This window comes from Oncorhynchus gorbuscha, linkage group LG04 (assembly GCF_021184085.1).
Source record: "Oncorhynchus gorbuscha isolate QuinsamMale2020 ecotype Even-year linkage group LG04, OgorEven_v1.0, whole genome shotgun sequence".
Classification (NCBI taxonomy): domain Eukaryota; kingdom Metazoa; phylum Chordata; class Actinopteri; order Salmoniformes; family Salmonidae; genus Oncorhynchus; species Oncorhynchus gorbuscha.
The window spans coordinates 73,948,268-74,075,545 of record NC_060176.1 but is presented as its reverse complement, the minus strand read 5'-3'; the positions used below and the strand labels follow the sequence as shown (position 1 = coordinate 74,075,545).

Genomic DNA, 127,278 nt, shown 5'->3' with positions numbered 1-127,278 from the left:
GTAAACAAAAGCGATAATCCTGGATATTATCTAGGTAAATGCAAAAACAGGAAAACTGAAATCCACTCGTCAGTAGAGAGGAATGACTGGAGACGCGACCACCGACTGCAGGTCGCTTCGGGAAGGCACCGGCCGTAGCTGACATTGACACCTGCTCACACGCAGCATCTGAAGAAGGTAAAACACGACATGGCGGAACAAGGACACAGAACAGCGAACATCAAACAAGGATCTGACAAGGACAGAAGCGGAAAACAGAGGGAGAAATAGGGACTCTAATCAGAGGGCAAAATAGGGGACAGGTGTGAAAAGAGTAAATGAGGTAGTTAGGAGAATGAGGAACAGCTGGGAGCAGGAACGGAACGATAGAGAGAGAGAGCGAGAGAGGGAGAGAGTGAGGGGGAGAGAGAGGGATAGAAAGAGGGAAAGAACCTAATAAGACCAGCAGAGGGAAACGAATAGAAGGGAAGCACAGAGACAAGACATGATAATCAATGACAAAACATGACAGTACCCCCCACTCACCGAGCGCCTCCTGGCGCACTCGAGGAGGAACCCTGGCGGCAACGGAGGAAATCATCAATCAACGAACGGTCCAGCACGTCCCGAGAAGGAACCCAACTCCTCTCCTCAGGACCGTAACCCTCCCAATCCACTAAGTACTGGTGACCACGTCCCCGAGAACGCATGTCCATGATCTTCCGTACCTTGTAAATAGGTGCGCCCTCGACAAGGACGGGGGGGAAGACGAACGGGGGCGCGAAGAAAAGGCTTGACACAGGAGACATGGAAGACAGGGTGGACGCGACGAAGATGTCGCGGAAGAAGCAGTCGCACAGCGACAGGATTGACGACCTGAGAGACACGGAACGGACCAATGAACCGCGGAGTCAACTTGCGAGAAGCTGTCATAAGGGGAAGGTTACGAGTGGAAAGCCACACTCTCAGACCGCGACAATACCTAGGACTCTTAATCCTACGTTTATTGGCGGCTCTCACAGTCTGCGCCCTGTAACGGCAAAGTGCAGACCTGACCCTCCTCCAGGTGCGCTCACAACGTTGGACAAAAGCCTGAGCGGAGGGAACGCTGGACTCGGCGAGCTGGGACGAGAACAGAGGAGGCTGGTACCCAAGACTACTCTGAAACGGAGATAGCCCGGTAGCAGACGAAGGAAGCGAGTTGTGAGCATATTCTGCCCAGGGGAGCTGTTCTGCCCAAGACGCAGGGTTTCGAAAAGAAAGGCTGCGTATTATGCGACCAATCGTCTGATTGGCCCTTTCTGCTTGACCGTTAGACTGGGGATGAAAACCGGAAGAGAGACTGACGGAAGCACCAATCAAACGACAGAACTCCCTCCAAAACTGTGACGTGAATTGCGGGCCTCTGTCTGAAACGGCGTCTAACGGGAGGCCATGAATTCTGAACACATTCTCAATGATGATTTGTGCCGTCTCCTTAGCGGAAGGAAGCTTAGCGAGGGGAATGAAATGTGCCGCCTTAGAGAACCTATCGACAACCGTAAGAATCACAGTCTTCCCCGCAGACGAAGGCAGACCGGTAATAAAGTCTAAGGCGATGTGAGACCATGGTCGAGAAGAAATGGGAAGCGGTCTGAGACGACCGGCAGGAGGAGAGTTACCTGACTCTGCGCGCAGTCCGAACAAGCAGCCACGAAACGGCGCGTGTCACGCTCCTGAGTAGGCCACCAAAACCGCTGGCGAATAGAAGCAAGCGTACCCCGAACGCCGGGGTGGCCAGCTAACTTGGCAGAGTGAGCCCACTGAAGAAAAGCCAGACGAGTAGAGACAGGAACGAAAAGAAGGTTACTAGGACAAGCGCGCGGCGACGCAGTGTGAGTGAGTGCTTGCTTTACCTGTCTCTCAATTCCCCAGACAGTCAACCCGACAACACGCCCTTCAGGGAGAATCCCCTCGGGGTCGGTAGAAGCCACAGAAGAACTAAAGAGACGGGATAAGGCATCAGGCTTGGTGTTCTTATTACCCGGGCGATAAGAAATCACGAACTCGAAACGAGCGAAAAACAACGCCCAACGAGCTTGACGTGCATTAAGTCGTTTGGCAGAACGGATGTACTCAAGGTTCTTATGGTCAGTCCAAACGACAAAAGGAACGGTCGCCCCTCCAACCACTGTCGCCATTCGCCTAGGGCTAAGCGGATGGCGAGCAGTTCGCGGTTACCCACATCATAGTTGCGTTCCGATGGCGACAGGCGATGAGAAAAATAAGCGCAAGGATGGACCTTGTCGTCAGAATGGAAGCGCTGGGATAGAATGGCTCCCACGCCCACCTCTGAAGCGTCAACCTCGACAATGAATTGTTTAGTGACGTCAGGAGTAACAAGGATAGGAGCGGATGTAAAACGCTTCTTGAGGAGATCAAAAGCTCCCTGGGCGGAACCGGACCACTTAAAGCACGTCTTGACAGAAGTAAGAGCTGTGAGAGGGGCAGCATCTTGACCGAAATTACGAATGAAACGCCGATAGAAATTAGCGAAACCTAGAAAGCGCTGCAACTCGACACGTGACTTTGGAACGGGCCAATCACTGACAGCCTGGACCTTAGCGGGATTCATCTGAATGCCTTCAGCGGAAATAACAGAACCGAGAAATGTGACAGAGGAGACATGAAAGGCGCACTTCTCAGCCTTCACGTAGAGACTATTCTCTAAAAGGCGCTGGAGTACACGTTGAACGTGCTGAACATGAATCTCGAGTGACGGTGAAAAAAATCAGGATATCGTCAAGGTAGACGAAAACAAAGATGTTCAGCATGTCTCTCAGTACATCATTAACTAATGCCTGAAAGACAGCTGGAGCATTAGCGAGACCGAACGGCAGAACCCGGTATTCAAAATGCCCTAACGGAGTGTTAAACGCCGTTTTCCACTCGTCCCCCTCTCTGATGCGCACGAGATGGTAAGCGTTACGAAGGTCCAACTTAGTAAAGAACCTGGCTCCCTGCAGAATTTAGAAGGCTGACGACATAAGGGAAGCGGATAACGATTCTTAACCGTTATGTCATTCAGCCCTCGATAATCCACGCAGGGGCGCAGAGTACCGTCCTTCTTCTTAACAAAAAAACCCCGCTCCGGCGGGAGAGGAAGAAGGCACCACGGTACCGGCGTCGAGAGAAACAGACAAATAATCCTCGAGAGCCTTACGTTCAGGAGCCGACAGAGAGTATAGTCTACCCCGAGGGGGAGTGGTCCCCGGAAGGAGATCAATACAACAATCATACGACCGGTGAGGAGGAAGGGAGTTGGCTCTGGACCGACTGAAGACCGTGCGCAGATCATGATATTCCTCCGGCACTCCTGTCAAATCACCAGGTTCCTCCTGAGAAGAGGGGACAGAAGAAACAGGAGGGATAGCAGACATTAAACACTTCACATGACAAGAAACGTTCCAGGATAGGATAGAATTACTAGACCAATTAATAGAAGGATTATGACATACTAGCCAGGGATGACCCAAAACAACAGGTGTAAAAGGTGAACGAAAAATCAAAAAGGAAATGGTCTCACTGTGGTTACCAGATACTGTGAGGGTTAAAGGTAGTGTCTCACATCTGATACTGGGGAGAAGACTACCATCTAAGGCGAACATGGGTGTGGGCTTCCTAACTGTCTGAGAGGAATGTCATGTTTCCGAGCCCATGCTTCGTCCATAAAACAACCCTCAGCCCCAGAGTCTATCAAGGCACTGCAGGAAGCAGCCGAACCGGTCCAGCGTAGATGGACCGACAAGGTAGTACAGGATCTTGATGGAGAGACCTGAGTAGTAGCGCTCACCAGTAGCCCTCCGCTTACTGATGAGCTCTGGCTTTTACTGGACATGAAATTACAAAATGTCCAGCAGAACCGCAATAGAGGCAAAGGCGGTTGGTGATCCTCCGTTCCCTCTCCTTAGTCGAGATGCGAATACCTCCCAGCTGCATGGGCTCAGTCTCTGAGCCGGAGGGAGGAGATGGTTGAGATGCGGAGAGGGGGAACACCGTTAACGCGAGCTCTCTTCCACGAGCTCGGTGACGAAGATCTACCCGTCGTTCTATGCAAATGGCGAGTGCAATCAAAGAGTCCACGCTGGAAGGAACCTCCCGGGAGAGAATCTCATCTTTAACCTCAGCGTGGAGTCCCTCCAGAAAACGAGCGAGCAACGCCGGCTCGTTCCAGTCACTGGAGGCAGCAAGAGTGCGAAACTCTATAGAGTAATCCGTTATGGATCGATCACCTTGACATAGGGAAGCCAGGGCCCTGGAAGCCTCCTTACCAAAAACTGAACGATCAAAAACCCGTATCATCTCCTCTTTAAAGTTCAGATAATTGTTAGAACACTCAGCCCTTGCCCAGCTATCCCAGATAGCTGTGCCCCACTCCCGAGCCCGACCAGTAAGGAGTGAAATGACGTAAGCGATCCATGCTCTCTCTCTTGAGTATGTGTTGGGTTGGAGAGAGAACACAATATCACACTGGGTGAGAAAGGAGCGGCACTCAGTGGGCTGCCCAGAGTAACATGGTGGGTTATTAACCCTAGGTTCCGGAGACTCGGAAGACCAGGAAGTAGCTGGTGGCACGAGACGAAGACTCTGAAACTGTCCTGAGAGGTCGGAAACCTGAGCGGCCAGGGTCTCAACGGCGTGACGAGCAGCAGACAATTCCTGCTCGTGTCTGCCGAGCATTGCTCCCTGGATCTCGACGGCAGTGTTGCGAGAATCCGTAGTCGCTGGGTCCATTCTTGGTCGGATCCTTCTGTTATGCAGGTGAATGAGGACCCAAAAGCGACTTAACGGAAACAGAGTCTTTATTCCAGTCGTAAACAAAAGCGATAATCCTGGATATTATCTAGGTAAATGCAAAAACAGGAAAACTGAAATCCACTCGTCAGTAGAGAGGAATGACTGGAGACGCGACCACCGACTGCAGGTCGCTTCGGGAAGGCACCGGCCGTAGCTGACATTGACACCTGCTCACACGCAGCATCTGAAGAAGGTAAAACACGACAGGGCGGAACAAGGACACAGAACAGCGAACATCAAACAAGGATCCGACAAGGACAGAAGCGGAAAACAGAGGGAGAAATAGGGACTCTAATCAGAGGGCAAAATAGGGGACAGGTGTGAAAAGAGTAAATGAGGTAGTTAGGAGAATGAGGAACAGCTGGGAGCAGGAACGGAACGATAGAGAGAGAGAGCGAGAGAGGGAGAGAGAGGGAGGGGGAGAGAGAGGGATAGAAAGAGGGAAAGAACCTAATAAGACCAGCAGAGGGAAACGAATAGAAGGGAAGCACAGAGACAAGACATGATAATCAATGACAAAACATGACAGACCTAAGATTAAGAATTGTTGACCTGCATAAAGCTGGAAAGGGTTACAAAAGTATCTCTAAAAGCCTTGACGATCATCAGTCCACAGTAAGACAAATTGTCTATAAATTGAAAAAGTTCAGCACTGTTGCTACTCTCCCCAGGAGTGGCCATCCTGCAAAGATGACTGCAAGAGCACAGTGCAGAATGCTCAATGAAGTTAAGAAGAATCCTTGAGAGTCACCTAAAGACTTACAGAAATCTCTGGAACACGCTAACATCTCTGTTGACGAGTCTGCTGTCCAAAGAAAACCATTGCCGCAAGCCTGAAGTTTGCTAAAGTGTACCGGGACAAGAAAAAAGGAACACACAACACCAAGTGTGGAGGAAAAAAGGCACAGCACACCAACATCAAAACCTCATCCCAACTGTAAAGTATGGTGGAGGGAGCATCATGGTTTGGGGCTGCTTTGCTGCCTCAGGGCCTGGACAGCTTACTATCATCAACGGAAAAATGTATTCCCAAGTTTATCAAGACATTTTGCAGGAGAATGTAAGGCTATCTGTCTGCAAATTGAAGCTCAGCGGAAGTTGGGTGACGCAACAGGACAACGACCCAAACACAGAAGTAAATCAACAGAATGGCTTCAACAGAAGAAAATACGCCTTCTGGAGTGGCCCAGTCAGAGTCCTGACCTCAACCCGATTGAGATGCTGTGGCATGACCTCAAGAGAGCATTTCACACCAGACATCCCAAGAATATTGCTGAACTGAAACAGTTTTGTAAAGAGGAATGGTCCAAAATTCCTATTGACCGTTGTGCAGGTCTGATCCGCAAATACAGAAAAAGTTTGGTTGAGGTTATTGATGCCAAAGGAGGGTCAATCAGTTATTGAAACCAAAGGTTCACATACTTTTCCCACCCTGCACTGTGAATGTTTACACGGTGTGTTCAATAAAGACATGAAAATGTATAATTGTTTGTGTTATTAGTTTAAGCAGATTGTGGTTGTCTACTGTTGTGACCTAGATGAAGGTCAGAACACTTTATGACCAATTTATGCAGAATTCCAGGTATTTCCAAAGAGTTCACATACTTTTTCTTGCCAATGTACATGGAGGGAAAGTGTCAGTGTAACAGCTTTCTTCCGTCGAAGGAGAGGAAGACCAAAATGCAACGTGGTTAGAGTTCATGTTTTTTAATAAGAAAAACTAAACATGAACACAAATACAAAAATAACAAATGAGGCAAACCCGAAACCGTCCTATCTGGTGCAGAGAACACAAAGACAGGAAACAACCACCCACAAATCCCAACACAAAACAGGCTACCTAAATATGGTTCCCAATCAGAGACAATGACTAACACCTGCTTCTGATTGAGAACCATATCAGGCCAAACATAGAAATAGACAAACTAGACACACAACATAGAATGCCCACCCAGCTCACGTTCTGACCAACACTAAAACAAGGAAAACACACAAGAACTATGGTCAGAACGTGACAGTCAGTAACATGCATATCAGTCTCTGCTGGCTCAAACTTGAAGAGAGATTGACTGCATCGCTATTGGTCTTTGTGCGGGGTGTTGTGTTGAAGGTACCCAAACTTTCTGTTCAAGTAGTTGGCACAAGGTTCAGACACTCATTGGTAAAACACAAGACACGCAGCCAGTCTCTTCACAGTCCCCAGGTCCAGAACAGAGGCTGGGAAACGCAAAGTACTAAATAGAGCAATGCCCATGACAACATGTCACCCTAGGTAACTCAAGCTAGAAAAACAATCAGTTTAAAAAAACAGATAAAACAACACCTTACTGCAGAAAGGGGTCTGTGAAGAGACACAGTCATTTTATATATACTGTATTGTAATTTGCACTGTACTATGTATTAGACATACATATTGTGTGTATGTACTGATATATAGGCTATGTGGGATGTTTTAACAGCAGAGAGAGAACGCCACCATCCACATTGGGCCGCAGTGGAGAGGGTGAAAAGCTTCAAGTCCCTCGGCATGCACATCACTGACAACCTGAAATGGTCTATACACCCAGACAGTGTGGTGAAGAAGGCATAACAGTGCCTCTTCAAGGGCCCCCTCCTGTACTCCCTGTTTATCCATGACTGCCTGGCCACGTCCCTAAGATCTCCAAGACCCTCACCAATTTCTACAGATGCACCATTTAGAGCATCCTGTCGGGCTGTATCACTGCCTGGTACGGTAATTGAACTGTCCGCAAATACAGGGCTCTCCAGAGGGTGGTGCGGTCACAGCCCAATGCATCATCGGGGGCACACTGCCTGCCCTCCAGGACATCTACACCTCAGTGTCACAGGAATGCCAAGATGATCAACGCACATCACTGACAACCTGCCTGGTTCACCCAGCTACAGTGTGGAAAGGAAACAGTGCCTCTTCAACGTGCATGCAAAGCTTGGTCCCTAAGACCCTGAAAACAGATGCAGCATTTAGAGCATCTTCGGGCCATCAGACTGTTAAATATTCAACTGCTCCTGAAAAACAGGGCTCTCTAGAGGGTCTCACAGCCCAATGCATCATCGTGGGCACACTGCCTGCCCTCCAGGACATCTACACCTGATGTCACAGGAATGCCAAGATGAACAACGACCTCAGCCACAGCCTGTTCACCCAGCTAACATATAGAAGGAAGAGACCGTACAGGTGCATCAAAGCTGGTACCGAGAGACTGAAAAACAGCTTCTATCTTCAGGCCATCAGACTGTTAAATATTCATCACTAGCTACTGAAAAACAGCTTCTATCTCCAGGCCATCGGTCTGTTAAATCTTCATGAATAGCTACTGAAAAACGGCTTCTATCTCCAGGCCTTCAGACTGTTAAATAGTCATCACTAGCCGTCCTCCGCCAACTGGCACCCAGTACTCTACCCTGCACCTTAATCACTGTTTCTAGAAGGCTACCACCCAGTACTCTACCCTGCACCTTAATCACTGTTTCTAGAAGGCTACCACCCAGTACTCTACCCTGCACCTTAATCACTGTTTCTAGAAGGCTACCACCCGGTACTCTACCCTGCACCTTAATCACTGTTTCTAGCCGGCTACCACCCGGTACTCTACCCTGCACCTTAATCACTGTTTCTAGCCGGCTACCACCCGGTACTCTACCCTGCACCTTAATCACTGTTTCTAGCCGGCTACCACCCGGTACTCTACCCTGCACCTTAGAGACTGCTGCCCTATGTACATGGTCATTGAACGCTGGTCACTTGTTTACATACTGTTTTACCCACTTCATACGTACAGTTGAAGTCAGAAGTTTACATACACCTTAGCCAAATACATTTAAACTCAGTTTTTCACAATTCCTGATATTTAATCCTAGTAAAAATCCCTGTCTTAGGTCAGTTAGGATCACCACTTTATTTTAAGAATGTGAAATGTCAGAATAATAGTAGAGAGAATTATTTATTTCAGCTTTTATTTCAGTCATCACATTCCCAGTGGGTCAGAAGTTTACATACACTCAATTAGTATTCTGTAGCATTGCCTTTAAATTATTTAACTTGGGTCAAATGTTTCGGGTAGACTTCCACAAGCTTCCCATAATAAGTTGGGTGAATTTTGGCCCATTCCTCCTGACAGAGCTGGTGTAACTGAGTCAGGTTTGTAGGCCTCCTTGCTCGCACACGCTTTTTCAGTTCTGCCCACAAATTTTCTAAAGGCTTGAGGTCAGGGCTTTGTGATGACCACTCCAATACCTTGACTTTGTTGTATGCTTGGGGTCATTGTCCATCTGGAAGACCCATTTGCGACCAAGCTTTAACTTCCTGACTGATGTCTTGAGATGTTGCTTCAAAATATCCATAGAATTTTCCTCCCTCATGCAGCCATCTATTTTGTGAAGTGCACCAGTCCCTCCTGCAGCAGAGCATCCCCACAACATGATGCTTCCACCCCCATGCGTCACGGTTGGGATGGTGTTCTTTGGCTTGCAAGGCTCTCCCTTTTTCCTCCAAACATAAAAATGGTCATTATGGCCAAACAGTTCTATTTTTGTTTCATCAAACCAGAGGACATTTCTCCAAAAAGTATGATCTTTGTCCCCATGCACAGTTGCAAACCGTAGTCTGGCTTTTTTATGGTGGGTTTCTAGCAATGGCTTCTTCCTCGCTGAGCGGTCATTCAGGTTATGCCAATATAGGACTTGTTTTACTGTAAATATAGATACTTTTGTACCTGTTTCCTCCAGCATCTTCACAAGGTCCTTTGCTGTTGTTCTGGGATTGATTTGCACTTTTCGTACCAAAGTACGTTCATCTCTAGGAGACAGAACGCAACTCCTTCCTGAGCAGTATGTCAAGTTCTCCCTAGGAGAGGTAGGTGTGGAGTCAGGCGCAGGAAAGAGCTAATTGCAAGAAAGGGTGTTTATTTACATGTCCAAAGAACAGGAACAGGACCACAACAGTAGCTACAAAACGACAGGAACGCAGTCCAGAAAAACACCTGTTCAACAGAACAAACAAGAACGCAAACCAAACAAAATGACAGCTCCATGAACAATCCCGCACAAAACCAAGAGGGTAGGGCAAGATTAAGCACCCCCACTAATAACCTAAACTAGACACAGGTGAACAACAAGACAGACAAAACCAAACGAAAAAGAAAAGGGATCAGTGGCAGCTAGTAGACCGGCGACGACGAGTGCCGAGCGCCGCCCGAACAGGGAGAGCAGCCACCTTCGGTGGAAGTCGTGACACAGTATGACGGCTGCGTTGTCCCATGGTGTTAAAACTTGCGTACTATTGTTTATACAGATTAAAGTGGTACCTTCAGGCGTTTGAAAATTGCTCCCAAGAATGAAAAAGACTTGTGGAGATCTATAATTTATTTTTCTGAGGTCTTGGTTGATTTCTTTTGATTTTCCTATGATGTCAAGCAAAGAGGCACTGAGTTTGAAGGTAGGCCTTGAAATACATCTACAGGTACACCTCCAATTGACTCAAATGATGTCAATTAGCCTATCAGAAGCTTCTAAAGCCATGACATTATTTTCTGGAATTTCCCAAGCTGTTTAAAGGCACAGTCAACTTAGAGTATGTAAACTTCTGACCCACTGGAATTGTGATACAGTGAATTATAAGTGAAATAATCTGTCTGTAAACAATTGTGGAAGAAATTACTTGTACTTTTGGAAAGTCGGTTAGAACATCTACTTTGTGCTAACAAGATATTTGTGGAGTGGTTGAAAAACAAGTTTTAATGACTCCAACCTAAGTGTATGTAAACTTCTGACTTCAAACGTATATACTGTATTCTAGTCAAGGCTCATCCAATGTAACTACTGCTGTACACAGCTTTTCTATTCATATGCTGCCCAAACAGTCTATTTCACAGCATTACATACATACATAATATATATACATTTCACAGCATTATATACATTATATACATACATTTCGGACCCATTCTGATATTTATTCATTTCTTTATTTACATTTTTTGGATGTATCTGTATTGTTTTGCATTGTTAGGTATTACTGCACTGTCGGAGCTAGAAACATAAGCATTTTGCTGCCGTTGCGATAACATTTGCAAAATTATATTTAATTTGAAAACTATCATTTTTATATAATGTATATTCAGTCCTTGCATGCATAGCTCTGTCTATGAATTTGAGAGTGGTTACATTTCTCCAGGCCCATCCCTCAGCTTTTGACTAACAGAGGTGAGGTAAATGCTTTGTTATTATTTCAATTAACTCTTCTAGCTTTAAAGGTATAATCTGCCATATTTACAATGGTCATTCCAACATACAGTACATGTACAGTACCAGTCAAACGTTTTGGACACACCTTCTCATTCAAGGGTTTTTCTATATTTTTTTTTACAATTTTCTACATTGGTTTTAACCGAATCATAACGCAAAATGGAGTTATGTTTTGTTTGTAAATAGTGTTTTTGTTAACAAACCATTTATATTCCTATTCCGCATTTACAGCAAACCAAGTTGCAAGGCTGATGTTTGTCTTAAATAAGAATGAAGGAGTGAAATATTTCCCATAAAAAAAGATCCTACATGTAACATTTTCCTGCATGATATTTGTTCCTGCAAGAATTCTCTTTTTTTTTTTTTACTTCTGAAGGTTGTCCCACAGACAAATGCACTCAAAATCCTGTAGGACTTGTTGTAAGGGTTGAAAGAGGTAAGAAAACATGATAAACTTACCTGGCATGTGAGATACCTTGATCACCCAGGACAAGGCTCGACCATTGCACTCAGGCCGTGCTGACTTCTGTGAATTCTAAAAATGTGGGAATCTCGACTGCATAATTTAAAAAAACATTTAATGTTCATACAAATTATAGGCCCAGATCAGCATCATTGATTTACCCATCGCTGTCAGCAGTGAGGAGGAGAGTACGAGGAAAAGAGAAAATTAAAGAACTGTACAGAATTCTTGCCTCTGGGGGTGCTCTTGGGCCAAAAGGGGTCTGTCCCCTTAATGGACAGAAATATTGTCCAGAAATTACCTTTTATTATTATTATTATTATTATTATTATAAAGAGTACAACTCCATTGTTGTTTTTTATCATTATTGGGGAATGGGGAATGACTTGGGAATTGGACCCAATACACTGCATGCTATTTTAGTTGACTGTGTTATTTTTTAAATTTAACTAGACAAGTCAGTTAAGAACAAATTATTATTTACAATGAGAGCCTACACCGGCCAAACTCTGAAAACACTGGGCCAATTGTGCACTGCCCTATGGGTCTCCCAATCACGGGTGGTTGTGATACAGCCAGGAATCAAACCAGGGTGTCTAGTGATGCCTTGTATGGACAGTGCCTTAGACTGCTGTGCCACTCGGGAGCCCCAAGTTATGAAGGCATGAGGATATTGAATGGTGTAGCAAGTAAGGAATTATAATTTAGAATACTGGACATGAACCTTCTTCTGATGGTCTAAAGGTCAGCTATTTTGGTCAGGGAGTTGGTCAACCATGGTTTGCCAGTTCTGCGATAAGAAATTGTGTAAAATAATGCATTTTAAGAATGTATTTGCACCATATGTTTGTTAGTATTAACTGACAATATGCTAACATTCCATTCAAACAATGCAGTCAATACACAGCCATACATTGGCTGAAATCAGTTGATGGTAAGACTGATATTGTATCATATAATCGCACTCACAGCTTTCCAAGACAACACAATTTGAGACATTTATGATCAGTTTACATATATTTTAGAGACTACTTATACATACAATTTGTATAAAACTGTATTTATAATTATATGACACGATTTTAGGTTGACAATAATTCTATTACACAATTTCTGATAAATCACAGGCCTTACTTTTATTTTCCTGTGGAAGAAAAATCTGGATTATGTTGTACAACTGACTAGGTATCTCCCTTTCCCTAGACTGGTTAGGATTTCTCCCTGACCAATATGGCTGCCATTTTCAAACCATTCTGAAACTTCGAGAGTTTATCATAAACACCTCTCTCTCTCTCTCCGTATGTAGAGGGCATCCGTAAAGGGCAAACATATTCCGCAAACAGCATCGTCATTGATGAAATCACGCACCATCAATTACTACAATGACCACAATCCATAGCACGGTTTCATGACGGTCACACGGGAGAGGAGCGCCACAAGCTAACTCTATACCACCGCTAGCTAAATGGTTTAACGTGTGTATTTAGCATATTATTTGAAATTGTCCGTTATCTTACAAGAAGAATAGCTAGCAACCAACGTGACTGAATGACAGACTGCTTGCTAGCAGTCATATGATAGCAGGTCGCAATGCATTCATGAGTCAAACCAAACGACGAGAAGTAAGTGCATTTTGACACTAGGCTAGCTAGCTGTAACGTTACATTTCGGATTTCGCCCAATAGTGTTCTATACTGTAACGTAATATTTTGTATCGAAACTGCAGCTAACTCGTTCATTTAGTTGACGATAACTAGCTAGTAAACCTGTAGAGACGCAACAACATGGCTAGCTAGGTAGCTTAGCTATGGGAAACATCTGTAATCTATGTATTAGTTACAGTGACTCCCGATGGGTCCCAAAGCTTAGGTAGCATGCTCGTGTCTTTGCTAGCTAGCTAGTTGGTTGTTGCGTGAATTGATTTGATAGTTGACCATTTGCTTATAGATAGCTATATCTTTTTTTTAAATCACAATGATGGACAATATGTTGCTTTTATTTCCGAGTGATGGTGTCACGTGAGTTGGCACACGGAACTTGTTCACCTTTTTCCAGTTTAGAAACGATTGTTATGCCGGTGTCCGTTCTAGTTTGCGGGCCAAACACCTCTACATTATCCAATGCACTTATGGGCTAATGTCTCAACATTGTCATTAGCTAACTAACTAGCTGTAATCTTTAGCTACAGCTAGCTACCTGCTACTGCTAGTTTGCTGTCATTGGCTAGCTAGGTATGTAGTCATTTTTGTTTACTTGCTAATCTAGCAATGTTTTACTGTACCAAGTTATCAACCCAGCGTTAGTTGTCTCACTAACTGACATGTCTGGTGATGTTTGCCACTGAAGATTGTCTTGCTGAGAATATGACATTGAGTGCGATGGCTACAAGTTACCTAGCTAGTGTCTTAACTGTCAGTAGCACAACTTAACAACGGACATGTTTCTCTTTCTCACAGGGGAACTGACTTTATGATTTGAAGCACAATGACCACGTCATTGCATTGGTTTCTCATGAATTTGTCCTGGATCAAGGCCACATTGTGAGGGCAGGAAGACAGCGTTACAAAGGACCATGAATCTTCACCAAGTCCTTACTGGGGCCGTCAACCCAGGGGACAATTGTTTTTCTGTAGGTAGCATAAACAACCAACCATTCACGGTAAGATATTTCAGGCAGTCAGTCTCCCTACATTTTAAGCATGCTTTGGGAGTGCTCCGTGCTAGTCCAGCAGCACTGTTCAGAGAAGAGAATCTGATACTATACCCACAGTCTTTCACTGAGCCGATCAATATCAGACTATTTTTGTGTCTGTCCTCTAGTGCAAGCAAAAGTTACATTGTGCTGCTTATGCCGTGTTGACAGTCTGCATTATGTCCGTATATTTATTCATGGAATTAGTATGCGTACTACAGATATCATCTGCTCGTCAGTGTCATGCAATGCAAAGTCATACTAGAAGTTCAACTTTCATTAAATCACACTTGACAGTTCTTTGTGATTATTGTCCTAACTGAGTGACATTCCTCCCTCATCCCACCCTCTCATGTGATAGGCATATGCCTCTGGCTGTGACGTTGTGATTTTGGGCAGTGACTTTGAAAGGCTACAGATCATCCCAGGAGCGAAGCATGGGAACATCCAGGTGGGCTGTGTGGACAGCTCACTACAGGGAGGCCAGGTAAGAGACATTGTTTCTTGTATTACTTGTCTGGTGTAGTTACTGCAACTTATAGACAATGCTGTTTGGCGAAGAACCGGTTGAGTTTGCATGCTACTATGACCCCATTTGTATATCCATGTCATATTGTTTACATGGCCGTTGCTTTATATCAATATTGACCATCAATTTGCTATAGGCTATATTGTAGCTAAACCTTGAGCAATATTGAGCATTTATTTGCTATATTGTTTCTAAGCAGCAAAATGTGTGAATTATGATGCAATATTACAAGTGCAATAGATATCACAATATTTCAGAAAAAGGAAATGAAGAAAGAGAAACAAACTTAGCCAGCCAATACACGGTGGGAAAATGTTGTATGTTGTGACTCAGACTCACGAGTCACTACCCATGACATGTAGCTCTCCTGACTGTTGGAATATTGTCATTATTAGACACAACCTGTATTATCTAAGGAAGTTAGCCTATAGTTATTTTTGTGCCTCACTATGGACTACCTCGTTTTAGATCAACCAGTAACTTTCAGAGTTAGAAAGAGGCCAATATACTTGATTCCTATGTGTTAATTATTGGGTCTGGTGTATATTTCAAATTATGCGAAGTAGACATTTAGCTTGTGGTAAAATGCTTAACCCTTTACACTCATGGGAATTGGTCTATATGATAAGTTGAAATGTTTCTTACAGAATAAATATGAAAACGCATATGCATAACCATGGTAGCAATTGACAGGGAACAGTTTGAAGATTGTGGGAAGATTATTCGACCAAAGTTGAGGACACAACTGTTCACCTGACACGAGACTGAATCCGAACATTACACTGTTGATTTTATGTGCATTTGACATTTAATGTACTTTTCGCGTTTGTTGATAAATCATAAGGTACTCTGGTTACTTTCAGTAACATGATAAGAATATTTATGGAGAATGTGGGATAGATGCCACATAAAACCATAAAATTCTCTCTCCCATTCCCTCTTTCCTCTCTCCTTTCTCTTCTTTCTTCTCTCTCGATTTTATTTATTTACTCCAAAGAAAAGTCTTTAACTATAAGGTGTTTGTTGTTGTTTACTCTCCAAGCATGCCGTTGAACTAGAGCAAAGCACACTTGTAGTTGTTTTGTTTGGAACTCCACCCTGCATCCCCGCCATCACACAATTACTGTTTACGTAATCCATGAACGTCCCGTTATAAATGGCAATCTGGGTCAAGCGGGCATGGTTTTGAAAGCTTGTTCTGTTTGTCAACAGGACTAGCATGACGGTGTTAGGCTTTCACATTGCCATTCATAGAAAGTAGTCATGAGTGCATTCAGGTGCTTGAGAGGATCAAGTCTGTATCAGCGCAGTCCCTTTTATAGTGCAAATAGCTTGCTCTACTTACTCATTCATCGCTAGAGCTGTCTGCGCTGCATTAGCTCCCTAGTCCCCACATGCTGCACAGAAGTTAACTTGAATAATGCAACACGTTATGTTGAAACTGTTCGTTACTGTCTGCAAAAACAATGTCCATACAGGCTAGAACACTTACAATGCAAGACGATGCAGGTCGTTTCCAGCTTTAATTGTAAGCTGACTTTCTTGTTAGTTTACAGCTGAATTCACTACCCTAGTACTTTGTTTGTGATAATATGCAAACCATAACGCCAAAAATGGCTGATTTCAAAGTTGACCCTCCAACATTTTATTAATTCACTTTGTCTCCTTGCCACCAAAAACAAATTCAGTTCTTCATCTTCATTTACCAAATCAGATTCCACAACAACATTCTGCCTAACAAATTGTCATTCATTTCTTATACAGGCACACTTAGAAAATAAGAGATTGCTTATCCTATGGAAGGGTTGGTTGTCTAGCAACATTTGACGCGTGCGCAATTATGGGGCAAATCAGACACGGTTGGCTTAGATTGATGACATGTAAACTGTATTTCGTCGCCAATGTTTATTGAACACGTAAATACATTTGTATTTGACAACAAGTGCTCAATGTGCATCTTTACAGTTGTTGTTAGTTAGTGAATTTGACCCATATTAGCGTAGACCTGAGGTCAGTCAAAATAAGACATGATATGAAGAACAAGCTGAAACGATTCCCCACATGGCAGTTTCTTGTCGTTCTCGCCATCCAGAATCACAACAACACCCGGACTTCTGCCCCATAGAAACGTGTGCATTGTTTCTGTGACGTTGACAGCTAACCCATCTATGAAAATGTTGTTAATCAGCACAATAAAGTAGTAAGTTATCTTATCAGTTGCCAATAAAATAGTCCTAAATGGAAGGGATTGTCATTTGTAGCCCAATGGAATCAGCTAAAACAAGCTCAATCAAATCAAAGTTTATTCGTCACGTACGCCAAATACAACAGGTGTAAACCTTACAGTGAAATGCTTACTTACAGGCTCTAACCAATGGTGCCAAAAAAAGGTATGTGTGTGTTTATTTTTTACCTTTTATTTAACTAGGCAAGTCAGTTAAGAACAAATTCAGGTGCAGGATGACAGATTTGTACCTTGTCAGCTCAGGGATTTTATCTTGCAACCTTCCGGTTACTAGTCCAACGCTCTAACCACCAGGCTACCCTGCTGTGTGTAGGTAAGTAAAGAAATAAAACAGTAGAAAAAAAGAGTAGCAAGGCTCTATACAGACACCTGTTGGTCAGGCTTATTGAGGTAGTATGTAGATGTAGGTATCGTTAAAGTGACTGCATATATGATGAGCAGAGAGTAGCAGAAGCGTAAAAAGAGGGGTTGGCAGGTGGTGGGACACAATGCGGTTAGCCAATGTGCAGGAGCACTGGTTGGTCGGGCCAATTTAGGTAGTATGTACATGAATGTATAGTTAAAGTGACTGTGCATATAAGATAAACAGAGAGTAGCAGCAGCGTAAAAGAAGGGTTGGGGTGGCACACAATGCAAATAGTCCGGGTAACCATTTTGTTACCTGTTCAGGAGTCTTATGGCTTATGGGTAAAAACTGTTGAGAATCCTTTTTGTCCTAGACTTGGCACTCCGTTACCGCTTGCCATGCGATAGTAGAGAGAACAGGGGTGGCTGGGTTCTTTGAAATTTTTTAGGGCCTTCCTCTGACACCGCCTGGTGTTGAGGTCTGGGGTGGCAGGCAGCTTTGCCCCAGTGATGTACTGGGCCATACGCACTACCCTTTGAAGTTCATTGCGGTCAGAAGCCGAGCAATTGCCGTACCAGGCAGTGATGCAACCAGTCAGGATGCTCTCTGTTGCAGCTGTAAAAGCTTTTGAAGATCTCAGGACCCATGCCAAATCTTTTTAGTTTCCTGAGGGGGAATAGGCTTTGTCGTGTCCTCTTCACGACTGTCTTGGTGTGTTTGGACCATTCTAGTTTGTTGTTGATGTGGACACCAAGGAATTTGAAGCTCTCAACCTGCTCCACTACAGCCCCGTCGATGAGAATGGGGACGTGCTCGGTACTCCTTTTCCTGTAGTCCACAATCATCTCCTTAGTCTTTGTTACATTGAGGGATAGGTAGTTATTCTGGCACCACCTGGCCAGTTCTCTGACCTCCTCCCTATAGGCTGTCTCATTGTTGTCGATGATCAGGCCTACCACTGTTGTCGTCAGCAAACTTAATGATGGTGTTGAAGTCGTGCCTGGCCATGCAGTCGTGGGTGAACAGGGAGTACAAGAGGGGACTGAGCACGCACCCCTGGGGAGATCCAGTGTTAAGGATCAGCGTGGCAGATGTGTTGCTACCTACCCTCACCACCTGGGGGCGGCCTGTCAGGAAGTCCAGGATCCAGTTGCAGAGGGAGGTGTTTAGTCCCAGGATCCTTAGCTTGATGAGCTTTGAGGGAACTAGTGTTGAACCAAAGGCAGGTTGCCTTTGTGTTCTTGGGCACAGGGACTATGGTGGTCTGCTTGAAGCATGTTGGTATTACAGACTCAATCAGGGACATGTTGAAAATGTCAGTGAAGACACCTGCCAGTTGGTCAGCACATGCCCGGAGCACACGTCCTGGTAATCCGTCTGGCCCCGCAGCCTTGTGTATGTTGACCTGTTTAAAGGTCTTACTCACTTCGGCTACGGAGAGCGTCATCTCATAGTCGTCCGAAACAGCTAATGCTCTCATGCATGCCTCAGTGTTGCTTGCCTCGAAGCGAGCATAGAAGAGATTTAGCTTGTCTGGTAGGCTCGTGTCACTGGGCAGCTCACGGCTGTGCTTCCCTTTGTAGTCTGTAATAGTTTGCAAGCCCTGCCACATCCGACAAGTGTCGGAGCCGGTGTAGTATGATTCAATCTTAGTCCTGTATTGCCGCTTTGCCTGTTTGATGGTTCGTCGCAGGGCATAGCGGGATTTCTTGTAAGCTTCCGGGTTAGAGTCCCGCACCTTGAAAGCGGAAGCTCTACCCTTTAGCTCAGTGCAAATGTTGGCTGTAATCCATGGCTTCTGGTTGGGGTATGTACGTACAGTCACTGTAGGGACGACGTCCTCAATGCACTTATTGATAAAGCCAGTGAATGATGTGGTGTATTCCTCAATGTCGCCGGAAGAATCCCGGAACATGTTCCAGTCTGTGATCGCAAAGCAGTCCAATAACTCAATGCATGCACACACTCTTACTGAATAATATGCATTCACCTGTATTGTGAATAGACCTAGGCTCCATCTTGATATACCCAGTTTATCAATAGATATTTTTGTCATTTAAATAAATGATTACCAATATATTGTTTTGAAGTTACAAAGTCAAATTGATTGTATCATTTACTCAATTTTGCATACATGGTTGTCTCCAAAAATTTGACAATGTTCAAATGTAATGATATTGAACTAAACGATTTAACAGAGCTGTAGCTGAGTTTATCTGGCTGGATCAAGTGCCATTCTGTGACTGGCTAATATGTAGTCCTTTTTTTTCTGGTATCGTTTTGATATTTAGTATCGTGATACTAAACCTGGTATTGATATGGAAGTCAAAATTTTGTTATCATGATAACACTAGCGTGTGCCATGGTGAATTTTCTTAATAATAGACAAGACTAATTCGGCTTAGAACAACCTTTGTAAATGTACATCAAACATCGTGATCACAATCTGAGACTGCATATTACATGAGTTTTATCATGTGGAAATGTGCACTTTTGGACTCATGTATTTGGCTTGCTTGTATGACATCATCGGGGTATTTATTATAATCCTAAATGTCTCATTTTTCAAAATACACCGTTTACATAAGAAAACCAGGTAGCCTAGTGGTTAGAGCATTGGGCCTGTAACCCAAAGGTTGCTAGATCGAAGCTGACAAGGTAAAAATCTTTCGTTCTGCCCCTGAACAAGGCAGTTAACCCACTGTTCCTAGGCCGTCATTGTAAATAAGAATTTGTTCTTAACTGACTTGCCTAGTTAAATAAAATAATAATAAAATGTAAATAAATTCATTAGGCCCTAATCTATGGATTTCACGACTGGGAATATAGATATGGAAAAAGGTAGGTGCGTGGATCAGAAAACCAGTCAGTATCTGGTGTCACCACTATTCGCCTCCTGCATCACAATATCCCCTTTGTATAGAGTTGATCGGGTTGTTGATTGTGGCCTGTGGAATGTTGTCCCACTCCTCTTCAATGGCTGTGCAGATTGTGTTCATTATCTGTAGCTTACAGTGCATTCAAAGTATTCAGCCGCCTTGACTTCTCCCACATTTTGTTAATTTACAGCCTTATTTCTCATCAATCTACACACAATACCCTATAATGACGAAACAAGAACTGAAATATCAAATTTAAGTATTCAGACCCGTATTCAGACCCGTTGCCTTAATCGACATTCACCTCTTCGGCGCCTGGGGAACAGTGGGTTAACTGCCTTGCTCAGGAGCAGAACGACAGATTTTTACCTTGTCAGCTCGGGGATTCGATCCAGAAACCTTCTGGTTACTGGCCCAACACTAACCACTAGGACCTTTTGCAGTGATTACAGTCTAGAGTCTTGTGTATGAAACTACAAGCTTGGCACACCTGTATTTGGGGAGTTTCTCCCATTCTTCTCTGCAGATCCTCTCAATCTCTGTCAGGTTGGATGGGGAGCGTCGCTGCACAGCAATTTGACGTCTCTCCAGAGATGTTAGATCGGGTTCAATTTCCGGCTCTGGCTGGGCCTCTCAAGAACATTCAAAGACTTGTCCTAAAGCCTATCTGGCTTTGTCTTGGCTGTGTGCTTAGATTCATTGTCCTTTTCGAAGGTGAACCTTCACCCCAGCCTGAGGTACTGAGCGCTCTGGAGCAGGTTTTCATCAAGGATCTCTCTGTACTTTGCTCTGTTCATCTTTCCCTTGATCCTGACTAGTCTCCCAGTCCCTGCCTCTGAAAAACATCCCCCATAGCATGATGCTGCCTCAACCATTTTTCACTTTAGGGATGGTGCCAGGTTTCTCCCAGACGTGACTCTTGGCATTCAGGCCAAAGAGTGCAATCTTGGTTTCATCAGACCAGAGAATCTTGTTTCTCATGTTCTGGGAGTCTTTAGGTACCTTTTGGCAAACTCCAAGAGGGCTGTCATGTATTTTACTGAAGAGTGGCTTTCTTCAGGCCACTCCACCATAAAGGCATGATTTGGTGGAGTGCTACAGAGATGGTTTTCCTTCTGGAAGGTTCTCCCATTTCCACAGAGGAACTCTGTGACCATCGGATTCTTGGTCACCTCCCTGACCAAGGTCCTTCTCCCCCAATTGCTCTAGGAAGAGTCTTGGTGGTTCCAAACTTCTTCCATTTAAGAATGATGGAGGCCACTGTCTTCTTGGGGACCTTCAATGCTGCAGACATTTTTGGGTACACTTCCCTAGGTCTGTGTCTTGACATAATCCTGTCTCGGAGCTCTACTGGAAAATTCCTTCGACCTCATGGCTTGGTTTTTACACTGTCAACTGTGGGCCAGTTGTATAGGCAGGTGTGTGTGCCTTTCCAAATCATGTCCAATCAATTGAATTTACCACAGGTGGACTCTAATCAAGTTGTAGAAACATCTCAAGGATGATCAATGGAAACTAGATGCATCTGAGTTTAATTTAGAGTCATAGCAAAGGGTCTGAATACTTAAGGTATTTGGTTTTTATTTTTAATAAGCAAACATTTCTAAACATGTTTTCACTTTGTCATTATGGGGTATTGTGTGTAGAGGGGGAAAAAATAATTGAATCCATTTTAGAGTAAGGCTATAATGTAGCAATGTGGAAAGAGTCAAGGGGTCTGAATACTTTAGATGCCAAGATGTTCAAATGTTCATAAATGACCAGCATGGTCAAATAATAATAATCACAGTAGTTGTCGAGGGTGCAGCAAGTCAGCACCTCAGGAGTAAATGTCAGTTGGCTTTTCATAGCCGATCATTAAGAGTATCTCTACCACTCATGCTGTCTCTAGAGAGTTGAAAACAGCAGGTCTGGGACAGGTAGCACGTCCGTCATCACCGGTGAAGAAGCCGGATGTGGAGGTCCTGGGTTTACGTGGTCTGCGGTTGTGAGGCTGGTTGGACGTACTGCCAAATTCTCTATAACGAAATCTGAGGCAGCTTTGGTTACAGAAATGAACGCTAAATTATTTGGCAACAGGTCTGGTGGACATTCCTGCAGTCAGCATGCCAATTGCAAAATGCAGCTGTGTAATGATCACGCTGTTTAATCAGCTTTTTGATATGCCATGCCTGTCAGGTGACTGGATTATCTTGGCAAAGGAGAACTGCTCACTCACAGGGATGTAAACAAATTTGTGCACAAAGTTTGAACGAAATAAGCTTTTTGGAACATTTCTGCGATCTTTTATTTCAGCTCATGAAATATGGGACCAACACTTTACATATTGCGTTTATATTTTTTGTTCAGTATGCATAGGCCTGTTAATTTACAGCATTTACCTCCCTCAGACAGCAAAACATTTGCAGAAGTTGCCCAATTAGTGGGAGGGATTGGCTTGTCACCCAAGTTCTGGACATCTGTCAGTCAAAACCCATACACCGATGTCTGGCGTCATATAAAGCATGTTACTGTACAGCCATTTCATTCCAATTTAAAAATGTATCAGTGTCTTTAATCTATTATATTCAACCCATATACAGGTATGAGTTTTAAGGGCTACAGTGAAATTACATTATGTTTCTAAGGTTGCCAAGAAATGTTTTATAATTCATGTGGTTATTTACAATTTGTGAGGATGCTATTACCAGAACTATCTTGAAGTCATAATTGCAGTACTCACTTCTTTTAATCTTCTTCACTCTAACCATTAGGCTGCAGCTCACAGTCCTTTCAAAAGTCACAAGTATTGTGCTTGGTACTTGTTACGGTATAATGAGAGTGAGAAGGTCAATCCTTCACATTGAATAAAATGTCCCTTCTCTTCAATTGCTGCGGACAGGTTGCAGCTTCCTATGGAAGTATTGTCTGTGTCTTTGAGCCGGTTCAGCTCCTGAACCAGAAGGACAGGACATCAGCAGTAAGTGCTAATTGTATTGATTCTCTAATTGTATTGATTCTCTAATTGTATTGATTCTCTAATTGTATTGATTCTCTAATTGATTCTCTAATTGTATTGATTCTCTAATATTAATTGATTCTCTAATTGATTCTCTAATTGTATTGATTCTCTAATTGTATTGATTCTCTAATTGTATTGATTCTCTAATATTAATTGATTCTCTAATTGTAATTGATTCTCTAATTGTAATTGATTCTCTAATTGTATTGATTCTCTAATTGTATTGATTCTCTAATAGTAATTGATTCTCTAATAGTAATTGATTCTCTAATTGTATTGATTCTCTAATTGTATTGATTCTCTAATAGTAATTGATTCTCTAATTGTATTGATTCTCTAATTGTATTGATTCTCTAATAGTAATTGATTCTTACTGACTGCACTGCAGTGTAACTTTCTGATACAAATAATATGTGAGGAAATTATTAATTTATCGTTCCTAATGACTTGGTATTAACAATTTGGATGTGATCGTTTGAATGCTTGTGTTCTTACAGGAACTGAGCTACCAGTGGCAGAAGAGTGGACAGTTTGTTTTGCAGTCCACAGTGCGTAACCTGGCCTGGGACCCCACAGGTAAATCCATTATTCTATGTATATTTGGTATCTTTCCAAATTCAAAAGGCACTCGAACATCTGAGCTATCTTTTGTTACAGGTGCATAGTAACAGTTGAATAACGTGAGAAAAAACAAGAAACCCACACACTGCTCTTGATCGTATCACTGCTCTGTAATCAGCTTTATGGATCCACGTTAAGATTACACACAGCTCTTGATACTATCTTTGCAAATTAAAACGTCCTGTGTTCTTTAAAAATAATCTTCTCTCTCCATTTGTCTGATTTTTGTTTTATATTTTGCACACAGGCACTCGTCTCTTAACTGGGTCCGCTAGCCTGCAGCTGTGGTCCAATATCAGCGATGGTTTTGATGAGGCAGGGGAACAGACAGACATGACAATTGGTGACCCTCAGTGTCCCTGGAGGTGTATCTGGCACTGCAAGTAAGAACTGCACTATGAAATAGTCCTAATGTAGCCTGTTTAGAAGAAGACAAAATAAAACATTCTCATGGATCCATCTGATGTATTGTGTCTCCCTCATCTTAATAGAACCGCTTCCCCAATTCAGCTCATGAAGTTCTCTCCAGATGGAGAATTCTTTGCTACTGCCGGACAGGTGGGTGGCCTTTGGTGTCCATTCATGCGCATAAAGATGTTCCTTTTAAAAAATTTATATAAGTAAAGGCCTTACAGAGAAACGCATTCTAACAACAGCCATGTAACCCTTTGTGTGCTAACTCCCAGTGATGCCGTTGTTTTCAGGACGACTGTCTGGTCAAAGTGTGGTACGGCACGAGCAAATGGCAGTCGGGCGTGACCAAGCTGTTCACCCCACCGGAGCACAACGCTCAGGGCGAGCTCGACTTCTCTTTTGTCTACCTGGCACACCCACGTACTGTAACAGGCTTCTCCTGGAGGAAGACCAGCAAGTACATGCCACGGTAAGGCCCATCGTTAAGTCTTTAGAATATGTTTCTCCATACCTGACCTGATGGAGTTGTGTCCTCTTGTGTTTTTCCCTCCAGGGGTTCAGTGTGCAATGTTCTACTGACATGCTGTAAGGACAGCGTGTGTCGCCTGTGGGCCGAGACCCTGCTTCCCAGTGACAGCTTGCTGTCCGGACACACGCTCAGTCACGTTAATAATAACGGACAGAGCAGCGACTCACTGAAGTCGTCAAGCAGCAAGAAGACTCCCTCTCGTATCAAAACACAGGACAGGAATTCCCTGGAGGTAGGAAGAATGTTTCCACCGCGTAGTCTATCAGGCTGGTGAGAAGTTAAGAGAGCGTAACAGGCTTAGAGCTAAAAGGATATCTGGCAGGAAGCTCGTTTTCTAGGCTTCGCAGCCCTTGACAAGATCACTAAAAAAAATCTATTGTTTCTATACAGTACATCCGTTGATTAAAGTACGTCTGTTCATTTTGTGGAAAAATGTATTTAGTTTTTTGTTGAGGTGCTCTAGTAACTAGTTATATGATCAGATGCATTGCCTTCACTTTAGTTGTGTGAAGAACCTTTCCTTATTGGACGACTGTCATTACATGGTTATGCATCTTGCCAGAAAATATTGAGGAGCAAGGGACAAATTACATTGCAGGAAAAATAGATATGCAAATGTATATTCAATGCCCAGAGGAAAGTCTGCTAACATTGCTGAGTTATTCATTAACATCACTGACTGAGATATCAGAGGTACTATTTTAATTCCGGTCTGGTTTTCCAAAGCATATGAAAGCGAGATCCCTACTTAGGAGCTATTTTGTTGCTTCAGTTGAATCTGCAGGAGTCGTGGAGAGCCCCCTTGAGAGGTGTGGCCCAGCCCTCCCTAACCGGCCGCCTCCCGACCCAGCAGAACAGTCACCACAACCACAAGACCAACAGCGTGCCCCATGCCAACTCTCTCTGCCACTTCCACATCGCTGCCAGCATCAACCCTGCCACAGGTACCGCACACAAACAGTGGTTCAGTGGCATTAATTCAAGGATGTTTACATTGCTTAACAGTTGATTTTAGGATAACAGAGCCTGTCGTAAACCCCTTCTGTACTTCATGCATAAGAATGACAATGCAGAGGTTATGCTTAAGAGTCAATATTATAAGCCCATCTAACTGACCGTTAGTGATGGAGGGTGGAGTTGATACAGTTACATATCGGGATATTAGTTTTGGCAATATATTGTATCGTTTTGACAACATCGTGATATTATTAGGCTGTACCTGCACCAAAATACCAGTATTTTTCCTTCATAGCTTGTACTCCCATCTTTTTTTAAATGGGGAGCTAATTTGTTTCCCACACTTTTATTTCCATGACTGATCAAAACTCGTTTTCTCATGGCTCTCGCTTCCCTCTGCAGCCGACATATTGTGAGCAGTGTTTGGACCATGAAATCGCAATAAAATCACAGTATTGGATCGCAATACGTATACAATCGTATCGGCACCTAAGTATTGTGACATCGGTTCCCTGACATTATCGGACGATAATTCAACCGTTCAACGATATTCAATAAATGGAATGGAAAAAGGGAATCTCATGTTCATCTGAACAATTGCGGCCGTATTCATTATGTCATTGTCACAATGTATGAAATCGACATTTTTAAGCATAGTTAATGGACAATTTCTCTTTTGGACGCCAATTCAGGAGAATTCAGTGTGGAAAAATGACTCTTTTTCATTTCCCCACTATGAAACAGTATATCGGCAGATATATTGGTAGGGGTACGATTTGCCCCCCCCCCCAAAAATCGGAATTGATATCGGACCAAAAATACCACATCGGTCGGGCTCTAGAAAATATTCTATCGTGAGGTCCCTGGCAATTCCCAACTCTACTGATCATCACACATATTTAGGGATAATGTGACCTGCCCAAGAACAACCAGGTAGAGGATTTCATACTGCGCCTGCCCCCGCAGGTTTTTTTGCTGACATCCCACCTGCTCCCGCCAAATCTCTTCCAGCTCCTGTACCCAGTCCCACAATGTTAAAATTACACATCTTCAAAACCTCTATGCATTATAATGTGCAATGAATACATGATTTCATAAGACATTTGCTGGTTGGAAAGTCCCAGAAAGTGCCTGATCACCTTGTAAACTTCCAATTCCAATCATCTCAATTCAAACTGTCAGTAAGCAAATGGAAAGGCAACAAATAGGCTATTGATAGGCTGACTAGTGCCCGATCATAATAGCCATTATTTCATTACCTGTAGAAAATGATTAACAACATACTTTCCAGTGAGAACTGCAAGCTGATAATTGCTTTTATAATTCATCACAAGTGGCCACAAACTCAATCACATCACATAAGATAAAAAATATATATATATTTTCCACCACTGTTTGAAGCAGGCGTGAGCCGGTTGTGTAACGAGCCTCAGAGGAGAGGAGCCAGAATGACTGAGGGATTCGTATGATAAGTGGTTTTATAACGGATTGCAGTGCTTTTAAACGGCGACACGGCCATTATTAAATCATTTGCAGAAATAAAATAATATTTTCATCCTGAATTTGTCTTTCTGATCGTCCGCTGCCCGCCCCTCAGCATGAAACATTCCGACCGCGCCGCACATTTTTCTGTCGTGTGATATGGGAGTCCCAGGGTAATGCAGGGCTCTGCAACCAGGACCAACTCTGTGCACAAATGACTGTACACCAGTTAAGTGATCCAGTATGGGTGTGTTGTTTGGAGCAGATATCCCCCTGCTGCCCTCTATCACGTCTCTGTGTGGGGGAGATGACGAGGAGCCTGGCGGGCCCTTCACCGTGCACTGGCTCAACAACAAGGAGCTGCTTCTCACCCTGGCCATGGAGGTGTTCCTGCAGCAGCTCAGAGGCAGTGTGGAGCAGAACCACTCTGAAAACTCCCAGGAGGGTAGGTACTAGGTAGAGAGTAGGGGTGGATTCATTAGGACACAATGTTTTGCAACGGAAAATGCTTTGTAAAGAAAACAAGCTTTTTTTAATTGGACAAGTTCATGTTAGTACCTCAGAGTTTTGTCTGTTTTCTTAGGTTTGGTTCTTAGTGAATACACCAGGGGTAGGCAACCCTTGTCCCGGAGATCCTTACTAATTAGTGACCTTAATTCATCCATCAAATAAGGGTGGAACAAAACCCAGTAATCATCCGGACCTCCATGGAATGGAGGGAATTGACACGTGACCTAAATGATTTCATTCTCACACTTTACCAGATTGCACAACATGTCATAAAATAAAAAGTCATAGAGCAATATAATACACTTTTTTTAAAGAGGCAATCTGCAGTTGCTTCATCCGGAGTTAATGAAACATAGCCACTGTTTCTTGAACAATATAACATATTAACTGCCTCATGAGCTTAGTTCAACTGTCGTACCTCATCAGAACCCCAATATAAAAGCTTGTTTTACTCCACTGTTTGTAAACAAAGTAAATGTAAGGAAACACTATATAGTCACAAAACATGGTTAAAACTGTAATTTTGTCATGGATGGTCAGCCCTTGCATCCGTAGCTCTATGAATTTGAGTGGTTACATTTCTCCAGCCCTATCCCTCAGCTGTTTAACGAAATGGTTGGGGAGATCGCTTTAAATCAAATCAAATCAAATTTTATTTGTCACATACACATGGTTAGCAGATGTTAATGCGAGTGTAGCGAAATGCTTGTGCTTCTAGTTCTGACAATGCAGTGATAACCAACAAGTAATCTAACTAACAATTCCAAAACTACTGTCTTATACACAGTGTAAGGGGATAAGGAATATGTACATAAGGATATATGAATGAGTGATGGTACAGAGCAGCATACAGTAGATGGTATCGAGTACAGTATATACATAGGAGATGAGTGTGTAGCACCTACTGATTGCCGCTTTAACCTAGAAATGAAAGGTCTTTGGATATGAGCTCTCCTGTTGGTCTGTCTCCCAGAGCTTGACTATGAGGAGGTAGAGGAGGCTTCTAGGCGAGCGGCAGAGGGAGGACCCGATGTGGCGTCCACCCAGCTGCCTGCTGCAGCGGTGGAGCACCAGGTAGAGGTGCTACTGGAGGACTGGAACAGAGGGGCAGACATGCTGTTCAGTATCCACCCCATGGATGGCTCTCTGCTGGTGTGGCATGTGGACTGGCTGGATGAATACCAGCCCGGCATGTTCCGGCAGGTCCAGGTATGTTATCTTCATCAGTAAAGCAACCTAACTGACATTTATTTTGCTTTGCATCACAATACAGTGCCTTCGGCAAGTATTCAGACCCCTTGACTTTTTCCACATTATGTTACATTAGTCTTATTCTAAAATTGATTAAATTGTTTTTGTCCCTCTTCAATTCCCCATAATGAAGAAGTAAAAACACTTTTTTCAAGATACCTTATTTACGTAAGTATGCAGACCCTTTGCTATGAGACTTGAAATTGAGCTCAGATGTATCTTGTTTCCATTGATCATCCTTGAGATGTTTATGCAAGTTGGAGTCCACCTGTGGTAACTTGAGTTGATTGGACATGATTTGGAAAGGCACATACACCTGTCTATATAAGGTCCCACAGTTGACAGTGCAAAAACCAAGCCATGAGGTCAAGGAATTGTCCGAAGAGCTCAGAGACAGGATTGTGTCAAGGCACAGATCGGGGGAAAGGTACCAAAAAATGTCTGCAGCATAGAAGGTCCCCAAGAACACAATTATTTATCTCAACGTCAACAGTGAAGAGGTGACTCCGGGATGCCCTGGGAGTTCCTCTTTCCAGTTTCTGTGTTCTTTTGCCCATCTTAATCTTTTATTTTTATTTGCCAGTCTGAGAGATGGCTTTTTCTGTGCAACTCTGCCTAGAAGGCCAGCATCCCGGAGTCGCCTCTTCACTATTGATGTTGAGACTGGTGTTTTGCTGGTACTATTTAATGAAGCTGCCAGTTGAAGACTTTCTCAAACTAGACACTAATGTACTTGTCCTCTTGATCAGTTGTGCACTGGGGCCTCCCACTCCTCTTTCTATTCTGGTTAGCGCCAGTTTGCACTGTTCTGTAAAGAGAGTAGTACACAGCGTTGTATGAGATCTTCAGTTTCTTGGCAATTTCTCGCGTGAAATAGCCTTCATTTCTCAGAACAAGAATAGACTGATGAGTTTCAGAAGAACATTCCTTGTTTCTGGCCATTTTGAGTCTGTAATCGAACCCATAAGTGCTGATGCTACAGATAATTAACTAGTCTAAAGAAGGCCAGTTGTATTGCTTCTTTAATCAGAACAACAGTTTTCAGATGTGCTAACATAATTGCAAAAGGGTTTTCTAATGATCAATTAGCCTTTTAAAATGATAAACTTGGATTAGCTAACACAACGTGCCATTGGAACACAGGAGTGATGGTTGCTGATAATGGGCCTCTGTACGCCTATGTAGATATTCCATTAAAAATCATCCGTTTCCAGCTACAATAGTCGTTTACAACATTAACAATGTCTACACTGTATTTCTGATCAATTTTGTTATTTTGATGGACAAAGATTTTTGCTTTTCTTTCAAAAACAAGGACATTTCTGTGAACCCAAACTTTTGAACAGTGGTGTATGTAAATGTGATATTTCAGTTTTTTATTTGTAATAAATTATCTGTTTTTGATATAACATTATGGGGTATTTTGTTTTTAAGATTGGTGAGGGGAAAATCTATTTAATCCATTTTAGAATAAGGGTGTAACGTAACAAAAAGTCATGTGGAAAAAGTCAAGGAGTCTGAATACTTTCCGTAGGCACTGTATGTGATCGAACTGCATGTGATCTCTGATGGATTGACCTACCCTGTCATAAAAGTATCAGTAAAGTTGCATAACTGACATTACTATGGTTCCTGCTTCACAATAGAACAACCTTTTCTGAGTCAAGATCACTTATGCAGTCAAAAAGCAAGCCGTGAACTACCGCTCAGAATTTCTTTTAAAACATGACTACATTTATTTTAGATTAACCTAATACAAACAGTTTTGGAGGAATTAGGTTTGTGCAGCAGGCCTACTAATACATTCACAGCATATTGTCTATATGCCTGGCCTTTCAATATTTTCCTTCTCAGACCATATTATATTTCAAATCTCGAGCTTTGGTAACAAAATAGATCACTTGGTGTAGCACTTGCGAGGCACAGCTGAGCAAAACTGTAAATAATTAGCTTTTTATTTTACTGGACTGATGGTACCTGCATCTGATGGTCATGGTGCTTTCAAGACAACTGTGAAAAAAGAACATCAAATCATGATGTCAGTGATCTTCAGGTCTGAGCTCTGGAAAGATGCCCGAGTTTCCGACTTTGAATTCCGAGTTGGATGACCGTTCAATAAGATCGGATCTTGTTTTTTTTTTCTCTCCAGAGTTCCTAGTTGTGTTGAACACTATATATTAGTCTCAGCGGAGGGACCATAGAGGTGACGCAGTCTTCCACCTGACGGCTAAACTCGAGTCGCACCGCATCCAAATCATACACAAATTCATGTTGTTCCTATGACCAGAGAAAGTGAAATTCCTTGATATTAAAATAGACACACGAGCTGCTAATCATAAAGAACACCGGGCTATTGATATACTTAGCTACCCGTTCATTGCAGCGCGAGTGGAAGTAGAGATGTTTTGTAATGGTGTTGAATAAAAGAGAAACAAAAACAGCAGCTCTTTGCGGGAATTCTTTGACATTCTCTGGTCTTTTATAAAGTTATGAAATCTAATGTAGATTAATATCAAAGTTTACTGTGGCCGGGGTCATGGAAGCTATAGGCATGGTGATTTGGAGCTATCCGATTGGCCAGCGCAGTAGATGTACTCGATTTAGCCACAGATCTTCTAGTCTGCTGGGTAGGCAGATTCTTAAAAATATTTTCAGGCAAATGAAATTTTCCAGAACGGGAACACTTTGCCTAACCGGTGCACAGGGCTTCTGAATCAAGGGCACCTTCCGCCAACAGCGCAAGCCTTTATCGTTGGCTTTTCTACAGAAATGTGTGGTGAGGCCTCCCGAGTGGCGCAGCTGGGTTTGATCCCGGGCTGTGTTGCAGCCGGCCCCGAACGGGAGACCCATGAGGCGGCGCACAATTGGCCCAGCATAGTCTGGGGAGGGTTTGGCCGGCCCAGATGTCCTTGTCCCATCGCACTCTAGTGACTCCTGTGGCGGGCCGAGCGCATGCATGTTGACACGGTCGCCAGGCTTCCTGGTTAAGCGAGCAGTTATGTCAAGAAGCAATGCGGCTTGGCAGGGTCTTGTTTTCAGGGGACGCACGGCACTCAACCTTTGCCTCCCCCAAGTCCGTACAAGAGTTGCAGCGATGGACAAGACTGTAACTACCATGAAATTGGGGAGAAAATGGTTAAAAAATACGTTTTTAAATGTGTGGTAATCGACTAGGAAATTCCGGTTGGTGACCACTGCAATAAAATAATAAATAGGATATACAGTGTTCCTTTTGTTCCATAAATATTATTTTTATACCCAAAATACCTCTGTTTGTTTGTCGTGTTATGTTCAGAAGTTCACAGGAAAGAGCGGTCACGACAACGCAGACGTATATTCCAAATAATATCCATAATGTCCACAGAAACATGTCAAACGTTTTGTATAATCAAACCTCAGGTTGTTTTTCAAATATATTCGATAATATATCAAAGGCGATGCACTGCAGTACTTAATGCAGCTGGTGTCAGCAGATACTGACTGTAACTTTTGACACCCTCTTTGTTCAGGGACACATTATTCAAATTATTTTAGTCACATTTCTGTGGAAATTGTTCAGTTTGTATGTTCTTGAATCTTGTTTTGTTCATACAAATATTTACACATGTTAAGTTTGCTGAAAATAAAAGCAGTTGACAGTGAGGATGTTTTTTTGTTGTTGCTCAGTTTAGTATTCTCTCATACTATATCTTCACATCACACAGAATCCCTATATAACGTATTCAAACAATTTAGGTATTTATATCCACACCACCCCATCTGCATCCTGTGCACGTATCTTCAACGGTTCTCTAGCCTCCCAGAAACTATGGTACAGTGGTCCCATATCACATGGGACAATTCTCAGAAATGCCTATAGACTTCTACTGCCTATAGATGTAAATCAACACCCCGTGCTATTACTAGTAGTCCCAGGCGATGATGGGCAGTGGTGGATGGAACCCCTCACTAAGGTTATAGGTCAAACTCTCTGTCCCTCAATTATTTGCAGATGCTGTGTCTCCTCCTGGGCAGCTCGCAGTATGGGTCTGGGCTGGTCCTCATCTTTTGGTCAGATGGGAATTTCCCTCACGTTTCATAAAATGCCCCACCGGTTTTCCTCGCAGACCCTCACTAGAAAGCTCCGCAGGCAGAATCAGTCATCCTGTTTCGTTGACTCCAGATTGTTGTGGAAATCCAACACGGACACTTAGTCCCTAAAGTACCAGTCTGAAGTCTGCCAGGAGCTCTGTTGGGTCAGTCCCGTTAGTTCTCTTATTTACGGCTATACAAACAAGCTTCACGGGCATGGTTCATAGGGTTGGTTCCTGTATGTGACTGGCACCGTCTCCTATCTTAACTTATAGAACATACTCTGGGCGTTCTGACAAAACGTCTGAAAAGGGGGTCATGACGGTCTTCCCTTCATATCTCTACCCAGCATCTACAGGAACCAATGATTGTATGAGACAATATGTACAATTCAAGGCTATTTTTTCAGACAACAAATGCACTGCTCTGTAATGCACTGTCAACTGTTGAAAATTGTATATAGAAAGGTGTGTTTCTTTCTAAATCATGTCCAAACAATTGAGTTGGCCACAGCTGGACTCAAATCAAGTTGTAGTGACATCTCAAGGATGATCTAAGGAAATCTGATGCACCTGAGCTCAATTTGGAGTGTCAGCAAAGGGGTGTGAATATTTATGTAAATGAGATATTTCTGTATTTTATTTTCAACAAATGTGCAAACATAAAAAATAAAATAATGTTTTCACTTTGTCATATTGTGTGGAGATGGGTGAGAACAGATTGATTTAACCCATTTTGAATTCAGGTTGTAGGACAACGAAATGTGGAATAAGTCAAGGGGTATGAATACTTTCTGTAGGCACTGTGTTATGTGGTCTGACTGATTTCATTTTTGTTTCTTTTTTGTGTATTTTAATACGTGGAATATTAACATAAATCAATGTGCTACTAGTTGAAAACAACATTAGCTGTCTCCAAGAAACTAATCATTTTGACAGTTGCGTTGTACAGCTTACATTTTAATGGATTCTCACTGACGTTGTGTTAATTATATTCTAATTAAGTCTGACATGATTTGAAATTGGAAATGCGTTTATCTGCAGTATAATGGTTGGGCCTCTTTTGATCCGGCAGTCAATGCTGCTGATGGAATCTCAATGACATTTATTAGGGCTGGCTGCCTTCATTTGATAAAAATGTCAGAAAGTGTAATGCATAATAATATGCTAATTATCTTTGGTGAATAAGTGAAGCAGCACCAACTGACCAATCATGTCTCCGTTGTCCCGTGACAGGTGTCCTTTGTGTCCCGGATTCCTGTGGCCTTCCCCACGGGCGACGCCAACTCCCTGAGCCGCAGCGTGGTCATGTACGCCTGTAACAAGAACGTGGACCTAGCCATCCAACATGGCCGCCAGCGGCCTGCCGGCCTGCCACATTCCTCGTCGGTGCTGATTCCCTACGGCCAGAGCAAGGCGACCTCCAACTCCAGCAGCCTCCGCCTCAGCATCTTCACCCCCAACGTGCTCATGATCTCCACACACTCCGATGGCTCCCTCAACCAGTGGGCGGTCAGCTTCGCAGAGGAGTCGGCCTTCTCCACTGTGCTCAGCGTGTCCCACAAGTCACGCTACTGCGGCCACCGCTTCCACCTCAACGACCTGGCCTGCCACTCCCTGCTGCCCCTGTTGCTCACCACCTCACACCACAATGCTCTGCGCACCCCCGACGTAGACAGTGTCCCCGCCCCCTCGACCACCCTTTCTCAACCCTTTGGGGGCGGGCCCAGCCGGGTGTCCCTGGGCGCTGTGTCGCAGGACCCCAATGCCATCTACAGCGAGCTCATTCTGTGGAGGGTGGATCCAGTGGGACCTCTGTCCTTTTCTGGAGGGGTGTCTGAGCTGGCCAGGATCAACTCTCTCCACTCCTCCGCCTTCTCCAATGTAGCCTGGCTGCCCACACTTATCCCCAGCAACTGCCTTGGTAAGGAAGGAGACCGTCAGTGGGATTTACCTTTGAAAACTCTGGTAGCTACAATATCTGTCAGCAGATGGCTTGTTGCAATAGTTTTCTTCTCTACTGCAGGTGTCTACTGCAACTCTCCCAGTGCCTGCTTCGTGGCCAGTGACGGTCACTCGCTGAGGCTTTATCAGGCTGTTATTGAAGCCAAGAAACTACTCAGTGAGCTCTCCAACCCAGATATTTCAGTAAGTCGACCACCAGCACAATGTCTTTTTTTGATATCTCAGATCAACATCATTTTTATTTACCCTCACTATTCTCGATATCTAAACATTTACAAATATATATATATATTTTTTTATTACTTTGTCTCAGAAATATGTCGGGAAAGTTTTTAACATCATCAGCCAGCAATCGACTGCTAAACCAGGTTGTATCATCGAGCTAGATGCCATTACTGACTTCGTAAGTATACGTTTATGGGAGAAGGAAATATGTTCTATTGAGTGCACACAGATTTTCACTGACCTTTTTCAGCACCATGATTGGGGTTTGCTAGGCATAGTAAGCGCAATCCAATATTGAATACATGACTGAATTCTATTTAACACATTGTTTAATGGCTTCTTGCCATCTTAATGAAAAGGTCAGGTGTTTTACACTGTAGCCTTGCCAGTAGGCCTGAAATCATGCGGAGCTACCACCAAGTCACAGCCTGGCCTTGGTATGAAATAGTTCACTTTTTGTGTGTGTGTGTATTATGATTATGATTATGCATGGTTAGATTCTATGTATTTATGTATGGAAGCATGAGCACACTCTTTAGTTGTTCCCCTCGGTGACAAAGTATATCCTGTCCTATTGTGTGTCCTGTCTAGCTCAGTATGTAGAGTATGGTGCTCTACCAACTGAAAAAGTATAAAAATGTATGCACTCACTACTATAAGTCGCTCTGGATAAGAGCGTCTTGCTAAATGACAAAAAATATAACTGCAAAATGTGTGTTCTGCAGCAGGGGAAGGAGACTCAGCTGCTGCATGTGTTTGAAGAGGATCTGATTCTGGGCAGTGAGCGGAGAGAAGCCACTCAGGAAGCTCCCCCTATAGAGACTGGTAGGATTAGGGGAGACACTCACTAATATAACCTTCACTTTACTCTCCAGGCCATCTCATTCAGTGTGATGTACGTGTCCTTGTTTGTTTTGTTTTTGCTCCTGCAGCCTCCAGCCAGCCAGGCTTCTCCGCCCGCTTCTTCCTGGTGGTGGTAGAGTTTACCCAGACTGGCAGGTCTTTCCTGCATATGTGGCACCTGCAACTGGCAGCTGGCCAAATCACTATGGGTGTGTGACCTCAAGGATCCATTTCTATGTTACAGCATTGTTGGGCATTTTGTGCCAGCCAGCAAGCTTTAACCTGGCTCTAAAAAAACATATTTGTTTTTGTGTCTTTACAGACGAGACCGGCGCTCCGCCTGAAAAGGAGAATATGACCTCGTCACCAATGAACAGCTCCTTTAGCTTTGAGACGTTCAGCTCCCCCTCGGCCCAGAAGAACAAGCCTTGCACGTCCAACCTGCAGAGTGCCAGTCGCCTCACCCTGGCCACTCACAGGTTGTACAGCCAGGAGCTAGCACTTCCAGATGGTGTTGAGGTGATCAGTGTCACGCCCTCAGCAGGTGAGAGGGAACTGAACCACAGTCACACTGCCCTCCTCTCCTGTATAATGGGACAATCCTGTTTGTTCTTCCACAGGAATGTAATCAACTCACAAAGTTGGCTAATTCTATAGAATGGAACCAGTTCAACTGAAATTGGATAAGAGATCATTAACAGCCCTTTGTTTGGAAAGGTTTTGGGGGGTGGATGCATCTTTGTTACTTTGCTGGCATCAAACTGTTATATTTCAGCATAGATATAGCTTAAGTCAATTGTATTGAGTTTGTGTCTTAAAAAAATTTTTTAACTTAAAAATAAATAAATAATCTTATTGACAATTACGGCCTAGGAACAGTGCCTCGTTCAGGGGCAGAAGACAGATTTTTACCTTGACAGCTCGGGGATTCGATCCACCATCCTTTCGGTTACTGGCCCAACGCTCTAACCACTAGGCTACCTGCCGCCGCAAGTGTACAAGGCTACCCAGGAAGTATGGCTAAACTAACTAACCAATGATTGTTCTTGTTCCAGGTCATCTGAGCGCGTCCTCCCTGCAGCCGGCAGGTGGCGCTCCCTATCTCCTGGCCACTTCCTGTTCAGACGGGAAGGTGAGGTTCTGGAGGTGCAGGGTGGCTGCAGTGGAGCCAGACACCAAGGAGCTGACGTACACCTGGGAGGAATGGCCTCTATTGGTGGAGGAGGGGCTGGGCAACAGCAGTGCCGTGACCGTGTCAGGCAGACCAGTCACGGTCAGCTGTTGCCACACCAGCCGCATTGCAGTGGCCTACCGACACAACCCTAGCCCTCACCTGAGCCCAAACCACCTGAGCCCTAACCCTCAGCAGGGTGTCAGGGAACCACTGGTCCATGTAGGGTTATTCCAGTGTGAGTCCACAGGTGGCTCCCACTGGGTGCTAGAGCAGACCCTCGTCCTGGATGCCTCCACTCCCACTGGTAACAATAACATGGAGAGTGGCGTCAAGGACCTGAATGTGGAGAATAATAACCTGGACATCTATCTGCCCAATGACGACTGCCTGGGGACCTCTGGTAAGAGTCTGGTCCACCTGGACTGGGTCTCCAGGGAGGACGGCTCCCACATTCTTACTGTGGGGATTGGTTCCAAACTCTACATGTATGGCCTGCTCTCTGGCAAACCTCCTGAACTGGGCCTGTCTGAGGGCCCCAGGGAGCAGAGCTCTTCCCGCCTGGTCCTCCTGCGCTCCGTGGACCTGGTCTCCTCTGTGGAAGGCTCCCTGCCCATCCCCGTCTCCCTGTCCTGGGTGAGAGACGGCATCCTGGTGGTGGGCATGGACTGTGAGATGCACGTGTACTCCCAGTGGCAGCCCCCGGCCCTGGCCAAGTCCACGGCCTCGAACACCACCACCACAGACATGGGCAGCGTGTCATCTCTCCTGGCTGCAATGAAACAGAGCCATGAGGAGGGCCTGAACCCCGTTCCTCCCAAGAAGAGCTTGACCAGGTCCATGACCAGCCTGGCCCAGAAGCTGAGTGGGAAGAGGACAGTGTACGACCTGCCTGCGGAGATGGAGGACTACGGGCTGTTTGAGGCGGCACACCACCTGTTTCCCACCCTGCCCCAGTACCACCCGGTACAGCTGCTGGAGCTCATGGACCTGGGGAAGGTCCGGCGGGCTAAGGCCATCCTCTCCCACCTCGTCAAATGCATTGCCGGGGAGATTGTGGCCCTCAAAGACAACGGCACCAACCAAGACAAGCGTCTCCGCTCGCGCACCATCAGCGCCGGCGGCAGCACCTCCAGAGACCCCAAGCTCTTCAGCAAGGGCGAGAGCTCGGACTACACAGAGATAGACTCCATCCCTCCCCTGCCCCTGTATGCGCTGCTGGCGGCCGACGAGGACTGCTCCCCCAAGCCCAAGGATAAGGTGGCCAGCTTGAGTGGAGACAGTGGCCACGGGTCCAGTCAGACGGACGCCTACGATGAGCTCTTCCAGAGCAGCGGGGTGGGTGTGGACGACCTGGAGCATATGGACAGCGACCAGGAGGACGGCTGTGCTAAGGTCATAGACCTGTCTCAATATAGCCCCACCTTCTTTGGGCCAGAGCACGCCCAGGTTCTGTCCAGCCACCTGCTCCACTCCAGCCTGCCGGGCCTGACCCGCATGGAGCAGATGTCCCTCATGGCCCTGGCTGACACCATCGCCACCACAAGCACTGACATCCGGGAGAGTCAGAGCAGGGGTAAAGGTACTGTATCTCATTTAACCCAACACAAACTGTCCTTTTATAGTCCTTCTCCTTACAAAATGTTGTTCAATGGACTACTATGAACAAAGGGGGTGTATTTGTTTTATTCTAGTAGAAGGCCTGTGAGGAAGGGTACTGCAGATGGTCATGTTCTTTCCATTGACTAGGTGGAGAGACTTTGGATGAGTGCGGTCTGAAGTTCCTGTTGGCTGTGAGGCTCCATACGTTCCTGCTGACCACCCTGCCTCCTGCCCATCGCGCTCAGCTGCTTCGCCAAGGTAGGCAGGGCTGAACTCAACACAACTGAGCACAGCAGCCCACTGAGGTTCAGATGGCTAGAACATGATTCTTGTTGCAACACTAGACTTGTGGGTTTAATTCCTGCATGGCTGACCTATGCTGATTAGCCTATTTATTTTTGTAAAAAATACATAAATTAAATCAATGTGGGTAAATTAACATATTATTACATAGTCAAACAGCTCTAGTTCCTCCAGCCTGGTGCTGTGTAGACTAGTGTGACGTTTGATTGTCTTGACAACCTGTGTTTGGTCCTCCAGGTCTGTCCACCTGTCACTACGCCTGGGCCTTCCACTCCGAGGCTGAGGACGAGCTGCTCCACATGTTACCTGCCTTGCAGAAAGGAGACCCCACCTGGCCCGAGCTCCGTGCCATGGGCTTGGGCTGGTGGCTCAGGAGCACCAATAAACTCCGGAGGTGTATAGAAAAAGTGAGCCCATGTGTCCCATATACCTATTGCCATCATTTTTCCTCCCTTTAAATAAATATATACATGCATGCATACATACAGTGCATTCAGCAAGTATTCAGACCCCTTGACTTTTTCCACATTTTGTTATGTTACAACCTTAATCTAAAATTGATTAAAAAAAAAAAGAATAATACATCAATATACACACAATACCCCATAAAGCGAAACATTTTTTTTTTAATGTTTGCGTATTTATAAAAAAATGTCAAACTGAAATATGACATTTCCATCAATACTCAGACCCTTTGCTATGAGACCCAAAATCCACCTGTGGTAAATTAAATTGATTTGGACATGATTTGGAAAGGCACACACCTGTTTATATAAGGTCCCACAGTTGATAATGCATGTCGGAGCAAAAACCAAGCCATGAGGTCGAAGGAATTGTCCGTAGAGCTCCGAGACAGGATTGTGTCAAGGCACAGATCTGGGTAAGGGTACCAAAAATTTCTACAGCATTGAAGGTCCCCCGAGAACACAGTGGCCTCCATCATTCTTAAATGGAAGAAGTTTGGAACCGCCAGGACTCTTATTAGAGCTGGCCGTCCGGCCAAACTGAGCAATCGGGGGAGAAAGGCCTTGGTCAGGGAGGTGACCAAGAACCCAATGGTCACACTGACACAGCTCCAGAGTAACTGTGAATATGGGATAACCTTCCAGAAGGACAACCATCTCTGCAGCACTTCACCAATCAGGCCTTTATGGTAGAGTGGCCAGACGGAAGCCACTCCTTAGTAAAAGGCACATGACAGCCTGCTTAGAGTTTGTCAAAAGGCATCTAAAGGACTCTCGGACCATGAGAAGCAAGATTCTCTGGTCTGATGAAACAAAGATTTTGCCTGAATGCCAAGCGTCATTGAGACTGGTGTTTTGTTGGTACTATTTAATGAAGCTGCCAGTTGAAGAATACGGAGGGGTCTGTTTCTCAAACTAGACACACTAATGTAATTGTCCTCTTGCTCAGTTGTGCATCGGGGCCTCCCACTCCTCTTTCTATTCTGGTTAGAGCCAGTTTGCACTGTTCTGTGAAGGGAGTAGTACACAGCGTTGTACGAGATCTTCAGTTTCTTGGCAATTTCTCGCATGGAATAGCCTTCATTTCTCAGAACAAGAATAGACTGACGAGTTTCAGAACGTTCCTTGTTTCTGGCCATTTTGAGCCTGTAATCGAACCCACAAATGCTGATGCTCCAGATATTCAACTAGTCTAAAGAAGGCCAGTTGTAATTGCTTCTTTAATCAGGACAACCGTTTCCAGCTGTGCTAACATAATAGCAAAAGGGTTGATCAATTAGCCTTTTAAAATTATTAACTTGGATTAACTAACACAACGTGCCATTGGAACACAGGAGTGATGGTTTACAACATTAACAATGTCTACACTATATTTCTGATCAATTCAATGTTATTTTAATGGACAAAAAATGTGCTTGTCTTTAAAAAAATAAAGACATTTCTAAGTGACCCTTAACTTTTGAACGTGTGTGGATAGATAGATAGATAGATAGATAGATAGATAGATAGATAGATAGATAGATAGATAGAGAAGAGTTATTGGTTGCCTTTGAAATACAAAAGGAGAACAGAGTCAGATTTTGCTGCAACACAGAATTCAGTAATATAAATCAGAGAATGTGGAATGACCTATATACAAATGTGTTTTTCTACCTCCGTTATTCATCAGGTCGCAAAAGCGTCTTTTCAAAGGCAGAACGATCCTCTGGACGCCGCCATCTTCTATCTCGCTATGAAAAAGAAAGCGGTGGTCTGGGGACTGTACAGGTAACATCTTTGAGAAGTTCTTGAATATAATTTCCCATATCCCCTGAAAAGATTGAAACAATTATTTCACATTACAGATAGTCTAATGCCAACGTGTGTTGTTCCATCCATCAAGGTCTCAGAAGAATGCTAAAATGACTACGTTCTTCAGCAACAACTTCAGTGAGGAAAGGTGGAGGAGGGCTGCCTTGAAGAACGCCTTCTCTCTGCTGGGGAAGCAGCGCTTCCAGCACTCTGCAGCCTTCTTTCTTTTGGCAGGCTCCCTCAAGGACGCTGTGGAGGTAAAAAAAAATGTCCTAATTTCGCTGTCAGCAGCTACAGTAGATATGAGGTCCACCTTTTCCAAAGATTTTCAGGAGAGAGGTAGCTCTCTCTTTAAAAAATATATATAATTAAATAAAAAGTTGTATCTTTGAGCATTTATACAATTTACATCTGGCCATGCAAAGGGTAGAGATGACCTTATTTGATATTCCTGTGCGGTATTTTTCTGTGTTGCTACTGCAAATGCTTTCAACACTGTTGGATGAGGTATGGCCTGCCTTGTACAGGTTTGCCTGGAGAAGATGCAGGACCTGCAGTTGGCCCTGGTGATCTCCCGGCTCTATGAGTCCGAGTTTGAGACGTCCTCCACCTACAAACGCATCCTGCAGAGACACGTGCTGGGCCAAGACCGCCAGCTCCCCGCCCACCAGGACCCCTTCCTGCGTAGCACGGCTTACTGGGTGCTGGAGGACTACAGCCGGGCCCTGGATACTCTGTTGGAGCAGCCTGCTGCCCCAAACCTAGCGTCCTCTACTCAGGCTGGCCACACAACTCAACCAGGTAGTAGTAAGAGAACGATGCTTTTTCCCTTAGATTTGACGTTTGATTATTTTAAGATAATTTGATGATGTGAATGCCTGGGGAAATGACAGAGCTGTGATTTGCAGGTACCTCGTCCACGTCCCTCTGTAGCCCGGAGGTCTTCAACTTCTACACCTACCTCCGCACACATCCCTTACTGCTGCGCCGCCATTTTGGCTCGTCTGAGAAGACCAGGGTGGGTCTGACAGCGGAGGGTCGCATGGCAAACTCAATCAGCCTGGTGGAGAGGAGGCTGTTCTTCACCGCAGCCTACGCTCACCTGCAGGCCGGCTGCCCCATGCTGGCCCTGGAGGTCCTCTCCAAAATGCCTAAAGTCGTCAAAAGATCCAAGCTCCCCCAGGACGATACCACCAACCCCGACCTGAGTGAGACGAAAAAGGAACAGGCGTCAGATTTGGACTGGTCTCAGCCCGCGTTGAACGGCTTCGAGTCTGTGTCAGACAGCTTGTCCAATAGCCAATCGGACTCTGTGCTGAGTTTTGACTGGGGCCAGCCGTCTGTGTCGGTTCAGGATGAAGCCCTGGAGTTGAAATGGGACAGCGACAAGGAGGAGGAAGAGGAGGACGACGAACTACAGGGCTTGGCCATGAAGAGTGCCGACAACACCAGTAGCGTCTTTCAAGATGCCATCTCTCCATTGACGGAGACGCTGCTGGACGAGGGTGACTTCCTCATGCCCTCTGAGGACATCCTGGCCGCTCAACTCAAATTCAGCGCCTGCCTAAAGATCCTGACCACGGAGCTGCGGACTCTGTCCACGGGTTACGAGCTGGACGGGGGGAAGCTCCGCTACCAGCTGTGCCAGTGGCTGGAGAGGGAGGTGGTGGCCCTGCAGAGGTGCTGCAGCTACAAGCCCTGCCTGCCAGAGCTGGCCCTGGGAATGGCAGGGCCGGGTGGAGAGGAGGCGGCCCAGGCCCACCCTGGTGAGGCTCAGCGCACCCGCAGACACTGGCTCCAGAGCAACCAGCCTCTCCTGCGCATGTTCCTCAGCTACTGCAGCTTGCACGGCTCCCACGGAGGAGGCCTGGCCTCGGTGCGCATGGAACTCATCCTGCTGCTTCAGGAGTCCCAACAGGTACAGCACACACCAACGCACACGCTGTATGTTGTCAATCTTATTCAAATGAGTAACTAAAGGATACAATAACCAAATATAATGTGTACAAAACATTAGGAACATTAGCACCCCCTTTTGCCTTCAGAACAGCCTCAATTGGTCGGGGCATGGACTCTACAAGGTGTTCCACGGGGATGCTGGCCCATGTTGACTTCAATGGTTCCCACCGCTGTGTCAAGTTGGCTGGATGTCCTTTGGGTGGTGGACCATTCTTGATAAACACGGGAAACTGTTAAGCATGAAACACCCAGCAGCGTTGCAGTTTTTGACTCAAACCAGTATGCCTGGGAACCTACTACCATACCCTATAGAAATGTACATATTTTTTCTTGCCCACCCTCTGAATGGCACACATACACAATCCATGTCTCAAGGCGTAAAAATCCTTCTTTAGCCCGTCTCCTCCCTTTTCATCTACACTGATTGAAGTGGATCTAACAAGTGACATCAATAAGGATCATAGCTATATTGGCCATATCACAAACCCCCGAGTTGACTTATTGCTATTATAAACTGGTTACCAACGTAATTACATTTTGCCATACCTGTGGTATACTGTCTGATATACCACGGCTTTCAGCCAATCAGCATGCAGGGCTCCAACCACCCAGTTTTATAATTATACTGAACAGAAATATAAACGCAGCATGCAACAATTTCAAATATTTTACTGAGTTACAGTTCATATAAGGAAATCAGTCAATTGAAATCAATTAATCCATGGATTTCACATGACTGGGATTACAGATATGCATCTGTTGGTCACAGATACCTTAAAAATAGAAGGTAGGGGCGTGGATCAGAACCAGTCAGTATCTGGTGTGACCACCATTTGCATCATGCAGGGCGACACATCTCCTACGCATAGTTTCTCAGGTTGTTGATTGTGGCCTGTGGAATGTTGTCCCACTCCTCTTCAATGGCTGTGCAAAGTTGCTGGATATTGGCGGGAACTGATCCTCAATCCAGAGGATCCCAAATATGCCCAATTGCTAACATGTCTGGTTAGTATGCAGGCCATGGAAGAACTGGGACATTTTCTGCTTCCAGGAATTATGTACAGTTCCTTGCAATATGGGGCTGTGCATTATCATGCTGAAACATGAGGTGATGGCGGTGGATGAATGGCACGACTATGAAAATGTCCCAGTTCATCCATGGCCTGCATACTAACCAGACATGTTAGCAATTGGGCATGTTTGGGATGCTCTGGATTGATGTGTACGACAGAGTATTCCAGTTCAGGATCTTGTCACAGTATCTCTTTGCATTAAAATTGCCATCAATAAAATGCATTTGTGTTCATTGTCTGTAGCTTATGCCTGCCCATACCATAACCCCATCGCGACCATGGGGCACTCTGTTCACAATGTTGACATCAGCAAACCACTCACCCACACAACGCCATACACGTGGTATGCGGTTGTGAGGCCGGTTGGACCTCCTGACAAATTATCTAAAACAACTTTGGAGGCGACTTATGGTAGAGAAATTAATATTAAATTCTTTGGCAACAGCTCTGGTGGATATTCTTGCAGTCAGCATGCCAAGTGCACGCTCCCTCGACATCTGTGGCATTGTGTTGTGTGACAAAACTGTACATTTTAGAGTTGCCTTTTATTGTCCCCAGCACAAGGTGCACCTGTGTAATGATCATGCCGTTTAATCAGATTATTGATATACCACACCTGTCAGGTGTATGGATTAACTTGGCAAATGAGAAATGCTCAAATGCTCACTAACAGGGATGTAAACACACAATCTGAGAGAAATTAGCTTGTGCGTATTAAACATTTATGTGATACTTTATTTCATCTAACAAAACATGGGACCAACACTTTACACATTGTGTTTATATATATTTTTGTTCAGTGCAGTATTAAAACTCTTCTAACAAAAAAGTATCTTTGTTGTAAACAAGACTTAAGAAAAAGGCTCTTTCATTTCAGTACTTGACAGCAAGTTCTCTGAGGGATACGAAGGAAGGGCAACACAAAAACTGAAGCAAAGAAAGCGGAGCTTGCCATTTTGTTTCAGCCTCGCGTTTGCCGGGCTGGGGTTTTGCTGATGGTTGGAATCAGTGACTTCTGTAGTAAGTGGCTGGCTGTCTGACAGACAAGACTGATTCCAATTCTCTTCTGACGTCTCGTCCTACTTATAGGGAGACAAGCATCGAGTCTCCAAACCAGGAACACACAAACACTGCTCTCCTGTGGAGTGTTTGGAACATCAGATGCTCCTGTCATACCACATGACAGTAACGCCTCTGTCTGAGATGACTTACTTTAAGTTTGACATCAAAGCATCTGATCTGATGAGTGAACCGCAGAATAGTAGCCAGGATGCAATTCTGTTGCATTTTCTTTTTAGGGATGTAAAAATTTGCCGATACACATCGTTTACTGGTTGAAATGTTTAAGATGCGAATGCATCGGTCCGCGGATCCCAAACTGATCCAAGTGAAGCATTAATCGGTAATAAAACCCAATCGGCTGTTCTTAACGTGTTTTGTTCCTTATTTTTCCTGCCTTATTACGAAAATACCTCATGTTGTGACTGAGTTGATGCGTCCTCTCCTTCAACCTATTGAACTTTTATCCCCGTAACTGCTTTTGACATTGATCTAAAATTCAGATAACTGCGCACGGTGCAGGAGAAGCAGCTTCTCGCTCCAACGAGAAGTAGGCCGTCCCCATCCCTGCTTCAATGTGTGTAGGCTATATCTGCCTCACACCTTCAGCATTCAGATGTTTGGAAAATGGCTTTAGCAATAATAAATCATAGGCTTTAGGGACAAGCAATGTAATTGTCTATGTCATTGTTACCAAATGCGCTGTAGAAAATGGTGTTTTACCAGCATGGCTGTGTAGTCTACCATCGTGGACACAACTCTCATCTTGCTGCTGATTGCACATTTAACTGATGATTGGGGCTTTTCGATTGCCAGGTTCACTATACAAAATATTTTTGGTAGTTCTGCTTCAAAAAATCAGTGCATTTGGTCATTTTTAACTGAACAGGGTAAAGATGAAATGTCATAACAAGGACAGCAATCATTTTTGCAAGATGCACTGGTCAGAACGGAAGAAGAGAGCGGCTCTCTAAAGTTCAAAATGAGGGTGAAATCCCCTGTTTTTGAGAAGGGTGAAATCCCCTGTTTTTGAGAAGGGTGAAATCCCCTGTTTTGGAGAAGGGTGAAATCCCCTGTTTTGGAGAAGGGTGAAATCCCCTGTTTTGGAGAAGGGTGAAATCCCCTGTTTTGGAGAAGGGTGAAATCCCCTGTTTTGGAGAAGGGTGAAATCCCCTGTTTTGGAGAAGGGTGAAATCCCCTGTTTTGGAGAAGGGTGAAATCCCCTGTTTTTGGAGAAGGGTGAAATCCCCTGTTTTTGGAGAAGGGTGAAATCCCCTGTTTTTGGAGAAGGGTGAAATCCCCTGTTTTTGGAGAAGGGTGAAATCCCCTGTTTTTGGAGAAGGGTGAAATCCCCTGTTTTTGGAGAAGGGTGAAATTCAAAGCTGCATTACATAAATTGTCTATGTATGTCAGCTCATTTCTAAAGATAAATATTGACATTACTAGCTCAAAACATTTTAAACTGTTATATGAGAAGTTACTTAGTTTAGTTGGTGATGATAATTTCAGATAAAAAGTGTGTGTGGGGGGGGGGGGGTCAAAAACAATGTTATAGTGGTAGATGCTCAGTCTGCCATATGGCTCAGCACACACACACAGTTAGCTCAGACAGATCCAGCTCAGTTGTTTATGTATTTTGTCTGTTAGTCTTGGAGCCACACTTCACGCCACGCTACTCTATGTCCACAGGATGACGGTGTCCAGTCAGCCGTCGCCCCCTACCTGCACCACGCCTCCATTCCTCTCCTGCTGGCCTGCACTGCCAGTGCCAAGACAGTTGTGGCCAACCCCATTGTCCATCTGACCAACCTCACCCACGACATCCTGCACACCATCAACGCACTGGACTCCCCGCCACACCCAGACGTCGTCAACAACGAGGTCAGACACACGTGCGCCAGCCAAGGCTATCGTCATGCTGTGTGCTCCAAACAAAGAGCATGTTGAGAGATCAGAGTGGTACTTGTGTTGGTTGTGCGGGGTGGATGTGGGGGGGTAATGTGCTGTGAATTTGACAGGGGGGTAATGTGCTGTGAATTTGACAGGGGCGGTAATGTGCTGTGAATTTGACAGGGGCGGTAATGTGCTGTGAATTTGACAGGGGCGGTAATGTGCTGTGAATTTGACAGGGGCGGTAATGTGCTGTGAATTTGACAGGGGCGGTAATGTGCTGTGAATTTGACAGGGGCGGTAATGTGCTGTGAATTTGACAGGGGCGGTAATGTGCTGTGAATTTGACAGGGGCGGTAATGTGCTGTGAATTTGACAGGGGCGGTAATGTGCTGTGAATTTGACAGGGGCGGTAATGTGCTGTGAATTTGACAGGGGCGGTAATGTGCTGTGAATTTGACAGGGGCGGTAATGTGCTGTGAATTTGACAGGGGCGGTAATGTGCTGTGAATTTGACATGGGTCATATCTTATCAGAAGTGTTTTAGTGGAGATATTGTGATAGATGGATATCACTGGTAATATAAGGTGAGTTGATGGTGCTGTTCTGCTGCTCCTAATGTGTCTCATACCTCCTGCTCTCCCAGATCTATGTGATGCACACACTGGCAGCCTCGCTGTCCGCCTGCATATACCAGTGTCTCTGCGATGGCCACAACCACAGGTTAGTCTGAATCCTAACGCCGCCAACTTTGATCTGAGCTCCTGATCTCTGTACTAGAACGGCTCACAACCAACAGCATGCTGGGAAATGCACATTAGGCAACAGTTCAGACATTTCAACTGCACCATGCATCTGATTTTGAGAATCTGCCTGGCAGTGTATGTGTATGATAATGTTGGGATAATGATCATTAAAACCTTGTCCTGTTTTTTGATTCTCTTAACAGCTGTACTATACTACAAGGAGAAAAGTGTATGACGTTAAAAAGTAGAGAAAAGGCTTTTTTCTTTGTCTCATCTAATAGTTGAATGACCTTAAAATAGGAATCACGTGACTGCGCCCGCCCGGCCCTCCGCCTGACCTTGGCATTTCAAAGCTCACAGATCTGTAAATGAGTAAGGACTTTGTTGTGAGCCATGCCCAACAGTTCCCCCTCTCGTGTGGAGAATGAAGCGGTGCAGTCCGACTAAATTAGCTTTTTCTAATTCAACACTCCGCTTTTGTTATGCTAATGAAAACTCACGCCGCAGTCGTGTTAGAGGTTTGTCGAAACGTTGACTCTAAATTCAACTCATGGTAGGTGATTCCATCTGGCGAACGTGAAAGGCTTCGAACGCTGGCTTTTCATGTTGCAGTTTCACGGCCCTTTTCAACCTGCCCTGTCCACTAAAGAAGCACTTTATGTTCTAATATTGCAGATTTAGCCTGTACACTTCCAGTAACTCAATTCTGTGTTATGTGACAGGAATCAGCTCTTTCATGCAAGCTTAATAGAGGACTTAGTAGATATACAATGCACTCTAATATACCCGTCAGTATACTGAAATAGAACCATCATGTTGAGAGAGCTGTATATCCCCCTTGTGAGAGATGGAACTCTGCCTCCCAACTCATTAAATATCTAGAGAAGGCTCTTTGATGTCAGAATACACTTCTGCGCTTCATCTATAGATCTCCTGAATTCTTTATTGTAACCAGAGGGTGAGGAGCCACAGCAGTGTATTAGTGTTTTATGTGTTAAATGGGTCTGCTGTTCTCTGGATTCAGAGAAGTTAAAACATTTACAGTCCGCTCCATATAGGCCTATGTACACGTCGCAGTTTACCCTGGTTGATAATCCCTTGTTTAATGGAACGTCCCCTTCCTTCTTGCTAAATGACTGAGTGGGTGTACTTCCTTGTCTTTCTCTCCTCCCAGCCATGTGAACCAGTTCACTGGGATAGTGTACCAGAGTATCCTCTCCTTCCAGCACCACTCTGTACGCACTGTGAGCATGGAGGAGACTGTACTGCCCAACACCCACCCAGCACAGTGGCCAGGTAATCCCACTTTACTTCCACCAGTTTTCACTTCATTTCACAGAAATTGTACCCTGTTTGGAGAACCATTGCTTGATTGCTACATTAAAGGGGCAATCTGCAGTTCAAATAATAACAAAGTGTAGTCCCCGCTGAGGGATGGGTCTGGACAAATGTAACCACTCTCAAATTCATAGACTGCTATGGGATGCAAGGACTGACCATCCATGACATCAACATGACAGTTTCAACCATGGCTTGAGGCGATAGTGTTTGTTTACAAACATTGGAATAAAAAAAACATCTATTTTGGCTTCTGATCGGTTAAGATTGTTGAACTAATCTTATGAAGCATTTCTAAGTAATATTCTTCAAAAATCAATGGGTACATAGTATTAATGTAGAAGTCAAATGTATGTAGCAATTGCAGATTGCCCCTTTAACACCACAGTCCTAAACAAACAACTTGTAAAGGATCACTTTAAACACAAACACATTTTTGTATTTTGTTAATTAGTATTTTGTTAATTACAATTAGTTAATATTTTGTTAATTAGTATTTTGTTCTTTTATTAAAAAGCAAAGAAGTGTGATGCCTTTTACATCAGTAAAAGTGCTCCATCTAAAAAAAAAACATTTGTTGGGACTATATCAACAGTGGACTAATGAACAACATACTGAAATGTTTTTTTAAATAAAGTGATTCTTTAATTCTAGTCAATTCATTCACTCGCACTCCCTCACGGTCTCTGTGTGTCAGGTATCAGTACCCTGATCCGCCTGTTGAACTCTGCTGGTGAGGAGAGCCAGCCAGGCCTGGCCGTGTTACTGTGTGAGATCCTGACGGCCGTCTTCCTCAGCCTGTTTGTGCACGGCCTGGCCACTCACTCCAGCAACGAGCTGTTCCGCATCGTGGCCCACCCGCTCAACAGCAAGCTGTGGGTGGCTGTGTTCGGAGGGGGGGCGCGTACCCCCATCACAGAGAAGCCCAGTAAGGACAAGTCACCTCCAGGTGTGTGTGTGTGTGTGTGTGTGTGTGTGTGTGTGTGTGTGTGTGTGTGTGTGTGTGTGTGTGTGTGTGTGTGTGTGTCAGATGTAGAGGCTGATGTAACTGTAATGCAAGGGTGGGCAACTCGGAGCTGTGTGGGCAGCCTTCACCCCTGATTCAAAGATCTGTTGAAGATTGTGATTGGTTGAATCAGGCGTATTACAGCTGGGCTGGAACAACAGTCTACACACACTGCAGCTCTTGTTTGTCTCAATATTATCCGTAATATTATAAGTCCAGTATGTCCAATAAATATGGCATGTGTGTGGTTGTCTCAGCAGCCAATGAGGAGTTCGATAGGAAGCCTAGGCGCTTCAAGCTGCTGTCGTCGTCGCCACGCAGTGCCTCCAGAGAGGGGCCAGAGACCTCCAGCCCAACCAGCCCTGTGGTGGAGCAAGAGACCTCCATCTTCAAAGAGCACTTTGTCCCCCCGGAGCTCAGCATCTGGGACTACTTTATCGCAAAGGTACCGTAGTAGTGTACACTTCCATGTTCATAGTTCACTTAAACCATGCCCCTCTAAAATACCCAGTCATTCAGCTCATTCTAACATGTATGTACAGTTGAAGTCAGAAGTTTACATACACTTAGGTTGGAGTCATTTAAAGCTAGTTTTTCAACCACTCCACACATTTCTTGTTAATAACAAACTATAGTTTTGGCAAGTCTGTTGTTTACAGACAGATTATTTCACTTATAATTCACTGTATCACAATTCCAGTGGGTCAGAGGTTTACATGCACTAAGTTGACTGTGCCTTCAAACAGCTTGGAAAATTCCAGAAAATGATGTCATGGCTTTAGAAGCTTCTGATAGACTCATTGACATCATTTGAGTCAATTGGAGGCTTACCTGTGGATGTATTTCAAGGCCTACCTTCAAACCCAGTGCCTCTTTGCACGACATCATGGGCTCAGGAAGGAGATGCGTTCTGTCTCCTAGAGATGAACGTACTTTGGTGCGAAAAGTGAAAATCAATCCCAGAACAACAGCAAAAGGACCTTGTGAAGATGCTGGAGGAAACGGGTACAAAAGTATCTATATCCACAGTAAAACGAGTCCTATATCAACATAACCTGAAAGGCCGTGCAGAAAGGAAGAAGCCACTGCTCCAAAACCGCCATATAAAAAGCCAGACTACGGTTTGTAACTGCACATGGGGACAAAGATCGTACTTTTTGGCGAAATGTCCCCTGGTCTGATGAAACAAAAATGGAACTGTTTGGCTATCATGACCATCGTTATGTTTGGAGGAAAAAGGGAGAGGCTTACAAGCCGACGAACACCATCCCAACCGGGAAGCACGCAGGTGGCAGCATCATGTTGCAGGGGTGCATTGCTGCAGGAGGGACTGGTGCACTTCACAAAATAGATGGCATCATGAGGGAGGCAAATTATGGGGATATATTGAAGCAACATCTCAAAGACATCAGTCAGCTTGGTCGCAAATGGGTCTTCCAAATGGACAATGATCCCAAGCATCCTTCCAAAGTTTTGGCAAAATGGCTTAAGGACAACAAAGTCAAGTTTATTGGAGTGGCCATCACAAAGCCCAAACCTCAATCCTATAGAAAAAATTGTGGGCAGAACTGAAAAAGTGTGTGCGAGCAAAGAGGCCTACAAACCTGACTCGGTTACACCAGTTCAGGAGGAAGGAATGAGTAATGGGCCATAATTCACCCAACTTATTGTGGGAAGCTTGTGGAAGGCTACCCAAAATGTTTGATCCAAGTTAAACTATTTAAAGGCAATGCTACCAAACACTTATTGAGTGTATGTGAACTTCTGACCCGCTGGGAATGTGATGAAATAAATAAAAGCTGAAATAAATCACTCTACTATTATTCTTACATTTCACATTCTTAAAATAAAGTGGTGATCCTAACTGACCTAAGACGGGGAATTTTTACTAGGATTAAATGTCAGGAATTGTGAAAAACTTATTTTAAATGTACTTGGCTAAGGTGTATGTAAACTTCCGACTTCAACTGTATGTCTGTGTTTATAGTGTTTTTCCTCCTCCTCCCACAGCCTTTCCTCCCTCCGTCAGAGAGCAGGGTGGAGTACGACTCGGAGGAGAGCCAGGGCAGTCAGGACGAGGATGATGATGATGATGAAGACGAGTTTGGAGACTTTGACCCCAACTCTCCTAGCCGAGAACATTCCAATCCCAACTCCTACAGGTACAGTCGGTGGGCAGCACTATCAAAGCAAATAGACGTTACTCTTGTCAGTGATGGTTAGACATAACAATTGTGTGTGTGTGTGTGTGTGTGTGTGTGTGTGTGTGTGTGTGTGTGTGTGTGTGTGTGTGTGTGTGTGTGTGTGTGTGTGTGTGTCCAGTTGGTGTCTGATGCGTCTGGCCATGGTCCAGCTGGTCCTAGGCAACCTGAAGTCATTCTACCCCATGGCAGGACACGACCTACTAGGTACCGTACACTAATGACAACTAGCCTTCATTTTAGTTGGAAGCATTAGTGCTTGTGAAGTCCAAACAAAGAGAGGGATTTTGTGATATTGAACCAGACTCCCTTTTAGATAACTGCCTGCCCTTTTTGTGAAGTCTCACGTCTCTGAACGTACTGTTGTTAATGTCACCTAGTGTTTGTGTGTTTCTCTTAGATCTACCTGTGGGCTCTCCTCTGTGTCACGCGGTGCTGAAGACCCTCCAGCGTTGGGAGCAGGTGTTGCTGAAGAGGCTGGAGATCTTCGGGGGGCCGCCCTCCAAGTACATCTCCACACACCCTCTGGACGAGACGGCTGCCTCGGGCCCCGCCATCCTCAGACACAAAGCCCTGTTTGAGCCCTCCAACACACCCTTCAGGTGAGTGCCAAACAGGAATTCTCTGTATATTGATATGTTTGCCATAACATTCTGTAAATCAGTGGTCACCAACCGGTCAATTGCATTCGACTGGTTGATCATCAGGGCGCATTCCTAGTCGATCATCAGGGCGCATTCCTAGTCGATCATCAGGGCGCATTTCTGTAGAAAAGCCAACGATGCTGTTCCCCAAAGCCTTGCGCGCTATTTTTTTTGTTCTATTCGTCTTGCGAGGTTGATGGTAGGTGCACTTGATTCAGAGGCCCTCCGTGCTAGTTAGGCGAAGTGTTCCCATTTTGAACCATTTAATTTGTCTGAAGGGACAAACTCCGCCTACCAGATGGACCAGGAGAGCTAAATCAAGTGTGCCTACTGATCTGGCCAGTCGGATAGCTCAAAATACCATGCCTACAGCTTTCACGACCCAACAGTAGAGTTTGATACTAGCTTACGTGAGATCTCATAACTTTTAAAACCACGACCAGAGAGAGACTGTCAAACAATACAGCAAAGAGCTGCTGTTTTTATAAGTGACTTCATGTTTACGTTTTTATTCAACACTTAACACTGTTTTTATTCAGCACTTTTACAGAACATAAAACGTGTTTCTCGCTACTTCCACTCACGCTACAACCAGCACTGCAGCTGCAGTACATGAGTAGCCAAGTGTATCGATGGGCCAGTATTTGTATTATTAGCAGCTCGTCGTGTATATTTTAATATCAAGGGATATTTCACTTTCTCTGGTCATAGGAACAACATGAATTTGTGCATGAGACAGAAATAATGTGGTGTGTCTCAAGTTGGGCCATCAGGAGGAAGACAGTGTCTCCTCTCTCTGGTCAGTTTCACCAGAGAAAACGAGAGGACAGTGAGGGATGGACCCTCTGCTTCTCTCTCCCACCACTGAGACTGACCATCAGTCCAGTAAAATAAAAAAGCTAATTATTTCAATTTATTCTCAGCTGTGCCTCCCAACTGATACAACAAATTATCTAATTTGTTATAAAAGATTGAGTTTTAAAATATAATATGATCTGAGAAGAACAATATTGGCAGGCCAAGCATAGTCAATATGCTGTGATAATGGATCGGTCCTACTGCACAAAACTTTCCTACAGAACTGTTTTTATTAAGTTAATGTTGCATATGCGCATTACAAGTCCTGTTCTAAATAAATCTGAGTGTCAGATCTAGGCTTGGTTTTTGACATCAAAAGTGATCTTGACTCCGAAAAGGTTAGTGACCACTGCTGTAAATGTAGGTTTTCGGTACACACTGGTATGATCCACACAACGTCATAAATGCCTTTTGTAAGTGAGCTGTATAACCGAAGGGAGTGTTGTGTGGCTACAGGTCCAGTCACCACTCTGCCCTGCCTGTGAAGAGGCTGTGGCAGTACCTGGTCAAACAGGAAGAGGTGCAGGAAACGTTCATCCGCAATATTTTCACCAAGAAACGAAACCAAAACGAGGTAGCTACCGCTCCACTTCACCCACCCACCCACCCACCGCATGCAGACAGCTGAGCAGTCTGAGCACTGACACATTGCACACTGTCACTAAATAACATCTCCCATTGAATAATACCTAAAACATCACTTCTAGTCCCAGAGAGCGTCATTAACTTTTTCTATCCCTGTTGACGCATTTGTGCTTTTGTTTTGCATGGTTCCTGTATTTATATCCTAATTGTCTGTTACTTTGTGGATTTCTGGTGAATAATATTGTTCTTAAACCCTGATAATTAACCGTCTAATTCTAGATTGTGTTTCCTGTTGACTCTGCATGATTCATCACATTGTTTTGTCTGATGTCTTGGGGGGCTTCTCAAATAATTAAGTCGGTTGAGGACCTCAATGAAAATGACAAATGTTCAGGGATGGAGGAGCCTAGCTGTAACCAGGTACTGCTTTGGATAATTTTGGTGGTGGGGGTTTATGGGTTGTAATTATCATGCTCATTGACCAGTAAAATTATTTCAGTTTTTTTTTCTGTTTTTAATTGACACCTGTGTTTTACGCTGGGAAAATGTCACCTATTTCCGCGTCCACTTCCATGTCCGATTTTTCTGTTTTTAACTTGACTTCAAGATTATATCATGAAATTCATAAGGTTTTGACTGGCACTTTATTTATTTATATGTATGTATGTAAACTCAGCAAAAAAAGAAATGTCCTCGCTGTCAAATGTGTTTATTTTCAGCAAACTTAACATGTGAATGAACATAAGATTCAATAACTAAGACATAAACTGAACAAGTTCCACAGACATGTGACTAACAAAAATTGAATAATGTGTTCCTGAAAAGCAGGGGATCAAAAGCAACAGTCAGTATCTGGTGTGGCCACCAGCTGCATTAAGTACTGCAGTGCATCTCCTCCTCATGGACTGCACCAGATTTGCCAGTTCTTGCTGTGAGATGTTACCCCACTTTCCCACAAAGCACCTGCAAGTTCGCTGACATTTCTGGGGGGGAATGGCCCTAGCCCTCACCCTCTGATCCAACAGGTCCCAGACGTGCTCAATGTGGTTCAGATCCAGGCTCTTCTCTGGCTGTGGCAGAACACTGACATTCCTGTCTTGCAGGAAATCATGCACAGAACAGAGCAGTATGGCTGGTGGCTTTGTCATGCTGGAGGGACATGTCAGGATGAGCCTGCAGGAAGAGTACCACATGAGGGAGGAGGATGTCTTCCCTGTAACGCACAGCGTTGAGATTGCCTACAATGACAACAAGCTCAGTCCGATGATGCTGTGACACACTGCCCCAGACCATGACGGACCCTCCACCTCCAAATCGATCCCGCTCCAGAGTACAGGCCTCGGTGTAACGCTCATTTCTTCGACGATAAACGCGAATCCAACCATCACTCCTGGTGAGACAAAACCGCCACTCGTCAGTGAAGAGCACTTTCTGCCAGTCCTGTCTGGTCCAGCGACGGTGGGTTTGTCTGGTGAGGACCTGCCTTACAACAGGCATACAAGCCCTCAGTCCAGCCTCTCTCAGCCTATTGCGGACAGTCTGAGCACTGATGGAGGGATTGTGCGTTCCTGGTGTAACTCGGGCAGTTGTTGTTGCCATCCTGTACCTGTCCCGCAGGTGTGATGTTCGGATGTACCGATCCTGTGCAGATGTTGTTACACGTGGTCTGCCACTGCGAGGACGATCAGCTGTCCATCCTGTCTCCCTGTAGCGCTGTGTTATGCGTCTCAGTACAGACATGGCAATTTATTGCCCTGGCCACATCTGCAGTCCTCATGCCTCCTTGCAGCATCTCTAAGGCACATTCACACAGATGAGCAGGGACGCTGGGCATCTTTCTTTTGTTGTTTTCCAAAGTCAGTAGAAAGGCCTCTTTTAGTTTTCATAACTGTGACCTTAATTGCCTACCGTCTGTAAGCTGTTATGTGTCTTAACGACCATTCCGCGGGTACATGTTCATTAACTGTTTATGGTTCATTCAACAAGCATGGTAAAGTTTTACGAATTATCTTCGAAAGACAGGAAAAAGGGATGTTTCTTTTTTTGCTGAGTTTATGTATGTATCACACACACACACACAGTGCCTTCTGAAAGTATTCAGACCCATGGACTTTTTCCTCATTTTAAGTTACAGCCTTATTCTAAAATTGATTACATGTTTTATTTATTTTTATCAATCTACACACAATACTCCATAAGGGTAAAGCAAAAACAAGTTTTTAGAATTGTTTGCTAATTTATTACAAATTTAAAAAACGATCACATTTACATAACTATTCAGACCCTTTACTCAGTACTTTGTTTGGCAGTGATTACGGCCTCAAGTCTTCTTGGGTATGATGCTACTAGCTTTCCACACCTGTATTTGGGGACTTCCTCTCTGCAGAGCTTCTCAAGCTCTGCCAGGTTGGATGGGGAGCGTTGCTGCACAGCTATTTTCAGGTCTCTCCAGAGATGTTCAAGTCCGGCCTCTGGCTGGGCCACTCAAGGACATTCAGAGACTTGTCCCGTAGCCACTCCTGCCTTATCTTTGCTGTGTGCTTAGGGTCGTTGTCCTGTTGGAAGGTGAACCGTCGCTCCAGTCTGAGGTCCTGAGCGCTATGGAGCAGATGTTCATCAAGGATCTCTCTGTACTTTGCTCCGTTCATCTTTGCCTCAATCCTGACTAGTGTCACTGCCGCTGAAAAACATCCCCACAGCATGATGCTGCCGCCTCCATGCTTCACCATAGGGATGGTTTCCTCCAGACGTGACGCTTGGCATTCAGGCCAAAGAGTTTAATCTTGGTTTCATCAGATTAGAGAATCTTGAGTCTTGAGGTGCCTTTTGACAAACACCAAGTGGCCTGTCATGTGCATTTTACTGAGGAGTAGCTTCTGTCTGGCCACTCTACCATAAAGGCCTGATTGGTGGAGTGCTGCAGAGATGGTTGGCCTTCTTGAAGGTTCTCCCATCTCCACAGAGAAAGTCTAGAGTTCTATCAGAGTGACCATCGGGTTAAAACAAAAATAATGATTACATTTAACCATCATATAACGAGGCAAGTCAGTTAAGGACAAATTCTTATTTACAATGACGGCCTACCCCGACCAAACCTGGACAACGCTGGGCCAATTGGCACCACCCTATGGGACTCCCAATCATGGCCGGATGTGATACAGCCTGGATTCTAACCAGGGACTGTAGTGACACCTCTTGCACTGAGATGCAGTGCCTTAGATCGCTGTGCTACTTGGTCACCTACCTTACCAAGGCCCTTCTCCCTCGATTGCGCTGTTTTCCTAGAGCTGGCCCCCCGGTCAGTCTTGGTGGTTTAAGAATGATGGAGGCCACTGTGTTCTTGGGGACCTTTAATGCGGCACAATCCTGTCTCGGAGCTCTACGGACCATTCCTTTGACCTCATGGCTTGGTTTTTGCTCTGACATGCACTGTCAACTGTGGGACCTTATATAGACAGTTGTGTGCATTTAAAAAAAAACAATTGAATACATTTTAGAATAAGGCTGTAACGTAACAAAATGTGGAAAAAGTCAAGGGGTCTGAATACTTTCCAGATGCACTGTATATCAAATGCATTTTATGAAGGTTTTACATTGCATTTTGTGCTTTTTGCACTTGAAGACCATTTAAAAAACGGAACAAATAAAACACGGAAGTGAATGTCACACTTTCCCAGCGCATTATTCATTTGGCAAATTTCCCAAGTTGAACCAATTAGTTAAGCAATTTGGCTCATTTCAAAAAGCTGCATTGGTTTTATTGAAATCTTGTTAGCATGAGCTAACAAATGCATGTGCATTGCTTTCATTAGGCAATCTGAGATTTGTATGAATTTTGTAATGAACAGCTTCATAAAGAACCAAACCATGTTTATACTGTCATGGTATAGAGCTACATGAAAGACATTGCCATGCTTTTATCTGAATGTTATACAGTAGACTAGATCGAAGACTAAATTAACTATATATACGGTATATGTTGTGATTTTACACTTTCAGAGTTTTTGGACGGTAAAATTATGACATAAAACGCATGTTCTGTACTCTGTGATAAAGCCTTTTCCTAGTCTATACAGTGATTAGGTTGCCATAGTTCATCACAAACTAATTCCACAGAATGTGCTGAGGAGAATAAGACTGTCATGAAGTCCAATAGGTTCTGATTAGCAGGCCCAGAGTGTCACGTTGAATGATCGTCGGGTTAAGATGAAGTACTATGTGAAAATGGCAAGTCACCATATTTAGATCTCATAGTCAAGCCGAACACTCTCTGAGAGGAAATGTGGTATTTACCATTTAATTAATTGTGATGTAGAATGTAATTCAACCTAATGTTCTGTGAAAGCCTCCGTTCGGCGTCTCGTGTCAATACACCCCTTTTATATTATACAATAAGACGCCCATCTCAGTGGGTTTGCTGAGCCTCGTGTGCTGAGCATTGTCTCCAGAGGTTGAAAATGGCACTAATGCTGATAACTGTGGGTTCTTGATGCTCTAGTCTCCCACCCTGTAGTCCTGAGGCAAGGCTCTGTTAGAGATACACACCCTCCTACTGCAAACAGGCATACGTCGTCCATTCATCTCCCACCACTTCCTTTAGGTCACACTGAAATGATTCAGACGGGCAGAGACTGTATAATGATTCAGACATGCAGAGACTGTAATGATTCATGCATTGCTCTACAGAGCGAGGCAGATCTGGGCTACCCCGGAGGCAAGGCCCGGATCATCCACAAGGACTCGGACATCATTACAGCCTTCGCCATCAACAAGGTACTACACATGTTCTTCACACGAGACGTCTGTTCTACGCACGTTCTCCACAGGAGACGTCTGTTCTACGCACGTTCTCCACAGGAGACGTCTGTTCTACGCACGTTCTCCACAGGAGACGTCTGTTCTACGCACGTTCTCCACAGGAGACGTCTGTTCTCCACGCGTCTGTTCTACGCACGTTCTCCACAGGAGACGTCTGTTCTACGCACGTTCTCCACAGGAGACGTCTTGTTCTACGCACGTTCTCCACAGGAGACGTCTTGTTCTACGCACGTTCTCCACAGGAGACGTCTGTTCTACGCACGTTCTCCACAGGAGACGTCTGTTCTACGCACGTTCTCCACAGGAGACGTCTGTTCTACGCACGTTCTCCACAGGAGACGTCTGTTCTACGCACGTTCTCCACACGAGACGTCTGTTCTCCGCATGTTCTCCACAGGAGACATCTGCGTCGTTATGTTAGACTAGCAAGGTGTCACATTGGCTCAATAGGCTGTGGGAAGTGGAAGGACTGATTTTGGATTTCTCTCCTCTTTCTCTATTCTCTCTGTGTCCCAGGCTAATCGGAACTGCTTAGTCATGGCCTCCACTCATGACATCCAGGAGCTGGACGTGTCCTCCATCTTGGCCACTCAGATTCTGACGTGGATCGATGACGATACGGAGGCCGAGGCCAAAAGGTGAGCCCGGATCTCAATTACCCAAACATGAAAATAAAGTGTCTTCTAGAGTTGTGTAGGACCTTTGAGTGTCCCTCTGTGTCCCTACCTGTGATTTGGCTGCTGAATACCTCCTATTGACCATATCAGAGATGTTTAAATTGGCAAGAAGTAAAAGCCTGAAGCTCTTGGATGCAGTCAGCACTGTGTTAATACTGTTCTGTCTGGGAGTGTCCTCTCAAACTCTTCACTCTCTCTCTCTCTCTCTTTCACACACGCACTCTCACACTAGTGATGACTTCCTGGTGATCCAGGCCCGGGATGACTTCAACACCCTCCACGGCACCACCCCCTATACCCACAGCAGCCTAGGGACGCCCATCAACATGCCCTGGCTCGGGGGCCTGCAGACGGGGAGAGGCGCTGCCGTGGTGAGGCCGATAGAGCTTTTACTGCGGTTCCTTTTTCTTTTTTTTGCCACTGATATTGAGCACAATGCAGTACATTCTACTCGTGTGTCTTGTTGAGTATCTTGTCCTTTTATTTCCTGGTGCAGCTCATCAAAAGGAACATCAACAACGTGAGAAGGATGACCTCCCACCCAACCTTGCCTTACTGTAAGTAGATGTAACTTCTTTCCTGCTTGTATACAATGACTGAAACTGCCACACATGCTAGTTATGTGTACCATGTCTATTTTGTTTAGACCTTGATGTTATCATCCTTGCCTTGTGCTAATATTCCAAGAAGATACACACATCCTTTTATTGTCAATACTACATTGGGATTGGAGAATCCTATTGTTGTGGTTTTGTTTACCAAGTCCCTTCCTCCCTCAGACTTAACAGGAGCGCAGGACGGAAGTGTCCGGATGTTTGAGTGGGGCCACTCTCAGCAGATTATCTGCTTCCGAAGTCCAGGCAATTCCAGAGTCACACGAATACGATTCAACCACCAAGGAAACAAGGTGACTACATTTTCTTTCCCCATTTGCACCCTATTCCCAATTTCCCTTTATAGTGCACTACTTTTGACCAGGGCTCATTAGAATCTGGTCAAAAGTACTGCGCTGGAACGCATATTTAGTTTACATTTAATTATTCACCAAGTAACGTTTTCCCCGCCCAACTCAGTCCCTCAACAACATGGCTACTGCTGAGGAATGATGTAGTTGCTGGACATAATATGACTTTTACTCCTTATTTGAATGATCTTCCTAATATGGTCATCTCTACGCTGTGTTGTCCAGTTTGGTATCGTTGACGCTGACGGAGCCCTACGTCTATGGCAGACCAATACGACTGGGAACACCCCTAAACCCTACCTGGTAGGAACAAAAAGCGCCTGTCTGTCTCTGTCTACATGTAACTGCCAAAATAAAGGTAACACTTGAGTAAATGAAGGATATAACATATATTGAAAGCAGGTGCTTCAACACAGTTGTGGTTCCTGAGTTAATTAAGCAATTAACATCCCATCATGCTTAGGGTCATGTATAAAAATGGTCAGAATGACAAATCCCCCATCCACACGGCAAGGGTGGTCACTGAATGGTTTGATGAGCATAAAAACGATGTAAACCATATGCCCTGGCCGTTTCAGTCACCAGATCTCAATCCAATTGAACTCTTATGGGAGACTCTGGAGCGGCGCCTGAGACAGCGTTTTCCAACAACGTCAACAAAACACCAAATGATGGAATTTGTTGTGGAAGAATGGCAGCTCATCCCTCAAATAGAGTTCCAGACACTTATAGAATCTATCCCAAGATGCATTGAAGCTGTTCTGGCGGCTAGTGGTGGCCCAATGCCCTATTAGTACGCTCTATGTTGATGTACACTTTATTTTGGCAGTTAGCTGTGCCTCCTACTGTATGGTAACGTTGTTGTTTATTGGTGATGTTCTTCCCTCCACAGACATTGCAGTGCCATAATAAGACGGCTCACGACTTTGTGTTCGTGGGCTCATCCTCCCTCATAGCCACAGCAGGGCTGTCAACAGACAACAGGTACACTGCGTAGCCCTGCTTCGTAGCCCTGCTTCGTAGCCCTGCTACAGAGCCATGTGATCAAACCTCTCAATCACTTCACTGGGGACCAAATGGGCTGATGTTATAGAGTGCCTGTTTCAGTTGGTCTAATGCGCTGTAAGTAAATGCTTTGTTTTGTCTCCATAGGAATGTGTGTCTTTGGGATACATTGGTGAATCCAATGAACAGTCTAGTGCACGGTGAGTCCTCCACAACACTATTAACAGTCTAGTGCACGGTGAGTCCTCCACAACACTATTAACAGTCTAGTACACGGTGAGTCCTCCACAACACTATTAACAGTCTAGTGCACGGTGAGTCCTCCACAACACTATTAACAGTCTAGTGCACAACACTATTAACAGTCTAGTGAGTCCTCCACAACACTATTAACAGTCTAGTGCACGGTGAGTCCTCCACAACACTATTAACAGTCTAGTACGGTGAGTCCTCCACAACACTATTAACAGTCTAGTGCACGGTGAGTCCTCCACAACACTATTAACAGTCTAGTGCACGGTGAGTCCTCCACAACACTATTAACAGTCTAGTGCACGGTGAGTCCTCCACAACACTATTAACAGTCTAGTGCACGGTGAGTCCTCCACAACACTATTAACAGTCTAGTGCCTCCACAACACTATGAGTCCTCCACAACACTATTAACAGTCTAGTGCACGGTGAGTCCTCCACAACACTATTAACAGTCTAGTGCCTCCACAGTGAGTCCTCCAACACTGGCTCTTTCTATTGAAGCCAGTACATCATCAACAATAATACAGAGAGTAGCCAAGTTAAATGTAGCTCAGTTGTTCCTATTTGGCCCCTCTCCTCTCTCTGCAGCCTTTAGTTGTCATGAGTCGGGGGCCACGGTGCTGTCGCTGGCCCCCAGGCAGCAGCTTCTGATCACAGGTGGCAGGAAGGGCTGGATCAGCGTGTTGGAGCTCCCCCACAGGCACCAGCGCCAGAGCTTCCAGGCCCACGACTCCCCTGTCAAGGCCCTGGCTGTGGACCCCACCGAGGGCAGCTTCATCAGCGGCTCTGCCGAGGGCAACATCAAGGTGCCCTCCCTCCCTCACTAGCCACATAGTCCCCCTCACTGCAGCTGTTGCGTGTTTATTCTTTCCAGGTGACTGGGTTAGGATGGGTCAAAAACAACGGTTGTGGATCGGTATAGGGTAGGTTTATGGGTGGATTTTGGGAGGTTCAAGGGGAGTAGGGTGGTGGGAGCAGCCTATTGCAAAATCAGGATTACAATAGATATTTGGTAAACCCCTGTATAGCATGTTAAAGACTTAAATTCATAAATCGTATGCAAAAATAACAAAAAGGTTGCTCCAACCCTGACTGTGGTGTGATGTTGCAGGTGTGGAGCCTGTCCATGCAGTGCTTACTGCATCAGTTCCCCAACGAGCACGCTCGCCAGTCCCTGTTCCGGAATCTGGGCACGGGCGTGATGCAGATCGAGGTGGGCCCGGCCAACCACATCTTTTCGTGTGGCGCCGACGGTACCATGAAGATGAGGATTCTCCCTGACCGCTTCAGCGTCAACAATGGCAACCTGAAGAACGACGTCAAGTTCATCATTTAGCTAACTAAGCACAGCCTCAGCTTTTGGTTTACGTGACCAAGACTGCCTTTGTTTGCACAAGTTACTGCAGGATGAGTGTGGAGGGACTGACTGTCTGTCTGCACAAGGAGAGGACACTCAAAAACGGACGCAAGCTTCCTCCTCTCACCAGTGATCACTTTTCTAAGGCAATCATCATATTGGAATCTTACATGTCAAGATGAGTCATGTAGAGATGAGATGATCTGTGCAGTGTATGATTTGGGATGTCAGGTGTTTCTACAGTGCTCTGCATCCATTTTAAGACTGTAAAATACTGACATCCCTGCTTGCTTGAGTTAAGGCCAGTTGATATAAAGCACATTATTGAATCATAAGGAATTCGCTTTGTTTGCTCATAAGGTAAAATGATATGCAGTGCATAGTTTAGATCCCAGAGAGCAAGCCAAGCCTTAAGTATAATATTCTGTTTAGTATTGTTGTGGTCTAGATTCAAACAGTGGTGATGTGTCCTTATAAATCTAACTCATACTGGTACTGCACCCATTTCCCCTAGGTATTGTTGAGTGGTATTTAGTTCTGGTTGAACCTTGTGTGCAATTGACCAATCAAGTGATCTTCATTTTGAGGTACACACATAGCTTTAAGGACCCACTTATCAGGGAAACCCAATATAATTGGTCTGTTCTTCCCCTTCATTATTTGCTGTAACTATCAAGTAGCTTATAGTAACACCATGTAAGCACCCTATTCTTTAGCCAATAAGAGAAAGAGCACTAATTTCAATGAGTGTCTTGGAATAAAACAGTTTCTTACTCAACATAGCACTCATCCCCAAATCAACCACAAATGCATAGATACGTCACTTAAATTGTGGATTTACCTTTGCTAACATGAAATTGACTTTACAAACTGGTTAACTAGCTTGTCAGTGAGGATGCATTTAGACAAGCAGCCCAATTATCTTATCCACTAATTGGTCTTTTGACCAATCACATCTGATAGGTAGAAAAGGAATGTGGGTACTTGTGTGGTTTGAACAATAGCTTTTTATTTTTACAAAATGCATTGCCTTCAGGAAATGACCTTGTAACTTAGATTGAATCTAGGCCCATGTATATTGTGATATCTATTATTCCCAATAACTTCATCCCCTTGGCATATTGTCACAGCTGCTGTAGACAAATCTATATTTGGGGTATAAGCTAGAGAAAAGGCTTTCTTAATAAAATAGTTATTGCATTCTGTAAATAGAACAAACTACACCTCACAACTTTACTGTGATGTTTTAGCAAGTCCTGCTTTATGAAGACAATTCTGTGAAATACCAGTAATATTTAAGGATTGTGTTTAAACAATAGTGCCTGATCATGATGCAGATATAATCAAAGTACATTGATTTATGGTTAGAGCATTGGGCCAGTAACCGAAAGGTCGCTGTGCTCTTGAGCAAGGCACTTAACCCTAATTTCCTCCCAGGGTGCAGTACAACTATGGCTGTCCCTGTAAAACACATTTCACTGCATAGTAATTGAATAAAATCTTTAATCAACAATGCGTAGGAAATGTTAAATTGCTTAGTGTAATATGCTATTGCAGACAAGGGATGAGTATTTAACTAGAACCATCATACAATAGGGGTTCCATGTTTTTCTTCCTTTACACTGTGAATATGCTCAGAAAGCTAATTTTATGAATATGTTGATTAAGTCAGATTTACAAGTGTAATATAATAAAGCAACTAATTGTAATGTACACTTGTCTGTTTGAAACCTTGATTAAAGGGTATTAAAGTTTATCCCCATCAGAAGCCACATGATGAAAGTGCGTAAGATTTATTAAACTAGTGTAGCATGTTACACCAAGCCAACACTTGTTAATGTGGGTTACATTGGATTTTAGGGAAGTCAGGACACTTAAACTATGCCTAATCTGGGAGCACAAATGCAATTTTAGTGAAAAGATGGATCACAGCAGACAGGTTCTGCTAGCCTTTTCATTGCCCTGGAATACAGCAAGCATCCCCAGTTGACACTATAGTATATTGTTCATGTACAGTTTGTCCCAGTAATTTATTGGCCCCATTCAGCACTATCTTAACCATCAAAGCTGTTTAATAAACGTCCCTATACATTTCATCAGCGTTAAAGTAAAAATCATGATCGCAGCCCGAGCTAACACTCAGTGTAATGTGGCTACTTGTTGAAATAGCATTTTAACTCTCATTTAGGTTATTTCACCAGATATGATGCATTGAAATCCAGGTCAAATTGCAATTTGAAAAAAAAGAAAATAACATTGTGCTGATTTATTGGCTCTCTGGATGGTGTTAAAACAATGATGTGGCTTCTGCTACCTCAGGTGAAACAAACATGTTAGATAACTGAGTGGTTCTCCTTTCGCTCAACCTCACAGTTTAGCATAGTCTTTAAGGATCACCTCCAGCTTCTGGCTCAGCATGATGTTCCCTCGCACTTTCAGCATGCCTGCAAAGAAGGCCTGGAAGAACAAGTACAAGTCACTGAGAAAAATATATGCTCTTACAACCCCATATTAAAACGGTCATAAGCTAAGGGCTTCCTGGAGGTACACTGAACAAAAATATCAAATGAAAAATATGAGTTACAGTTCATAAGGACATCAGTCAATTGATAAAATAAATTAGGGCCTAATCTATGGATTTCACATGACTGGGAACACATGAATAGGATGGTCAGATTTGTTTTGGTAGGGTCGGATCAGAAAACCAGTCAGTATCTGGTGATACCATCTCCTTCACATATTTGCTCAGGTTGTTGATTTGTGTGGCCTGAGGAATATTGTCTCCTTCATTGGCATGTGTGAAGTTGATAGCTTTTGGTGGGAACAGGAACACGCTGTCGTACACATCGATCCAGAGCATTCCAAATAGACTCAACGGTGACATGTCTAGGGAGTATGCAGGCCATGGAAGAACTGGGACATTTTCAGCTTCCAGGAATTGCAATGCTGAACTTCCCAGAGACGGTTTCTGACAGTTCGTGCAGTAATTCTTTGGTTGTGCAAACCCATATTTATCAGCTGTCCAGGTGGCACGTCTCAGAACAACCCGCAGGTGAAGAAGCCAGATGTGGAAGTCCTGGGTTGGCGTAGTTTACACGTGGTCTGCGGTTGTGACATACTGCCAAATTCTCTAAAAATTATATTAAGACGGCTTATGGTAGAGAAATTAGCAATTCTCTTGCAACAGCTCGGGTGGACTTTCCTGTAGTCAGCATGCTAACTACACACTCCCTCAAGACATCTGTGGCATTGTGTTGTGTGAAGAAAAAAAAAAGACTACATTTTAGAGTGGCCTTTTATTTTCATGCTGTTTCCTCAGCTACTTGATATGCCACACCTGTCAGGTGGATGGATTATCTTGGCAAAGGAGACATGCTCACTAACAGGGATGTCAACAAATTTGTTGAGAAAAGCTTTTTGCGCATATGAAAAATGTCTGGGATATTATTTCAGCACATGAAACCAACATTTTTGTTCTGTATAAAAATCAGGGAAGGGCAACTTTGGGGTGAGAGCCACAAAAAAAATCTTTACTCATGATGGGCTGCAGTGGCACACAGGCAGTTAAAGGCTATCCTAGCCTTTTGGGGGCCCTAAGTGAAATTGTTAATTTGTTGTGCATCAGCAGTTTCTCAAAACTGCAACTTGTGTATTCTACCTCAATTCTACCTCATTAAATTGTTCCCTCCACCCCTCATTTTATTTTACCGAAATTGATCCGCGGGCCTACAGAAAGGAGGGCCGCCAGTTATCTATCCCTGGTCTAAAGTCACAAAACAATGAAAGGTGAAATGTAGCTCATTCCTGCCAAGAAAACTCACTCTTACTAGGATGTACTTAGTTTTAAAAAGCTTTGAAGTGTGAATGTGCTACACATTGGCAGTTCTCTGCTGAGTCACCTTGCAGCTTTCTACAGTGTCTCAGATGTTGCCAGGCATGTAGGCTATGGGAGATGTCTGTACCTTCTGAGGGTTGAGTTTTCCCTGCACTACTTCCATGAAGTCATCATCAGATACAGTGATGGTCACATCGGTTTTGCCACTGTATGGGCCCTTGTGCAAGGCGCCAGCTCCAGTTTTCAAATCAATGGCTGGGGGAGAACATAATGAAATTATGGTTGAGGCATTAACACTATGGGCCAGTTTCCCAGATCCCGATTAAAGTTTAGTAGTAGACTAAAGTGCACAATGGTAATTCTCCATCGAGAATCATTTTTAGTCCAGGACTTGGCGTAATCAGGGCCCGGAAAGCAGGCCGCATAGGTTCAACATGACTGCATTGATTGACAGGAGGGCTTGGAAAGCAACAAGGGTTCACTTACTCCACTGGGCTGCAATGTTTCCCCCCTTGGTGATCTCCCAGCCAAACACTGCATTGACCTTCTTCACCATCTCAGCCCCTAGGTCCTTAATGCGACGGCCAATCTCAGCAAACACCAGCTCACTCTTGAGTCCCCCTGCCTAGAAGGGTTCAAAATAGGAGAAACTAGTCAGAGGTCATTTCCACCTTTGGGATTTTGCATCACACATGAATAGTCTGACTGATGTACCTCGGGAAGAATTTGTGGGGAGCCATCTGCAGCAGCATGCAAGTCCACATAGGCACCTGACAAAACCACAGCACCGCTCTCTTTGACCTGAGGAATAAGACATAACCCAATCAATTTTACATGGATATTCGGTATCATATGGAAAGAAGTTACTGGACTTAATTTGGGTACTTCTTTCAATCTTAATGGATCACTATTAACCTCTAGCACAACCATGATAAAACTGCTTACTTTGCACTGAATGTGAATTCGGTTTCCTTCTTTCCACATCTCAGTCTGTAGAGACTGGCCTGGTAGCACTGGCTTTACAAAGCGAACCTGAAGGATACAGTAGGAACCAGGAAAAAGTAGTTTAAAAACAGCTTATTACATTTTCAATTCTAGACATTCAGCAGACTCTTATCCAGAGTGACTTACAGTTAGAGCACCCATCTTAAAAAGGTAGCTAGGTGAGACAACCACATCTCACAGTCATAAGTCAAACCTTCCTCAAAGCAGCCATCAGCAAAGTCAGTGATAGTCAAGAGACAAGTGTAAGGAAAGGTAAGAGCAGCGGTAGGGTGTTCTTATTTTTCTTGATTAAGTGCCAAGCTCCAAAAAGATATAGGGAACTGTTAACAGGCTTGGAACCTCTAACCCCGGCAATTTTACCGGTAAACTCAAGGGTACACTCGCAATGGCTGCCTGGTTTCCATGGTAATGTAGAAAGTTAACTGATGTCGCTCATGCAATTTAATATATTTTTTGTAATGTCAGTTGCGCTGACTCAAAATCACAGCACAGATTGATGGGTACACTCGCAACGTCCGCCAGTTGCCCCATAATGCCATCATTGACTTGAATGGGAACGGCCGTTCTATTCAGTCTATGACGTTACTGCCAAGATCGTGCTTCACCTTGATGGACTTGAATCTGGAGGCATCGTTGTTGGCATACTGCTTCAGCACATGCCTAGCTGCAAACCCAAAGGAGCACAGGCCATGCAGAATAGGGGATTTGAATCCTGAACAATGGAGAGAAGAGTTCTTTATGATTCAACACAATATCCTGCATAACACCGTGCAGTGTTTTATTCATATAAAATAGTCAAAGCTTGGTGCCAGATCTGTTGGTGCAATCATGTCAACTCCTTGGCACTCTTTTTGTTTTGGCATGACAAGGAGTTGACACGATTGCCAAAACAGATCTGGTACCAGGTCAGAAGACTCACCTCCCATTGCTGCAAAGCTGGGGTCTATGTGGAGGGGGTTCCAGTCCCCACTCAGACGATACAAGGCAGCCTGAAAGCGTGGAATCAATGTCAAGTCACTCCTTTTAGAAATGCCCTGAGTCGGGCACCCGTTGAGCCATTATGGCTACTTATTTGATGCTTCAACCTTTGTAAAAATCCTAACAGTTTGGGCACTAGTAGTAAAAAGCAGTGTATACACTAGATGGCACAACAAACCTGGTCCCTTGTTGTGGTGTCAGTCATCACAGCATCAGGAGTTCTGTTTGGATGCGCTACTGTGCTCTGAAAGAGTGAGATTAAGGTACGTTGAATGAAAAATAGTAAGAGTAAACCATTTTGTTCTGGAAAAAAATAATGGTAGTACTTCTGAATAGTTTGAAAGCATTGGTGTTGTTAACAGACTCCTTGTTACCATTGCTTTATCAGATGTTCTCTTTCCTCCAAAGCCACCAGCCCCCACGATGAACAGAGAGTACTGGTTGTAACACAACAGCTCTTTACCACTGTACGTGTGGACTGTGGAGAAAGACAATGTTATCTTCCAAATGGTCCTCTGTAGCTCAGTTGGTACAGTGTGGTGCTTGCAATGCCAGGACAGTGGTCTTCAAATGTGTGCAGATGATGAAGTCGCTTTGCATAAAAGTGCCTGCTAAACGGCTTCTTTTTTTTTCACCAATAATGAAACTTTAAAAATTACATTCCACAGGAGAAAATAAAATATTCTTTCAAGTTTCTCTGAAAGAATCTTTAGACTGCATGTGTTCAATTTCCTTCCTTTAATATCAAGTCCATAACTAACTGTTAAAGTTCCTCTGCTATTTCTTTGCTCATCTCATGCAACTCTGTGGAACGTCACCTATAAACCCTTTACTCTACCACACTAATTCTCAGGGACAAGGAAGTAAGCTTAACAAAACTAACCATCCAGGAGAATGACTGCGCCAGATCCTTTGTCCAACACATCTGCGATTCTAGCCTGAGACGTCAGTGTTCCTGCAAATGCAGACAAATTATTTTCAATAGCAGGCTTTTGTAAGCAGAAAATGTTGTTCTCAGAGATACTTAGGGTCTGTAATGGGCACACATACCTGAGGTGGGTAATGGTTTGAAAAGCTCCAGATACTGCTCTCCATGCAACAACTGAGTGACAATATCAGAATGAACAAAGGTGAGGAAATTGGTTATGGTTACAATAGCGGTTTCAGTTAGTCTTTGCTCCAAGCAAAATAAAATGTATTATTTACCCACTAAATGACATGTGTGAGAACAGCAACAGTTGCTTGCCACTTCTGTATGGGATGAGTTCTGAGTTTACTGCATCTATTTTCTATATAATGTATATAAACTGTAAATTCTACTGTACTTGGGGAAATAAAGATGATTGGGATTGTTTCCTGGAGCTTTTACCCTGGTGAAGTCAAAGTTGAGTCCAGGCACAGAACCTAGCCCTCCGTCCATCATGGCTGCCTGGGAGGGGATGACCCCGAAGGTGGGCAGACAGCTAAAGTCCTCATGGCCCTCGTACAGGAACTTGAGGTGGTCATCATCCTTGGTGGACATGCCCACTCCTAGGGCGTACAGGATGCACTGAGTTTGGGAGTAGCTGAAGGTCGACTCCGGAAGCTTCTGTCCCACCGCCTCCAGCTGAAGGGGAAGCACAGCGACAAATCAGCACAGAACGAAGTGGACACAAGCCACGTCGTTACTAAGCATGCCTTTAGGTAGAACCAGGCCCCGTAGGTCAGCTAGGATACATTGACATCAGCCTGCCAGGGACTGTTTGATTTGGAGCCATGGCCACTTGGTGTCAAAGACACTCCAAACAGACATCTTTGAAGACATGGCCCACGGAGCATCATTATGAGACCATCTGTCACCAACATGCATGACTTCATTCCAGCCTAGTACTGTTGACCTCTCCACTCACAGGACTGATCCCAGATGCAGCAGTGGCCATAGCGCTGGTGGGGTTGGGGGCAATACCCTCATCAGTCTCCACTCTTGACAGCACCTCCACCAATGTGGCCACGGACTCTAAAAAAATTAAAATGGGATAAGAGGAGATTCATTATCTTCACTCAATAAGGGTGTTGTGGAACAAAGACGGCCAAAAGTCCTCTAATAGGGTACAAATGAGGAGCACTACAAAGTCATGGTAATGAGGCACTCCTCTGGAGGCTGCCACCCCCATGCTGCTGCTGCTGCTGCACATCCAAGGGCAAGCCGAGGGAGAGAATAATGAACCCTTGTCATGTTCTCTTCTGTGTCTGACCCAAAGGCGCTCCGCTCGATACTGTACTGTGCTCGTCATTCAAAGACGAGGGGGAAATACCAGTGGTGGAATTGACATTGTGTCATAACAGCACAAGCAAATGAGTTTGTTCACTCCTCTTAGAGGTTTGATCCCTGGTCAGCCACTCGGTTTACACTGCAGACCTTGTCCCATGAAATTGGTTGTTATTACAACACCAAAATAGTTCCAGCATTTACTGCAGGTGGACTAATGAATGTGTCAATGACACCTACCTAGTCAGTCATTTTCTGCATTTTATACTATTGTCAAAAAAAAGTTTAAATTCAACACACACACACATACATATATATACACATACATACACACACATACATATAAGTCAATGACTAATATCTGTAATGTATCTGACAGAGGCAAAATATGCCAGCATAGGTGTTCAGTCTAAGGGCTCCTTGACTTGGTTACCATTGATGTTGGCAGGTTTGGTGGCATTGGTGAAGTCACAGATGTTGTCCCACTGGTCTCGTACAGTCTCAGGAAACATGCCCTGGTTCTTCTTCCTCACAATGCGGCCCTGGGAACGCTCCCAGCGCACTACACAAAACACATTGATGGAAAATATTGTAGAACGGTGAAAATACTCCCAAATGAGAATAATAAATTCAACTCACATTTTCCAATCCAGCCAGCACCAACCTTAAAAGGGAGACAACATGAACAGAATAATCAGGAAGGATTGAGAGTAAGGCGACACAGTTTAAGGCATAAGTGAACATTTCATACAGTTCTCAAACAAACCTCGAACAGGCCTCCATTTTCCTGACACTGGTCATGAGACAGCCACAGAACTAGGGGCGCCACGTATTCTGCTTTCAAGGACTCACACAGAACTACGACAAAAAAAAGCTGCATGTTAAGTTGCTAATAACATGAAAAGGTATGCACATTGTGGGGTTATGCTGGTATATCCATATATTTTTTTAAAAATCTTCATAAACCATAGGACAGGGGTGTCGAACTCATTCCACAGAGGGCCTGTCCGCAGATCTGTTTTTTCCTCTCAATGAAGACCTAAACAACCAGGTGAGGGGAGTTCCTTACTAATTAGTGACCTTCATTCAGCAATCAAGTACAAGGGAGGAGTGAAAACGTGAGACACTCGGCCCTCCGTGGAATGAGTTTGACACCCATATCCTACAGTTTAAGATACTTTTTTTTAATACCAGCAGAGGGGATGGTATCACACGACAGGACATCGTGGCAGACACCAGAGAAGAAAATCACAGATGTCAGCCAAGCCCACCAAAGCAATCTACGACACCTCATTAAATGCCCAACCCATAAATAAACATTGTTTGTCAGATGGCATGATTAATCTCAGTGTTTACTCAGTTTGTGAGTGCACTAGTTTGACAAACTTTAGTAACACATTTACATGTCAATATTACATGATGCAAGTGCTCGACATAGGCAGATCATTAGAGCAGAGTACCGGCACCTCAAATGTTTTCTCCTGCTTGAGTTCCTGTATTAAACTGGGTGGTTTGAGCCCTGAATGCTGATTGACTGAAAGCCATGGTATTTCAGGCCGTATACCACAGGTATGCCAAAAATATTTATTTTTACTGCTCTAATTACGTTGGTACCCAGTTTGTAATAGCAATAAGGCACCTCTGGGATTTGTGGTATATTGCCAATATACCATGGCTCTGGGCTGTATCCAGGCACACCATGTTCAGTCGCACATAAGAACAGCTCTTAGCGTGGTATAGGGCCGATATACCACAACCCCTCAGGCCTCATTGCTTCAATAGAATATTAGCTCAAAAGTATGTAGAGCTCCTGCATCTAAATGAAAACAATACCGGCACCCACAATGAGTACAGGCACCCATCAGTACATGCCAAGCACTGGTAACTCGTCGCAATATTACACAACAGATCAACTGAAATCATTGAGTCTTAATAAGATGACCCAGTAATGTGTGCTGCTCAGCCTGTTCAGAGCAGTTCCTCAGCGGCTCCTCTGACCTGGGGGCATAACAGTCTCTGTGAGTCGCGAGCCTGCGGTCGGGGCGATGGTGTTGCAGTGGATGTTGTACTTTTGGCCCTCGATGGCTAGGGTGTTGGCCAATCCCAGCAGACCCAGCTTCGCCGCGCTATAGTTCGCCTGCCCAAAATTGCCATAGATGCCAGCAGCCGATGAAGTCATGATGATCCTGGGAACAGACAGGGCACCGTGGCACGTTGATTCAACACTGTGCACTGAATTAGACTGAAGCGCCAAGGCCATTTCAGGCACGTGGCAATAACAATAGTTAAGAAACCCATCCGCTTCACTGCCTGTCAAAAGCTAACAACCTAAAAACTATTCTAGAACATTTGAAGACCGTTTTCTCACGTATTCTTGGTGCCGATGCTGCAAATCAAGGGGTATCATAAGGATGATTTCTCAACATTAATTTAAGACAGGGTCCACCTGTGCGCAAACCTGAAACAGCTCTGTACTCCGCACCGGCCATTACCTAACTGAAACAGCTCTGTACTCCGCACCGGCCATTACCTAACTGTTTGGAGTGTGTTCAGTATGAGAGCTGGATTGATTGGATGTACAAAAGGAATTCTGAATCCCTAGGCACTGCTTATGAGCTGAAATTATTGAGTGGGTCAAGGGGTTCTCAAACTTTTTGGGCCCTTGGACCGAGTCATCAGGGAACCCCCTCATAATCAGAACAACTTGAGTGAAAAAAAAAAAAAAATAGCATGCAGGGAGTTTTACTAGGACTTTGGCAGTACATGTCCGGACAAACCAAGTCCAGAGCAGGAACATTTTAAAGGCCCATCTCTTGGCATGGGTTGCAAATTGCCATTTTCAAGCAAATTTCCTGCAATTCTGCACAATTTTTTTGTCATTGTGAATGTTGTTGTATGGAGTTGGAGGGAAAAAAATAAAAAGTACAATTTGTGGAGTACTCTGGACACCAATATCCCTGTGAGCCAACCAGGCCCATGTAGGCCAGAGTTGAGAACAGAAATTGCAGATTAGATCAAATGTATATATATATATATATATTTTTTTTTTTTTTTATAATAATAAGTGTGTGTGGGGGGGGGGGTCTAGCCGCAACCCCCTGAAGTACCTCCACGGACCCCACTTTAAGAACCCCTGGAAAAGATGACAGCAAAGCGGTGGTGAGAATTCCATCCAGGCTATCAGAAGGCAATTACCATGTTGCTTTTTCCTATCCAATCTACAGGACTGCAGAGCCTGCTCTAGGGTACGATTTGGGATTCAGCAGAACAGTCAGCACTACTTCCTTATACATAGGCAACATGGTGCTGGGTCTGACCCTTGACATCACCTCCCAAACTTCTGCTTCTTCATGTGGTTCCAGGCAGCTCTAGTGACCATGAAGGACCCTCTCAGGTGGACTCTATGGATGAGGTCTGAAATACAAGCAAATGTATTTATTTATAAAGGCCTTTTTACATCAGCCGTTGTCACAAAGTGCCGTACAGAAACCCAGCCTAAAAACACAAAACAAACAATGCAAATGTAGAAGCACGGTGGCAAGGAAAAACTCCCTAGAAAAGACCAGAACCAGGAAGAAACCTAGAAAGGAACCAGGCTCAAATGATGCATTACAATAACTATGTAGAGGTTATCCTGTTCTTGCAAATTACTACTCAGACTGTATTTGTCATTCATTTCTCTACGCTGAAGTCGTTGGAATTAAAGCTCTCCTCCAGCCTGATAGACATTTACTATTCATTCCATAGGACTGTTTAATATGCAATATTCTCCTTCCGTGATGATTGACAGAATGAATGTGTACTCAGAAATAAACTCCTTACCCCAATCCAAATCACTCGTTCTGCCAAAGGAACGATCCCGAAGTATCCTTGAAATCAATAAAACAGGTTGTTGTTCACTTTGGCCTCTATTCTATTATATACATTGAGTAAAATGGAATAGTTTTCCATGTCGCATATCCATCTGAAACACTACAGTTTATTTTGTAAAGAAGTGGTCATCAAATCTGATTGAAAGGATTTAGATAAATCACATTCTTACCCAGCATTATTAACAACAATATCTGGAAAAGATAAGCAACAGGTCTGTTTAAAATCAAAATTCTTATCACCAAATCATGTACTGTAAGATGCCAAAACAAACCATTTGCACAATCAAGCCTGAACATACAATGCAGTCGGAAAGTATTCAGACCCCTTGACTTTTGTTACAGCCTTATTCAGACCCCCCCCCCCAAATGACAAAGCGAAAACAGGTTAAAATGTTTGCAAATTTATATAACATAACTGAAATACCTTATTTACATAAGTATTCAGACCCTTTGCTATGAGGCTTGAAATTGAGCTCAGGTGCATCCTGTTACCAGTCATCATCCTTGATGTTTCTACAACTTGATTGGAGTCCACCTGTGGTAAATTAAATTGATTGGACATGATTTGATAAGGCACACATCACTCTAGATATAAAGGTCACACAGTTGACAGTGCATGTCAGAGCAAAAACAAAGCAATGAGGTCGAAGAATTGTCTGTAGAGCTCAGAGACAGGATTGTGTGGAGGCACAGATCTGAGGAAGGGTACCAAAAAAATGTCTGCAGCATTGAAGGTCCCCAAGAAATCAGTTCTCCAGCCATCTTAAATGGAAAAAGTTTGGAACCACCAAGACTCTTCCTAGAGCTAGCAGCCTGGCCAGACTGAGCAATCAGAGAAGAGCCTTGGTCACCTCCCTGACGAAGAACCCAATGGTCACTGACAGAGCTCGAGTTTCTCTGTGCAGATGGTTGTCCATCTGGAAGGTTCTCCCATCACTGCAGCACTCCACCAATCAGGCCCCTTGACGTTAGCCACAAGTCACCCAAAAGACACTCAGAAAATGAGAAACAAGATTCGCTGGGCTAATAACCAAAATGTAACTCTTTGGCCTGAATGCCAAAAATCACATCTGGAGGAGACTTGGCACCATTCCTAGGGTGAAGCACAGTGGTGGCAGCATCATGCTATGGGGATGTTTTTCCAGTGGCAGGGACTGGGAGACTGGTCAGGCTCGAGGGAAAGATGAACAGAGAAAAGTACAGAGATCCTTGATGAACATCTGCCTCAGAGTGCTCAGAACCTCAGGCTGGGGCGAAGGTTCACCTTCCAAAAGGACAAACCTAAGGACACAGTCAAGACAACACAGGAGTGGCTTCTGGACAAGTCTCTGAATGTCCTTGAGTGGCCCAGCCAAAGCCCGGTCTTGAACATCTCTGGAGAGATCTGAAAAAAGCTGTGCAGCGACGCTCCACATCCAACCTGACAGAACTTGAGGGGATCTGCAAAGAACATCACACCTGCATTTGGAGAGTTTTTCACCAAACTTGTAGCATCATACCCATGAAGACAAAGCTGTAACATAAAAAAATGTTTTAATAAGGTCCAAGAGTCTGAATATTTTCCAAATGCACTGTATAATCATGCTTGACTTAACATCAGCCATGCTATATTTAAAATGGTTCAAATGTGCATTGTGTTATTGGTTTTAAAACAAGGAAAACAGTTGTCTATATACGCACCTATTCGCCCAAAAGCATCCAGGGCAGTCTGGATCAATTTCTCACCATCTTCTACAGAATCTGTAGGGCATACATGACAGTAATAAAATTAAATAAATGCCTAACCAAGGTGTGAGGGTGGCAAAGAAACTCTGGGAATAAAGAAACAAGTCTATGCTCTTCTGGTTGGCCAGGTAAAAAAGGGAAACGTCAAACAGTAGACAAATGTGCATGGCTTCTTTTCACAGCTGATTATAATGCTCCTAAACAGTTCTGGATGTCTACAGTCGTAGTTTAATTGAGGGCTCAAAAAAAACATAAGGAAGTAAAATTGGGCAATGGAAGGATGGAATTTGAGACAATCAATGCTGTGATTTTGCCCTATAACCTGCCCACATAGGTTCAAGGCTAACTTCAGATTACAGGGCTCTAGACAGGATTTGGAAGGTTGGCCACACAAGACTCTTGAACCATGTGCAAAAGTTCAAATGAGTTAGATAACTTGGTCCATCTACCCACCATAGTTAGCCACTGCTTTGCCTCCCTTGGCTTTTATCTCTTCCACAACTTTATCAGCAGCATTGGAGCTCTTCCCTCCCCCTTTAATATCTCCTCCGAGGTCATTAACTGTGTGCAGAGAAAAGATAAACAATTAAACCAATAACTAAGCATTGAACAGCATATTTCCTGTATAGTTGCCAGCGTATTTAAAAATGTACATCTTAAAAATATACATTCACAATACTTACCAACTACTGAGGCACCCCTCACACCAAAAGCCAATGCATATTCTCTCCCAAGTCCTATGGAAATAAGTTTAAGTTAATACTTGGTCAAATGAAAAAGTAAAATGAGACTTACGGTTGCAGCAAAGTGTCCAACACAGTACATGTTGTATTCAAGCGTGGATGGGATGGGCTACTGGGCATTTTGTCGCAAGAATGCCCTCACATAAGGTATCTGGAATTAGCTAAATGTACTTTGTCCTGTGTGGCCGAGCGATATCAGATTCAAGTATAAAGTGTTGCAACAATGACAGCAGTGGGTAACTTGCTCCAGTAATTTAGCAAGCTGGCTACATTCTGACATACCGCATAGCCACCAAGCACTACTCCTGGTTAGGATAGCTAGTTAGTTAGCCACGGTTGCTACCAGACACATAAGAATACCCCTGGCCATAATCCTTACAATGGATTCACAACCATGTCAACCACCACTAAAACACAACACCACCTTGCACAACGAAACGTTAGCAATTAACAAGATGAGCATATCCCAATGAAGCTAGCTATGTTAGCAAAATATAGCAGTCATTTACCTCCACCGGCCCCAGTGACAATAACAACTTTCCCGTCGAAAACCAAAGGCACAGACATGATGAAGTAGTTCTGGATTTTAACTTTGTGTCCAGATTCAAAACTGTGCTAGTTGTATGTGAAGACAACAGGGTAACGACTAGAGTGTTAACAGCTATCAGGGTGAACTTTGCCTTACTTCCGCAAGAGGGGCGCTGGGTAATCAAAGGTAACAACAACCAATCACAGAGATCCAAGTACAAACCATTATAAATCCAAGATAATTTAACCTGTTAATTACTTAAATGCCCTCTGCTGAAAAGTGCTTAGGTCTTGAGCTGAACCTTTTGCTATAATGATCCAGTGCTTATTTGATGCACAAATGAATTCAAATTAAAGGCATCGGATGCACAACAACAACACGAAGAAGCTGGTCAAACAAATGTCACAACTCTCCAAACTATTGTGGATGGCACGGCATTGTCATAGAGTTCTCCAAGCAAATAAAATATATCTTAAGAAGGTTGTAGCCTAATTTAATACTAGGCTCAACATAAGTGATGATGACCCTGCTCTGACTCTGGCCAATAAGACATACAGGTGAGTTAATAGGCTATAGTCTAGGCTATAGTTCGAAAATTATATTGAGGAGCACTTTTTAAAGGGCTCCTCAATCATGAGATCTTAGATAAATTCTTGACATACAACCAAGGCTGCAGCACTACAAGAGTGAGGAAGAATTATGACAATTTAGTGGGCGTTTGACTGACTCAACTTGGACTGATACATACTTGCAATTGTATGCCTTCAGCATTTTGCATTATTATGAGAAAATCAATGAAAAGCAGTGGGAGCATTTAAATGTCCTTTCATTTTTTTTCTCAAATTAAAAACCACAGCTTCACAAAGCCAATATCTCTAGTCTGTTCACATAGCCTACCGTATCATAGGGCCTATATGAAGTTATTCAAATGAAATCATTGATCACACCTGACTCTGATCATATATGGCAAAAATAGCCTATAGGGTCAAGGTTTGAGGATACAGACCAAACCAGAAGCACCCTTATTCCAAAATTGAACTAGATGTCCAAGTGGGGCCTAAGTATTATAAATGACTGCTTACCCTGGGCAAGCCATCCATGCCTTGTGTTGTGTGCAAGACACACACAGGTCGATGATGATGGATGTGATTGCTTAACTTGGATGTGTGATCTTCAAGAGTAAATGACCCTGCCCATTAAAATAGCCTACATTATTGCCGATTAGTATGGTTGGAAATATTATTTCATTACATCTTAAAGTTTGTCTATAGGCATAATCACCCAAAAAGCAGAAGTCAAAAGCTTTTCTCATATGAACATGCAGGCAATATAAAATGAGTTGTCCAAACAGAAGAAACAAGCCCATTGGAAAATATTCCAGGAACTTGATGAATGTTATGTAATAGTGAGATGGAAAGCTTTCTATGTTGTTCCTATGTTAGAAAGTCTAAAGAGGCCGTAATATTTACCCCCCAAACAAAAGCCTAGAAATGTGCAAAACTTTCCCAAACTGCTTCAATGCAGCCATGCTTTAACCCAGGAACCTTTCATCGGGAACCGCAGCCGTTCGACGAATGTGATCTAAAGGCTATTTCATCTAGTACACCTGATCCAACTGTAGTTGGCTACTTGAATCAGGTGTGCTAGTGTTGGAATAGATGACATAGCCTATGTGAAAGTGCTGGCTGAGGGTAATGAGACGTCACTTGTACCGGTTCGGAAAACATTGTTTTAACCATAACACTATGGAAATAATGGTGAGTAACACGAATGTATCACTTTTCGAATCAAAACATGAAGAGCAGCCTAAGGTGACCTGCTTCTGCGGCGCGCGTGTCATGACACGCGCAGCCGTGCAGAGACCATTCTCTCCCCTGGTGTATGGGCAGGCTATCAGACACCACGGAGGCTTCGATGTAGATGCAATGTGAAGAAGGGATTATTATCACTTGTCATTTATTCAGCAAAGTAACTGCAGTTTATGAATATATTATGCCTGTCGTTGGTAACCTATAGAATATACATGTATTTTTAGAGACAATCCGTTCAATGGGGATGTCTGGCGCAGCTTATGGACCATTATGATTAGAATATTGGACTTGGATTGGATTGATGTGTACTATGTACCATGTTCCTTTTCATTCTCTTATTATTTCAGTCTGATTAAAATGACGGACCGAATATCTGACTAGGCATCTTGCCACAAGGAAATGTGACATATCAGCATTTGTATTTTTGACAGAAATGTTAAAAGGTAACGGCGGAATGATCACGAGTGACTGTCTAGAAACACCTCTTCAGCAACATTATTTTATTAAACATTTTTAAGATAATATTATTTTTGCTATGCTCTATTGCGCATGCGTGCTGGCCGGGACGCTGTCACCACGCTTCGCTACATTATTGCGTGATTTAGCCTGTATGGGAGGAAAGTGAAGAAAACAGAACATTAAAATGCATAGGCAAAGTGGTCTGACTGCAGCGGAAGGATTTACTTGTAATCCTTAAAAATACGTTGTGCCAACGAAGAATGTCAGGGACATCAAATGTAGAATCTGCTGAAGGAGTAGTCTCCAAAGTTAAAGTCAAAAAGCAGATCAAGACTATCGTGAAGGATTTGGAGACCATACTGGGAGACTTGAGGGATGTAGCCAAGGAACTCAAAGAGGTTAGTGGAATAGGTTTCCTATGTCTGGCTTATGTTTTGTGTGTTTTATTTGAGATGAACACTGTTTTGTTTTAATGCAGGTATGTTTAGGATATAGATTTTTTACTGATTGGGAAAAAGATTGTTCTATAATAAACATCTGAAGGCTCAGATATAATTATGTCCATGGCCTGTGCATTGCCCTTTCGTATGTGACCACATATCTTATCAGTGAACATGAAAGACATATAGGACACGTTGTATGTGCGAAGGATGACAACGCAGCTGCGCCTTAGTGCGAACACTGGGCTTTGATCATTTAAGTGCAAACATGTATCATGATTAATCACGTGTAGTTCACCGGTATGGTTTTGCATTGCATTTCATCATCTAAATGCAGTCTAGCCTACTGTTTTTATTATAATTGTCTCCTGTCAAATTATACAGCAGCTCTCTTCTCGATAGGCACCTTGTTACAGTATCAGGATTGTGTCAGCGCTGTCATTGTGTCTAAGTGATATACAATTGTTAGGAATATCAATTTTAGAGCATTCATTTAACTCATACTATATTTGTTTTCTGTTGATTTCACACATTGATCCTTGTGGTCTTCCATCGTCCCTATAATGACACGCAATCTAACCTGCTTTGACGCGTGGATGTAGCCTACCTAGATGTTTGTACGAAAGGAACTGTCCGGCCTGCTGGCCCTGAAATACCCACCCTTACACGACAGGTTGTCACTTTAGATGAAACCTACACTGTTCGTCTTAATTGATGGATGTAATGGATGGATACATGACACACATTTCCTCTGACATAATGCTGATCTTTCAACATTTTCAACAAGTATTTGAATTAAACACAATGTTATAGAAACATCAATCTGGGACGGAAGGTAGCCTAGTGGTTAGAGCGTCGATCTAACCCAAAGGTTGCGAGATCGAATCCCTGAACTGACAAGGTAAACATCGGTTCTTCTGCCCCAGATAAAGGCAATTAACCCCCTGTTCCTAGGCCGCCATTGTAAATAAGGTTTTTTTTCTTAACTGACTTGCTTAGTTAAATAAAGGTTAAATAAGAAATAAAACATACAAATCAATATTCTATTTAGGAGAGTGTGCACTACTAAAACAACCCACCTCGGGGATTGTCAGTTCATTGTCAAAGTCAATGTTTCAGTAAATCCCATTTAGATGCAGTATTTATCTAGTGCAACTCACACACTTGAATTATTGGATTCAAGCCTATGTTTAAGAGGAGCTGAACCCAGATGCTTGGCACAGAGAGAACCATCATGCCCCTAAGCATGTTGCAATGGATACTGTGACTCTCTTTTGTGTCCCACTAAATGATCCATTTAAGACTGCATGGCGATTTCACTCTACATGAGCTTTTTACCCAACCTCAGTTTTATATTCCATTAAATGTGGATATGCTGATATTACTTCACTAGCGTCAATTACTTTAAAATATAATGACTTTTAAAATGGTATACTATGTGGATACTGTTCGCAGATATGGTTTGGCAAAGTATTGGCTACCACTGAAATGTGAAATGATAGGCAACTTATACCATAGGTCTTAATTAGTAGGTATTGTGTCAGTAATAGATTACAAAATAACAAGTAATTTCAGACTCTCTCCATAATAGTGTTGAACATTGTGTATTTTATACATGCACATACACATAGAGTAATCAAGGTTTATTTCTACTCAAAACTAGTAAACATACCTAAGGGAAGATGTAGTAAATTGCTACAAAGAGATGTCTTTGCAATTGTCACTGCCTGTCATGTAGGTATATTATTATCACCTCAACCATGAATGTATAGAGGGGCCAAGTATGTCCTTTCAACAATTTCAATTTAATCTTAATATATCCAACACGTGCAAGAGCATACTCACAGAATTCATTCTTATATAAACTGATCATGTATGTTATCAAGTTAATATTGCTATAGCCGGAGGGTCTTGCTTTTGATTTAGAGTCTTCATACAGTTTGGTGTGTGTTCTTTTCATTGGATTATCATGGGTAGGTTCTAGTTTGCCCTTACCTTACAAATACACGTCTAGCAAATTAATTAATCAAACACGACCTGCAATTAATCAGAGAATACTGTGTAATATTGTTGTGTTGCATGCGAATCTGGCTTGATAGGACCATATGTCTACAAAGTTATTAGAATAATTAATTAGTTTAAATGCCAAATTAAGCAGTTTTTATTTCCATATCAAATCATTTCTGGTAACAATTAAGTACCTTACTGTGATTGTTTTCAACTAAAATGGTCAAAAAGAAGCAAAAATAGCTTCTCAGCAATGAGCAATTTCTCAAGCAAAAATGTAGCTATGACTGTCTGTGAGTGGTCTGAGTGGGCAGGGACGGAAGACAAGCTGTTATTGGAAGAGGTTTGAAAGCTCTCTTATTGGTCTATTAACTAATTAACCACCTGGTGATGTCACCAGGCAGGCCAAAATTCCATCCCACCAAAACAGGCTGAAATTTCAGACAGACTTTTCAAACAGCTCTTACACTAGAAGGATATTATCATCATTTTCACAATTTCACAATATTATTCCAACCACATAGTGTGGAAATATACATTATATACAGTGCCTTCAGAAAGTTTTTTTCTCACACATCTACCCCCAATACCGTATAATGCACATTTATTGAAAATTAAATACAGAAATATCAAATTTACATACAGTACCAGTCAAAAGATTGGACACACCTACTCTTTCAAGGGGTTTTCTTAATTTTTTACATTGTAGAATAATAGTGAAGACATCAAAATGATGAAATAACACATATGGAATCATGTAGTAACCAAAAAAAGTATATATCAAAATATATTAGAGATTTTAGATTCTTCAACGTAGCCACCCTTTTACCATGACGACAGCTTTGCACACTCTTGGTGTCCAGCTTTATGAGGAATGCTTTTCCAACAGTCTTGAAGGAGTTCTCACATTTGCTGAGCACTCAATGGCTGCTTTTCCTTCACTCTGCGGTCCAACTCATCCCAAACCATCTCAATTGGGTTGAGGTCGGGTAAGTGTGAAGGCCAAATAGTCTGATGCAGCACTCCATCGCTCTCCTTCTTGGTCAAATAGCCCTTACACAGCCTGGAGGTGTTTTGGGTCATTGCCCTGTTGAAAAACAAATGATAGTCCCACTAATCGCAAACCAGATGGGATGGTGTATCACTGCAGAATGCTGTGGTAGCCATGCTGGTTAAGTGTGCCTTGAATTCTAAATAAATCACTGACAGTGTCACCAGCAAAGCACCTCCACACCATAACACCTCTTCCTCTACGCTTCACTTTGGGAACCACACATGCGGAGATAATCCATTCACCTACTCTGCGTCTCACAAAGACACGCCTGTTGGAACCAAACATTTCAAATTTGGACACATCTGACCAAAGGACAGATTTCCACTGGTCTAAAGTCCATTGCTGGTGTTTCTTGGCCCAAGCAAGTCTCTTATTATTGGTGTCCTTGAGTAGTGGTTTCTTTGCAGCAATTTGACCATGAAGGCCTGATTCACGCAGTCTCCCTTGAACAGTTGATGTTGAGATGTATCTGTTACTTGAACTCTGTGAAGCATTTATTTGGGCTGAAATCTGAGGCTAGTAACTCTAATGAACTTGTCCTCTGCAGCAGAGGTAACTCTGGGTCTTCCTTTCCTGTGGTGGTCCTCATGAAAAAGTGTCATTAATAACTTCACCATGCTCAAAGGGATATTCAATGTCTGCTTTATGATTTTTACCCATCTACCAATATGTGCCCTTCTTTGCGATGCATTGGGAAAACCTCCCTGGTCTTTGTGGTTGGATCTGTGTTTGAAATTCACTGCAAGTCTGAGGGACCTTATAATTGTATGTGTGGGGTACAGAGATGAGGTAGTCATTCAAAAATCATGTTAAACACTATTATTGCACACAGAGTGATTCCATGCCGCTTATTATGTCACTTGTTAGGCAAATGTTTACTCCTGAACGTATTATAACAAAGGGGTTGAATACTTATTGACGCAAAAAAATATCAACTTTGTAAAAATGTCTAAAAACAAAATTCCACTTGAACATTACGGGGTATTGTGTGTAGGCCAGTGACACAAAATCTCAATTTAATCTATTTTAAATTCAACACAACAAAATGTGGAAAATGTGTGAATACTTTCTGAAGGCACTGTAAAACAAGTTTTTGACTGCAGTGGGCCTTTATAACGCCTTAGAGTCGATGTCCACGTCTATGTCTCATTCTACCGCATCCACCAATGACGGTCTTCCGCATCTTTAGTGGAAGGTGGCCGAGCTACAGCAGTGTTTGTCAGACCTTGAGACATTCCAAAAATTGGTCTTCTCACGAAAACGTCTGCAGTAGCGTCCAAACTGTTTGGCTACATATGAATATGCCTCTATGAAAAGGTGAGACTCTCACGAACACATACACGTTGGTTGTTTTGCTGACAGGTGTATAAAATTGAGGGCACAGCCATGTAATCTCCATAGACAAACATTGGCAGTAGAATGACCATACTGAAGAGCTCAATTACTTTTAACGTGGCACAATGTTAGGATGCCACTTTTACAACAAGTCAGTTCGTAAAATTTCTGTCCTGCTATAGCAGCCCCGGTCAACTGTAAGTGCTGTTATTGTGAAGTGGAAACGTCTAGGAGCAACAAAGGCTCAGCCGCGAAGTGGTAGGCCACACGAGCACACAGAACATGATCGCCGAGAGTTAAAGCGCGTAGTGCATAAAAATAGTCCATCCTCAGTTGTAGCACTCACTACAGAGTTCCAAATTGCCTCTGAAAGCAACATCATCTGTTCGTCGGGAGCTTCATTAAGTGGGATTCCATGGTAGAGCAGCCGCACACAAATCTAAGATCAGCATGCTCAATGCCTGCGTCACCTGGAGTGGTGTAAAGCTCACCACCATTGGACTCAGTGGAAAGGCCCTCTGGAGTGAAGAATCACGCTACACCATCTGACAGTCCGACAGACGTATCTGGGTTTGGCAGATGCCAGGAGAACGCTACCTGCCCCAATGTAAACTGCCAATTGTAAAGTTTGGTGGATGAGGAATAATTATCTGGGGCTGTTTTTTATTGTTCTGGCTAGGCCCCTTAGTTCCAGTGAAGGGAAATCGTAACGCGACAGCATACCTGTGCTTAGCTCTATTCCTACATTCTCGACAAGTCTGTGCTTCCATCTTTCTGGCATCAGTTTGGGGAAGTCTCTTTCCTGTTTCAGCATGACAATGCCCCCGTGCACAAAGCGAGGTCCATACAGAAATGGTTTGTCGAGATTAGTGTGCAAAAACTTGACTGGCCTGCACAAAGCCCTGACCTCAACCCCATCGAACACCTTTGGGATGGATTGTAATGCCGACTGTGAGCCAAGCCTAATCGCCCAACGTCAGTGCCCAACCTCACTGATACTCTTGTGGCTGAAAGGAAGCAAGTCCATGCAGCAATGATCCAACATCTAGTGGAAAACCTTCCCAGAAGAATAGATAGCATAGGGGGGGGGCCAACTCCATATTAATGCCCATGATTTTGGAATGAGATGTTAGACAAGCAGGTGTCCACATACCTTTGGTCATGTAGTGTATATCTATATGGAAGTAGTTCAGTGCAAATGAAAAATGGGATAAATATGGGTAAAAAAAATAATAATAATAATTTCCGTATCTTTCTTATATCTCTCAGCTATAGGACAGACACTTTAAAACAACATTCCTTTGCACACATTTGTTATGACTATGTATGAATCTGTTATTCAATGTGTTTCTATGGGCTAATAGCAGTAAGGCCAAATTCAATGTTTGATCAAATATTTTTTTTATATACAGTATACATATATTTTTTGGTTATATACCTAAATGGTTACTAAAACTCAAAATCAAATGGGTAAATGATCCTTGGTATGACCATCTTAAAACAATTCCATATGTTAGCCTAGTAGAAGCCCCCTCCCCTGGCATAACTATTTACTAGCCAGGTTGCACAACAACAAGTGCTTCATATGGTAACATTTTGGCTGCTGCTGTATTTTCTACTCTACTAGTCTATTATATTTCTTTGTCTGTCAAACTAAATATGTACTGTTCTCCTTTTCTTTTTCTCCTGGTGCAGGTTGTGCATGAGATCGACTCCCTCACGTGTGACCTACAGCTGGAGGAGGAGATGACAGACAGTTCCAAGACAGACACCCTGAACAGCAGCTCTAGCAGCACCACCACCACCACCACAGCCTCCAGCATCGACAAGATCAAGATCGCCATCTTTAGGCCCCCATCTGTCAGCCACGCCATCCTGACCGTGATGAAGAAGCCCCACCCTCCGCTGCCCCCTCCCAGGCTGACACCTATCAAAGCAGAGGAGCACAACAAGAACCCACTATCAGGGAGCCTACTAGCCAAGGCTAACGGGACTCTTATGCGTAATGGTGTTTTCCCAGGGAAGCCAAACAGAGACTTATCGTGTTGCATCTCTAATAGTACAAAGGAAGAGAGAGGACGTATGCCTATGCCTTTGCTACGGCATGAAAAGACCAAATGCCCCCAGGCAACCCGGGAGAGGGTCCGATTCAGTGAAAAGGTCCAGTATCACGGGTACTGCCCTGACTGTGACCTGCAATATGACGTTGACAACACAGATATGCCCTTACAGACAGAATTTACTGATGACATAAGCCCTGTCCATCAGTGTTCCTCCTCCTCACCACCATCCCAGCTCACGTTAGAAAATGGCGGTCTAAGTGTCAGCCATAGTTTCCCTCCTACAAAACTGCCTTTTGTGCCTCATTCTAACCCTTCCCTGAAACCACAGAAAACCATCCTTCGAAAATCAACCACCACAACGGTTTGATGTTAATCACCCTTAATTTAAATATTTCTAAATAATTTATAGTGTTTTCTATTTCATGAGCACTTTCTACTCCAGTCAAACGTGGATTATCTAAACGATGAGGGAAAAAAGAGCGCTAGAAGACGTGGCCTTGAGCTCAGAAATGCACAAGGAGAGAATGAACGGTGAGGTGAGTGAGTGGCAGCTAACAACTGTCCTGCTAGTGTAAGGGTTTGGCAGGATTGGTTTGAGAGATGTGAAGTAACATTGTATCATATTTTTTAAGGGATGTTTTTAGAAACAAGAAGCTGTGTTAGAACATTTATGCTCTGGGCTAAACAACAAATCAATCTTGCCTCAAATCCGACCGCTGACCCAGATTCTACAGTACACCTCTGTGTATAGGGCTGAGACAGTTATACAATGATGGCATATACTATCTTTTGTCACCCGATATTGATTCACTGCCATACTTCACTTCTTGAGATGGGGAGGGTGTGTCACACTACTGAATCTAGAGCAACATCTACTGGTGGCTTAGGTTATAGGAAGATGTCAAATAAATATAGTCACATTGAGTTTAGCTTGCGAAAACGAACCATGTCAAATCTCACATGGTGGACTGAACAGACACTTATTCGAAAGCGTTTAACCTCAGATGTTTTGAGGTTAAATCTTAGTTAGATATATTACCATTCAACATATGTTGGTATTTTAATCTTAATTTACCATACATGTATAGAACTGTAATTAAACAGTAGTGGCTGTGTGTGGGTGCTTCATTATGTTATTGTGTCATTCAGAAAGGAATGATCAAAAGGGTATGAAAGCATTTCAGTGCTTTGGAAGGGAAGAAATTAGGCATACCCTGGAGGTGGATGGAAATAGTAGCACCTCCTACTAGCAAGCCTTCTAATGAGCAGGATTAGGCTATTACTGTGCCGATAACACTATTTCATACTGCCTTTGTACCAACACAAATGTTGACAATGCTCTAAAGTGGGAAAGCGATGTGTGTGTAAAATGTGTGTGAGTCTGTGGGAACAAAGACAAAAAAGTGGGATGTGAACGCTGCTGAGATTCAATGTCTTTGCTCTCATGGACAAGCTTACTAACCCGCATTCAACATTTAGATAGGGATTGGTGCTTATTCAAGCATTTTAAATAAACAGAAACATGAAAAAATGTAACAAACATGAGGAATGCCATGAAGGATGTAGCGATATCAGCTTATGCCCTGCAGGCTTGCTTCGCCTGGTCGCATTGTGGATGAGATTAGTAAAAAACATTTTATTCTGGAGAAATGACATAAATGTCTTAACCTTCATCAAGTAGTACAGCTCTATGTATGTCATATTGAATACTAACAAATTAAGAACAATTCCCTTGAAATACATAAATGCATAAATGTACTAAAAGGAAATGGGCATTGTAGGGTGATTAGAAAAGACTTCCACAAGAGTGTGCCCCCAGCAGAACTATATATAGAGATATCTATCGCAATGCTGAATCCCACCCACCCAGCTACAGTACATGTTCTGCATGTACCTGTGGGTGGGAAACTATTCTAGACATTTAGAATGCTGGTGTAAAACTTGTTGTGCAAAACTGATGGTTAAAAATTATGCGTGACATCATCACTTGCCGACCTGGCAAAGAGGAATATGCATAAATGTGACACAATTACAGTTGTTTCAATTAACAATTAGCTATCATACTCTTCCATATCGTACTACAGTGCCAGACACAATTGTTGATATACTCAACATGTATCACTTGGTTAGGTCTTTAATTTCAATTGGATACAAGCTTCCTAAATTGAAATAAAGTGAAAAGAAATTAAACAAAAAGGAAAGTGAAAAGACAAATAATACAGTTTTGTTCCAGAGGCGTTCCGTCCATAATGAAGATATCATGTTCACCTACAGTACATTATCAAAGCATCAGAGTGCTAATAATATATCTCATACATATTGGGAGAGAGAGAGCGAGGGCATTTATTTAGAAAATTGTGAAGTAATCCAAGATTATTATGCTCCTTTGGAGACTATTAAAAGGAGAGACATCAGATTATTATACTTCTTTTGAGACTATTTAAAGGAGAGACATCAGATTATTATGCTCCTTTGGAGACTGAAAAGAGAGACATCAGATTATTATGCTCCTTTAGAGACTATTAAAAGGAGAGACATCAGATTATTATACTTCTTTTGAGACTATTTAAAGGAGAGACATCAGATTATTATGCTCCTTTGGAGACTGAAAAGAGAGACATCAGATTATTATGCTCCTTTAGAGACTACTAAAAGGAGAGACATCAGATTATTATGCTCTGTTGGAGACTAAAATGAGAGACATCAGATTATTATGCTTCTTTGGAGACTGAAAAGAGAGGCATCAGATTATTATGCTTCTTTAGAGACTATTTAAAGGAGAGACATCAGATTATTATGCTTCTTTGGAGTGGAGACTATTTAAAGGAGAGACATCAGATTATTATGCTCCTTTGGAGACTATTAAGAGGAGAGACATCAGATTATTATGCTCCTTTGGAGACTATTTGAAGGAGAGACGTCAGATTATTATGCTCCGTTGGAGACTATTAAAAGGAGAGACATCAGATTATTATGCTTCTTTGGAGACTATTAAAAGGAGAGACATCAGATTATTATGCTTCTTTGGAGACTATTAAGAGGAGAGACATCAGATTATTATGCTCCGTTGGAGACTAAAAGGAGAGGCATCAGATTATTATGCTTCTTTGGAGACTATTTCAAGGAGAGACATCAGATTATTATGCTCCTTTGGAGACTAAAAGGAGAGACATAAGATTATTATGCTCCTTTGGAGACTATTTGAAGGAGAGACGTCAGATTATTATGCTTCTTTGGAGACTATTAAAAGGATAGACATCAGATTATTATGCTCCTTTGGAGACTGAAAAGAGAGGCATCAGATTATTATGCTTCTTTAGAGACTATTTAAAGGAGAGACATCAGATTATTATGCTCCTCTGGAGACTGAAAAGAGAGGCATCAGATTATTATGCTCCTTTGGAGACTAAAATGAGAGACATCAGATTATTATGCTCCTTTGGAGACTAAAAGGAGAGACATCAGATTATTATGCTTCTTTGGAGACTATTTAAAGGAGAGACATCAGATTATTATGATCATTTGGAGGCTAAAAGGAGAGACATCAGATTATTATGCTCCTTTGGAGACTATTACAAGGAGAGACATCAGAATATTATGCTCCTTTAGAGACTATTAAAAGGAGAGACATCAGATTATTATGATCCTTTGGAGACTATTAAAAGGAGAGATATCAGATTATTATGCTCCTTTAGAAACTAAAAGGAGAGACATCAGATTATTATGCTCCTTTGGAGGCTAAAAGGAGAGACATCAGATTATTATGCTTCTTTGGAGTGGAGACTATTTAAAGGAGAGACATCAGATTATTATGCTCCTTTGGAGACTATTAAGAGGAGAGACATCAGATTATTATGCTCCTTTGGAGACTATTTGAAGGAGAGACGTCAGATTATTATGCTCCGTTGGAGACTATTAAAAGGAGAGACATCAGATTATTATGCTTCTTTGGAGACTATTAAAAGGAGAGACATCAGATTATTATGCTTCTTTGGAGACTATTAAGAGGAGAGACATCAGATTATTATGCTCCGTTGGAGACTAAAAGGAGAGGCATCAGATTATTATGCTTCTTTGGAGACTATTTCAAGGAGAGACATCAGATTATTATGCTCCTTTGGAGACTAAAAGGAGAGACATAAGATTATTATGCTCCTTTGGAGACTATTTGAAGGAGAGACGTCAGATTATTATGCTTCTTTGGAGACTATTAAAAGGATAGACATCAGATTATTATGCTCCTTTGGAGACTGAAAAGAGAGGCATCAGATTATTATGCTCCTTTGGAGACTAAAATGAGAGACATCAGATTATTATGCTCCTTTGGAGACTAAAAGGAGAGACATCAGATTATTATGCTTCTTTGGAGACTATTTAAAGGAGAGACATCAGATTATTATGATCATTTGGAGGCTAAAAGGAGAGACATCAGATTATTATGCTCCTTTGGAGACTATTACAAGGAGAGACATCAGAATATTATGCTCCTTTAGAGACTATTAAAAGGAGAGACATCAGATTATTATGATCCTTTGGAGACTATTAAAAGGAGAGATATCAGATTATTATGCTCCTTTAGAAACTAAAAGGAGAGACATCAGATTATTATGCTCCTTTGGAGGCTAAAAGGAGAGACATCAGATTATTATGCTCCTTTGGAGACTATTAAAAGGAGAGACATCAGATTATTATGCTCCTTTAGAGACTAAAAGGAGAGACAGCAGATTATTATACTCCTTTACAGACTAAAAGGAGAGACATCAGATTATTATGCTCCTTTAGAGACTAAATGGAGAGACATAAGATTATTATATTCCTTTAGAGACTAAGAGGAGAGACATCAGATTATTATGCTCCTTTAGAGACTAAAAGGAGAGACATCAGATTATTATGCTCCTTTAGAGACTAAGAGGAGAGACATCAGATTATTATATTCCTTTAGAGACTAAGAGGAGAGACATCAGATTATTATGCTCCTTTGGAGACTAAAAGGAGAGACATCAGATTATTATATTCCTTTAGAGACTAAAAGGAGAGACATCAGATTATTATATTCCTTTAGAGACTAAGAGGAGAGACATCAGATTATTATGCTCCTTTGGAGACTAAAAGGAGAGACATCAGATTATTATGCTCCTTTGGAGACTATTTAAATGAGAGACATCAGATTATTATGCTCCGTTGGAGACTAAAAGGAGAGACATCAGATTATTATATTCCTTTAGAGACTAAGAGGAGAGACATCAGATTATTATATTCCTTTAGAGACTAAGAGGAGAGACATCAGATTATTATGCTCCTTTGGAGACTAAAAGGAGAGACATCAGATTATTATGCTCCTTTGGAGACTAAAAGGAGAGACATCAGATTATTATGCTCCTCTGGAGACTAAAAGGAGAGTCATCAGCTGCATCTCCTTTTTTAAGATAAACAATATTGCAATTGGGAGTTGTTTGTTTTTCAAATGGTGATATAGCTGTACAGATCTACAGTCAAGAATTTGTCAAGTGGAAGAATTGGTCAAGAGACTATGAAGAATGTACGAAACACACACAGTTCCTCTGTCTGCCACTTCCTCTGTCTGACACTTAAAATGCAGAAGATTTTATGTCACCCAGAAACTGTAAAGAAAGGGACAGTATCAACATTCTACTATAATGTGTAATCACCATTGAAGTAATCCATTTAAATTTGATGATTAGATAAAGATTTTTAGTCAAAGTACAAGGCAATCAAGTTGACCAACATCTATCTGTGAGTTAGAAAGTGTAAGCTTCCGACCACATACTGGATTATTGATGTTGGCTATTATGGTGTAGCTGCATGCACATCAAAAACATAAGATAATTCACAATGTACTATTTTGTTCACCATTTTTGTGATTTTATGAACAAATAAGTTTAATGTAACCTTGAATGTACTGAAAGGAATTGTGAAATAATGTTCTGACCAAAAAAACATCCCCATCCTTTTATTTGAATTGTGGTCATGTTCTTTTTTAATCTGTTCATTCCCATGGCTACTGCTGTTATGCAAGTTCAATTGCATTTCCCTCTTCCTATCAAAATGCTCACATTAATGTGTTTTCCTTGTTTCCCCTGCAGGTCCTTCTGGGTAAAAGTCGAAACAGCCTTTACTGACATGAAACGGATCAATTTTGGTTCATCATACAGTCACTGAGAACGAGGCTCCCTACCTTTGACAGAATAGCAAATCCTCTGAGCCAAGGCCAAATAATTACTCCTCATAGAGAATTGGAAGACATAGTAGCACAGTTTTATTCATGGGATAAGCATGGTAAAAGTTCAAATGTAATGCAAACATAAGATGAAAACATTGCATCCAAATGTGACTGGTTCATTTACAATTGAAATGGAGATTCTATGTATAATTATAGGAAGTGGAATTACTGATGTCCCCAGCATTCTGAGAACTCTTTAAGGGTGGGAAGTCTGCTTATAGCAGACATTCCTATTGAAAGTGAGAAAGAGAGAAACATAACCATGTTCATGTTACTTTCTTATGACATAATTTGAACAAGAACAGACACACTCAGTTCATAAGTGTATGTGTTGGTTACAGGATTTTGTGAATTGTGGGATATTAGACATAAACAGCCAGTAAAATCTGCTGGACAAGATTTGTTGATCTGCAGTGACTGCTCTTAATATACAGGAACATGAAATACATACATGTGTCGTATTGAAAATCCAACATACAATATGAGGCAAGTTAAATGGCTAAAATATAGGTATTGAGGATGTTCACTAATTTGTGTTCGGAATGCTATGTTGAGCGTATAGAAATCTATGTGTGATCAATGTCATACAAGTTGCTTGCAAAGATATGGCATGCACTTAAAGCAACAATAACTTGCATTACATTTTATTTGTATATATTTATATATTTATAAAACCTTTCTAAAGAGATTGTAACATTTAAAAAGAGGATATTTTTTTTACTCCGTGGGATGAAAGGAGTGTTTTAAAGAAGGCTGTCATTCTTCTGAAAGTACATGCGTTTCTGCAGGGCATATCTGGATCATTTATTTATATAGTGAGACATATATATATATATAAAAGCAAACTAGATTAAACCAAATACATTGTTGTGCTTATCAGAGGAGGAATGATACTGAATGAATGCATGACTGATTCTTTTTCCACTTCCTCCTGTCATCGCTGAGGTCTGCTATGCATTTCCTGGAGCGGCTGTTAGGATCCACCAACTGGAGTGCACCTCACTTCGGCCCACCCTTAGTCGATGCGGACTATGTAACTGTTCTCTCGGGAAATAAAAAAACATTGTCAATGACGTGTTGGGGAAACAATGTCCACATCTCTGGACATCATTTGCACTTTGCACTTATGTTAGTCTTTATACTTTGTTTTTCCTTTAACATGTTAATTACAGAATCATTTCAAGTATGTGTTGATTGTGTTGATTCGAAATGGTAATGCCTGCGTCTAAAGCTATTTGAAAGGTCAATGACCTACAGTAAATCACCCCTCTGTAAGTCAAATGAAAAAGTTAGTATTTAATGCTCATCCAAGCTAGTGCTACCGTCGTTATCTCAGATTTCCAGTGAGAGTCAAAAACCTATTTCAAAGTGAACGAAGATAAGAGGCAAAAGGAAGAAAATTGATATCTGGGCTCCTGAGTGGCACAGCAGTCTAAGGCACCGCATCTCAGTGCTAGAGGGGTCACTGCAGTTCCTCCTTCGAATCCAGGCTGCATCACATCCAACTGTGATTGGGAGTCCATAGGGCGGCGTATAATTGGCCCAGCGTCGGCTGGGGTAGGCCATCACTGTAAATAATCATTTGTTCTTAACTGACTTGCCTGATTAAATAAAAAATGTAATCATTGTACCATGTAAGACCATCGTCCCAATTAGCTGAAGACGTTCAATGTAAAAAAACAAAACATGGAATGAATATAATTATAATACCCATAGATTCTCCATTTGGAATCAAAGGAACTGGGTCAAATAGATCCTGATAGTGGTCTACCTTTGTTCAAGAGCCCCAGCTGTTGCTAGAGCAGATTTTTCTGCAACTGGAGCACACTTCCAGAGGTGTCCTCCATGATACTACACTGTGTAAGGAAATATATAGCCTACACTATATATACATGTGTATGTGGACACCCCTTCAAATGAGTGGATTCAGCTATTTCAGTCACACCCGTTGCTGAACGGTGTATAAAATCGAGCACACAGCCATGCAATCTCCATAGACAGACATTGGCAGTAGAATGGCCTTACTGAAGAGCTCAGTGACTTTCAACGTGGCACCGTCATAGGATGCCACCTTTCCAGCAAGTCAGTTTGTCAAATGTCTGCCCTGCTAGAGCTGCTAAGTGATGTTATTGTGAAGTGGAAACCTCTAGGAGTAACAACGGCTCAGCCGCGAAGTGGTAGGCCACACAAGCTCACAGAATGGGATCGCTGAGTGCTGAGGTGCGCAAAGAGTAAAAATCGTCTGTCCTTCATTGCAACACTCACTACCGAGTTCCAAACTTCCTCTGGAAGCAACGTCAGCACAGTAACTGTTTGTCGGGAGCTTCATGAAATGGGGTTCTATAGGCAAGATCACCATTCACCAAGCGTTGGCTGGAGTGGTGTAAAGCTCGCCGCCATTGGACTCTGTAGCAGTGGAAACGCGTTCTCTGGAGTGAGGAATCCTACTACTCCGGCTCTGACGCTCGTCGGATGTTGCAGGGCTTGGAAAATATTATGGACTACAGCCGCGAGCTGCCCAGTGACGCGAGCCTACCAGATGAGCTAAATGCCTTTTATGCTCGCTTCGAGGCAAGCAACACTGAAGCATGCATGAGAGCACCAGCTGTTCCAGACGACTGTGTGATCCCGCTCCCCGTAGCCGATGTGAGCAAGACCTTTAAACAGGTCAACATTCATAAAGCCGTGGGGCCAGACGGATTACCAGGACGTGTACTCAGAGCATGAGCGGACCAACTGGCAAGTGTCCTCACTGACATTTTCAACCTCTTCCTGACCGAATCTGTAATGCCTACATGTTTCAAACAGACCACCATAGTCCCTGTGCCCAAGAAGCGAAGGTAACCTGCCTAAATTATTCGCGCCCCGTAGCACTCACGTCGTTAGCCATGAAGTGCTTTGATAGGCTGGTCATGGCTCACATAACACCATCATGCTGGAAACCCTAGACCCACTCCAATTTGCATACCGCCCCAATAGATCCACAGATGACGCAATCTCAATCACACTCCATACTGCCCTTTCCCACCTGGACAAAAGGAACACTTTTGTGAGAATGCTGTTCATTTACTACAGCTCAGCGTTCAACACCATAGTGCCCCCAAAGCTCATCACTAAGCTAAGGACACTGGGGCTAAACACCTCCCTCTGCAACTGGATCCTTGACTTCCTGACTGGCTACACCCAGGTTGTAAGGGTAGGCAACAACACATGTGCCATGCTGATCCTCAACACTGGGGATCCTCAGGGGTGTGTGCTTAGTCCCCTCCTGTACTCCCTGTTCACTTACGACTGTGTGGCCAAGCACGACTCCAACACCATCATTAAGTTTGCTGACGACACAACAGTGGTAGGCCTGATCACCGACAACGATGAGACAGCCTATAGGGTGGAGGTCAGAGACCTGGCAGTGTTGTGCCAGGACAACATCCTCTCCCTCAATGTGAGCCAGACAAAGGAGATGATTTGGGACTATAGGAAAAGGAGGGCCGAACAGGCCCCCATTCTCATCGACGGGGCTGATGTGGAGCGGGTTGAGAGTTTCAAGTTCCTTGGTGTCCACATCACCAAAGAACTATCATGGTCCAAACCCACCAAGACAGTTGTGAAGAGGGTACGACAACAGCGTTTCCCCCTCAGGAGAATGAAAAGATTTGGCATGGGTCCCCAGATCCTCAAAATGTTCTACAGCTGCACCATCGAGAGCATCCTGACCGGTTGCATCACAGCCTGGTATGGCAACTGCTCGGTATCTGACCCTACAGTGGGTAGTGCGTACACATCCAGGACCTATATACTAGGCTGTGTCAGAGGAAGGCCCAAAAAATTGTCAAAGACTCCAGTCACCCAAGTCACAGACGGTTTTCTCTGCTACCGCACGGCAAGCGCTACCAGAGCACCAAGTCTAGGACCAAAGGCTCCTTAACACCTTCTACCCCCAAGCCTATGACTGCTGAACAATTATTGTATATAGCCTCATTGTTGTTATGTTATTTTTTAAACTTTAGTTTATTTAGTAAATATTTTCTTACTTCTTTTTCTTGAACTGCATTGTTGGTTAACGGCTTGTAAGTAAGCATTTCACGCTAAGGTCTACACCTGTTGTATTCAGTGCATGTGACAAATACAATTTGATTTGATTTGAATCACGCTTCACCATCTGGCAGTCTGACGGACGAATCTGGGTTTAGGAGAATGCTACCTGCCCCAATGCATAGTGCGAACTGTAAAGATTGGTGGAGGAGGAATAATTATCTGGGCTGTTTTTTATTGTTCGGGCTATGCCCCTTAGTTCCAGTGAAGGGAAATCTTAACGCTACAGCATACAATTACATTCTATACGATTCTGTGCTTCCAACGTTGTGGCATCAGTATGACAATGCCCCCATGCACAAAGCGAGGTCCATATAGAAATGGTTTGTCGAGATTAGTGTGGAAGAACAGGGCCTGCACAGAGCCCTGACCTCAACCCCATCGAACACCTTTGTGATGAATTGGAACGCAGGCTGCAAGCCAGGCCTAATCGCCCAAAATCCGTGCCCGACCTCACTAATGCTTGGGGTTGAATGGGAGTAAGACCCTGCAGAAATGTTCCAATTTCTAGTGGAAAGCCTTCCCAGAAGAGTGAATGCTCTTATAGCAGCAAAGGGGGTACCAACTCCATATTAATGCCCATGACTTTGGAATGAGCTGTACCTCAACTAGCCTGTACCCCCGCACACTGACTCGGTACCGGTGCCAGATATAGTATATACTGTAGCCTCGTTATTGTTATTCTTATTGTGTTACTTTTTATTATTACTTTTTATTTTAGTCTACTTGGTAAATATTTTCAACTTCTTGAACTGCACTGTTGGTTATTAAGGGCTTGTAAGTAAACATTTCACTGTAAAGTCTACACTATTCGGCGCATGTAACAAATAAAGTTTGATTTGACTAAACGCAAACCATATAGGATGGCGTATCGCTGTAGAATGCTGTGGTAGCCATACTGGTTAAGTGTGCCTTGAATTCTAAATACATCACAGACAATGTCACCAGCAAAGCACCCCCATACCATCCCACCTTCTCCTCCATGCTTCACGTGGGAACCACACATGTGGAGATCATCCGTTCACCTACTCTGCATCTCACAAAGACATGGTGGTTGGAACCAAAAATTTCAGATTTGGACTCATCAGACCAAAGGACAGATTTCCACCGGTCTAATGTTCATTGCTCGTGTTTCTTGGCCCAAGCAAGTCTTCTTCTTATTGGTGTCCTTGAGTAGTGGATTCTTTGCAGCAATTCGACCATGAAGGCCTGATTCACGCAGTCTCCTCTGAACAGTTGATGTTGAGATGTGTCTATTATCCAGTGCCATGAAAATAAGAATGTGTTCTTAACTGACTTGCCTGGTTAAATAAAGGTAAAATGTAAAAAATAAAATAAAAACTTGAACTCTGTGAAGCATTTATTTGGGCTGCAATCTGAGGTTCAGTTAACTCTCATAAACTTATCCTCTGCAGCAGAGGTAACGGGGTCTTCCTTTCCTGTGGCTGTCTTTCTGAGAGCCAATTTCATCATAGCGCTTGATGGTTTTTGCGACTGCACGTGAAAGTTCTTGAAATTTTCCAGATTGACTGACCTTAATGTCTTAAAGTAATGATGGACTGTTGTTTCCCTTTGCTTATTTGAGCTTTTCTTGCCATACTATGTGTCAAGGTGTGCTACTGGTGGAGAAGTCAGGAGAGCAGAAAGTTGTGAACAGACGCACACTTTATTAAGGCAGAGGCAAATAAAACAGTCAGACGCCACTGCGTCCAAACCTCCAGCCAAAGGTAAAAGTGCTATGGGTGAAACTGTCACAAAAAAATTAGCAAATGCTGTACAATCAACATCCCTCGTGAAAAGCCACGTAATGGCCTGGCGCATACACACAAACATGTAACAAAAACAATTTCACACAAAGACATGGAGGTGAACAGAGGAATAAATATCTGCAGTGTGATTAGGGAATGACAACCAGGAGTGCAGGGAACAAGACAAAACTAATGCAACAATGGAAAAATGGAGCTGCAATGGCTAGAAAGCCGGTGCCGGAACAAGGAGTGGAGCCAACTTTGGAGGAAGTCGTGACACTATGGACTTGGTCTTTTAGCAAATAGGGCTATACCCCCCTACCAGGTCATAACACAACTGATTGGCTCAAACAAACGCATTAAGAAGGAAAGAAATTCCACAAATGAACTTAACAAAGCACATGTTTTAATTGAAACGCATTCCCGGTGACTACTCCATGAAGCTTGTTGAGAGAATGCCAAGAGTGTGCAAAGCAAAGGGTGGCTACTTTGAAGAATCTCAAATATAAAATATATTTGTATTTGTTTAACACATGTTCGGTTACTATATGATTCCATATGTGTTATTTCATAGTTTTGATGTCTTCACTATTATTCTACAATGTAGAAAATAGCAAAAATAAAGAAAAACCCTTGAATGAGAAGGTGTGTCCGAACTTTTGAGTGATACTGTACTTCAAGATCTATGTTGCATGTGACTGGAAAATGATCACTACTATTCTATCTTTACAATGTAAGATCTAAGCATGACAATGCAGCTTTAGTCACATTCATCCATGTCCCCCGAACATAATTTATACCAACTAGTCCCCTTCGCTCCATAAAGTCTTCAGCCACTAAACCATTAGCATCTGTGGTATTGCTGCCCCACAAACTGTTAGGCACACTGAAATCTCCACACCATATTGTATCTCATTATCACCTTTACTGGATATCGCAACTAGATTCAGATATGGGTTTTACAACCCAGATACAGGTTTTCAGAGACAGGTTTACAAGGATTATGGTAGTATTAAACAATGTGATATTACCCCCTTCTCTACAAATCTCCAGTGCCACACATTCACGTTCTTTGAAACCACGAATCTCTCTAAGTGCTACATCTTCTTTAATTAATGAAACCCACCACCGAAAACTCTAATTTCTATCACTTCTCACAGAGATAAACTCAGGTATAATAGAATCGAATTGAGGTTTAAACCATGTTTCCCTTTTCACACATCACGTCCTGTAAAACATCTAAATCATGTACACACTTCTTAAATTCTTGTCCATTGGCAATCAAACTCCTAGCACTCCATTAAACAACATGAAACACCATAGTACTGTTACTATTATTATTAATACTATGTATTATGCTGATCATCAATTTTGGTTCAGCATCCAATGTATCATTTCTACATAACTTCAGAAATCCCCAGAATATCTTTGGCTGCCTTCACTAATTATTTTATTTGTGCAATCATGTTCTTACCTGGAGCAGTCATATTGATTGCCCTACACATGAAGGCCAAGAAGTGTACACAATCTTCTACCATGATCTTTCTATGTAATCAAGCGTTTATGCTCGCATATCACATTAACAATTGGGCTGAGTTTCCACAGGCGTCCTAGGAGCGGCCACTATCTGCTAATGTGTTGTATTTGGAGTATTTTGAACACTAGGTTTGTTATTCACTTTCCAAATAGTCTCAGCATAGGATATGTTGTTTGTAATTGTGTACCTCTGTGCTTCCATGGCTTTCTGTTGTACTTCAAATCCGCCCTCACAGTTATAACATTTAACTCTAGCATCAGGCCCACATTTCCCATACACGTGATCCCTACCACACTTTGCACTTCTCATTTTACCTTTGCACACATTAGCAACATGCTCCATACGTTGGCACTTGAAGCACAGAAGTGTGTGATTTCCTGGATTTTTGTTTTAGATTCCGTCTCTCACAGTTGAAGTGTACCTATGATAAAAATTACAGACCTCTACATGCTTTGTAAGTAGGAAAACCTGCAAAATCGGCAGTGTATCAAATACTTGTTCTCCCCACTGTATATTGATACTAAATATAAGAAAGTCTTAAATATTTTGAGGACAATAGTTAGGCATGATTGGGGGGCAGATAGGCATTATTTACTGAATATTTCGATTGAGTACTTTGTATATGGTTCTGCGGCTTTTGCATCGCTGTTGCACCTTGATAGGATGCAAGCGAGGGCACTCAGGATGTGCAATGGTTCATTTAAAACTACACTGGTTGAGGCTTCACAAGTAGATACTGGGTAAATGCCACTATCCCTTAGAAGAGTTAAGCCAGCCCTGGCATACTGGATTGAAGGGTAGTATGGTAGACCATCATATACTGTCAGTGCTGGAAGAGTGCTGGGAATATGAACAATTTCAAAAGAGAGGCTTTGGCCCAGAGATTGGAAAAAGGGTTGATGAATATGGACTCAGATATGTTGTTATAAGGCCATCTGTGGCAATAGGAAATGTGCCACTGTGGTTTTATACAAGACCACATGTTGATCTGAGCCTGACAGAAGAAAAGAAACAGTGGTGTGAAGAAGATAATGTAGGAACAATAGTGGGTCAATATAGTAGTAATACGTTTTATTCTTGTCTTGCAGTGTATACAGATGGTTCAAAGGATCTCATGAATGGGAAGACAGGAGCAGGTCTATTCATTTCTGATTTCTATATTAATCTATGCAAGAGATTAACAAATGATTTATCTGTATATTCAACAGAAATGGTTGCTATAATTGTTGGAGTCCAATGGATAAAAGAGGCACAATCAAGAAGACTAGTAATATGTTGGGACTATGCATCAGTTTAGTGTAGTTTAAGATCAGGAACGTCGGAACATGAGGATTTATGGGTAGAAATAATGATGCTGTTGGGCTTACAAAGACATGGTATTGAAATTCAGTTCTGTTGGTTTCCGGCTCATACAGGAGTTAATGGAAATGACACAGTAGATATAATAACAAAAAGAGCAGTGAGAAATAATATTGTGGATATAATGGTGCAGTTGGGTAGAGGGGAAAATAAAATTGATTCAGGAAAATGGGTTAGATTGCTGGCAGAGACAATGGGATGAAAGTAGTAGACACATTATTGTACAATGAAATCTGCACGGGAGATAGTGTCATGTAATGGGAACAGAATGAAAACTGCACGGGAGATAGTGTCATGTAATGGGAACAGAAGGAAAACTGCACGGGAGATAGTGTCATGTAATGGGAACAGAATGAAATCTGCACGGGAGATAGTGTCATGTAATGGGAACAGAATGAAATCTGCACGGGAGATAGTGTCATGTAATGGGAACAGAAGGAAAACTGCACGGGAGATAGTGTCATGTAATGGGAACAGAAGGAAAACTGCACGGGAGATAGTGTCATGTAATGGGAACAGAATGAAATCTGCACGGGAGATAGTGTCATGTAATGGGAACAGAATGAAATCTGCACGGGAGATAGTGTCATGTAATGGGAACAGAATGAAATCTGCACGGGAGATAGTGTCATGTAATGGGAACAGAAGGAAATCTGAACGGGAGATAGTGTCATGTAATGGGAACAGAATGAAAACTGCACGGGAGATAGTGTCATGTAATGGGAACAGAAGGGAGGAGGTTATGTTGTATAGGATGATAGCAGGAATATGAGATTTAATTAATCTAGGAAATTGATAGGGAAACATGGTCCTGGAATGTGTAATGGCTGTATGGTAGAGGAAATGGTTGATCATGTATTTTTATATTGTGAAATGTATGATGTAGAAAGGGAGAGGTTGTTTGATGGGGTCAGAGAGGTTGGATGGGAAATTGGAGTGGGTGGTATTTTGGGTGGGGGTAATGGGAGTAGTGAGGTTTGTTGGGAATTATTTTTATTTTATTAGAAATTCTGGGTCAGTTAATTAAGAAAATATAGTGGTATAAATATAGTTGAAGTCGGAAGTTTACATACACCTTAGCCAAATACATTTAAACTCAGTTTTTCACAATTCCTGACATTTAATCCAAGTAAAAATGTCCTGTTTTAGGTCAGTTAGGATCACCACTTTATTTTAAGAACGTGAAATGTCAGAATAATAGTAGAGAGAATGATTTCTTTCAGATTTTATTTCTTTCATCACATTCCCAGTGGGTCAGAAGTTTACATACACCCAATTAGTATTTCGTAGCATTGCCTTTAAATTGCTTAACCTGGGTCAAACGTTTTGGGTAGCCTTCCACAAGCCTCCCACAATAAGTTGGGTGAATTTTGGCCCATTCCTCCTGACAGAGCTGGTGTAACTGAGTCAGGTTTGTAGGCCTCCTTGCTCGCACGCGCTTTTTCAGTCCTGCCCACAAATTTTCCATACGATTGAGGTCAGAGCTTTCTGATGGCCACTCCAATACCTTGACTTTGTTGTCCTTAATAAGCCATTTGCCACAACTTTGGAAGAATGCTTGGGTCATTGTCCATTTGGAAGATCCATTTCCCACCAAGCTTTAAGTTCCTGACTGATGTCTTGAGATGTTGCTTTAATATATCCACATAATTTTCCATCCTCATGATGCCATTTATTTTGGGAAGTGCACCAGTCCCTCCTACAGCAAAGCACCCCCACAACATGATGCTGTGATAGGTGAGAATTGTCTGTTCATTGAATGATTAGAATATGCCGCCCTGAAACATATAATTGTATGGAATTGATTAGAATGTATAAAATCATAATCAATAAATGTGTAGTCCAGTTAACCCACTGTTCCCAGGCCGTCATTGAAAATACGAATTTGTTCTTAACTGACTTGCCTAGATAAATAAAGGTAAAAAATAAAAAATAAAAAATTAAAAATTTAAACACAGACTGTCTGAGCTTGGTGCCGACCTGACTAGAGATTTGGGAGAGAACGGGGAGTACGTCTCAAGGACATGGTCACTATCTCTGTGGGCTGGGTAGTGAGACAGACCGTGTGTGCGTAGCAGGACATGTGTGTGCATGTGTGTGTGGATATGTGCGTCTGTTTGCGTGAATGTGTGGGCGTGAGAAGTCAGTATAAAATTAATTGTTTTGTATTCTTGAATTCAGAACGTTCCGTGAATAAACCTTTTTGACTATTTAGCTGGGTCAAACGTCTGTTTCATTCGACCAGGATCTTACAAATTGTGGTTTGCAGACAGAGAGTAATATAACTAAATTGGGTGATGTATCTGGAGAACATAATTCTCTTATCATGCTGCCACCCCCGTGCCTCACGGTTGGGACATGTTCTTCGGCTTGCAATATTCCCCCCCTTTTCCTCCAAACATAAAGATGGTCATTATGGCCAAACAGTTTTATTTTTGTTTCATCAGCCCAGAGGACATTTCTCCAAAAAGTACCATATTTGTCCCCATGTGCAGTTGCAAACCGTAGTCTGGCTTTTTTTATGGTGGTTTTGGAGCAGTGGCTTCTTCCTTGCTGAGCGGCCTTTCAGGTTATGTCAATATAAGACTTGTTTTACTGTGGATATAGATACTTTTGTACCTGTTTCCTCCATCATCTTCACAAGGACCTTTGCTGTTGTTCTGGGATTGATTTGCACTTTTCGCACCAAAGTACGTTCATCTCTAGGAGACAGAATGCATCTCCTTCCTGAGCGGTATGACGGTTGCGTGGTCCCATGGTGTTTATACTTGCGTACTATTGTTTGTACAGATGAACGTGATACCTTCAGGCATTTGGAAATTGCTCCCAAGGATGAATCAGACTTGTGGTGGTCTACAATTTGTTTTCTGAGGTCTTGGCTGATTTCTTTTGATTTTCCCACTTGTCAAGCAAAGGGGCACTAAGTTTGAAGGTAGGCCTTGAAATACATCCACAGGTACACCTCCAATTGACTCAAATTACGTCAATTAGCCCATCCGAAGCTTCTAAAGCCATGACATTCATTTTCTGGATTTTTCCAAGAGGTTTAAAGGCACAGTCAATTTAGGGCATGTAAACTTCTGACCCACTGGAATTGTGATAAATAATCTGTCTGTAAACAGATAATCTGTCTGTAAACAATTGTTGGAAAAATTACTTGTGTCATGCACAAAGTAGATGTCCTAACCGACTATAGTCCTATAAGTATAGTTTGTTAACAAGAAATGTGTGGAGTGGTTGAAAAACGAGTTTTATTGTCTCCAACCTAAGTGTTTGTAAACCTCCCGACTTCAATTTTCGGTCGTGACCAGCCTTACCCTCCAGTACAGTAGGTGGCAGTGTATGCACATGTCAGTTGGTTGTGATTTGCCAATAAAACTGAAAGAAGAACCTCCCGCACGGAGCGAGGGACAGCAAGTGTGCCTTCTGCTGGTTAGGGTGATGCTGTGTCGAAAGAACACGTGACTGAATAGGGGAAAAAGGAATGAAAGGCTAAAAAGAAAGGTGAAAAAGAGCTAAAACAACACTGCAAGGTATGAGAAAAAACACTTGTTGAAATGGAACAATTGTATGTATATATAATGGTATATATTTAAACGTCAGAGATAGTATTAAGTATCCTGTTTTAAGGCGAGGAAACTGTATTTGCTGACGTTGGATAATTTTCACTGTCTGGACCAAAAACATTTAGCCAGTTAGCTAAGGGCATCAAGCTAGGTGTGTGTTTGCTAGCTAACGTTAGCTTTCTTTCAGTAGTTGGATTGGCTAGCTAGTACTATTTTCAAGGGGAGTTATTGGTAACGTTGCATCCTTGTGCTGGTGACGTGTCAAATCTAAGCCATTGAAAGTATAGCTGGATAACGTTATTCCTGAAACATTCAATGTGTTGGTACTTAAAGGCCGTTTTTTTTCTTCCTGTGGACTGAGACTGTCCTTTTTGTTTTCGAAATTACAGTGTAAGATTTGCGGTGTTTTTCTAGCTCCAGCGGAGGGAAAGGGGATGGTGAATTCTGACCTGCGATGCTGTTGTGAGATCAAACAGGCCTGCGGTAAAGGGTTCACCAACTGGATATGAGTGCGATCTGTGAGTATATTGACATCCAGTCTAAGGCGCTATTGACTGAAAATGCTGTTAAATGTAAAAACATTTTTTTTTTGCACCACTACCCTGTTGTGATTCATAAAAAATGTATCACTGATTAGACTTATCTGGAAAGGTTACATATATATGGCAGAGCACTCACTTTCACCTGTTCAATCATATAACATCGGTGCCAATACACCAGCGTTTCCCAAACTCGGTCCTCGGGATTTTTAAAATATATTGTTTTGCCCTAGCACTACACAGCTGATTCAAATAATCAAGTTGATGAGCTCCCCAGACTTCTGACCTGGGCAAAAACCAAAACATGCACCCCTTGGGGTCCCCAGGACAGTGTTTGAGAAACGCTGTATTAAGCTAAGTTGCTCTAGCTAGCAGAGATCGTTACAGTGACCTCTTGCATGACCCCTGTCTTTGTTTGCAAGCTACAGTACTTGTAAACTACAAATGGGCAGGTATAGGACTTGTGAGCTGTCTAATTTGTTTACAGTAGTCTAATCCTAGATGCCTCTGACCTGTGTTGTGAGAGGTGTGTATACCTAAACAATTAGTTAATTCATCTTATTGATGAGCTGGACTAGTACCCAAATGCTGTATTGTGATTTTTTAAAATATTTTTTTAATTAAAAAAAAAACATTTCTTTAAGAACACCCCTGTGGAGAAGGTGTGATGAAGCTGAATGAACGTAGTGTGGCTCACTATGCCACCTGCGACTCGCCACCAGACAAGACAGGCTTCCTCTTCAAGAAGGGGGAGCGAAACACAGCCTACCACCGGCGTTGGTTGATCCTGAAGGGCAACATGCTGTTCTACTTTGAGGAGCGTGAGAGCCGGGAACCCATTGGTGTCATCGTGTTGGAGGGCTGCACCGTAGAGCTCTGCGAGTCAGCTGAGGAGTTCGCCTTTGCCATCAAGTTTGACTGCGCCAAGGCGCGTGTCTACAAGATGGCGGCGGAGAACCAGGCGGCCATGGAGTCGTGGGTTAAGGCTCTGTCGCGAGCCAGCTTCGACTACATGCGGCTGGTGGTGAGGGAGTTGGAGAGGCAGCTGGAAGAAATCCAGGAGGGGGCTGCTGGGCTGCAGGGCAGGCCCAAGTCCTCCAAGAAGGCTGGGGGGGTGGCATGCTCCAAATCAGGAGCATCATTCAGCGCTTCCCACGTGCCCTCTACCCAGGTTACAGGTGCAGTGCTCGCACAGGGTTCGGCTCATGCTCGCAGCCTTCAGGAGGAGGTGCAGCTCCCGTCAGGCACCTCTAAAGAGAACGGGGTGGCCTGGAGCAAGCCTTCTGCTCTGGTCAATGGGTTTGGTGAGGGCCCCCACTCTGGTGTGCCGTGGGAGGGAAATGGGAATGGAGGGGGCGATGGGTTCAGGCCTCCGCCCGTCCCTCCGCGCAGGAGGGGTGCATCTCTTGAGAGTCCTGTCTCCCCCGGGACTGGGTGCTTCTCCAAACTTCACGACTGGTACGGAAAAGAGGTGGCTGAACTGAGGGTGGAGTGGCTTCAGGGCCATTGAGGCGCCCCTCCCTCCCCCTCACCTCACAGCCCAGCTGTTAGCCATTATTAGAAAGGGCACTTGTCACTTCGCAGGATTGTTTCACCCCGAAATACCTTGATTTTAATGCCAGAGAGCGTGTCCTTAAAATTCCAAACCCTTGGGGCAGTCTGTGGAGCTGGTTGATTTTCTAAAAGCAGCACTTTCCTGGTATTTTTAGGTCTTGTGGGCCAGTGGGAATATGATGTGTTGTCCTATGACTGTCTGTCACTACATTTCTATGAGTCTATGGTACATTTTGGATGTTTATTTTTAATTTTTAAAGGAAAATCTTTGTATTTACTGTCTTTTTTGTTGTAGTTTTTTTCCAATCAGAAACTGATCACTTATCACTTTCTCTATCATTGTTGTGTTCTACCATTGTTATATTCACAAAAGAAAGGATGACCCCTGATTGTTACTGAATTGAGTGTCTCTGACACATAATAGAAATCAGTACATATACATAGTTGAGAAAATGCATTTCATTCCATTTCCCCGGAGGTTTTGAAAGGGGGACCATTGAAGAAGAAACACCGGTGCATTCATTCTTTATACCACATTAATTTTGCTCAAGCAATGGTTTACATATTTAGAACATTCTTCTCTCTCTCTCTTTTTAACCTGTGCCTTATGATTTTCCTCCCAAACCTGTCGTTGACAGTAATCTAATAATGTAAGTCGCTCTGGATAAGAGCGTCTGCTAAATGACTTAAATGTAATGTAAATGTAAGTGTAGGCCTACCCAATGCTTTTATCTGCCTTCCGTTTTTGCCAAACCACACCTTTAGTGCAATTTTTGTTCGTTTGCGACAATGGCTCAATCCATTTGGCCAGATCTAACGCACAGTATTTTCATGGGTCACTTTTTTTAAATATATACATTTACCGATAATGGCATAACCCAGTTTTAATGTTTTATATTTTTTTAGGGGGGCCTTTTCTGTTTCCTGGTCATACCATACTAGACTGGTGGCTTTAGACAAGTCTGTTACTTGTGCCAAACATATGGTAGGACAAGGAATGGAAAATCAATTTGTGGAAAGCCAGTAAAGATCCTGAACAGGCTACAGGTGGTTGGTATAGATGTGATTGTGACTGAGTGAATGATCAGTTGTATGTTATGAATTACAATGTTTAAAAAAAATCTGACACTAGGAGGACATTTTGTACTGAGTTACAGTTCCCTTTTTTAATTCTATGACATTTGGAGTATGTCAAATTATTGGATGAGACATTGCACAGCATGACAACTCTATATCCAGTGTGCTAAAAATGGAATGATGACAACCCAATGCTTCTTTATACTTTTGTAATCTGTTTGTGGTCAACTTTATGGAAAGAAAACCAAAATATTTTAGTACACTACTGCCAGAAGAATGTCCTGTTTCCATGTGGCAAGATGGGATTGTGTCTAGAGACAGTAATGCAATTACCTTCAGCTGCTCACCCCTGAATGAATGAATGACTGAACTGATAATACTATGAGCATTACCTATAAGTAATTTAAACAAATCAATAAACGGCTGAAAGATTCTCTTGTTTTGTCCAGGTGTGTATCCTTGATTTCAATGTTCGAATGAATACATTTGTTCATGTTGGGCTGTTTTCCTCTCTTGAATTGGAAACGTTTTTGTATGCTAAACTGATGCCAATTTCTGTGTTGGCAGCGTAGCCTAGTGTTTAGAACGTTGGACTAATAACCCGAAAGGTTGCAAGATCAAATCCCTGAGCTGACAAGGTACAAACTCTGTCATTCTGCCCCTGAACAAGGCAGTTAACTGTTCCTAGGCCAGTTAACCAACTGTTCCTAGGCCAGTTAACCAACTGTTCCTAGGCCAGTTAACCAACTGTTCCTAGGCCAGTTAACCAACTGTTCCTAGGCCAGTTAACTGTTCCTAGGCCGTCATTGAAAAGAAAAATTTGTTCTTAACTGACTTGCCTAGTTAAAGGTATAAAAATGGCTGTAGAATAAATGTGAATTTAATGTGAGTGAGGAAACTGAAATGGTTGGCATTAAATTCAACATCAGGTGACCAGTCCAGATGGGACAATAGGGTTGTGTTGTCTCTAAATGAAAGCAAAATGCTTCACTTTACCAGATGTCGCTCCAAACTAATTTCTACTTTGCATTATTGTAAAATTTCATAAAAACAAAAATTTGCTTTTGGGTCTTAATTTAAGGTTAGAGTTGCGGGTCAATTCATTTAGCAGTGGTTCATTTTAAGGTTAGGTTTAAAATCACATTTTAAGGTACATTGTAGAAATAGGGGGGTTTATGACTTTGTTGTAACTACTGACGACCGAGGTGTATGGAATGGGTAGTCTGGCCTAATTTCTAGTCCTTTTAATTTATCAATACATATATTATAGAGATGATTAAAACACCATGACCAAATATACATTGACAATTTATTACATTTTTGTATTTATTAGTGTTACAAGGACTTATTGTATTTTTTTGTTTTTATTCCTCCGTTGTTGTTCCAGTCTTGAAAAAACACGTGTCCTACCTGAACGACTTCAAACCTGTAGCGCTCACCTCGTTCATCATGAAAACCTTTGAGAGCCTGGTACTGTCCCCTCTCTAAACCATCACTGACGCCTCCCTTGACCCACTGCAGATCGCCTACAGACCTAACAGGTCTGTGGACAACACTGTCAACATGGGCCTACACTACATCCTCAAACACCTCGATAACCCTAAGACATATGCAAGGATATTGTTATTAGGACTTCAGCTCTGCGTCAATACCATCATCCCAGAACTGCTACAAAACAAAACTCCCAGCTGAATGTGTCCAGCGCCATCTGTCAGTGGATCATTGACTTCCTAACAAACGGGACACAACACGTGAAGATGGGAAAACACCTTTCTGACTATCTTTCAGCACCGGTAAGCCTCAAGGATGCATGTTCTCACCTCTACTGCCATGACTGCACCTCCAACAACGCATCTGTCAAACTACTCAAGTTTGCAGATGACACCACTGTTCGGTCTCATGACTGACGGTGAAAGTCCATGTACCGTGGAGAGGTCAACTGGCTGGTGACCTGGTGCAATAGCTTCATACGATATCATCCTGATCTCGCGAACTCGCATTCTCTTTCACTACACGGATGTAGCGAAATGGAATGTGAGCGTGCGAGATCAGGATGACCCGTGTAGCGAAATGGAATGTGAGCGTGCGAGATCAGGATGACCCGTGTAGCGAAATGGAATGTGAGTGTGGGAGATCAGGATGACCCGTGTAGCGAAATGGAATGTGAGCGTGCGAGATCAGGATGACCCGTGGAATGTGAGCAGGAAATGGAATGTGAGCGTGCGAGATCAGGATGACCCGTGTAGCGAAATGGAATGTGAGCGTGCGAGATCAGGATGAACCCGTGTAGCGAAATGGAATGTGAGTGTGGGAGATCAGGATGACCCGTGTAGAAATGGAAATGGAATGTGAGTGTGCGAGATCAGGATGACCCCGTGTAGCGAAATGGAATGTGAGCGTCAGGATGACCCGAAATGGAATGTGAGCAGGATGACCCGTGTAGCGAAATGGAATGTGAGCGTGCGAGATCAGGATGACCCGTGTAGCGAAATGGAATGTGAGCGTGCGAGATCAGGATGACCCGTGTAGCGAAATGGAATGTGAGCGTGCGAGATCAGGATGACCCGTGTAGCGAAATGGAATGTGAGCGTGCGAGATCAGGATGACCCGTGTAGCGAAATGGAATGTGAGCGTGGGAGATCAGGATGACCCAGGATGGAATGTGAGCGTGCGAGATCAGGATGACCCGTGTAGCGAAATGGAATGTGAGCGTGGGAGATCAGGATGACCCGTGTAGCGAAATGGAATGTGAGTGTGGGAGATCAGGATGACCCGTGTAGCGAAATGGAATGTGAGTGTGGGAGATCAGGATGACCCGTGTAGCGAAATGGAATGTGAGTGTGGGAGATCAGGATGACCCGTGTAGCGAAATGGAATGTGAGTGTGGGAGATCAGGATGACCCGTGTAGCGAAATGGAATGTGAGTGTGCGAGATCAGGATGACCCGTGTAAATGGAAATGGAATGTGAATGCGTGCGAGATCAGGATGACCCGTGTAGCGAAATGGAATGTGAGCGTGCGAGATCAGGATGACCCGTGTAGCGAAATGGAATGTGAGCGTGGGAGATCAGGATGACCCGTCAGGATGACCAGGATGACCCGTGTAGCGAAATGGAATGTGAGTGTGGGAGATCAGGATGACCCGTGTAGCGAAATGGAATGTGAGTGTGGGAGATCAGGATGACCCGGTAGCGAAATGGAATGTGAGTGTGGGAGATCAGGATGACCCGTGTAGCGAAATGGAATGTGAGTGTGGGAGATCAGGATGACCCGTGTAGCGAAATGGAATGTGAGTGTGGGAGATCAGGATGACCCGTGTAGCGAAATGGAATGTGAGTGTGGGAGATCAGGATGACCCGTGTAGCGAAATGGAATGTGAGTGTGGGAGATCAGGATGACCCGTGTAGCGAAATGGAATGTGAGTGTGGGAGATCAGGATGACCCGTGTAGCGAAATGGAATGTGAGCGTGCGAGATCAGGATGACTCAAGACTAATGGTACAGTCGCAATAACTTGGAACTCAACAGACAAAACTGTGGAGATGGTGGTTGACTTCAGAAAACACCCCCACCGTCTCTCCCCCCTCAATGTTCTCCCAAGTCATAGACTGTTCTCTCTGCTACCGCACGGTACCGGTACCCCCTGTATGGCGCTTCATTACTGTTATTTTATTGTGTTAAACTTTAGTTTATTAAGTGAATATTTTCTTAAAACTACATTTTTGGCTAAGGGCTTGTAAGTAAGCATTTCATGTTAAGTCTATACCTGTTGTATTCGGCAAATAAATTTTGATTTGAAGATTGATGGCACTACTGAATCATTAAAATTCCTGGGGACCATAATCTCCCACAACTTCAAGTGGGAGGACAACCAAGAAGGCAACATCACAGCAGTCACCAAGAAGGCAACATCACAGCAGTCACCAAGAAGGCAACATCACAGCAGTCACCAAGAAGGCAACATCACAGCGGTCACCAAGAAGGCAACATCACAGCAGTCACCAAGAAGGCAACATCACAGCGGTCACCAAGAAGGCAACATCACAGCGGTCACCAAGAAGGCAACATCACAGCAGTCACCAAGAAGGCAACATCACAGCAGTCACCAAGAAGGCAACATCACAGCAGTCACCAAGAAGGCAACATCACAGCAGTCACCAAGAAGGCAACATCACAGCAGTCACCAAGAAGGCAACATCACAGCAGTCACCAAGAAGGCAACATCACAGCAGTCACCAAGAAGGCAACATCACAGCGGTCACCAAGAAGGCAACATCACAGCGGTCACCAAGAAGGCAACATCACAGCGGTCACCAAGAAGGCAACATCACAGCGGTCACCAAGAAGGCAACATCACAGCGGTCACCAAGAAGGCAACATCACAGCAGTCACCAAGAAGGCACACACCAGCAGATACATGTATTACCTACTTGTGACAGCTTAAAAAACTCAATGTCTCCTAGTCAAGCCTGACCTGGTTTTACGCATCAATCGTTGAGTCCATCCTCACCTCCTCCATCACAGTCTGGCTTGGGTCTGCGTCTGCCCGCTGCAAGGGCAACAACACATTGTTCTGTCTGCAGAGGGTCATGCACCTAGCTCCAGAGCAAGGAAGCGTGCAGGAAAGAAGAAAAAAATGAACCTCTGGCAGGCAGTTCAGGTCACTCATGACCAAAACCACACCACCTGAAAAGATCCTATGGACTGTGCACTCTATGCTGCACACTGCATCAAGCATTCTCTGAACGGTAGCCTACACAGAAATAACTGAGCTATACTGCATTTAGATACACTCATATTGATACTGCACATTTGTACATCCACTGTATATCAACTGTGTATACCCAAAGTATATTTGTATATCTACTAATTCTCTTATATATCTATCTCTATCTCTTTGCTCACTCTACCTAGTTGTATATAATACAAAATTAAGTGAGAATAGGCATTGGTCTGAAGCCGAAAAAGGAAGGAAATTCACGAGCACCACAATGTCTATTCCATCCATGCTCTACCAAGGTTTTCCAGCACACAGCTTTGACCTACTACAGTAGCTATGTTGGTATTGTACTTCAAACCGTGTGTAGGCAGGTTGCTTGGGATTCAAACCTTCTCAAACAGCCTAGTTCATACTCTTAGAGGAGGTGTTTCCACAACAATGCCGTTTGTACTGCCTGCAAGGTAAAGTATTGGATTCTTCACACACCACAGTAAGACATTATCCCATTAAGCTACAGTGAGGGAAAAAATTATTTGATCCCCTCCTGATTTTGTACATTTGCCCACTGACAAAGAAATTATCGGTCTAAAATTTTAATGGTAGGTTTATTTGAACAGTGAGAGACAGAATAAAAACAGAAAAAGCATGTCAAAAATGTTATCAATTGATTTGCATTTTAATGAGGGAAATAAGTATTTGACCCCCTCTCAACCAGAAAGATTTCTGGCTCCCATGTGCCTTTTATACAGATAACGAGCTGAGATTAGGAGCACACTCTTAAAGGGAGTGCTCCTAATCTCAGTTTGTTAACTGTATAAAAGACACCTGTCCACAGAAGCAATCAATCAATCCGATTCCAAATTCTCCACCATGACCAAGACCTAAGAGCTCTCCAAGGATGTCAAGACCATCGCCAAGCAGCTTGGTGAGAAGGTGACAACAGTTGGTGCAATTATTCGGGCTCCATGCAAGATCTCACCTCGTGGAGTTGCAATGATCATGAGAATGGTGATGAATCAGCCCAGAACTACGCGGGAGGATCTTGTCAATGATCTCAAGGCAGCTGGGACCATAGTCACCAAGAAACTATTGGTAACACACTACACCGTGAAGGACTGAAATCCTGCAGTGCCTGCAAGGTCCCCCTGCTCAAGAAAGCACATATACATGCCTGTCTGAAGTTTGCTAATGAACATCTGAATGATTCAGAGGACAACTGGGTGAATGTGTTGTGGTCAGATGAGACCAAAATGGAGCTCTTTGGCATCAACTCAACTCGCCGTGTTTGGAGGAGGAGAAATGCTGCCTATGACCCCAAGAACACCATCCCCACCGTCAAACATGGAGGTGGAAACATTATGCTTTGGGGCTGTTTTTCTGCTAAGGGGACAACTTCACCACATCAAAGGGACGATGGACGGGGCCATGTACCGTCAAATCTTGGGTGAGAACCTCCTTCCCTCAGCCAGGGCAGTGAAAATGGGTCGTGGGTGGGTATTCCAGCATGACAATTAACCAAAACACACGGCCAAGGCATCAAAGGAGTGGCTCAAGAAGAAGCACATTACGGTCCTGGAGTGGCCTAGCCAGTCTCCAGACCTTAATCCCATAGAACATCTGTGGAGGGAGCTGAAGGTTTGAGTTGCCAAACGTCAGCCTCAAACCTTAATGACTTGGAGAATATCTGCCAAGAGGAGTGGGACAAAATCCCTCCTGAGATGTGTGCAAACCTGGTGGCCAACTACAAGAAACGTCTGACCTCTGATTGCCAACAAGGGTTTTGCCACCACGTACTAAGTCATGTTTTGCAGAGGGGTCAAATACTTATTTCCCTCATTAAAATGCAAATCAATTTATAAACATTTTTGACATGGATTTTTTTGTTATTCTGTCTCTCACTGTTCAAATAAACCTATCATTAAAATTATAGACTGATAATTTCTTTGTAAGTGGGAAAAAGGTACAAAATCAGCAGGGGATCAAATACTTTTTCCCCTCACTGTACCTTTTTAAAGCTTTTTAAAAATTAAATGAAAGCTAGCTCAGCTTTTATACTTATTGTCACATCTTCTCCTGCTACGCCCTCTGGTGTTCATCCGGTGTCTCCTTAACCTGCAGTTACTCCCCCTGTACACTCTCTCTCCCTCTCTGTGGGGATGGAGACAGGTGTTCTGGAGTCAGAGCAGATGCATCTCGTTCCATAATCAAGACCTCTACAAATACTCAACCCTGCCACTTCCACTCTGCCAGATCGCAATCTCTGCTCAGTCAGTTATTATTCTAGCCATGTATGATTAGGCAAGATCCTGTTACGCTGTTGTGCCTGTTTCCCTGCCTCACATGGTTTATCCTCTCATTGCAGTTACCGCTCTCTCTGTCTCCTGTTCCACATCTACCATGCTCTGGATTTTATTCACCATCACTACCTTGGATTCCCCTCAGGACCTGTTCACCCTGTTCTACTCAGTCAACTCCAACCTCAGTCTCCACATCTCATCACCACTACCTTGGATTCCCCTCAGGACCTGTTCACCCTGTTCTACTCAGTCAACTCCAACCTCAGTCTCCACATCTCATCACCACTACCTTGGATTCTCCTCAGGACCTGTTTACCCTGTTCTACTCAGTCAACTCCAACCTCAGTCTCCACATCTCACCATCACTACCTTGGATTCTCCTCAGGACCTGTTCACCCTGTTCTACTCAGCCAACTCCAACCTCAGTCTCCACATCTCACCATCACTACCTTGGATTCCCCTCAGGACCTGTTCACCCTGTTCTACTCAGTCAACTCCAACCTCAGTCTCCACATCTGTTTTTCTGCAACTCATCTGAGCTTCCGCAGATCTGCACTCCATATCTCTCTGTGTAACAAATATTTTGGTTCATTCATCCCCTTGTCCTCATCTGAGTCTGCTCTTGGGTTCCCCCGTGTCGCTCCACTCAAGACTTACAAGACCATCAGGCATGATTGAGCTGTTTTGTCTTGTAGTATTCTGGTGCATGGCTGTATTTCCTTAAACCTTTATTATAGCAATACATGTCATTTCAATAAATGATCATAACATCCTTTTTTGGTCAATAGGTGCCCAACATAACAGGTGGTAGGTAGTGTGTTGAAGACAGATGTCTGCTAGCTGTTAGCTTACCTGTGTAATATTGACAAAAGCTCAGAACCACTTGTGTTTCAAACATAGTCCTGTTTTATCAATTGCTGTAATGATCAATGGACTGTTCATTACCTCTGTCAATAATGTGTAGCTTCAAGTTATATATGTACTTTTTCTTTCTTCAATAAAGACAACGCAGCAATGCACATTTACAATAGGCCTATATCTAAAAATACATACAGCCAAATGTGGAATGCCTTGACACAGCCACTAACCGTGGTATATTGGCCATATACCACAAACCCATGAAGTGCCTTATTGCTATTATAAACTGGTTATGTAATTAGAAGAATAAAAATACATGTTTTGTCATACCTGTGGTATACACTTCAACAGTGTTTACCAATCCTGGTCCTGGGACCTCAATGGTTACAAATTGTAACTATGCAATAGACTAGAATCATGATTTAACTAGTTATAAGCTGATTTGTAATTCATATATACAGAAATCAAATACAAATTTAAACAGTACACCACTACACTTCCTATGTGTATCATGTAAATACTTGTGAACCAATTCATCTCAATATCTAATTTCCCTAATCTACATTTATCTGAGGACACAGGATAAGGTGTAGTATTTCATCAAATGAGAGACTTGATTTCAACCAGTAGAGAATGTGAAAAGCCTTTCTGAACGACGTTCATTATCTAAGTGTTATAAATAGATAATACATGCATTATAAATATATTATAAATACAAGTTAAATATGTACTGCAATGCACATCTGGTGTGCATTATAAAAACCCAGGAAGAAAGAGGATGTGGTGATAGAGGTGTAAAAGACAGAAAGGGAAAGAGTTAAGAACAGAGGAGCAGGGAAGACAGCATATGATTAATGAATCACAGTGCTAGAATTAATATACTCTCAGTTCATCACAATTACATAGGTGTCCCTAGTGGCGTCTCCTAACCAGCCTTGGGTTCCCAGTCGGCCCAAAGGTTATTTTAAGAGCCGGTGAGGTGGCGATGACGGGACTGGGAGTTGGCATCCTCTCTCACATCAAAACATACCTGCACATGAGAGACAGATGGAGAGAGAGAGCATGTTTAAGCCTTGTTTTAAAAAATATTTTATTCTAACACTGTCAGTCATCATAATCATCAGGATGTGAAATGCAAAACTGACCTTGGATCATTAACTCTGGGACTATTACATCTCTATCTAAAGCATCTCTTTAATAATATTTCCTGTTGACCCGACCAAGTGACCTCTGTGTCATGTTTTGTCATTTATTATCTTGTCTTGTCCCTGTGCTTCCCATTCTATTCGTTTCCCTCTGCTGGTCTTATTAGGTTCTTTCCCTCTTTCTATCCCTCTCTCTCCCCCTCCCTCTCTCACTCTCTCGCTCTCTCTTCTCTCTATCGTTCCGTTCCTGCTCCCAGCTGTTCCTATTCCCCTAATCAATCATTTAGTCTTCCCACACCTGTTCCCGATCCTTTCCCCTGATTAGAGTCCCTATTTCTTCCTTTGTGTTCCGTTCCTGTCCTGTCGGTTCCTTGTCTAGAATTCACCGTGCTGTGTTTGTGTATCGCCCTGTCGTGTCGTGTTTTCCTCAGATGCTGCGTGGTGAGCAGGTGTCTGAGTCTGTCTGGTTCAAGTGCCTTCCCGAGGCAACCTGCTGTTCACCTGCTGTTCAAGATCGAGTCTCCAGTTTGTCCTCGTCATTTCGAGTGAAAGTTGTGTTTTTTTGTTTGTATTTACTTTACTGGATTAAAGACTCTGTTTTCGCCAAGTCGCTTTTGGGTCCTCTTTCACCTGCATGACAGAAGGAACCGACCAAGGAATGGACCCAGCGACTTCAGACGCTCGTTACACTGCCGTCGAGATCCAAGGAGCCATGCTCGGCAGACACGAGCAGGAATTGTCTGCTGCTCGCCATGCCGTGGAGAACCTGGCCGCTCAGGTTTCCGACCTCTCTGGACAGTTCCAGAGTCTACGTCTCGTGCCACCTGTTACTTCCTGGCCTGCCGAGCCTCCAGAACCTAGGGTTAATAACCCACCTTGCTACTCCGGGCAGCCCACTGAGTGCCGCTCCTTTCTCACGCAGTGTGAGATTGTGTTCTCTCTCCAACCCAACACATACTCTAGAGAGAGAGCTCGGGTTGCTTACGTCATTTCACTCCTTACTGGCCGGGCTCGAGAATGGGGCACAGCTATCTGGGAGGCAAGGGCTGATTGCTCTAACAAGTTCCAGAACTTTAAAGAGGAGATGATTCGGGTTTTTGACCGTTCAGTTTTTGGTAGGGAGGCTTCTAGGGCCCTGGCTTCCTTATGCCAAGGTGAACGGTCCATAACGGATTATTCTATTGAGTTTCGCACTCTTGCTGCCTCTAGTGAGTGGAACGAGCCGGCGCTGCTCGCTCGTTTTCTGGAGGGACTCCACGCAGTGGTTAAGGATGAGATTCTCTCCCGGGAGGTTCCTTCAGATGTGGACTCTTTGATTGCTCTCGCCATCCGCATAGAACGACGGGTAGATCTTCGTCACCGGGCTCGTGGAAGAGAGCTCGCATCAACGGTGTTTCCCTGCTCCGCATCGCAACCATCTCCCTCCTCTGGCTCAGAGTCTGAGCCCATGCAGCTGGGAGGGATTCGCATCTCGACTAAGGAGAGGGAACGGAGGATCACCAACCGCCTGTGCCTCTATTGCGGAGTTGCTGGACATTTTGTTAATTCATGTCCAGTAAAAGCCAGAGCTCATCTGTAAGCGGAGGGCTACAGGTGAGCGCAACTACTCAAGTCTCTCCATCAAAATCCTGTACTACTTTGTCGGTCCATCTACGCTGGACCGGTTCGGGTGCTACATGTAGTGCCTTGATAGACTCTGGGGCTGAGGGTTGTTTCATGGACGAAGCATGGGTTCGGAAACATGACATTCCTTTCAGAGAGTTAGAGAAGCCTACGCCCATGTTCGCCTTAGATGGTAGTCATCTTCCCAGTATCAGATTTGAGACACTACCTTTAACCCTCACAGTATCTGGTAACCACAGTGAGACTATTTCTTTTTTGATTTTTCGTTCACCGTTTACACCTGTTGTTTTGGGTCATCCCTGGCTAGTATGTCATAATCCTTCTATTAATTGGTCTAGTAATTCTATCCTATCCTGGAACGTTTCTTGTCATGTGAAGTGTTTAATGTCTGCCATCCCTCCCGTTTCTTCTGTCCCTACTTCTCAGGAGGAACCTGGCGATTTGACAGGAGTGCCGGAGGAATATCATGATCTGCGCACGGTCTTCAGTCGGTCCCGAGCCAACTCCCTTCCTCCTCACCGGTCGTATGATTGTAGTATTGATCTCCTTCCGGGGACCACTCCTCCTCGGGGTAGACTATACTCTCTGTCGGCTCCCGAACGTAAGGCTCTCGAGGATTATTTGTCTGTGTCTCTTGACGCCGGTACCATAGTGCCTTCTTCCTCTCCGGCCGGGGCGGGGTTCTTTTGTTAAGAAGAAGGACGGTACTCTGCGCCCCTGCGTGGATTATCGAGGGCTGAATGACATAACGGTTAAGAATCGTTATCCGCTTCCCCTTATGTCATCAGCCTTCGAGATTCTGCAGGGAGCCAGGTGCTTTACTAAGTTGGACCTTCGTAACGCTTACCATCTCGTGCGCATCAGAGAGGGGGACGAGTGGAAAACGGCGTTTAACACTCCGTTAGGGCATTTTGAGTACCGGGTTCTGCCGTTCGGTCTCGCCAATGCGCCAGCTGTTTTTCAGGCATTAGTTAATGATGTTCTGAGAGACATGCTGAACATTTTTGTTTTTGTCTATCTTGACGATATCCTGATTTTTTCTCCGTCACTCGAGATTCATGTTCAGCACGTTCGACGTGTTCTACAGCGCCTTTTAGAGAATTGTCTCTACGTAAAGGCTGAGAAGTGCTCTTTTCATGTCTCCTCCGTTACTTTTCTCGGTTCCGTTATTTCCGCTGAAGGCATTCAGATGGATTCCGCTAAGGTCCAAGCTGTCAGTGATTGGCCCGTTCCAAGGTCACGTGTCGAGTTGCAGCCAAACGACTTAATGCCCGTCAAGCTCGTTGGCCGTTGTTTTTCGCTCGTTTCGAGTTTGTGATTTCTTACCGTCCGGGTAGCAAGAACACCAAGCCTGATGCCTTATCCCGTCTGTTTAGTTCTTCTGTGGCTTCTACTGATCCCGAGGGGATTCTTCCTTATGGGCGTGTTGTCGGGTTAACAGTCTGGGGAATTGAAAGACAGGTTAAGCAAGCACTCACGCACACTGCGTCGCCGCGCGCTTGTCCTAGTAACCTCCTTTTCGTTCCTGTTTCCACTCGTCTGGCTGTTCTTCAGTGGGCTCACTCTGCCAAGTTAGCTGGTCATCCCGGTGTTCGAGGCACTCTTGCGTCTATTCGCCAGCGCTTTTGGTGGCCGACTCAGGAGCGTGACACGCGCCGTTTCGTGGCTGCTTGTTCGGACTGCGCGCAGACTAAGTCGGGTAACTCTCCTCCTGCCGGTCGTCTCAGACCGCTCCCCATTCCTTCTCGACCATGGTCTCACATCGCCCTAGACTTCATTACCGGTCTGCCTTTGTCTGCGGGGAAGACTGTGATTCTTACGGTTGTCGATAGGTTCTCTAAGGCGGCACATTTCATTCCCTCGCTAAACTTCCTTCCGCTAAGGAGACGGCACAAATCATTATCGAGAATGTATTCAGAATTCATGGCCTCCCGTTAGACGCCGTTTCAGACAGAGGCCCGCAATTCACGTCACAGTTTTGGAGGGAGTTCTGTCGTTTGATTGGTGCGTCCGTCAGTCTCTCTTCCGGGTTTCATCCCCAGTCTAACGGTCAAGCAGAGAGGGCCAATCAGACGATTGGTCGCATACTACGCAGCCTTTCTTTCAGAAACCCTGCGTCTTGGGCAGAACAGCTCCCTGGGCAGAATACGCTCACAATTCGCTTCCTTCGTCTGCTACCGGGTTATCTCCGTTTCAGAGTAGTCTGGGTTACCAGCCTCCTCTGTTCTCATCCCAGCTTGCCGAGTCCAGCGTTCCCTCCGCTCAAGCGTTTGTCCAACGTTGTGAGCGCACCTGGAGGAGGGTGAGGTCTGCACTTTGCCGTTACAGGGCACAGACTGTGAGAGCCGCCAATAAACGCAGGATTAAGAGTCCAAGGTATTGTTGCGGCCAGAGAGTGTGGCTTTCCACTCGCAACCTTCCTCTTACGACAGCTTCTCGTAAGTTGACTCCGCGGTTCATTGGTCCGTTCCGTGTCTCCCAGGTCGTCAATCCTGTCGCTGTGCGACTGCTTCTTCCGCGACATCTTCGTCGCGTCCATCCTGTCTTCCATGTCTCCTGTGTCAAGCCCTTTCTTCGCACCCCCGTTCGTCTTCCCTCCCCCCTCCCGTCCTTGTCGAGAGCGCACCTATTTACAAGGTACATAAGATCATGGACATGCGTTCTCGGGGACGGGGTCACCAATACTTAGTGGATTGGGAGGGTTACGGTCCTGAGGAGAGGAGTTGGGTTCCGTCTCGGGACGTGCTGGACCGTTCACTCATTGATGATTTCCTCCGTTGCCGCCAGGATTCCTCCTCGAGTGCGCCAGGAGGCGCTCGGTGAGTGGGGGGTACTGTCATGTTTTGTCATTTATTATCTTGTCTTGTCCCTGTGCTTCCCATTCTATTCGTTTCCCTCTGCTGGTCTTATTAGGTTCTTTCCCTCTTTCTATCCCTCTCTCTCCCCCTCCCTCTCTCACTCTCTCGCTCTCTCTTCTCTCTATCGTTCCGTTCCTGCTCCCAGCTGTTCCTATTCCCCTAATCAATCATTTAGTCTTCCCACACCTGTTCCCGATCCTTTCCCCTGATTAGAGTCCCTATTTCTTCCTTTGTGTTCCGTTCCTGTCCTGTCGGTTCCTTGTCTAGAATTCACCGTGCTGTGTTTGTGTATCGCCCTGTCGTGTCGTGTTTTCCTCAGATGCTGCGTGGTGAGCAGGTGTCTGAGTCTGTCTGGTTCAAGTGCCTTCCCGAGGCAACCTGCTGTTCACCTGCTGTTCAAGATCGAGTCTCCAGTTTGTCCTCGTCATTTCGAGTGAAAGTTGTGTTTTTTTGTTTGTATTTACTTTACTGGATTAAAGACTCTGTTTTCGCCAAGTCGCTTTTGGGTCCTCTTTCACCTGCATGACACTCTGCTCATGCTATGCCCTCTATGTAGCCAGTTCAGAGGCAGGAGGGGTTTACCGTTGCAGCTGATATAACCTAGAGGATTTAGGGGGAAGAGGGGTGAAGTGAAGGAGAGAGACTAATATTGAGAATATAAGGTAGTTAAAGAGACAGTGTTCAAAAGGAATCTGTGTGTGTGGCCTCACCTGGTGTCCACACTAAGTGGCTGAAGGGTACCCTATACTGAAAATGGATTTTTGTTTTAGATTCCGTCTCTCACAGTTGTGTACCTATGATAAAATAATTACAGGCCTCTACATGCTTTGTAAGTTGGAAAACCTGCAAAATCAGCAGTGTGTCAAATACTTGTTCTCCCCACTGTATACACCTGAGTCTGCTTACCGCACAACACATTAATCAGATTGATACATGCGTGTGTAATAGGGTGTCTAATTGTTCTAATTCTTTTCAATATGGGTGACTTAAAATAGCCTGTTTTGTTTTTGTACAGACATCACCCTGACCTAAACAGCACACCCATCTGAAAAGTAGAAATCAAAGGGAGAGAAACTGGGAATTGAAATACTGCAGTTGACACTGCTAAATAAATGGAACAACACTCTTAAATATATATATCGGATCCACCCCTTTATTTTCAATTTTCACCTAAAATGACATACACAAACCTAACTGCCTGTAGCTCAGGCTCTGAAGCAAGGATATGCATATTCTTGCTACCATCTGAAAGTAAGCACTTTGAAGTTTGTAGAAATATGAAAGGAATGTAATAGAATATAACACATTAGATCTGGTAAAAGATAATACCATGGAAAAAAAAACGTGTTTGTGTATTTTTTTGTACCATCAATTTGAAATGCAAGAGAAAGGGCATAACGAATTATTCAAGCCCAGGCGCAATTTAGACTTTGGCCACTAGGTGGCATCACTGTATGTGTAAAGTTTTAGAGTGATCCAGTGAAATCCTGCATATCTGTTCAAAATGTTGTATCAAGACTGTCCAAATATGCCTAAAGGATTAATTCATGCATTTTCAAGTTCATAATTGTGCACTCTCCTCAAACAACAGCATGGTATTGTTTCACTGTAATAGCTACTGTAAATTGGACAGTGCAGTTAGATTAACAAGAATTTAAGCTTTCTTCCCAAATCAGATATGTCTATGTCCGTAGGCTAATCATATTAGCCTACGTTAGCTCAACTGTCCCGCGGACGGGACACCGATCCTGAACAAGTTTTTTAAAAGAGCCTGTGGTTGTGCATAGTGTAGTCTATGGTGTTGCCAGGGTACAGCACCCTCTTTGAAGATCTCCCACACACAGATTGCCTCTCTTGCCGTGTTATTGGACTAGCAAACAATCTGCAACACACACGATACAATACAATTTTAATAGCCTAAACCTAAAACCGGTGGCTAAACTGAAAATGGTCATTGGTGCCATTGGAACATTAGACTAACCCCACAGTTACTCACGGGTTCATAGAAACCCCCTTGAAACCAATAGTTCCAAGGACGTTGCCTATTTATAATCCAATTGTCAGAAAGTGCCCTGCATTTATCCGAAAACCAAACCATCCTCCCCAGCTCCCGATCCGTCGAACCCAAACTAGCTCCCAAAGCAACTGGAACCTTCGTCAATCCACCCAAGCAGTAAGCGAATTGAGACGACTCGATTGCGAAGTTAAACTATACATTTACTTTATTTAAGGAGAGTAGGGCGCAGTTAAAACCAATTCAGGAAAAAACTATTTTTAGTACACAAAATGTTTTCCCACTTCACAAGAGTATCTCTCCCCCTTTTTTCTCTTTTTTTGTTGTTGAATTTTACCCCTTTTTCTCCCCAATTTCGTGGTATCCAATTGTTTAGTAGCTACTATCTTGTCTCATCGCTACAACTCCCGTACGGGCTCTTTGCCAAAGCACAGCCCCCACACCACTAGAGGGATATCTTCAACCATTAACTTACTACCGTGAGACAAGGCCAAGTATAGCCCACAAAGATCTCCCCCACGGCACAAACCCACGAGGGGCGCCAATCCGGACAGGAAGATCACATCAGTGACTCAACCCACTCAAGTGATGCACCCCTCCAAGGGACGGCATGGAAGAGCACCAGAAAGCCAGTGGCTCAGCCCCCATCATAGGGTTAGAGGCAGATAATCCCAGCGGAGAGAGAGGAACCGGCCAAGCAGAGACAACAAGCTTAGTGAGACTATCATTTGTGTTTCAACACCTCTTAACCTCCTATTCCATTCATCACATAAAGGTGAGTCACCGAAGTTAAATGAAGAAGTAGTCAGCTTCTCAGGTAAGTTATGCAGCAGGAACAGGAGCTACATCTACAGGAAACAGGTAAGCAATGGGCATGCCACTTTTTAAGGTTATCTAATATAATAATAATATAATAAATGATAATATATGCCATTTAGCAGACGCTTTTATCCAAAGCGACTTACAGTCATGTGTGCATACATTCTACGTATGGGTGGTCCCGGGGATCGAACCCACTACCCTGGCGTTACAAGCGCCATGCTCTACCAACTGAGCTACAGAAGGACCTGACGATACATTTCTGACTGTAACTGTTATTCTTCTAGATGACACAGGCGTACACCTCTGAATTTCAGCTCTCACAAGAAGTTCTTATGGAAACCGGGAATCTTCTGGACACTGGGATTCTTCAGGCCTATCAACCGAAATGGTCTGAGCACAAGGTGATCTAGGAAACTTCTAAGTCCCGGTGACTCTTGGTAGTTCACCAGGGGGCAATGTTACAGGTTGTCTATGAAAACCATAAAGTTCCTCTTTTCTGGTTTTCAACATCAGTTAGGATCTCTTTCTCTTTCAGGGTGCTCCTGAGTGGCGCAGTGGTCTAAGCACTTCATCTCAGTGATAGAGGCATCACTACAGACCCTGGTTCGATTCCAGGCTGTTTCACAACAGGCCGTGATTGGGAGTCCCATAGGACGGCGCACAATTGTCCCAGCGTCTTCTGGGTTAGGGTTTGGCTGGGGTAGGCTGTCATTGTTATAAGAATTTGTTCTTAACTGACTTGCCTAGTTAAATAAAGGTTAGAAATAAAACATAAAATGAAATCTCATAAGCCTCTTTGATAGCAGGATGAACTTGTAGTGTGCTCAGGAAGCCTTCACCTCCTTTCTCTTCCCAGGTCATCAGCCTTCTCACCACAGAAGTGTTTGTACCGACTAGGATAGAGACTTCATGGCCGGGTTTGGTAAACCAACACAAGTGCTTCTATGGTCTCCACTACACCTACTACTGATCCTGAAAACTTCAACAACAAACAGCCATCATAGGGGTGGGTATTGCACGGAGCTAAGGCTCCAAGTGTTCAATGGGATTTAATGGCGTCAAGTACGTTGTAAAAGGATATGTAGGGTGATCTGAGACATGCTATCTAGCTTTAGCATAGATGCCTTCAATCTGTACAGAAACAACAGCGCTAGGGCCAACTCACCCGGTAAGTACAGTAGTATATATTTAGCTTCTTCACGTTTCTTGTTGCACATGGTGAAACTTATCTTCACTGATGACGTCAGGCCGCTCCTTT

General features: G+C 43.5%; 4 protein-coding genes and 1 pseudogene across 13 annotated transcripts; 4 read left to right on the top strand and 1 right to left on the bottom strand.

Moving 5' to 3' along the window:
- Positions 1 to 11,530: 11,530 nt before the first annotated feature.
- LOC124034745 lies at positions 11,531 to 11,654 on the top strand (annotated as a pseudogene).
- Positions 11,655 to 12,885: 1,231 nt separating this feature from the next.
- Positions 12,886 to 65,580, top strand: LOC124034632 (dmX-like protein 1). Of its 8 annotated transcripts, none has more exons than XM_046348062.1 (45): positions 12,891 to 13,164; positions 13,999 to 14,201; positions 14,596 to 14,721; positions 23,115 to 23,192; positions 23,732 to 23,810; positions 24,103 to 24,238; positions 24,347 to 24,413; positions 24,560 to 24,738; positions 24,823 to 25,030; positions 25,571 to 25,742; positions 27,503 to 27,682; positions 28,721 to 28,956; positions 34,305 to 34,992; positions 35,095 to 35,216; positions 35,347 to 35,436; positions 35,984 to 36,083; positions 36,191 to 36,310; positions 36,424 to 36,645; positions 37,157 to 38,854; positions 39,022 to 39,132; positions 39,415 to 39,584; positions 41,311 to 41,408; positions 41,524 to 41,689; positions 41,960 to 42,233; positions 42,341 to 43,350; positions 47,213 to 47,404; positions 48,060 to 48,136; positions 49,334 to 49,455; positions 50,195 to 50,446; positions 50,761 to 50,948; positions 52,514 to 52,665; positions 52,826 to 52,911; positions 53,105 to 53,306; positions 54,663 to 54,780; positions 55,149 to 55,211; positions 59,478 to 59,564; positions 60,126 to 60,247; positions 60,519 to 60,657; positions 60,783 to 60,843; positions 61,066 to 61,193; positions 61,476 to 61,553; positions 62,143 to 62,234; positions 62,403 to 62,455; positions 63,099 to 63,316; positions 63,622 to 65,580. In XM_046348062.1, the coding sequence occupies exons 2-45, from the start codon at positions 14,115 to 14,117 to the stop codon at positions 63,844 to 63,846; spliced, it is 9,072 nt and encodes a 3,023-aa protein (XP_046204018.1). In that variant the 5' UTR covers positions 12,891 to 13,164; positions 13,999 to 14,114; the 3' UTR covers positions 63,847 to 65,580. The 8 variants fall into 8 exon arrangements, with proteins under 8 accessions (XP_046204023.1, XP_046204018.1, XP_046204021.1 ...); XM_046348065.1 differs by having other exon boundaries at positions 41,960 to 42,236; positions 50,195 to 50,425; positions 50,764 to 50,948; XM_046348064.1 differs by having other exon boundaries at positions 41,960 to 42,236; positions 50,195 to 50,425.
- On the bottom strand, positions 65,354 to 78,969 carry hsd17b4 (hydroxysteroid (17-beta) dehydrogenase 4). The gene is made up of 24 exons (XM_046348068.1): positions 78,783 to 78,969; positions 78,214 to 78,267; positions 77,984 to 78,091; positions 77,486 to 77,545; positions 75,976 to 75,997; positions 75,756 to 75,802; positions 75,263 to 75,347; positions 73,932 to 74,119; positions 72,700 to 72,791; positions 72,573 to 72,597; positions 72,367 to 72,495; positions 71,575 to 71,681; positions 71,055 to 71,291; positions 70,736 to 70,787; positions 70,569 to 70,640; positions 70,060 to 70,163; positions 69,864 to 69,929; positions 69,627 to 69,696; positions 69,313 to 69,419; positions 68,648 to 68,734; positions 68,417 to 68,503; positions 68,189 to 68,327; positions 67,830 to 67,957; positions 65,354 to 66,324 (listed from the first exon to the last, which is right to left on the bottom strand). The coding sequence occupies exons 1-24, from the start codon at positions 78,838 to 78,840 to the stop codon at positions 66,235 to 66,237; spliced, it is 2,214 nt and encodes a 737-aa protein (XP_046204024.1). The 5' UTR covers positions 78,841 to 78,969; the 3' UTR covers positions 65,354 to 66,234.
- A 2,099-nt stretch (positions 78,970 to 81,068) lies between these two features.
- LOC124033415 (protein Largen-like) lies at positions 81,069 to 95,735 on the top strand. 2 transcript variants are annotated; one of them, XM_046345443.1, is made up of 3 exons: positions 81,069 to 81,470; positions 87,604 to 88,502; positions 94,076 to 95,735. In XM_046345443.1, exons 1-2 carry the CDS (start codon positions 81,333 to 81,335, stop codon positions 88,336 to 88,338), a joined length of 873 nt encoding a protein of 290 aa, XP_046201399.1. In that variant the 5' UTR covers positions 81,069 to 81,332; the 3' UTR covers positions 88,339 to 88,502; positions 94,076 to 95,735. The 2 variants fall into 2 exon arrangements, with proteins under 2 accessions (XP_046201399.1, XP_046201397.1); XM_046345441.1 differs by having other exon boundaries at positions 87,604 to 88,507.
- Positions 95,736 to 106,332: 10,597 nt separating this feature from the next.
- On the top strand, positions 106,333 to 110,116 carry LOC124034631 (sesquipedalian-1-like). 2 transcript variants are annotated; one of them, XM_046348057.1, is made up of 3 exons: positions 106,333 to 106,481; positions 106,929 to 107,032; positions 107,698 to 110,116. In XM_046348057.1, the coding sequence occupies exon 3, from the start codon at positions 107,721 to 107,723 to the stop codon at positions 108,561 to 108,563; it is 843 nt and encodes a 280-aa protein (XP_046204013.1). In that variant the 5' UTR covers positions 106,333 to 106,481; positions 106,929 to 107,032; positions 107,698 to 107,720; the 3' UTR covers positions 108,564 to 110,116. The 2 variants fall into 2 exon arrangements, with proteins under 2 accessions (XP_046204013.1, XP_046204014.1); XM_046348058.1 differs by having other exon boundaries at positions 106,904 to 107,032.
- The last annotated feature ends 17,162 nt before the right edge of the window (positions 110,117 to 127,278 follow it).

Bases quoted from the DNA above. Each gene is read 5' to 3' on its own strand.
- hsd17b4 (XM_046348068.1), bottom strand. From the start codon at position 78,840: ATGTCTGTGCCTTTGGTTTTCGACGGGAAAGTTGTTATTGTCACTGGG. The intron at 70,164-70,568 runs GTTAGTTTTGTT...CTTTCTCCACAG, and splicing joins CGCAGTCATTCTCCTGGATG to TCCACACGTACAGTGGTAAA. The intron at 66,325-67,829 runs GTACAGACATCT...TTGTTCTTCCAG, and splicing joins GAAAACTCAACCCTCAGAAG to GCCTTCTTTGCAGGCATGCT.
- LOC124034632 (XM_046348059.1), top strand. From the start codon at position 14,115: ATGAATCTTCACCAAGTCCTTACTGGGGCCGTCAACCCAGGGGACAAT. The intron at 14,202-14,595 runs GTAAGATATTTC...CTCATGTGATAG, and splicing joins TAAACAACCAACCATTCACG to GCATATGCCTCTGGCTGTGA. The intron at 14,722-23,114 runs GTAAGAGACATT...TGCTGCGGACAG, and splicing joins GCTCACTACAGGGAGGCCAG to GTTGCAGCTTCCTATGGAAG.
- LOC124034631 (XM_046348057.1), top strand. From the start codon at position 107,721: ATGAAGCTGAATGAACGTAGTGTGGCTCACTATGCCACCTGCGACTCG.
- LOC124033415 (XM_046345443.1), top strand. From the start codon at position 81,333: ATGTCAGGGACATCAAATGTAGAATCTGCTGAAGGAGTAGTCTCCAAA. The intron at 81,471-87,603 runs GTTAGTGGAATA...CTCCTGGTGCAG, and splicing joins TAGCCAAGGAACTCAAAGAG to GTTGTGCATGAGATCGACTC.